This window comes from Zosterops lateralis, assembly GCF_965231275.1.
Source record: "Zosterops lateralis genome assembly, chromosome: 7".
Lineage (NCBI taxonomy): Eukaryota > Metazoa > Chordata > Aves > Passeriformes > Zosteropidae > Zosterops > Zosterops lateralis.
In genome coordinates this window covers 18,522,953-18,666,283 of record NC_139767.1, presented here as the reverse complement: position 1 = coordinate 18,666,283, position 143,331 = coordinate 18,522,953, and the positions used below count along the sequence as shown (strand labels likewise).

Here is a 143,331-nt window from a genome sequence, read left to right as displayed (position 1 = left end):
TATTTAAAAACAACAACAACAAAACAGAAAACCGTTGATAAATTGCATTCCTAATTTATGCAGTTATGTCGTAATCTGTTGATGGCTCTCTAACAGATCAAGACCTAACAGCATAAATAAAGAGGTAGTTTAGAATCTAACATATAAAAAAAAAAAAAAAAAAAAAAAAAAAAAAAAAAAAAAACCAAACAAACAAACAAAAAAACCCAAAGTGACTTCACTGTGGTATAATACTATTGAATTTCAGTGCAGTTACACAAAGGAAAATTAAGGTGAAACTGCCTGAAAAATTAAGGTGAAACAAGCAGGTGTACTGCCCTGGTTCTAAAAGGGGTGTGACTATGTTAGAAGAAAAAAGTAGTTTAGGGAAAAATAAGGTCAGGGTGATCATAAGACATGCTCTGCATCCCTTTTGTCAGCCTGCACCTTGGTTTGCAGCTACAATTTCAGGGTCATATTTCGTGGCTGAGCATCCAACAATTTTAACCTGCCAAACTTTGCTGCTGTGGTACAGCTGTACATAATGTACAGGAATGGTGAGCACTGTAATCCCTTTGTTACATAGGAATACTCAGGTTATATTATCCAAGACCCCTATTCAGGATCATGTCCAGGTTTCTTTTGAATATCTCCAAGGATGAAGAATGAGGATGAATCTGCTATCTTGAGTCTCCTATTTTCCTTCTGTATGTAATGGTGAAGCCTAAGCAGATAACTGGAAGTGGGAGTAAATTATTCTACTTGCAGTTAGCAGGTAAAGTCATAAAATCTAAATTACTTTAAAATCTAGAGACCTACAGAAAACAAAACAACCTCCAAAACAAACATCCCCCAAACCTAACCAACAAGCAGAGATCCAGTGTAAAAGGAGACTAAATATTTTAATCTCCTTTCCAGATATCAGAAGAATCAAATTTCAAGATTTAGATCTATTAATCTTTTATATATATTTGGCCTGGACAAATACAATACTAAATATGCTGAAAATATCTCACAGATGAATAAGGAATTGTATACAGTCTTCTAAAATTGTGTTGGTAGTAGTAGTTGTAGTAGTAGTCTTAAAGTAGTTGTGTTTTGATCTGTTTCAACAGCTTTGCTAACACTTTGCACTAAAAAATTTGCAATCATAGCTTTTTAAGACAACAAGAAACAAACCTGTGTTTTTCTTTCGTTTGCTTTTTAACTGAGTGGGATTGTCTAAACTGTTATGCATATTACAGTAATTAATTCTAAAGCTCTCTAGTATCTGTTTCTCATTACGACAGAGTTGGGTCATGAGTTGTGTATTAAAAAAACAAAACAAAACAAAACAAAAAACAAAAACAAAAACAACAACAACAAAAAAAAAAAAAAAAAAAAAAAAAAAAAAAAAGCACACAACAAAAAAACCCTGTCACAAATAAGAGTCACTATTCCAAGATGTCTGTGTGATTTTGCATTCTGACTGCATTTTACGCTCATCAGACTTTAAAATTGGTATTTTCCAGTTCACATTTTCCCAGCTAAATCTCTGTATAAGGGACATTTTAAAGATTGAGCAAAAGGGAGTAGCCAGTTTTATCAGGGAGGGTACAAGGAGAGAAAACGAGGTTAAACTGAGATGAGCTAGAAACCCCTTACAAATCTTACATTGTATATTTTAAAAGACAAAATGGGCTTGTACAAAATGGAGACATATTGGAAATAGACCTGCCTTTGATATTCTAATATGAAAAATTACAACTCTAAAGCTTGTGTCAGTATCCCCCAGTCAGTAGATTTTTTTATTTCCCCCTGGGTGTTCAGTAGTCATTGGAGAGAAGCAGTAGGAAGCAGCAGTTGGAGAGAAGGCCAGGGGAGCAAAGCACCCAGGTGAGGACAGGTCTCACCTCAAGACCTGGAGCTGAGAATTGCCTGTAAGTGAGCCTGTGGCTGTGAGCCTGTCTCTCTTCCATCTCCTGCTGGATCTGGGCCTCAGCCTGCAATTTCTGGCTCTTGCAGCACTCTTATGTTCCTTTTCTAAGCCCTTCTGTGGCTTCCATCAGGACCAGTGGGTAAACTGCCTTTCCTCTGCTCGTTTTTTGGCTGCAGCAATTTCCTTTGTGCTTCTGTTTGTGAGTCTCTTTATGGTGACCACAATTTTTCCCCTTCATGCTGACTTAAGTAGGAAAAAATTTCAAATTATCATCTGTACTCCATTTTCTTCAGCCATTTAACTCTTTCTATCATCAATGTTGTTTTGCTTAGCAGATTCTTGGCCCAAATCCCTGTTCCAGGAGTGTCTGGACCCAGGGCAACATTCAAGTTTGTGTTGGAAGTTAAAAGTCCCATGTAACATCCCACAGTTCACTGAATGTGATACCATATCAAAAAAAATGCTCAAAGAAGTACACTTGGTAGGTGGTGTCTGTCCCTGAAAACAAATAAAGCATCTTCCAGAAATATATTTGAAAGTCCTAGCTAATGCTTTGTACATCATTTCTCTCTAATGTCACACTCTAATGCTATCCCCTAAGTCAGAAGGCAGGAAGCCTCCATGGTTAAGTTCAGTCATTTTTGGAATAACACCACACTCTTCCCAGTGTGTTATAGCACAAAAGCTGGTCCATACATTCAAGGAGGTATTGTAGGACTCAAACCCCATGGCTCTAGTAGTGATCTACCCAGAACAGCTAGAAGAGGAGTTGCTGCCAGCAGGAATAAAGGGCCAGCTCCAGAAACTGGATGGGTCTTTCCAAGTGGTACTGTATCATCAGTCCTGTCAATTGCACTGACACCTGAAAATCCCATCTCAAAATAAATAAAAGATTTTCCAGCACATCCATCTGGGCTCTCCAGCTCTTGTTTCCCAAACTGTGCTTACTGAGAAATGAATCTGATCAGGTGTCATTAGCAAGGGCCATTGAATCATTCTTGGCAGTTTCAGCAATATGGAAATCATTTTCAGCAGTATGGAAAAGCACTGTTGTTCTGTGTCATTTGGCTTTTAGTGCAGCGATTTCAGATGATAAACTGCTCATTTGATTCTTAAGCTCAGCACATGGGTGACATCCTCAGCTGCTGCCTTTGAATGCTGCAGAAAGCAGGGAGAGCTCCATCTGCCTGCAGTGAAATGGAAACCACATCAAAGAGCTGCTTTTCCAGGGACAGTGATCCTTGTCATAAGCTGTTTTTTAACTTGGTTTAACCTATCTAGGTAGCTGTGAAAATGACTTCTGGCACTTTTTCTCGTGCTATAACTCATTGGTTTTGCTAATTCACCCAGGAAGTCCTTCAGCATTTCCTCTTTGGAAGCGGTGCCAAGAGCACTCACATAGCCAGCAAAGGAAGAATTAACCTGAGCTCCGGCTTCTAGCTGCTCTCATTAGTACATGTGAGAGAGCAGAAATTCCAATTTTTTTTGGAGAAAGGTAGGGTGCTGCATTGGGTTGACACTGCCTTCTGGGGAGGCTTACAGGATCTGATTGTATCCTAGGATTTTTCTCTCTTCTTAATCAATTTTATTTGCTCCCTCCAGAAAGAGCTCATTAAGAGAACGGTCATCTGGCTTTAACAAACTCCGCCTACAGAATAATTCTACCCAGTAGTATTCCTAGGATTTTAAGGCCGTTATTTGAAGATTGCCATTCCCACAGCATATATTACATTACCAGTTAGTTTTATTGTATTCAAGGGCCCAAACCTAATCTAAAAATAAATAATGTTCACAAGGAGAGGCCTCCTGCTTTCTCAGGGATGTGATAAATACCAGCAGAAGCTCAAAAAATACATTTCCTTGTTGTAGAAGATAGAATCCTTCTCCTTAATACTTGCAGGAAAAGAAGTTATCAGCTATTGAGGCAGAAGAAAATTAATCACAAAAGACTTCTCAGAGCAAGAAAAGATAAAAGACAGGGAGTTTAATGTTGGTTTTGTTGGGGGAGTTTGTTGGGTTTTTTTCTGAAGGGGGGCTAAAAATAACTTGAGAAATGCATAAATGTGGAACCTTTCACATTACATGTCAGGATGAAAACAATTCAAAAATATAACAAAGACTAAAAGGGTCTTTTCCTGAGGCCAAAGCAGATTGAGCTTTCTCTGAGCTAGCAATTGTTTCAAGCATGGCTGGAAAGAGGCTAATGGTGCTTAGTTTGTAGCTGTCCAGAAGATGGAGGAATGTGCCCTTCTGTAACTAATGAATGCACTTAGGAGGGCTGTCAGAGAGCTGGAGCTCTGTGGGCAGGAAAGAGGAGTATTGTGAGTCTGTATAGCCCATGGGGTCAGATCATCTTGTGTCAGAGTCTGAGTGCAGTATTTGTCCTGTTTATCTCAAATTCCCTGGGATAATATTTGTTTCATTCCTTCTTTCTGAGGAGAAGGATCTTCTAGGACCTTTGTACTTCTTCCTCTTTCACCCTATTCACATGTTGCAGGTTAGCCAAAGGAGTAGTAGCCCAGTGTAGCAGCACATGTGTAACACATGAAAGTGTTTTGCCTGGTTTCAGAAGGCCCCTGTTCTGGACTTAGGGATGCAGAAGAAAATGACAGGGCTCCTGGGAGAGGCAACTCTCTGGTAACTCTGCCTTGGTACAAAGGTGGTTTTTGTTTCTTACAGCTTTTAGAACTGCTCCTGTACTCTGACAACCAAATCTATGAAGGCCAAAGCTATAAAATCAAATACTGTGGATGAAACCATCACAGGGATTTCTTTTATCCCTGATATTCAAGAATTATATTTGGCATTTCTGCCTGGTCAAATCTGTCAGGCCAGGTGTAATTTCTCTTTTTAATGTTCAACCTGTTTGCAATAACTCTGTAAAGCCTATAGCATTTTTTCCAAGAAGGACCTTTGTGTCAGGTTCAATAAATGGGACCCTGCTCAGAACAGGATGCTAAAGGATTAATATATGATGCACTTTTAAATACAGGGGGGGTTTAGTGTAAGACTTTCTCCAGTACTGATTTCTTCTAGAAGAGTCTTCACCAACAGCTGTTCTAAACATTCCTCAGCAGACTCTGGCAGCTTGATAGTACTATCAAGGTGTATATTTCCTTTCCTGTCTTACTGCTCTTTTATCTTAAACTGTAAAATTTGAGTTGGGAAACTCTAAAGTAAATTTTTTGTTTGGGGTTTTTTAATTGGACCAACCTCTGTCATTAATGTTTCAGTCTGTACTTTAGATAAAGAGCTCTAGAGAAGCTATAGATAAAGCAAAATGTAGAGCTGACTTCTTAATTCATGATAAAAGAATTTAAAGTGCTTTATAGAACTAAAGCTGAAATAGTACACATCACTATACATAGTACTGAGCACCCAAGACACTGCAGAATGGATTCTGCGAGCAAAAAAATTCTCATTTGATTTGTTGTATTTAAGAAAACGGGATTTAACACATCCTTGGTAAATAAAAAGGAGTGCAGCGGCAAATCTTTGACTATCAACTAAGTCTCTTAGCATAAGCAGTTTCCAAAACTCCAGATTTTAGGCTAACCACTTGGGCCAAAAATTATTGACAACGCATGTAAGTATCATGTAATGAATCGGTTGGAAATTACTTAATTAATCCTTCATTATGAACTCTTCTTCACAACATCCCGAGCCGCAGTACTCCCAAGGCCAGCTGCTATCTACAGCTGAATAGTAGCAGGCACATTAAGCCTCTTAAATACTTGCATTGTGATTTCTAAATTGGGTGGCCAGAACCTTAGTCTATGCAATTTCTTCTATAATTAAGATTCTATCTGTGTTTCTATAATGAACCCTGTTTTCAGCTCAATATAGTTTAAAGAGACTTCTTTTCTTTTTTAGCAGTGATTTCACATACATTGTGTTATTTCCTGGTTAATAATGAAGCAAATCTTTGAAACATTCTGACATTTGTCATAAACTCTGTGCCCTCTCTTAACCATTCACCAGTGCATCTTTTACTGTGAATACATCTCTTTATAGGTTATTCTCCTCTATTATGTCTCTTCTTCTTAATACACTTTGTAAAAATTCTTAACACTATGCTTCAGACCAGAATTTGGGGGCCGATGTCTGTATGAAATGGGACAACAAGCTAGAGTAAGGATTGCAAGTTTAAAATAATTGTGGAGGCAAGGAAGAGAGGACATTGATTTTACTAAGTCCATTCAGGCACACATTTTGAAGCTTTATAGGAGTAGAAGGCATCTATTTTTGAGCTTAATCAGTCTTGAAGTCTCAGATGAAACCCCTATAGCAAGTAAAAATTGTATAACAAGCCATTCTGTTAGAAACCTATGGCTATAATATCTTTAACAGTCAAAGCTGTGCCTCTCAGATCTGTGTGAAAACTACTTACCAGTGTCTAACTCAGAGCTATTGGGTCTTCAGCAGCTTTGGGAAGACAGAGTTTAACTGTATTACAGCCAAGTCAATCACTTTTACTAGTTAAAGTAATGAAGGCTTTAGGTAATTTCCTGTGTCCTATTAATAGAACCTCCACAAATTAGTTTTGCTGAGTTTCTGGTTTCTGAAACAAAAGCCTTGATTCTGGTCTCAACTGACTTGGGGAGGAGAACTGCAGATTACCTTTACAATTCTCGGATCCGTTGATGGCCTCTGCAGTCCTCAGTGCAAATTACAGCAACCAGAGGAACTGCTCCTGATAATAACCAGAGCATGACAACCCTGACAACAGCTCCAACATGTGCCCGTGCTGGGAGCTCTGGGAAAAAGCAGAGGGCAATTCAGGCAGCTGTGTGCCACAGAGCACTCCCCTTACAGAGATGTAGTGTGCTCAGGCTGATCCTGAGACACTGTGGGCCCTTCCCTCCCACCACAGAAGAAGATTGCTGCGTGTCACAATAGCAGCAATTTAGAGTTTTCAGCTGAAGGCTTATGAGCTCCAGCTCCTTCCTTGCTGGATACAAGTCACTCTTAATTGTCTCAGAGAAAACCGCTTCCCCTCCCTTATACACTAGTGTAAATCAGCCATAATGCAATGGAAAATGATAGATATTTAGAGCAGTAAAAAAATGTCAAGTGGTCAAGACTAGGCTCTTTGAGTTTGGCATTGCCTTTTGTACCTCGTGGAGCACCAGGGGAGAACCAGCCCTGCAGCACTCTGACCAGGAAAACTGCCTAAGAGCAATTTGTCTAGCTAGTGCCTTGCTCCCTTGCATTTCATTCCCTGTTTAGCTGCTGTAGCAACTAATGACTACGAAACCAGCTTTACAAAAGCCCCACATTACTTCTTGTACTTAATTAACTTTCAGAGCATCAGACCGTAGCATTTAACCATAACCTGCAGTTTCAGGGGCTTGTTTGGTCAGAGACTCACTAATGCTTGGCTTTCATTCAAAGTGCTTCACTGCTAATCTCTCGTTCTGATCTTTTCACAGCTGTTCCCAGCAGCAGGTCAAGAACAGGTTCAGTCTCACACCCCCTGACATTTGCATGTATGCTGGCCATTGCTATCTTATTTATTTCTTCTCAGATCGCCTCTGTTCCAAAGCTCCTACTGCTCCTTGTCTCCATTGTCTAAAACTATGGGGAGTGTTTGTGAGTATTCCTGCAGCCAGTGGATGGGTGTATGGCTTCTCCGTGTCAGCAGGTTTTTACTAGTCATTTGTGCGACCTAGAGCTACATTTTTGTTTTTGTAGAGCTGAAGGGTCTGTGCTTTAGGCCTTCTGTTAATGTGAAGTTCTAAGTATTGTGGGTGCACAGCCAGGTGGATGCCTTCCAAGCAGCAGTAGGTTGTTCCTCGTGTGCTTGCAAAGGTGGTAAAATCTCCTTGGGCACTGCTAACATATGAGTTGATCTCAGACATACATCAGACTCTTTATAGCTTCTACTAAACCCAGTCCTGCTCTGCTGGGACTGAAGTCAACAAGCAGATATTCTAAACTGCAATTCCTCCTATCAGGCAATACATTAAGAGCAGAAATGAATGAGGTCATACATTGATTAGGGGATAAAATGAAGAGCTATATTATGACCCATCTTCTTCTTAGTCACTGCACACTGCTGCTCTATTTCCACCTGAAACTGTAGCCTTCCTTCAGGGTTTGCTTACTGGGACAATCCTTTTTATTACTGTAGGCCTTCCCATAACTCTGGCAATATTCACTTAATTTAATTTTAAAGGCACCCATTAATTAAAATTATTCTATTTACTGATTCTTAATAATGCCTCAGAAGCTTTTGTTGTGGTGTGCATATCTACGTTTGAGCTTAAGATGGTTTCTGCCTGCAATAAATCATAATTTTCTGCCTGTCTTAGCCTCTAAGTGATTTGGGTCAAATAGACTGATTTGTTCACTGTAGCTCCCTTCCTGCCACACATGCCTGGTTTTCTGTCCATTTTCGTTCCTGTTTGCCCAGCACCAATAATACAGAGGGGGTAAAGGAGAGGAAAAGAAAGCACAGTTGCTTTTCTTCATCCCCTGCATATCCTGCTCTGCAGAGGGATGCCAGCCCCGCTGGAAGCATTTGCAGCACATCCTCTGCAAAGGTCAGTGTGGCTGCTTCATCTATTGCAAACTGGATTTTAGCCAGCAGCTGTAGCTGGCAGTTTCAAGAAGGCCACTTCCCCATCCATCTTCCTCAGACAATTGTGTGCAGTCTCCAAACTAATAATTCATCATTTGCACATGTGTGCCTTCTACTTTGTTATTTTATTAACATATTAGAAGGGCCCTGCTTTATTTATTAAATTCATTATTATTCTTATCAAATGATGACACGTTGTTAGCCAGGAAGATGCACTTGCTATCTCACAACTAATTATTCCAATTAAGTTTTCATGATTCTACCATAAAGCACAGCTCATTAACTTTAATTACTTTTGAAAAGCAGCTGCAGAGATACAAATGTAAAAGAACAGGTAGGTTATATTTGTAAGTTAATTTCTGCAAATGGGGTTTGTTGTAATTAGGTCTTAAGTGATACTTCAGGCAATCTTGTTCCCTATTTCTTAGCTAAGATTTGTCTTTTTTGAGAGGGTTCTAAAGTTAATTTGGTTTGGTTTTTTTTATAGACTAGTCTTTTGCCATAGAACATTGGATCAAATTCGAAGATATTTCTTCAAATAAACCGGTGTGTTTCAGTTCAGCCCTTAATGGGAATTGATAGGCAACTGCAGGTAGCATCTTTCTTTGTTGAGGTGGAACTATTCCAGAAAGGGTGACAGCACTTTGATGGAAAGCTGAGATGCTGTGGTAAGGCAAAAGTTCTTAAGGAAAAGCATTTCAGGTCTTGCAGTGATGTATGTAGTTTATGTCTCCAGTGAGGGGCCAGGTTCAGATTTCTGAAGGGTCGACTTGAGCAACTGTCCTGGTTTGGCTGGAATAGAGTTAATTTTTTTCTTAGTTGATGGTTAGAACAAAACACAGCTGCCTATTTTTGAGTAAATCACATGCAGGCATGAAACTTCTACAGCTCTCCTGAGGAAGAGGGAAATGGAATTTCTTTGTTGCTGTGAAAATAAGACAAACTGACTACAGGTAGAATGGTCTGACTGGGTCTCAGAGGTGTAATGCCCAAGCAGACTCAAGGAGCTGCAAAATCTGTTGCCTTGTTTCCTCACTAGCACCTTTAGGAAATGTGAAGGGCATTCCTCCTTTGGTAACACTTCACTCTTGCAATTGCAATCAGAGCAGATATAATTTGTATTTCCTTTCACAAACAGTTGGATGCAATAGCTGCTGCAAATTGCTGCAAAGTGCTGCCAAGTGCTCTTCTTCAGCCCCTCACACACCTCTCAGTGGTCACAGGAGCAGAATTCAGCCACAGAAGTGTTACCGCCAAAGACAGGGGTGTTTTTCACCTTTAAGTTTGTATGTGGTGGGTTTGGCTTTGCTGCTTACTGGGAAATGTGTAATTAGAAGTTAGGTTCATAAAATCAGCACTGTGTCATGTGGCCAGTCCCAGTTTTAAGGCTGTTTACATGTTTAGAGGCCAAATGGAAGTGTGTGAAAGGCTAATATTCACATCACAGATTTGCAAATGCGTATTAATCAAACTGGCAACTTTTTAATGGCAAAATACTGTTACTCTTTTTGGTCCTGGTGTTGCTGGGCAGAACTATAAAGGTTTCCCTATTTTTCCAAAGAAGACAAACTTTAGATCTTTTCTTTATAGTTTTTAATTACATGGGAAGGGGCTTCTAATAGGTATTTTGCAGTGCCTATTTTGCTGCTGAGAGATAGCTTTTTAAGGATGAGGTGGGCAACATGCTGAAGTGAGGCTTTTGTGTCTTCAGTGAAGCACAATTATTATATCTGACCCAATGTAAATTCTGAGTAGAAGACGCCTGCCATTAATGAAATGTTTATTGGCACCAAAGCCACTTCTTTCTTCATAATTTCTGGGGAAACACAATTGTCACTGAAATTCACTGTGTGGTCTAAAAATGCTCTGAAATTTATGTGACTTTGGCCAGGGAGAGAGTAGCCATTGTAGACTGGCTTTGAATTGTGGGGTCTTTTCTTAACACAGTAATTCAAAAGTCTTCCAGTCAAAAGGCAAGGCAATGATATTGGACATACTCTAGAAAAGCCTTCACCAGATGAAGGTTTTCACCCATGGGCCAGTTTCCAACAAGGGATGGGCCAGTCAGCCAGGAGGACAACATCTGGCTGGCATCTGTCTCACAGACACAACGAAACCTTACAAACAACCCCAGAACTGACAGCATCTACCCGGAAGCATAAAAGAGGTATCACACAGGAGCCACTCTGCCAGAAGAGAGTAAAACAATGACAGTGGCTGGTAGTCTGCCATCAGCTATGGATCTTTTAGGAAAACCTTGGCTAAAACGTGGTGAATCATAGCTACTGTCTCTGGATCACACTGTGCTATACTATGAACCTCTGATAGCAAGAAAGAAAGGAACATGCCTAGGATTTTCCTCCTGAATCTAAATGGAATGTGCACAGAAGCATGAGATTTGCCTAAGCTGGTATAGTTTTTTGACTTTTTCAGCTTACAGTAACAAATTTCTCATACTATATGAAGTGCACATAAATTTTTGAAAGGTATAGTTTATTTCTGTATTATTTATTTTGCCTTCTTACTTTGCATTGCAACCTCTGGATATCCTAGAGTTGATTTCTTCTTGTAGTGATGAGGAGAGATGCTATGTAGGGAGGTAAACATGCCTGAACTGGCATGCAGATGAAGTCCAGAACTAACCACGCCTGACCAGAGTGCCTGCAGAAACACTGTCTGTCTGCTCCAGTGGAAACAGCTGAGCACAGTGAGGTGATCAAGGGTGGCAAGGGGCTGGCCATCTCTGCAGGCAGCACTGGAGTAAACCCCAAGCACAGTAAAGGCTTTTAATACTAAGCAGATAAGCACTACGATAATACAGAGGGAAATGAGTCCAAAAGAAGTGAAGTATGCTAATCTGAATATCCTTTCCTGCACTGTGTTGCACTTCACTAATAAATAGTGCTTGTGCATCACTAAAAGACAGCAGCATTCCTTGCAGAGGTCACCTCTCTGGAGGCCTGCGGGACCGGGACCAGGACACACTGGTCCGCACGGGCAGGAAAAGCCTTCCAGGAACAAAGAACTCTAGGAGAGGGAAGATCTGAATCGGAGATTTGTAGCGTCCTTGATAACCCACGGTCCGCCTCCTCCAGCCGCACCGAGGCCTCCCGCGGCTCGGGGCAGGAGGTCACTGCCGGGCCTGGGGCGCGGCCTGCGCCTCCCCAGCACAAACACAGCTCTCTGTCGCTGCGTGTCGCGACAGCGCCGGCAGCGACCATCGGCCCCGTTACCGCCCCAAGTGTGCGGTGCATGCCCTGAAAACCGCTGGTTCAAAATTCAACCCTTGGGCAGCATTTCTCGCCTCTCAGTACCGCTGCACTGCTCCTCCCGCCCCAGCTCCAGCCCCAGCCCCGCCGGGCTCTGGCGCTCCCGGCGCGGCCCCGCAGGGGAGCGGCGCTCGGAGCTCCAGAGAGCTCTGGGAGTAGACAAGACAGCATAGGTTATGACCTGCCACATTTATGTTCTGTGTACACACTTACTGTACCTTACTCGTGTAGCTAACACTAATAAATTAATGAACTCTTCCTGTCTAGCACCGCCACCCTCGACCGCCAGGGGGCGACAGGTCTGCAGGCGGAGCGCGCGGCCGTGGCCCCTCGCGGCCGCCGTAGGGCCCCGCCCGGCGCCGGGCGGGGCAGCGCGCGGTGCCACGTCCCCGTCGCGGCGCGTTCGCGGCCATGGGCGCCTCGCAGAGCATCGACATCCCCGGCGGCGGCACCGAGGGCTACCACGTCCTGCGGGTAAGGGCGGCGCGGCCCGGCCGGGCGCCCCGGGTACTCAGCCTGGCGGCGGCCCGTGGGCGCGGGGCCTGTCCCGCCGGGGCTCCCCGCTCGGCCCCGGGGACGCGCTGGGGCGGCGGGGCCGGCGGGGCTCCGCTGCGGCTCGCGGGAGGGTGAGGTGCGCCGGGCCCGCGCTGCCGCCCCCGGATTCGGGGAGGCTGGAGGAAGATTTGTCCGGAATAAACAGTTCTCCGGGCCGCGTCGTGCCGCCAGGCTGTGCCTCCCTGTGACCGGGCCGGCTCGTGGGAGGCGATGCTGAGTTGGGGCAGCCTTTGAGGGCGAGGCGGCCTCTCCTCTCCTCCTGCAGACGCTGTTCACACCCCGCCCGCGAGTCTGGGCTGCTCGGGTGCCCCGGGATAACGCGCCAGGCTGGTCCTGGTCGTGCATCATGGGCCGCACTGGGCTGGCTGTAGCTGCTGCCCCTCCGCAGAGGTTCAGGGGTGTCGGATCAGGGTGTTCACTACGGGCTGCAGCTTTGCTGAAAGTACTGCTTTTCGTAGTTACATTGGCTTTGTTCACGTTGTGGCCACAAAACTTCGGTTTTGTATGCGAAATGCAAAATACCTTATTAGGCTGCATTCTTGAGGTTTTGTGAACAGCCTTTTGAGAGCCCATCCTTTTGCTCTCAGTGGGCAGGATGGTTCCCAGGCCGTGCTGTGGAGTCTGAGGCACTGGCGCACAGGGACTTTGCAGGACTCAGTCCCTGCCCGCACCTCGGTGCCTTTGCCTCTGTGGCCGAAGTGTGAGCGCCCTCACTGGATACCCTGCTGGGCTGGTGTGTTCCTTGGAGTCGGAGCCTTTTGGATATGGTCTCTGCTTTTGGGAAGCAAATACTGATGTTCTGATCAAATCCAAACATTCTGTTAAAATCTATACATGGACTAAAGTCACAGTCGTTTGGGGTTTTTTTCCTCTCTTTTAATATTAATGATAAATAATAGTCCAGTGTTGCTAATTTACGTCAGTCCACTTTGTCTTCTTTTCCCCCACAAAAAACTATTCTGCCAGTTGGTAAAACTGGCAGGCTTTTTTCCTTTTTTAGCATAGTAAAGTGTAAATTTCATTAACTTTTTACTTTGGAGACTTGTACTTTGTACATACCAATATATACTTTGCAGTTAGAATATCAATTACATCAGATTTATGAGTTCATACTGTTTGATTGAAGCATGTTGGTAAATTGAGATTAATCTCTTTCATGAAGTAGAATCTACTAATTTTTTCCTGTAGTCTTGCTTGGATCTGGAGCCTTTTGTTTTCATTTAGGCACTTTTTTTGTTGTAATGTTTTTGCTATGACCCAAAATAGCAGTGTTTGATTGCCAGTCTTTGTAAATGTAATTGGGAGGTACACATTAAAGAAGTTGATTTCCAAGAGGACGTCCTTATTTGTATTAAATGCAGGAAAGGACCTGCCTGCTCTCTTAAACAGACTGTATCTCTTTTTTTCACTGCCTTTTCTTCTTACTGGTATCGAGATACCACAATAATGAGTGATTACTCTTTGTCTGTGGACAGGCATCTTAAACTGCATCATGATCTCAGCCTAACAGTTATAATCTGGAATGTTTTTTATTTAAATGCATGTGGCATGCATGAATGTGACTACAATTTCCCTCTGTAGTTTTTCCAAGTTTAATTTTCCAGTTGCCATTCTTTAGTGAATTTGTTACAGGCAGCATTTGGTTCTCACTGTCAGAGGAGCTCTGCACAAGTGCTCTGTCTGCATGGATTGACCTTCAGTCTAGAAGTTTGCATTTGGAGTCAAGTAAAACTGCTGTTTTCTTCTAATTTACTCTCAAGTGTGTTTTCTTTCTGAGCTCAGTACTTTAATGAGGTAAATGAGAATGGTAGAAGGAAAACAGCAGTAGTCTGCCAGTGTTACAGATCTAATTCGAGTAAGATCAGATTTCTTTGATAACAGCAAACCTCTGTAAATAATGTAAAGTGATTGTTTAAAAGAGTTCATTACCTGTGGGAAAATTGGACAAATATCAGAAAAAAAATTCAATTATTGGAAAAATTTGTTTGGGTAAGGCAGATAAATGAAAAATATGTGTTAAATGGCTGTGAAACAAAGACTTTACAGTGTGTTGTTCAGTGTGACTGTAGGAGCCAAGCACAAGCTGCCAGAAGGATGAGCAGACTGAGACTGTTGCAAATTACAGGTTTTTTACAGTGAGACTTTTAGACTGTACCTGCTGCCTCCCCACAAAACTAGTAGAAACTCTCTCTCTGTACTTACTTCAAATAGGAACAGAAATATATGCAGCAAGTGAACACTATCATCATTAATTTTCAATGTAAATTTGCAGATTACTTAATTCTTTTGGCTACTTCTGCTGATATTCAGTGCAATATTGCTTTCATTGTGAGCTTTATCAGCAGTGCAGTTGTATCAGTAATTAGGAACCCTCCAGGACTGAAGCACCGTCAAAGGAAAAGAATTTCATCCTATGCATCCTTGACAGCAGAACTTGCTCTGGGTTGCATAGTTGGTGTTCTAGTCATTAAAATGTAGTGCCTTTTCTTTTTTTTTTTTTTTTTTTTTTTTTTTTTTTTTTTTTTTTTTGAGGGAGAAAAAGTTGCCATGTGTTTTGTTGCCCAAGTCTCTTCATAAGTAGACCTAGTTATGAGTCATTTGTTTGAAGCAATTCTCCTCAAGTTTCCCTTAACATAAAGTATGTGGCTGATTAGACCAACTGGCTGACTGTGTATTGCTCAGTATCTCTTTGTTCCTGCTCTTCAAAACAATGAAGGAAAATTTTGAGTAATTTTCTTGCTCAGCAGTGTGAAACTGCTGTAGTTTGCCCAGACTGATGTAGTGACCCGACAGTTTCTTCAGCTGGTTGTCACAACATCCCCGTGGCTGGGGACAGAGCAGATGGAAAGTGGCCCAGTGGGAAAGGACCTGGGGGTGCTGGTCAACAGCAGCTGAACACAAGCCAGTGTGTGCCCAGGTGGCCAAGAAGGCCAGAGACATCCCGGCCTGTATCAGGAATAGTGTGAGCAGCAGGGCCAGGGCAGTGATTGTTCCACCTTTACTGGGCACTGGTGAGGTCACACCTTGAGTGCTGTGTCCAGTTCTGGGCCCCTCAGTACAAGACAAACACTGAGGTGCTGGAACAGGTCCAGAGAAGCTCTGGAGCACAACTCCTGTGAGGAGCAACTGAGGGAGATGAGGGTGTTTAGGCTGGAGAAGAGGAGCTCAGTGGAGACCTCATGGCTCTCTACAGCTCCCTGAGGGGAGGGTGCAGGGAAGTGGGGGTTGGCCTCTTCTCTTAGGTAACAAGTGAGAGAACGAGAGCAATGAGCCTCAAGTTGCATCAGGAGAGATTTAGAGACTGGATTTTAGGAAAACTTTTTTCATCAAAAGGATGGTCAGGTATTGGAATAGGCTGCCCAGGGAAGTGGTTTAATCACCGTCCCTGAAAACATTCAGAACACATGTAGGTGTGACCTTTGGGTTAGATTTAATGGTGAACTTGACAGTGCTGTGTTAGTGCTTGATGATCATAGAGGTCTTTTCCAAGCTTAATTGTTGTAAGATTCTATGTAAGAATTCTTATCTGTGAGAAATTTGTATACTACCATGTGGTGTTATGTGGTGTTCTCCCTAAAAGATACTGAGCAGCAGTGCCCAAAGTTTAGATTTCCCGCTCTTGTTTGAGTGCTTTGATTTGTTGTAATAGTGATACAAACATGTTGCTTGAAGTACCTTTTAAGGGAGGTTCACATTTTAAAAGCTTGAGTTAAATTCTCTGTGCTAAAATAAAAGGTTATCTACATACATAGAATCTGTTTTCTTACTAAAAACTTAAAAAGCTTTTCTTTTGAAAACTGTGTTTCATCAAGAAATTCAATTCAGTTATACAATGTAATGTATTAAAATAACTGTCAGAAATCAAAGAGATTCTGTCAGTTCTAATGGGAATTGCTTATATATGATAAGCAATGAAATTTTACTGCCAGTTTTAGAGTGGGTGGAAGAACTACAAAAAAACCTTTCAGTATTTCTTTGCAAATAAAGTAGAATACTGGGAAGAGTTTCTTATGTGGGAAAAAAGAAAGCCTTGGAAGTTGTGTATTTAATGCTTGAAGCTAAGCTTCTGAAAGTTTAAAAACTAAAAGGTAAAGGTAGCTGACTTTCAGAAGTGTTCAAAGCCTCCATCTACCTCTGAAGAACCCACATTTCAGTGCCTAATTTCATTTGCAGTTGCACTGCTCTCTTGGGGCTTTGATTTGTGACCACTGTGCTGCTGAGCAGACTTCTTGAAATGTGTAATGTGCAATATATACTGTGTAGGGATAGAATGATAGTGTTGGGAACAGTGTTCAGCAAAGAAAAACTTCATGTATTTACCAGGAAAGTCTTTTCAGTACTGCAAGTTAAAATTGGTGTATTGACCTTGAAACCTTTTTCCTGTTTAATTCTTGACAGTGAATTAAAGGGAAATCAGTGTGTGATCTGTGTACTCAGCAGCCCTGCTGTCATCTTGGTGAGAAACTGAAACCCTGCAGCACTGTGTGAGGCCCTTTTCTGCCCTCTGATATTTGACATTTGATAGAGGTTTTCTTTATTGGCTCTTAAAAAGCTCTGGTGTTGCATTGCCACAGCTTCTTTTTCTGTGCCACTGTTTGTCTCTGTTGTTAGAAAGTCATGGCATTTACCCACACAGGTCTGTGACTTGTATTTCTGAAGTAACAGCTGACTTTGAGAGAATCAGGCTTCCCAAGCTGCTGGGCATGGTATCTTGCCTGCTGTAGCATCTGTTGTGAATGATATTATGTGGTTATTTCTCAGCAATTATTCAATTACAAAGGCAAGTTAATAAATACCTACTTGGGGCACCCAGCAAAGCTGCATAAAGCCAAATGGCTCAGGAGGCACAGAGTTTATGTATGTATCCATCTTTATTATTTCCATCCTTAATTGAGGTGGAATAATTTGTGTCCTTGTATTTCCTAAGGTCCCTGGTTATCCTTTGTTGCTGTAGCTCCTGGAAGAGAATCATGGCCACAGAGTTTGGAGCAGAGAGCTGTGTTGTGCATGTGGTGGTGATGAATTGGGCAGATAGTGACTGGAAGTGAGATGGTGTGACAAAACCTGTATGGGGTCAGTGTTATTGTTGTGCAGGGCTGAGCACATCACTTCTTTAAGGAAGAGACTTTTCATGTGAAATGGACTCAGAATTTCTGGGACTGCCAGGTGTAAAAACATGCTTTTCTATCAATGAAGGCCAGAGAAATAGGAAACTTTGTGACAACCTTGACATGGCAGGATGGCAGAAGGGATGCACATTCCTGCCCGTGAGGTGTGATTGACACAACTATAAGGGCTTGATTTCTTTTAGCTACAGCTTCCTGGTAGTTTTTACATGCCCACTTAGAAACAAACCATGCAGAGATGTTCTGCAATCAGGATGGTGATGGGTTTGGAGCAAGGAGTTCAACATCTGAAGATACCTTCTGCAAACTAATTGAAACTTGGAAACTCTCAGTTCCCTCATCAATTTGGGGCAGAACACAGATTTGGTATCCTAAGTAAATTATTTATCCATCCAAGTGTCAGTGAGCTTGACATTGATGGATGCTGAATATATGTAGTACTGAATATATGTAGTTTTATTGTATGTACTCCATCTTATTTCAAAAAATATTTCTTATTGAACACTGGCCACTCTTGGCTCACAGTGTTCAGGATATAATCTCTTGGAGGTCATTAGGGAGGGATATTGTCAGGGAGCAGGAGGTTTGTTGTGATTAGTATAGTTTGTTTTTTTTTTATTTCAGAGAAGTTAATTTAGAAATGAAGGAAGATCTCTGAATGAGATGAAGTCTGGCCTTTCATAATTTCAAGGCCATGACATATATCCAGTCCCAAAAATCTGATGGGTTATGCTGGATGTATTAATTTTTAATGCTGAGGTGTAACTAACAGATGTTGTGTCTTTAAAACTGTTTTCCCAGAAACTTCTGAAACCATCTGGTGATTTAATTTTGGTATAAAGCCTGTATGCCAGGTTCATTAAAAAACAGATGCTGTAAGTTCCTGTATGGTCTATGCAATAGGTCACCACCTATTAATAATAAGAGAGATAGAGAATATTTTAGAATATTTTCATGTCACTTCTCTAAACTGAGGGAAGAACAACAAACAGCATAAACTCATCCTACATTCACTACTCAAACACGGGAAAGGAGAGGATGTTTTGAATTACTTGATTACAAGAGAAACTGCAAGTCTGAGAATACCATTATGGATCATGTCTGTAGGAAAGCAGGGTTTTAATTCTGCTTTCACAAAACCCTTTAATCTCTCTTTGGCAGAGAGGTCTCAAGTATTCAATGTAGTAAGTAAACATTTTCTATATTTGGGAAGAATAATTGATATATTGAATTTTAGCCTCTCTGTGGCTTTTCTAAGCTAAAATTTCTGTGTGTAGAGGCTGTTCTCAGGTAGCCCTACATTATTGCAAGTTTGAATATTTACAGTTAAATGAACTCTAGAAACAGTCCAGAAATGGTGAAGCCACATGCACAACGTGCTGGGAGTTTCTGTGCAGCTGGAGCCAGGGTGTGTGCCCCATGGAGCTTTGCTTGTACTTACACCTTATTACCTGGTGCAGTTTGGTGTCTGAGCTCTGGTTCTTGGTGAGAGGCATCTTGAACAGACAGGTTAAGTAAGTAACATGGAGGAAGTATTTTAGATCTAGTTGGAAGGACTGCAGGATATTTGGTGATTGGGAGGTGTGTGTCCATACATTTAATACTTGAGAGAGGGAGAATACCTCTACCCAGCTGTAGGAAATTATTTCCAAGGAGCCTCCAGGCATCTTGAAGAGACACTTTTACAGACACACTTCAAGTTCTAGTTAGAAATTATAAATGTGGACTTTGGGTATGTTATTGTTGCCTCAGTGATTCTTACTAATTTCGGATATTATTCGTTTCATACTTTTTTGCTGCTTTATCAATCTTAGACAACAATCAATATGTGTGTGTGATGTGACTCTGGAATTACTAATTCCAGACTTAGGTTATGTGACTAATAGTCTAAGCTTTGGGCATCTGTTACCCACAAGTAATCTGAGTTTTTTCCAAGCTCTGATTTTGTGAATGTGTCGGGCAGAGATAAGTAAAATTTAAGAAGAACAGTTTTATTAGTAATCAAGCACTTTTAAAACTCCATATTAGAATATTTTGTTCTAGATAAGTCATATTAAGAAAACTCAGTTCCTGTAGAATCAGGCCAGGATTGAACAATCAAATACATTTTTACCACTTCTGTCAAGTGGAATAACAGGTAATGTAAGGAACCACACTGTAAAGGGTAATTCTTTTTAGATCTTTTTGGCAGATGATTGTAGTACGTACGAGAAAAGACCAGTGGGTAAAATGAATCAGCTTCCACACAGAAAAAGAATGTCTGTGCTAAAAAAACCTGTAGGAAAAATCTGACAGCCATACTGGAGTTACTTTTCATTGTCAGCAATGCAAGCAATAGTGAAAAAATAACATTGGCAAAATGTTTCTCAGGTACTCCATTTGAAATAAAACACATACTTTTAGCTTCTGGGAGCAGTGTGTATCCAGAACTTAGGCCTTGGCTTAGTGGAGTGGTTGAATTATTTGAGCTGCCATGGCTGCAAAATTGCATGTCTCTTTTCCTGCAACTTGAAGGTCTGTTAATAAAATCAGTGGTTGTACAGATGCTCTCTGTGTCTCAAGAATGTCACCAGATGATGTTTAATCATGAGATAACAACCTGTGCTTACAGATGTGACTCTCCTATTCCTTTAGTAGGCACAAGATAAAAAGCAAGGTCCAACATTGGTACTGCTGTGGAAAGACTACTTTTTAACCAACCTTTTCAGAATTCATTAACCTTGTCCTTTCACTATAATCTCCTTTCTTGAAACAAATACTTACAATTTATCTGATGCAACTGTTAAGCACTGCTTTTCCCAGGGAGTGGCTACTGCTGTGTCATTCCTCAATTTATGAATTACTAATTCTTTTGAAATATTTTTTTTTGTAACGAGGGGATTTTTTGTTCTGTAGATTATATGATTGTAATTGAATATTATAAAATTATATACACAAACATTAGTAGCTTCTAGACTACAGTTGGCACAAGTAGAAATATAATTCTAATCTATGAATCAGCATTGGAACACTTTTACTAAATTCTCATTTAACTTTGTTAGGTACAAGAAAACTCACCGGGGCATAGAGCTGGATTGGAGCCATTCTTCGATTTTATTGTGTCCATTAATGGTTCAAGATTGGTAAGTGTGTTGCTATTTTATAACTTTTAATATAAACAATGTCTTGAGAATCTGATATTTATAGGTAAACCAATGGATTTGTTTTATTTAAATGTATATAAAATATTTCTTCTTACTTTTAAATGAGGGAGGCAAAGTGCATCAGGAATTGATTTTCTTTACCCTGTAGGAACAGTTCTATCGAGTTTAGCTGGAGGATAAGGCAGACATCTGCACCAATACAGAATTGCCTGCTGATCCATCCCTCATGGCTTATGTTCTGTCTGCTTACTCACAAAGTTCACCCAGTCCAAACAGGTTGAGTGAAAGGCTGCTGGCAGAGCTGTTGGCTGGACAGGAGGCGTGGGGGGGAGCTTTCAAGCAGGAGCTGTCATCAAATAACAGACCATCATAGCAGTGGAAAAAACCAGCTGTGGGATGCTCTGCACCAGCATGCCTGGATTCAAGGAAGCCTCTGAACCAATTGAAGTGTTTTCATTTTTGGAAAGTATGACCTGTGAATTCCCTTAGTTTTTCCAGAGTTGTATTCTAGAATTTTGGAGGGACTAGACACTTGTTACAAAGCAGCTGTTAGTTCATGTTCTGGTAATGCACAGTGTAGCACCTTTGGAATACAAGTGTTGCTGTAGAACTGAATGCTTGTTCTATCAAACACTGACCAAAGCTCTTGTTTACACATTTGCAGAATAAAGACAATGACACTCTCAAGGACCTGCTGAAAGCAAATGTTGAAAAACCTGTAAAAATGCTTGTGTACAGTAGCAAAACACTGGAACTGAGAGAAACATCAGTAACCCCCAGCAACATGTGGGGTGGGCAGGGCCTGCTGGGAGTGAGCATTCGCTTCTGCAGCTTTGATGGGGCTAATGAAAACGTCTGGCACGTCTTGGTACGTATGGACTTGGAAGTATTCTTATTATTGCTGTTTCTTTCTGTTGAAAGGTAACTTGCACGGGATGTAGCTAAGTCATGAGATCAAAGTGGTCTCATTGACCAGACTGGCTCTGATTGATTTTGGGTAGACTACAAATGTAGTTGGTAGTCCACAAATGTGTATTTGTGAGTATATTGTTAAGTCTTGTATTTAAATGAATGGGTTTGTACAGTACACAGAGATACTGTATTTGGTACAACACCAGAACCATATGGAAAGGGACTGCCATAGAGCCACTGTTTCATTCGTTCATCACCGTGTTGAAAACTTGACCAGTTTGTCTGACTCAGAGCTTGTGTGAAGTGCACATCTGTCTGTTCTGCTACACTCTGACAGTTACATAGTGTTTTGTAACTTCGCATCTTAAAAATAGGAAGTGGAGCCGAATTCTCCTGCTGCATTAGCTGGACTTAGACCTCACAGTGACTATATCATTGGAGCAGATACTGTCATGAATGAGGTAAGTCTATAAAACTAAGGTCTTTATTTTTTAAAAACTAAAACCCCAATTGTACCGGGGAGTTTGAAACATCCCTGGTTTTGTCTCTGTTCAGTGTGAATGGAAATCAAATGCAAAGAGGAAGGAGCTCTGGCATGGTGCCTCTTCTTAAAGGCAATCCTGGAAATAAGAACTGCTCTTAAATGTCTTCATGGAGTCAGATACAAACTTTTGTACTCTAAAATTAGTATTTTGAATAGCAGATTTGAAATTTTGGTTGTGCCAGGACTTCTGAGCTGTGCTAGCAAAACACATCTTAAAATTTGCCTTGTGATAAAACAGCAGCACTGCAACCACTGTAACGTGTGGCCGTTACCAGAGTCCATTACAGAAAGTCAGGACTGGGATGATCAATCTAATGCCAAATTATAAAATAAGGACAAAAAAGCCCTTACTAATTTTTATCTTTTTGCAGTCTGAAGATCTCTTTTCCCTTATTGAAACACATGAAGCAAAGCCATTAAAACTTTATGTGTACAACACAGACACAGATAATTGTCGGGAAGTGGTGATTACTCCAAATTCTGCCTGGGGCGGAGAAGGCAGGTAAGAAGACAGTGTCTTACAGGGGGATGGGGCAACTTTTTTACAACACCAGCCTGAAAATGGCTGGATTTAAGTTTTCTACAAAGATAGGGAAAGAGTGTTGTTATATCAAAAGTGTTTCTGCTCTAATAAATTACATATTGACTTGAAATTCAGACACACTTACTATTGAGAGAGGTGTAAATCAGTGTATTAGCTAGTGCAGAAGTGCATAAAGTGAAATTGCTTTCTGTTTTCTGCGTTAAATTCCAAATAGTTGTTAATTTGTGGTATATCCTTGAAGTACTGTGAGTAGCCAGAACACAGCACTGCAAGTAATAACTGTGAGTTGAATTCAAAGTGTATACCTGGAATAGCTGCTTGGTTTAAATAATAACAAATTTTATTTTTTGCTGAATATTTATTGCTAAAGCTACAGAATTTTCTTTCAATTGTTTTGTATTGATTATTTCTCCACAGAAAGTGAGGTAATGTGGGGGCAGGAGGGGAAAGTTGTACAGCATTTACCTTGATGCTCGTTGGTGTCTTGAGTTGTTCATGCGTTGCTTGCTGTAATCTGTAGTTGTAAAGTCACTTCCCTGACTTAAAAATCTTCATATTTTAAAAGCCTAGGATGTGGCATTGGTTATGGATATTTGCATAGGATACCTACTCGCCCATTTGAAGAAGGAAAAAAAATTTCTCTCCCAGGACAGTTGCCCAGTGCATCTCTCAGTCCCCTCAAAGACGGTTTCACAGAGGTAAGTCGTGGTCCCACTCCATCAGCTGGGTAAAAATTGATGTTTATTGCTTTTCTGCTTCTCTTGGTTTATGTAAAAACAAACGCTAATGATGCAACTTTCTTTTCTCTTTCAATAAGGTTCAGCTATCATCAGTTAATCCCTCAGCCACCCTCCCTCCTGGGTCAGCAGGCCTTGAGCAGAGTCTTTCAGGACTTTCTATTAGCTCACCTTCAACTACTGTCAGTAATGCTCTCAGCACAGGTTGGTATTGGAAGGAACTGACCTGAAATGCATGGCTTTTCTGACTTTTTTGTTTGTACAGATGTTTCTAATTAATTGAATAGAAGGCAGAAGAGAGAATAAAACTTTCTCTTAATTTTTTCCCAACAAAAAAGGTTAAATGTACTGGATTTGTGCCTTACTTGCTCACAAAATAGTTGCAAACAACTTTTATTAAAAATACCACATGTATTACTTAGAATACTGTTTTTATCAGCATTTTAATGTTGAGGCAAATAGTAATTCTCCTGTTAGCAATTATTTATTTGTACTTCCTAGGGAAAGAAGATGGAGTGTTGTATGCTTAAAATTATTGTTGTTTCCTTGTGTACCCCACCAGGTGTTCCAACAGTTCCATTATTACCACAAGTCAGTCAGTCCCTTACCTCTGTGCCACCAGTTAACCCAGCAACTACATTACCAGGTGAGTAGGTAAAATTTCTTAACATTTCTGAAACAAAAATCTTACAGGAGCAAGGGAAGAGAGCTGTCTTTTCCACTGCCTAACTTCGTACAACTTAAGCATTTCATGTAAGATCTCTCTGTATACAATCTCTACAATGTGAAGAATTATTTTTCTTGGAGTATGTTCACCGCCTGTCTGTAGCACAGAGGAGTGATGTGGCAACAAGAGTTACACATTTACCTTTTTAGGGCTCCCTGCTCTGGGGATGCAGTATTCAGGATTTCTCACAAACATTTTGCTTTGCTATTTGCAATGTTTTAGGAAACCTGTTTTTAAATACTCAGTTTGATCACTATTCCTAGTATAAATACAGGGCTAACAAAATAGAGTTTATGTTGCAGTTACTGTTTCTGAATTATATAGGAATTTAAACTTGTATTGTGTAATACAAGTAAGAGTCTTTCTACAACGTGGTTGTTTGCTGATAATAATGAGCATTTCAAACACTACTATTCCAGAAGTATTCATGAGAGGTAAGATAAGGATTGTATAGGACTTCGCTGTGGCATTGGTGTGCTGGTACAGGACTCAATTGTGCCTTCCAAAACACTGAAAGAGTTGTATTTTATATTTTGCATCTTATGAGACAAGTAGATCAGGATGTGGCCATTACATAACGCTTGGAGGTACAGCCTCTAACACAGAAAAGGTGTGCAGTAGAGCTCAGTGCATGCAAACAAGGGCAGAGAATTCTCACAGAAGCTGAACTTGTCAGTAGTTTTCTATTTTCACTAGGCAGAAAAAGATTATTGTGCTTTTCTTCCCCAGCCACCTAATCCATCCTTTCCCTAAACTCTGCAAATACAAGTTTTCTATTATCTTTTTCTCTGAATAGTATCATTGCTTTTTAAAAATCAAATTAGAATATTTCTTGCAATCTGCATGGACATACTAGTGAAAATGTTCTTACTAAATATGCTGGAGGTTTAAAATTTGGGTGAATTTGCGTGAAGTTCAGCTTTATTCAAATTTTAAAAAAAAAAATCAAACCAAATTTGCATATAGCTGACCTGAAAGCTCTTTGAGTCAGATTATGTCTGCCTTCATGGCAAATGAATTCATCAGTAGGTAAAGATGGCTGGGTTTTAATCAAAATCTCTATAAGTGGCCTTGCTTTAGGACTTTCCTCCTTTTTATCTTCATACTGTACTATCAACAGTTTATTTCTGAATAAACCTTTTCTGAACTAAACACAAAGTAAGAATAGAGCCCTTGTCCTACAAATTAAGCTCTTTGAAAGTGGAAAATTCAGGAGCAGAAGGATGTTCTGTAACAAACACAGAGATAGAAGGGCATCTGTTGCATTCATATTGTATGTTTCTCTTCTACTTTCAGTCCTGACTGATTTTGAAAATTCCTTTGTCTTGCCTTTTGATATACATTTTTATGATTAACTCTAGTCACAAGCTAAGTAGAAAAGACTAATAATAGAATGGTCACTATTAGGGATCAGGGAATACTGGGTACTTAATAATATTATTGTTGTTTGCCACTCAAATTGGGAGTGGAGAACTTCTGGTATAGTGCTATGGTGAAACAACTACCTTTGTTGAAAGCTGAACTTGGAATGCAAAACTTACAATTCTGAAATAAGATTCTGCTTTCCTCAGAAAAAACTGAAAGGTTTGGGATTATGTATTTGCTATTCCAGACTTCCTGCAATAGGTATCTGTTCTCACTGTGCAACTTAAAAGCTGAAATTCAGGTCAATTTACATTCATCCATATAAAAAATATATTCAAGATATAAAGCACTTTTTAAATTATTGACAAGATCTAAGAAACAGTTAGAAAAAGACAGTTTTAAGTTTTCAGCTCCAACTGTTCCATTCTTCTCTTAGGTCTGATGCCATTACCAGCAGGACTTCCTAACCTGACTGATCTGTCCAAACTTAATTTACCTGCACCACAGATTGTTCCAGAAATCATACAGCCTGGTAGGTGCTTCTGCAAACTGAAACTTGTCATTAGAGTTATCCCTGACACTCAGCCCCATCTGTGGGGGAGTTCTGAAGCAGATAAATTAAATGTTTGCCTGAGATGGGAATGGATGTTAGTGCCCAGATCGGGTAGACAAGGAATATGTCTTTAGATAATTCTAAATCTGTGTCTGTGTTCAGATGTTTTATTTTTATTACCTGATTTATATTCAGAAGAGATTGTGCCAAAAGTGAAAGTATATTATTTATTTATGGGTAAATTATAAAGTATATTATAGTATATTATTTATATTTATGGGTAAAAGAAAATATGAAGTGTTTCCTTGTAAGCTAGATGAGGAGATTGGCGCTCCCTGAACTGAATGCCAGAATTATGAACTAATATTAGATTTACAGGTTTGAATTCAGCAAAACTGTTGAAGGTGCACATGGAACAAGCAAAAAGATACTAGAAGCTTACATGGAATATGGTTTTTGTTAACTTCTTGTTTCTGGCAGTTTCAGTGAAGGCCAGAAAAACCTAATCACCGGTGTTAAAGCATTAAATAGCTAGTCCTCTGGGGAGCAACCTTGAATTTACTCTGATTCTTCAGTTCTGAAGTCTGAAAAGTATCAGCCTTGAAATGAGCCTGCTGAGTCAGTGCTGCACAAACACCATTTGAGCTGTCTGGTGTGCAGCAGCTCACTGCCTTTTTTTTTCCCTTTTTTTCTTCAGGTTTGCAACCCCTTCCCCCCTTGCCACCTCTGCATCTAATGGGAATAACACCTCTATCAATGCCCCCCAAGTGTGTTCCTATGCTTCCTTTGGTCACAGAGGCATCCACAGTGCCTACAGATTTGCTTCCCTCTATTCCTCAAGCTGGAAGCTTCTCCATCAACCCTGGTACTACAGAAAATGTAGAGGACACCTCTGCACTCACCTTGGATAGCACCACTCCAACTTCCAGGGCAACTATTGTTGACAGATCAAATGAATCCTCTGAAGTTAATGAGAAAACAACTGGAATCACAGATACACAAGCTTCTGAATCATAACTCCAGATCACTCTGTTGGATTGGCTTGGTATTTATTTAGCCATGGGATACATATTTGAAAAGCAAGCTATCATTAATTTCATACTAGTTTGTACTTAATCTTTAGAAGTCCTGTAAATAATACGGAGGTATAATAAAAATAAAAAGGGGATTTATAAAGTGTGGGGGGGAGGAAGAACTTGTATGTTACCAAAAAAAAGTCAAGGAGGTAAATAGAGTTCCACTGCCAAACTCTGAGGTATCTGTTTTTAATATAGGCTGACAGCCTTACCCTGCTAGGCTTGTCCTTGCTTATAATTAGCAACTTTTGCTTCTGATAGAAATGAAGCGGGTCTTGCGTGTGACATTTACGTACCATTCTTGTTCTTTGCAAGTATCTTGTTTCTACAGTGGGGATGAGGATGTTTAGTCTGAGTTGTGAATTTTAACGCTGCAAAACTTCCACCTAAAGATATTTCTGTTAAAATTGCTGAGTGGCCTGTTAACTGTTATTCAGCTTGTACACAAATCTTTGTCTTTAAGCTCCTGAGAGATGCCCAAGCCATGTTTCGTGACCCCCGCTGCGTTGTTTCATACGCCCACTGTAAAACGGCATTTGGAAGGGAATACATGGAATGTTAAATGTAGCACACAATTTGGCACTTCATGACTACTGTAAGATGAATGAATGGATTAAGCATACATATAGCAATAAATTCCTGGAATTTTATTCTTTGTGTGACAAAATGGCACTTCTTTTTTTTTTTTCTTCATTCTTTAATTCTCATTTAACTTTTTATCTTAGCTCTCTGGCACACATCTGTGAAAGGGGCCCCTTCCAGCGGAATGGGTCCAAGAGGGAATGCCAGACATCTTAATGGCAGGCAGGATCAGCACTTATGGTTACATCCATTGCAGCAATGAGTCATTAAATCTGCCTACATATGATTCATACTTGGCTTTTAAAATTCATATTTAAGACAAAAATTGCAGATTAACTGTAGATGATACACTTGTAGAAACTGTTATGTGCACTGTACTCCAGATGATAGCATTTGCTTTTGTTATCAGGTACAGCTGATGTGGAAAATTCTTCTGTACCATTCCAGTCCTTCTATATTACTAGGATTTCATTTATATATGGTTGCTACAAGCATATGCAAACATACCCATATCATCAGCAGGCTCGAGCTGAAGTTTGTTTCAACAGCTGTGTAATTAATTTGGCAACATAGTTTGCCTGAGCAGTGTTTGGAACAGTAGTTGCATCTGCTTCTGATTATAGTAATAGTGTCTCAAATAATTCATTCAAGTGGAAGCCTTATCTAATAGCTGTTCTCCTGTCTTACCTTTATCACCTTTACCAAAGACAAGTATTTGTCTTTCCTCTGCCCCACTGCTGCACATTAGTCATCATCTCTTACTGCAAAAGTCCATGTCAAAGACAGACCCCAAATACTTTTTCATACTGTGAGCAGTTTCTTTTCTCAGCTGTTTGGAGTGTAAAATCCTTTTGCCTTGCTAAGTAGGGCACTTGCTGTTTCTCTGTTGTGACAGGTAGAAGAATTATAAAAGAAAGGCCTCATAAAACCAGGCCTGCTCTATTAAATCAATAGCTACCCTGTTACGTCTTCTAAGTGCAGTTAAGCAATTTGCAAGTTCCCATGTGAAAACAAGGAACCTTTCATACCAAGATTAACACAACAACCTATTCTTGGGTTGAAAAGTAAGTGCATCTGTGTAAACAATAGGATCTGTTCCATGAGAACCTAGAAGGGAAAAATGTAAACAACCTGAATCTCAGCACATACACACAAATCCCCTTCCGACCAATAAATGAAGTGGTAAGAAAACTACCAGCCAATAGGTGCTGCACACGAGGTCTGTGAACGCTGTATAAAATAAGTGATGTGAATAAAGAATTGGCTTCTCCTGCATGAAGAAAATGGAGTCTCAGCTAGCTTACTGTAATACCTGATGACCCGACTGGAGAGACAGAACACGCAAAGTCACCAACGAACAGCCTCGCAGCGAAACTAATTTAAACAGCGAATATACAACTCAGTGGGAGGCTGCGGCTGCGGGACGGCACAAAATACGCACAGACAAGAAGCGGCCGGCGGAGCGGGACCCGAGCGGGGAGTGCACAGAAACAAACACAGCTCCAGGAAAGGCGCTGCCCCCCGGGGAGTGAGCATGGATCAAAAATGTAGTGCGGCCACTGAGATAGGGGGAGATAGCGGTCTCAAAAACCGTGGTGAGGGTACGGTCAGGAACCGGAGATGCGGGACACACGATCTCCAATCGAGGGGAAGCACGGCCGGAGCCGGGGAATAGATTGGTCCGGGGAGACGCGGGGCACGGGCTGAAGAACTCTGGAAATACGACGTGGGAAATATCGACGAAGCGAGCCGCGGAGACGCGATGGAGAATCGTGGGAGAGCTACAGACTCGAGCCGGGGAGACAGACGCCAAAAAGAGTCGTGAAAAATACGCTGTGGAGGATTCGCGCCGCGGAGCGTGACATGCGCCAAAGTCCGCACATAGAGCGAGGGGTAACATCCAGATTGTGAATTTTAAAAAAGGAGGTAAAATCCGGGAAATCTTAGATGACGCATTTCAGCTGACGAAACAGCGATAATACGTGTGTGGGCACTTACACTGCGCGAACGGGATAAGACAGGATAAAAGGAAATCGCGAACTTTGTTGCTGTGGCGTAGAAAACGACCTGAGAGTAGCTGAACAAAATGCCTTTTCTATCGAAAGTGGGACGAACTGGGGCACGTTTTGTGGGCAGCGGCCATAGCAGAAGATATGATAGTCACAAAATTGTTACCTACGTGGTATTTAATTTAAAAATCGTTTAAAAAATTACAATGTGCTGAAGGGACCGCAGCTGCTGCGGCACCGCCCCCCCCGCGGGCTCCAGAGACCTCTGGGTCAGCACCTCCCGTGTCTGCAGGTCCTTTCTGTTCCCGCTACCCACGAACGACGGGAAAGTTACTTTTTCATTCCGTTTTTCACGTTGAAAAGACTATTAAAACTGTTATAGCCCCTTTGAAACTGCTCTCGGTGTACGCCCCGCGCAGACGCCGCAGGGAGGCGAACAAAGGGCCGGGCCGGGCTGTGTTTGCCCGCGCTCTGTGCGGGGGCTCCGCCGGGTCAGTTCTGTCCTCCGGAACCCCCGAGCCCCGCTCGGTTCGCAGCTCCGTGGGGAGCGCGGGCTCTGCAGAGGCAGGACCCGGACACGTTTCCTGCTCCCGGCTCCTTTCCGGAGCTGAAGCTCCAATGCCGCTCCCGCCCGGCTCTGCGCGGGATTTTCAACAGCCCCGGCGGCTCCGGGCCGGGAGAGGGGAGCCACGAGCGCCTTGTGCCTTTTAACCTTTTCTCTGTTTGCTTTCGGTGTGTTCTCCCTTTTGCTACATGCGCCCTTTAGAGGTTTCTCTGTGTTGCTTTTCCCCTCGGCTTTTCTCCCGCGGGTGTTCGGGGGCAGACGGGGATGCGGCAGCCCCGGGTCCGCACGGCTCCCGCCGCCCCCGCTGCCCGGGCAGTGCAGGGTGATGTCAGCACAACTCGGCGGCCTTTGGTTCTCCCTTTCCCCCGCAACAGCTGCACGGTGGCAGCGGCCGGAGTTTTCTTTCTCTTTCCCCTGATAACTTTCTCCTGAGTCTCAACTATTTGGACTTTAAAACAATGGTCATTTATCTCAATTTCCCCTAGAGACATTGGACATTATTTTTCTCATGCTGCGAGCCCCTGTGTCAGTGACATGATTGGATTTAACAAGTTTTGTTGATTGTAATTGGGTTTTTATGTATCTTGTCCCGTATTTAACAGATTACCAGTAATAGTCTTAATAAGATGCAAATTGCTTTAACATCAAAACATATGAGCTTTTTTAAGTTAATAAAAAAGGAGATGTTGTGACAGGTAGAAGAATTATAAAAGAAAGGCCTCATAAAACCAGGCCTGCTCCATTAAATCAATAGCTACCCTGTTACCTCTTCTGAGTGCAGTTAAGCAATTTGCAAGTTCCGATGTGAAAACAATCTTGTATGAAAAGTTCCCCAACACAACAACCTATTCTTGGGTTGAAAAGTAAGTGCATCTGTGTAAACAATAGGATCTGTTCCATGAGAACCCAGAAAAGAAAAATGTAAACAACCTGAATCTCAGCACATACACACAAATCCCCTTCCGACCAATAAATGAAGTGGTAAGAAAACTACCAGCCAACAGGTGCTGCACACGAGGTCTGTGAAAGCTGTGTAAAGTAAGTGATGTGAATAAAGAATTGCCTTTTACCACGTGAAGAAAATGGAGTCTCAGCTTACTTACTACAATATTTCTTAGAATGTATTTCTATTTACCTTTGTAAATCCAGTGTCATATACCTCAGAATTAAACCATGACATGAGAAGAAGGATCTTCCCTCTTTTCTTTCCTCTAGCAGAGAAAGTATATTGGTATCAAGCTTCATTGAGCCTCACAGGTCTAACAGCCTTTCCTGCAACTTTGTTACACACTTCCAAGGCAAGAAGAGTAAAAATATGTTCCTCACAACCCAAATTTAGAGCAATTGCTGATTGTAATCAGATTTTTTAAACTACAGTCCTTGGGTAAATGTTTTTGTTCTTGCAGTATGGCACAGTGTTCTCTGGCATTAGTCTATGCTTTCCAACAGCAAGCTGCAAACTTTCAGAGGTCTTGTGCACTTGTTTCTAGTAACAGACAAAAGAAGATGCTTAGTCTGAAGTTTTGCATTTCTGTTAGCTATTTTAAGTCCTGTGATGCTGACTATATAGCCAGCCTTTTGACAGCTATGAGAGCAGTGGAAGTAAGGCGATGTTACCATCAGCAATTCTGCTGAAGATAATGCAACTTCACATTTGGAGATGATTCAGTGGTGCAGATTGAAGCTGTAATCTCTCAGCTAAAAAGTCATAAACATTGGGAAGTTGAAGACTTACTACTTAAAATGAATACACAGGCCTTGAAGTCATACTATTGTATGCTCCCTCTTTTATTAATTCTCTCAACTCAATGTGATGAAACTGTACCTTAATCATTTCTGGCAAGGGTCTCTTAATGACTTGATTTTCCCACCAAAAAGAGAGAGTAAGGAGGAATAGGAATTTAAGATACACCAAAGGACTGACAGATGATGTAACCTTATTTTCATGAGTTCATATATTCAGCTGTTAATGAACAGCTATGAACAGGCACATTAGCTTTATTTAAAGCATTGACACATGGAGTTCTTTAACAAGTCCAGACAGCAGATGAAGATAGATGGACCACGAACATCCCAACCTTGCATATAATTAAAAATGATTTATATGTGTATGACCTACTCTAAAATTAATATGGAAATTTCCTGCTCCACCAAAGACTGGTCTGGGGGCTGTGTTCACTGGCACCCTGGATTTGCCTCAACAGCCATGTCAGCATGTGCTGAAGTCCCTTTTGCAGTTTGATGCTCTGCTGCTGCTCCAGGAAACAACTGCTTAGGCTGCAGGGTCAAGGCAGGAGTGTGGACAAAGCACTAATGGTGAACGTTTCATAGCTGGGGGTGGGGGTGAGATGGTCTGAGCTTTTGAAAGGCATTTTTTAAATCCTGTCCACTTCAAACCTCCGTCGCAATTGGAGCTCCATTCGTTCCTGGGAAATAGCCGTGCAAGGCCACGAGATGGCGTGCACTAGTTTCTTTTGGCTGAATTTACAGGATAAGATTCAGCAACGAGGGTGGTTGGTTCCTGTCCCCCCACCAGCAGCACTGTAGTCAAATGGATGCCAGCTGGATGCAGAATGATGGGGCTTGGGAACTGTAAAACCAACTGATCTGAAGGCAGAAATGGGCTGAGCTTAAGCTCTTTCTAAGTCTCAGAGTTTTGTTGGCAGTTTGCTGACTTAAGCTAACCACGGGACTGGGTGAAAGTTCTGAAGAAACCAAATCCTTATAGGCAGGGACTTGTTTGAGATACTGTAATGCTGAAGGAGAGGCCTGGGTAATAGTTCCAACCTCTCCATGATCTGCGTGCTAATTATGCAATTAAATCAAAGGAGGCAAGATAAGGATCAGGGATGTTTGATTGTGGCACCCTGTCTTCCTTGATTATTCACAGGCTTTGTCTGTACTAGTCAAACAAGTGCCCGCAATCACTCTCTAACATGGAGGTGTAGCTGGCACTAAGATCAGATTTTTTGGTTCTTCACTTGGATTTAGACACCTAGACTCTCTTTCATTTTAGACTTGAATCCTGTAATGTTAGGCAAGAATCATACTGCAGAAGTGTTTCTTAATTTTTAAGTGTCTGTAGTTCATAACTCATTCTTGTAATCCTCCTCTGTACATTCTTCATGGCAGTACCAAGGCTTAATATATATTTGTCCAGTCCAGCACAGTGTCTTGCACTGTGGTGTGCCTCCTAGTAAAAACCAGTGTAGGTCAGAAAACTAAAATCTTCAAACTGATTTCCCTGTAATATCTGTGGAGAAACATTTTTTTTTTTAGCTGCAGTCAGAGCCAACAACATGTGCCATAGCAGTTTTAAAGTTAAACACCTAAAGTGCAAGAGCTAATCTCAAAATAAACCAAAACCAAATCCATGGCCTCAATCAAACAGAAAACTTCATTTGGCTCATGTGAATCTCCAGCACTTCTGCCCTGCAGCCCTGGCAAAAGAGTTAAAGGATAGTAATCTGGCATTTTATGGAATATCTGAGATTTGCAGATGGTGGCTAGAGAGCTACTGAGCTGAGACAGGAACAAACACCTCCTTTTCCTGGAGCCTCAGTTCATGTTTATCCTTAGCATGCAGTTAGCAATTCAGAATTCTACTTAGGCAGATGACTGGTATTTCTTACAAACAGCCTGTGCACATGATACCAGTTTAGTAACAAAGTTCTGGGTTTGTGCATGTGAAACTGCATCAAGACTTAAGAGTTCAAAGCCCAGAACATGGCATTGTTACTTTACTCACAGGAGGAGAGTGCAGTCTCTGTCCACTGGCCACACACCTGCCTCTCTACTGCCCTTCTTGCACCTGGAAAGGAAGAATTCTGTCCTAGGAGGAGGCTGCAAACATTCCTCTGCACTGACAAGATGACTGTGACCCTATCAAATAATCACATTCACAGCCTTGGAACTTTTGTCCTATAGGATCAAAAGTTATGTTTAATCCTTAGTTGTGCAATGTAAAATTTTTACTCTCTCTGAACTGTTTCCTTTATTAAGTTCATAGTTAATCCATCTTAAAAGCTGCATTCCAGCATTGCTCAGCTTGCCCACAAGAGAGAGCTTCAACAACCACAGAGGTCAAGTTCACCTTGGGCAACCAGGAAAGCCTATTCTGCCAACAAAACAACATTTTAATAACAATCCTCTTGTCTGAGAGCTGTTTGCTCTGCCAGCAAGTGGTTGCATATTCACGTACTTCGTTCGTGGCCCTTGCAGCTTAGGTGAGCTATGAAACCCCAACAGAAACTAAAAACATAGGAAACATGAGTGAACTCAAGCTGCAAAACCCATAGTCAACATAGGCTTGCAGGATGTGTAAGAAAAGCCTGCAGTGGATGATTATAGTATTAGCAAAAGCAATGCAGAGCTCTGAGATTTGTGTTTGATGAGGGGCACTGGAGGTAATGGGACTCACTGAGGGTTGACTTGTCTGCACCTTTAGATGTGCAGAAAGGACATTATAGCACTGCCCAGGTCCTGCTTCCTGAACACATCTTTTCCCAGCCCTCAGAGTTCATCTGCCAACATCCTCTGCTGGCAGCTTTCAAGAACAAACAGTTCATTTCAGTGATCTTGCTCTTAATGTGAGACAAATAGCCAATCTTCAGCAAAGCCCACTACATTCTCAACTGGCATAACAGAAATACCTTCTAGTTCTTGGTACTGTATAGAGAGAGCAGACAGACACTTCAATAGCTAAGACTTGGCAGTGACCATTTTGCTGCCATCTCACTGTTATCTTTCATGCTGATTTCCCCTGAAATTCTGTTTAGTGAGCTTTCAAAATAGTCTTTAAAATCAAACTGAAGATTTTAAACCTCCCATCCAGGCATTTCTAAGTACCTACCCACTGCATGGGGTTGGAGCTGTGCACATACCATAAGCAGTGCTTACACACATGAAAAAAAAATCAGGGAACTGAAGCTTGCTCAGAGGAATAGTGCAACTTCTTTAAGAAACATCAGAACTTGTAAACAAAAGTTGCAATTTTTGCAAACAGCAGCTCAGTATTAACTGAGTCATCAGTCAAGTATTATCAACTACGATGTTAAAAGCTAGAACAGTAAGAAAAGATATGAAAAGCTATTTCACAATACTGCTTATGCCCTCAGGTAAATATGTGTTCACATGAAACAGGGAACAGAAAATGTCTGGTCTCAGGCACTGACACTACTTTACTAAGGCTCAATAGGAGATGTTTTTGTATATACAAACAGTACTTGGGTAAATCCTTTAAGAAAGCAACTACAATTTCTATAAAAAAAGAAAGCAACTGGAAGTCTTTGTAATGCCAAATAACATGCCATGTACTAGAAATGACTGAATTTGTGAAACAATTACCTTTGTTTCAAAGCTGCATTTTTATTTGAAATGTGTTTCTTACCCATCTTACCATTAACACCTCTTCAGAGAGAAGACAAAAAAGCTCCACAACCCAAAACCACACTTGTAGTCTGGGCACTAACTATTTAATAATGAAAAGGAACTTACTGTTCCTAACCCAGTTCCTGACTATTTTCATTCCTAACTACTAAAAGTAACAAAAAATAATGTACTTATGGATTGCATTGTGCTTCACAGTATTTTTGGCCTAAAAGTATGCACCATAAAGGAATAGAAAGAGTTGGAGAAATTCAGGGTAAAATATTAAGGACTGTGAGGAACTGAACCAAATATTTTTCAAACACTCCTTGGAAGCTGCCATACGTCACTCACACACAAGTGTACTCGTGCATTCTTATCTACAGACATGCACTGCTGGAGTCCAGTATAGGCTCCTCCCCAGTCCCCCAGCAATCTGCAGAAGTACTTGTGTCAGCCTTTACTCCTGTCTTTGCAATGACTCCTTGTCAGTGTACAAACTTCTGCCTCTGACAACTCAACACCCTCCCTCAGTAAGTACATTACTCCTGCTCTAAAGGACTTGCTGCGCTACCGAGCACTATCGAGGTTATAATTCAAGATAAGGTCTGAAGGCCTCTCAGATTCTTGTCCACTTTATCATCTTCCTCCCCTTTTTCTTTCTTCACCTTACTCTGTATGTCATTTGTAGATTGGACCTTGTAGTATGATTCAGAAAGGCTATCATAAGTTGCCAAAAACACAGGGAAATTTCTTGTGGTATATAGGAAGAGAGATGGTGAAAGAGAGCTGTTGAAGGACAGAAGCCAGATGGCTGTCTTCTCACTAATCACTGCATTTGGCACTCTGCTTGGCTACTCCATGGAGGAAAGGGGTTCTACTGTCAGCTCTTGCGGAGGATTCCTCATTTGCCATCCTCATACGAGAAGTGCCTTGCATTTACCACTGCATCTCCTTGGACCTCTCAAGAAACAAGCAGAAGTTGCCACCCACATCCAGTGCCTGGCATGGCTCTGCACACTCTGGTCACCACCATCCAGCCCACCTGTGCTCACCTCAGAGTCCTGCAGCTTCTGTGGAAGATGTGGGCTGGCCTGAGAGAGGATCAGAAGTCAGTTGATGGAAGAGAGACACTGCCTCACACCTGCCACCAGAGACACCACATGCTGTCACTGTGAAGGCACACAGCAGTTTTCCAGAGGCAGGTCAGCCTCTAGAAGCAGCTTGCTCCACCCACACCATATTCCTGCTGGAGGAGAGGCACCACACTCCCTTCAAGGAGAACTCTTCAAAAGTATTAAAATAAAACTGTTGTTATTGTGTTGAACTTGAACAACTTCTACAAGTGATTGTGATTCTGAGTGCAGCTCATGAGCACAGTGCAGCTCCAAGTGCCAGGTCTTTGCTTCTAGCCCCATATGCTGTGCAAGCAAAATATTGGCTGATGCCAATATTTAAATGGAAGATGCACTTCACTAGAGGAGGTTACTTGACGAGTCCTGTATCTATCTCCTTATAAAGACTAGAAATGTGCTTTCTGAAAGAAATACAGTATTTAAATTGATTAGGCAAGTAATAAATAATGCCCCCAGTCTCCTGTCTGCAGCAGTCTGAGTGCTGGGCATATGGTGCCTTTCCAGACCACATGGCAGCCAATGAGGCAGAGCTGGTGATTATTATTTCATCCACCTTTAGCAGGAAATAAAACATCTGTTTAATCCTGACAGTGGGACTCCCCAGCAGTCAAGCTAGGATGGTTCAAAAGAAATATAATTGAAAATTATGTTTAAGGCAGCAGAAAGCAGTGATAAGACTTTTCAACTTTTTAAAGACTCCAGTCTCTGACACTTTGAGAGTCATAGGATGTTTCATGGCTCTAGACAGTCAGGACCTCTGTGGACAAGTGGCTGTGGCTCTGGACTGATCACAAGTGGAGCAGCTGTACTTGCTGCTGCTCTCAGTTCTGGTTACCAATGGTGTTTTCTCAATGCTGTTCAACCACAAAGCAGTATTAAGAGCTTGAACACTTGGACTGTTACTGTGAAAAAGCAGCAAGGGCAGACATGCCATTCTGTAAAATATATAAGCAGATGAAGGTGTTTGAGGGGTGCAGAACAACTTCTAAAATGATCTGTTCCCCTGGAAAGTTAAACACAGTATTATTGACTATCAGTAAGTAGCTGGAGGGCTGACTAAACAGCCTAGCTAGGTAATGATGAACAGGAAGCACAGCTGCAAATCTCACCTTCTGAAACAGCAAACAGGGCCCTAAGTAGTCAAAAAAGACAACCTCCAAAAAGAGAGAGGGGTATTTAAGAGGGTGACATAGTCAGAGTGGTCCAGTGCAACTGAGCAAAGAGAAATTGAGACCAAATGTTCATAACAATTCCTATGTCTCAGATTAATCTGCACAGCAGTCTTAGCAGGGAAGTGTTCAAATCCCCTTCCAGAAAAGGAAAGAAAACAAAGTCTTGGGTTCAGCAACCCAAAGAATAAGTCTGTGCTGAATTACTAGGCTATGATGAAAAACATTTGTTGTTTTTGTGGGATTCATCTCACTCTATCCTCTTCCTATCCAGCAGAGCTTACTCACAGACACTGTAGTGCTCCCCTTTGAACTGGTTTGGCTCAGTGCGTGGACAGGCATTTGGTTAGTGGTCACTTTGGAGGGAGGAGGGTTTGGAGAATCTTTACAGACAGTCACTGAGAACAGATTCCAGCTGGATGCAAGTATTCCCACTAGGATGTGATGCCCAGCGAAGTCTCATGCTCCTGAGCACCCTTGTCAGCCCATCAGCACAAGCACCCTGCCATGCATGGCAGCACTGAGATGTACAGGTAGAGTCATTCTTGTGCTACCCCTTAGGAAACAGCTGATTTTTGCTGCAGTTTGAAACAGATATGGAATAAACCATCACAAAAACTGTATCCATTTGAGGCATAATTAAAAGGAGCCTAAATCCAATCAAAGACAAAACTGACAAGCAAAAATGGAACTTTGGTAACCTGACTTTGCCTATTGCACCCACTTCTTTACTGGCTTTGATTAGGTAAAAAAAAAATGTTGAGCCCCTGCAGCTGCATGTAGCTGTTGTCCTTTGCTCAGAAATATAATCAGCTATTGGCAGAGAGCTGTAACACAGCCTGCTGTTCTGGTTATGGGCTCAGAGCTACTTAAGTTGGGCAAGACTATTACCATCTTCCACCCAGACCTGCTGCAGTGTGTCCACCACAAAATGTTACCAAAAGTTCCTATGCAAGCTTCATATTCCTGGATGAGTTGGAGCATATTCTTGAGAAGGAATTCAAACTTCAGTTAATAGTGATGGATTATAAACCTACAAGAATTAAGACTCTTAATGTATTTTGTTTTCCTCACTGGAAAGGGTGAACTTTTATTCCCCTTTATGGTCTTTGTAAAATTGTGTGCAATTTTCAAGGGTACACTGCACAAAGATTGCCTTGCCTGACTGTTGGCTACACATTCACAGGTGTCTTTGCTGTCAGTTATCGATGCTATCATGAAAGCAGCATCCCTTAAAAGGCTTCCAACTGAATTTTAGCTCCAGGCCACATACTTTCTCTCTGCAGGGTAGCTTTTACCATCTAATCTCACTGGAACAAGGCAGCTTTAAAACTAGGAAAAAATGAATGAGGAAATCAGTGATACCAATTATACACCAAATGAAGATAAGTCCCTCTGTCTCATTAGCACTGTTTAATTATGCTTGGATTTAAATTCTAAATATAGTACATACAAATTCACAAGGGCAAGTGTTTGCTTCCCCTGTTGTAATCCTCTTCACATCTAATACTGCTCTCTCCTATAAGATCAACAGTTTTAAGAACCTGTCCACTTGAGTGATAAATAGAAAATATGCTGACATTTCACCCTTTACAAGTGAAAAATGTTGGTTAAGCAATGGCTTATGTTTGATATTTGCACTGCTGTGAGAGTCCAGAGGTCTCAGATGACTTCTCAGCTTCCTGTGTTGGGTCTGTGTGTACACATGGAGTACCTGCCATGGGTTTCTATACTCTTAACAAAGCAGAGGCAGTATATTTTCCATATGCTTGTAGTCAAGACCCATCATGATGTTCATTATAAATTCTCATCAAGCTGAACAAAGACACTGGACCAGGTGTCAGGAAAATTTATGCTTTTATTGTACAGTTGCCATAACTGTAGCAACCAGACCACTGTTTAGACTAAAAAGGTATTGGCTAACAAACCCTAAAATTTGTACAATACGCTTCCACAAAGGTGTTGGCTAACAAGCCCTTCATTTTGTACACTTCAGTAAGTTCTCAACTCCCACAGCAAACTCACCAAAGGTGCTGTCACACAAGCCTCAACACACCAGTACTCATAGGTGCTGTCACCCAAGCCACAACACAGCTCCAGAAACTCCCCACTCCCACAATAAACTCCAGTACAGATTACAGAGTAGAATGTGATAGCTGTGCTTTGCTCAAGAAAAGCAGTGGAAGAAAACAAAGATAAACTTTACACTAAATATTTGTCTCAGGTCAAAAATACAACAAAATCTTTAAAGGTAAAAGGATATTTAATTGCCCTAAAACAGAAGAGCCATGCTATTAGGATTAGTAACTACTACATTATAATTTCTTACATGAAAAATGCCCTTGCAGATTATACATTGTAGTAGCTATCACTATTATTTTCATCAAATCAGAAATTGATTGAGATCTACTTCCTATCCTTAATTCACCTTTATCAGCACAATGTCCTATAAATAACATGTTAGAAATCTCGAGCAGTGACCATCACAAGGAAATGTGTGACTTGAACATTATAAAATAATACTTTAAAAGGCTTTTGAGTTTGAATTGTGCCATTTCAAATTACAAGAATGGCAGTAATAAGAATAAAGTCCAGCAAAGAGAGAAGAGCTGAATTACAATATTTCCAGTAATTATAAATATATTTTATCAGTCGTGCTTCCAACTATTGACATCAATCAATGCATTTCATAGTTCATCCTTTTAGTATTTGAGCCCCTAAAAGTCCAAAGTGTCCTAATAAGGGACTAGGGCTTCTCAACACAAAAGCTGAGAAGACAAAATTTAGCACTGTTGGAGTTAAGTCCTTTCACAGATCCTTTTCCTAGACACTACATCTTAGTTCACTACTGTGAACTCCAAGCAGAAGTAAAACTTCACTCCAGAAGCTTTGATTTTTATTTCAAGACTCTTGCTTCAAGTGAAATGGATTCGATAAAGCAGTAAGTTTTCCTTCAGTGTTTGTTACAAGCTATTCCCTCCTGTTTTATGTAACCTATAAGAGAAACACCTTTCTCTTAGTATTTGTTGAATCATTCACTATCCAAATACAGCAAAATTCTACTGAATTCCAATACCCTGTGCCAGTCTCTAGGAAAATTAGTGTCATTAGTATTTAAATCCTCTGCCTGCTGAAGACAGAGAAGTCTTGGTCCAATATCCCAGAGGGATAAGCAGTCCTGACTGTTCAGTCACAGGCATCTGCTGCTCTGATATTGCCACGCCCATACTCTGTGTCCTGCCAGTGTGGGGTGCAGACAAGTAAAGCAGATGTTCAGCAATCTGAATAGAATACCTTGATTTGCCAGTGGGCACTGGGAAACCGGGTGCCTTCTCTCCTGGGCTGTTGACACTATGGCTGATGCACATCTCCAGTGGAAAGCTGAGTTTTGATGTACCTACCTGATCTTAGACAGAGGCTGATTTATAAGCACCAAAGTGCTGCTAATAAAGCTGTGATGGTTCAGGTAGTACTACTTTTCCCCTTGTGTCCTGGGTTTGCTTTCTGTATATCTAAAGATGAAACACAACATAAAACTTTGCCACTAGCCATTATAGCAATTCACCTTCTATCTCCCCAGTGCATAGTGGCTGAGTCTGAAAGTGTCCTGGACACACATTTAGTTATCTAAATGAGTACAGCTGAAGTGTTATTTCAGTCACACCATCTATCTGGAGCCTTGCCCAGCTGACTTCTTTTCCCCAGTTGCATACAGGAATGGCTCATACTGACTTTCTCCCATGAACTCTGTGCTCATCTGTGTTGCTCCTTACCACAAAACTAGCACAATTATTTGCAGCCTAAGTAATCTTTTGCAAAACCTGAAATGAGAAAAAGAAAAAAAAGAAGAAAAAAAAGGAAAAGAGGCCTTCACATCGCTGCCTCATATTAGCAGAGCCCATCACAGCACGTCCTCAAATACAAAGAGCTATTGCAATGTAATTCAGATGAACTCCTCCAGTAGTCTCTGAGATAAGGAGAAAAAACACCAATCTTTAGAGTTTTCACCATTAGAACCATGATTTGTTGAATGTACTACCTACATATTAAGATTTTCATTTTAGCCATATATGAAAATATTAATATAAGTGGAAAAAGATGAGAGTCATTAAAAACAGGAATCCTGACAGATGATAAAGGGTGACACAGGAGTAATTCTTCTATTTTATGTGTAAAGGTTTTGTTAATTGGATGATAGGACAATAACCTTTAGGATATGGTAATTTGTTAGACTGGAATGTGTTTGGGCTCCGTAATAAAACTATCCTGACAGCTCTAAGAGGACAATTTATGAGATCAGCTCAGCACCTGATACACTCTTACGTAACCCTACAACAGCATGAGGATTTTGTGGTATCACATGAATGTACATGAATTGACACTTAACTAATGGAACAAGATGCTTCAAATCCACTATGGGCAAGTGCAGTTTGCCAACTCACAGGTTACTTACCTGTCTTTGCAATAGAAAGACATGCAGGGAAGGTACTGAGGTGCTCAAATCAATGAGGAGAGCTCTGCCATCAGCCAATGAGCCACAGCTGCAAACCTGAAACCATTTGTGCAATAGTTACGGTGATTACGTCTGTCATGAAGGAAGTTGTACATCATGCAAATATACAAAGCTGTGTCACAACTCTTCATGTGGCTTTTTACAGGGACAAATGCAGGGGAATGAAAGAAGCTGCACCTCACTAGGTCAGCCCCATGTATGTGACTGCTTGGCAAGTCCTGTTCCTCTGCCATGCTCAGCCCAAAGACAGAGGTAGATGGCAGAATTCTGGGAGCATGGGGCATGTTCTACTTCTCTGAGTCCTTTAAATCCTTGCTAGTTCTATCAGTTTTAGTGGAAACTGCTCTTCTACCAATGAAGGCAAGTGAAGATCTACTGGATCTGCTCATAAATGTACAAAGGAAAGCAGTTCTTGGTGCTCTTTCCTGCAAAGCTTTCGACAATGTGAACAGACAATCAGTTCCCTTTTCCAGCTTTCATTCCAGGCCTGCTAAACCCATAAGTGTCCCAAGAAGTTTAGAGACAAAACCCAAGTAACCATCTCTTCTGTCTTTGTCTTGCATTTTGACAACTCTTTTCTGAGAGCATTAGTGGGATAGGAATAGGAAAGAGCTCATGCTGAAAAATACATTTCTGCGTATTAAAATAGACTTTCTCAAGGCCCTGCACATATCACCTCACTATTATACTGATTCTTACAGGAATCTGCCATCCATCCAATTGTTAACCACTGCACATTTCAGGAGAAATTTCAATTTCATTCCCCACATCATGGCTGCATGGTAACAATAGTGGAGCACTGCTGGACACAGCAACAGCTGCTCTAGAAGCTGCAAGGCCAGTGTCTGAGGGCTGGAAGATACATATTAAAGTAGCACAGGACCTCTTTCTCTACAAGCCCCAGTTCCAACTATTCCATTGCAGTGAAAACTGTGCAGACAATATATACATTTAAGTTAAAATTCTTTTGAGCAATAGGAGACACACACTGCCAGATCCTACCTAAGAGTACTACAAAGTGAAATACAGTATTTGCATATATTATACAAAACCCATTAACTTGGGGGTATGTGTGGATCTTTATCCCTTCAACTAGAACCATAAAAAATAACCCCATGCTTGTACATACAGCCAATGTATTTAACATAACACACTGCCTTTGACAAAGCTGTATACCACTGGTATTTTAAACTATCAAAGTTCTCCATTACTGAACAACATTTAGAAGTAGCTGGTTTGAATATGTCTTCTCTTCTGAACTACAAATATTTCAGTATTCCAACATCAAAAATAATCTGTTGATTCAGTAAGGTACTGTCAGGCCCTTCTAAGCACTGAAATGCTGGATAGAGCTTACACCTCTTTGGGCTATGGCTGCTCCCAGACCTCACTGAAGACAATAACTCTGCTAAGGATTGTCCTCCCAGTTTTGGAGAAGGGAGCAATTGCACAACCCCCCTGGACACCAATACTACAAATAACAGGAAGCCACAACCCCAGGCCACCTGCAAAATGATTCAAACTTTGCATATGGGTAAACAGGTTTCCCAAGAGTCACAGCAAACACAAGGGTGAAATCCAGGGACTGCTTGGTTTTTACACTGTAAGTACAACTGCAAAACTACAGAAACAAGAATGGGCCAGGGGCTTGGGGCTGGGGCCATGGCATTCTCCTCCCAGGAAACACTTGTTCCACTGGTCTGCAGAGTTGTGCTCTGCTGAATACCATGGCATAGCTTTCATACAAGAGCAAGAAAATATTTCACTTTGCCTGCTGACCTGCAGGTCTGATGGCTGCACATCTTCTGAGGACACAGCAAATGTGGCTTTGATCTCCTCCACTGCTTAGAGACAAAGTCCCTGGGTGTGTTTTAATGGTGCAGAGAAAAAGACACCCACAGATTTGTACAAGGAGATTCTGAAATTTAAATATCCTGTAATTTCTTAATGGTACCAAATTAGCTCTCAAGACACTAGATACAAAACGAGATTTCTAGGGAAACCATTGTTCCTTGATTTATACACAGAATTTTACTGGCTTGGGAAACATAGCACAATGAAAAGATTGCAAAGTGACTCAATTACCTCCAGCAAAAAAGAAAAACCAAATTTCTCCAACAGCAAGAGTTCCTCAAGAATTCTGTCAGGAATTGAGTATCTGAAATTATTACTGCAAGAACCTCACTTATTCAGAGGACAATAATCTTAATTTCAAAAGATACACATGAAGTTCAAAATTAAATACATGGTGACTGTATAGAAAGCAAAGCTCATGTACATGAACTCCTGCTACACATGGCAGGAAACTAGTTTTTGTGCCACAGTGCCCAGGACTGGAAATAATAGGTTTAAAGAGCAGTAAGACAGGATGCTAGGAAAAACTAGCACAGATCACTTGGATGAGTAATGCAGCCATCACTGATAGGCATCTTCAAGAATAAGGTGGACAAATTTGTCAGGATATAAGTAAACTTGAGTCAAACTTAGGTATTGAAAGAGGTGAGTGAGTTTTTCAGGGATTCTTGCTTAGGAAGCATTAAGGACTGAGTAAAACATGTTATTTGTGGAAGGGGTGCTGGAAACACACTGGCCTCAGGTGGCAGGTACATAATGCCAGACAGACCCCCAGGACGGTGACTTTGGAGTTCTATGTATCTCATTAGATTCCTTTCACCCATCACAAAGACATGAGATTTCTGGGTCATTCATTGTTTCTCTGAAGAATGTGCAGTCTTACCTTTCCTATGAAGGCAACACAGTCCTCAGCTCCGCAGCCCACGGGTGCCTGGAGGCAGGTCTGGCCCTGGCCTGAGGAGGGTATTCACAGCCCAAAGCCCGTGGCAGTGCCCCGGGGGCTGTGATGTGGGGCAGAGGGACAGGCTGGGCTGGGGCTCATGAGCCTGGGGCTGTGCAGAGGGACAGGCTGGGCTGTGTCTCACGGGGCCTGGGGCTGTGCAGAGGGACAGGCTGGGCTGGGGCTCACAGGGCTGTGCAGAGGGACAGGCTGGGCTGTGCCTCAGGGGGCCTGGGGCTGTGCAGAGGGACAGGCTGGGCTGGGACTCATGGGGCTGTGCAGAGGGACAGGCCGGGCTGTGGCTCACGGGGCCTGGGGCTGTGCAGAGGGACAGGCTGGGCTGGGACTCATGGGGCTGTGCAGAGGGACAGGCTGGGCTGTGGCTCATGGGGCCTGGGGCTGTGCAGAGGGACAGGCTGGGCTGGGACTCATGGGGCTGTGCAGAGGGACAGGCCGGGCTGTGGCTCACGGGGCCTGGGGCTGTGCAGAGGGACAGGCTGGGCTGGGACTCATGGGGCTGTGCAGAGGGACAGGCTGGGCTGTGGCTCATGGGGCCTGGGGCTGTGCAGAGGGACAGGCTGGGCTGGGGCTCACGGGGCCTGGGGCTGTGCAGAGGGACAGGCCGGGCTGTGGCTCACGGGGCCTGGGGCTGTGCAGGGCAAACCCCGCCAGTCCGTGCTGCCCGGCCCCCCTCGGCTGTGAGAACAGAGTCCTCACTCCTGCTGGAGCTGCTACAGAGGAAAACAATAGCTTTAAAAAATGCAATAGCAATTGTGAGACTCAACTACTTTAGACATCGATATCTAGACTCTCTAACCATAGTGGGTCCAAATTTTGAGGCTCCCCTGTTCTGATACGCTGCCCAGTCCCTACCCCACCAGGCCAGACTCCCCAGTCTCCCCTCCCAATGCAACACCACACTTCGGGACAAGAGCACCAAATCCTGAGGGCTCCATGAAGAGCAATGAAAGGCCAAAAGACACTTCTCACCTCGCCGGCGACGCCCCTCGCTGGCCGAAGCCCCGAACCACACCACACGGCCGCGGGCGGAGCTGCACGGCCCAGCCCAGGGGCCGCGGCCCCGAGCCCGCCTGGAGCTGGAGCTGGAGCCGCAGCGCGGCCCGGCCCGGCCCCGCTCCCGGGCGGGATGTGCCGGGCCCCGCCGGGTCCCGAACCTGCGGCACCGGGAGAGCCCCGGGCGGGATGTGCCGGGCCCTGGGCCGGGGACCTGCGGCACCGGGAGAGCCCCGGGCGGGCTGGGGGCCCCGCCTCAGACCTGTGCTTTTCGCTCGTTCAGGAAGACATCAATGAGGAAGCAGGAACAGGAACACGCAGGATGCTTTAAATTCCAAATCATGCTTTCTTTTTCGGGGTTTCCGATTTAAAGCACGCTGCCGCCATGGGCTGGGCAGGCCGCGCCGCTCCGGGCCTGCACTGCCCCGGTGCATTTCCTGACTTCCCGCGAGCCCCAAAGGCGCTTCTCGGAGAGTCAAAATATCGACCAGCCTCCACCAAATAAAAACACACTTTACGCAATCCAACATATTTTCGTGTGGCAAAACCATCAATTCAATTTCAGTTATCAACATGCAGAATAAGAAGGAATGAAATCTGATGTGAACTTAGAGCTGTAGCACATTCCCCCTGAACTCTGCACTCGGCCTTGTGCTCTCGAGTGAAAAGGATGGACTCCCAGTATTCTGTTTGAGTCTAATTTTCTAATAATTCTACGAGCTAATCTTATCCCATGGATCAATATTTCAAAAAGGACCACTGAAATACTTACAAGTTGTTACTGTGCAGTCTATTAAATCAAAGCAAGTTTTGATTAACATTTTAAGTTTCATAGAATCTTTCCCTTTCACCTCCAGTGTTACTTAAATTACTAATTGTGTTATTGGCCTTCTGTCTGCAATTAAGAACAGTTTGCTTTAACTGTTTTTGTGTTGCTCCCTGATATGGTTATGTGATTTGCCCTGTGCTGAAATGTAAAAACACACAATGAAAAAGTTGAAATTTCAACTGCCGGTTGTTTATTACTGTTTTGGCTACATTCTCTACAATTTCAGCAGCATCTTAAAGAGACAGTTAACATTTCTTTATATACAATGAAAACAAAATGGCTTGCAAGATCAGAAACAAGAGCAACAGTTTAACTGTACAATACTAAATGAAAACCTGTGGTAATACAGCCTCCTCTTTCTGCAACATGGACAAAATTACATATAGGTATTCAGCATCAAGAATGGGATAGTAAAAAGAATAGTGAACAGGAGAGAGATACACTGTTCTGAAAAATAAGTTTCTACCATACAAGGTAGTTAGAAAATGTTTCACATTTTAAAATACCTGTACAAGCCACAAGAAACATTTCCTTGTTGATAGGAACTTCCAGAAATAGAGAATAACCATGAGCAACTTCTACATCTATTATCAATGCGCTCTGCAGGACGAGAACGCAATAAACTGACTTAAAGAACTGTACTGTAAATTGGCAACACAGATCTGCTTTACATGCCTTGATTGTTAATGGATTGCCTATTCTCAATCTCTCGTACAGTTGACTCGCACCTTAAGGAGGTCATTTGACTCTTGTAAAAGTAAAAGCAACATCATTTAGCAGCAATTAAAAGCGCCTTGAGGGAGACTTAAAAAAAATACAATATCCAATTAGAAAAAGCCATACTTTAAACATTTGTACAGGAATAAGTTGCTGAAATTTAACTGAAAATGTGACATCTGTACAACAATTTACAATAGAGCTAGAAGGGAATTTATCATTATTCCTGCATAGAACATTATACATGACCTGTTTGCATTTGGTTTCATACTGTTGCTTGCTTTTATTAGAAGCCTGGAAGGTTTCACAAGTTTCAATACCACAGCAAATATAGTATTTTAAAAAAACTGAATGGAGTTCAAAATTAGCAATCTATTCAAGAAATAAGTACCAGGAATTCCCTATCACCCTTCCAATTTAAATTCAGTGAAACACCACCACATTTTTGGAGGTACAAGCCTGAGTAGCCAAATAAAATACTCCAATTTTATTTGAGAAATCTGATGCTGAACATTATCTTTCACTGTCTCACACTCCTTACTTTGGTTTCAAAATATCAGTATCTTGGAAAGATGGCAGTTCATTTCATTTATAACCAGGCACAAAATTTTTCCTGTGTTTTCAAATTTGCTCACTACCCTTTTTTATTTAAATAATGAAAAACTACCCTTCATGTTAGAACTTTCCAGTATCCACCAAATGTACTTTAAACTATTAAAAAGATTATTTACAATGTTCCCCAGAAAAAAAACTAAAAACCTTTTCTTCAGTCTTAAACACAGTACACCTGTTAAGTTTGTAACAGGAAGTGTCATCCTTCATCCTTCAATGTTTAACGGTGTTTCTCAGAAGGGTACATTTATTCACAGTCCATGATCCATTCCAATCATACAAATGACACTATGTAGGAGGACTTCAGTCTGAAAACACAGTTATCAAACTTGTCCTGTGTAAAAACACTCAAATGCTTTCAAGCTCAAGTCTGCATCTGAAAACTAAACAAAGGTATCATCCCATTCCTCAGCTGGAGAAATTTCAGTACGAAATAATGCTTGAAGTAGGTGGTGTAGGGGATGCTGCTAGGCCAGTCATATGCAAGTTTCCTGAAGAATTTGATCTCCTCATATGAGGGAGAAGATAAGGATCATTAGCCAGCTGGTGGACATCAAATCTATCCTCTTTTCGGTATGCTAAACAGCGTCTGATAAAGGCCTAGAAAAGAAATGTTGAAAGTTACAGTAACATTCTAAATACATTTGCTTTCAGGCAAATAGGCAAGTCCTTCTGGATAAACTAGCTTCTAAACAAATTCTTGTTCTTAAATAATTCAATTCAAATGACAATGTAACATTTGCCCACTGAAAAAATGTAATATCACAGCAGAAAGAAAAAAATCAGCAAATTAATTGGCTTTGAATAATCACACTTCAAATATGTATTGCCATGTTTAGGAACTATATTTACAACTAAAACATTAGCACATCACCCAATTACATTTCTGCATGCTTTATGCCTGAACAGACTAATAAAAACCAGGAGCAAGTGTCAGAGGATTGAAAAAGGAGACCTTTCTACTTCCTCCAATGGCTTCTAAAACCATTGAGTGGGGAAGAATAGGTAGATGATGCAGAGACAGAATTTCAATGCTTCAGCTGACTTTTGAAAACAGGCATTTCCACATGTGCCATGACAGGGTATAGCAAAACATGAAAATGATACTGATACTATTGCCATGCTCAATAGGCATTATATAGACAATATTTAGGAAACCACTACCTTGCTGAACCTTTCTTCCCTTGAAAAACTGAATCACACCTGCTTAAAATTATCTAATCAACTGAAAAACTCTGTAGCTAAATTCACTATGTCATCCCTACATTTAGGTCCATAAGGTGTATGCCAATCATTTTGTGCTGAAAGTTTCTGTCAAGTCTTATGTCTAGCACACACAGAACATTTGGTCTCCTGAGAGCCTGGGCTTCAACATTTAATGATAGAAAATCCTTATTATTGCTACAGAACTGATTAGCACATCATTACTTAATTTAGAACTTAATTTAAAAGAATTACATATATCTTCTTTGATAAATCTGCTCAGCTGTTTGTTCTTTGCTCCAATTAAAAACTGGAGATTAAAGGAGAAAATCTGTGATACAAGTTCCAAGGAATCATGCTCAAATTTACTTCTATCATTTGCATATCCAGCATGAACAAGGTACAATATAAAAACCATGCACATCTGTTAGTAGATATTCACATGTTCTTGGATATTACAGATTTTAATCAAATTCTTCACAGTAAATCCTTCAAAACTGCAAACAGTTGTTCGCAAGATCCTCAGAGTAACAGTTTGTGTCTAAAATGTTTTTTAAATAGTTCACAGTTTTGTGGCACTGTAGCCACACTAATCTGAAGCAAAGGAGACCACTGCGCAAAACAGGAAACAGTGAGGAAGATCAAAGGACAGTTACAGTCTGAAAACTAACTAACAATGTCATTTGAGGTTCCATATTTATTTAATCTCTGTGTTTTCCAAATCAGAATTTCAGTTTACAAGCTGTTCTTTTCCAACTGCCAGGCCTATAAATCTGAAAAACAATTTGGATTCCACACAGTCATTGTAAATGGTCTGCATTAAGAAGTTAGTCTGAAATTGTTTTACAGCATTTCCACCAGAGAATAATTTCTCCCTCTCTCTCACAGCTATCATGACAATGGTTAACATGAGTGGTGAATACCGAAAGTTTTAGTCCTTCAAACAAACAGTGCATGCAAATACACAGAGAATGGCAAATGTTGCCAATTCTCCATGCTGAACTGAATACTCTTTCCTAACATCCTCTACATAAAAACTACTAATGACAAAGAAAAGACACAGATATAACTCTTACTATGTAAAAGTACCATTAACATGATGTGTATTTGTCAACTGCATTCAAGGGATAGTTTTTTTCAAATGCTAGTGAAAAACCAACAGCAAACAAAAGCCTCAATCCAAAAAAACTCAATTCTAACTACAATTTTTTAACCAGTTTTTCATAATCTTAACTGCAACCCTCTCAACTAACACTACTTTTAGAAAATACAATGAACAGAAATATACCACCACTTGTAACAGCAAGTTTAGGTACCCAAAAGACTTATTTTCTGGGGAAGTTACTGCCTCTAGAAATATGTTTCCTTTCCTTTTAATCTTTAGAAGCTGAATTTTAACATTCCTAAATTTTTGTCGTCTTGTGTCCCAAATCTAAGTATGCTTAATTAGTTGCTGAAACTTGGATAAGCATTCTACTATCTTGGCTTTTTTTTTTTTTTCAAAGAATGGTCATGAATATATCTTTCAAAAAATAGGAGAGTTTTTACAAGAGAGTAACACAGAATATTTTCTTCTGCTTTCACAGAATTGGATTTGTGTTACAGGTGTTCATAGTAGTAATCATTTGGGAAACCACCTTAATCTGTTTCTGAAAAGCCAGTCAGTGTAGAGGAATTGACACCTTTGTGGCAGATCAACCATTTTGGTACTTTTGTGTCTTGAATCAGCAAAAAAATATCTTCTTGATTCTTAATCTCAACGATTTGTGTTTCTAACTCAGATTTAAGTTAATACACACCTACTATGACCTATCAAGGGGAAGAGTATTAGAGGCCATATCCTTCAGGTACCTGGTAGTCAAGTAGTTCTTCTGGCCAATACGGCTGCACAGAATAACACCCACTATTTTCAGAAAGAGCTTGCTACTGTTAGCAGCAGCATTTCACAAGAACTTCTAGTGAGACAGCCTGAATGAGACACAAAGTCCTCTGGGAAAGAGTAAAGCAGACAATTTTTGAGGTGGCCTACTTAAAAACCACTTGCAAATTTCTTGAATATATATATAGTTTTGCTTTGAAGTACATGGTTTTGAGAAGTCCCAGAATAAGGTTGCTTAAATAAAAACACCCGAATACTAGTTCTCAATTATGTTTCTCTACATACTTAGTTATTATGTCCCACAGCATTCTTGGGTTAACAACAGTTTTACAGCTGAATCCTTCAAGATGAATGTTTTACTCAGAGATTATAGCAAAAGTTACCTTGGCTTCATTGCTTACAACAGGTTTGACAGGGAATTGAACTTCTGTGGCTTTTAATATTGTATTTTCTTGTAAGATATCTTGCTGTGATTGATTGTGACCAAATGGCTGCAAAACAAGAACATGATTTTTTTCAGAAGATTTATCCAACTACTTTGATTTCATAAATATTTATGCTATAGTAAGTTGTTGCAGTGTTAATACAAACTGCCAACTATTCCGCAAATAAAAAAGTAAAAATAAAATCCAGGAAGATTTTCTAATTTTTTTGCAAAATCAATGTACACCACCAAAAAGTAACAGAAGTAACTTTCCACGTAGATTCATGTCTTTATGAAGGGAATTAACAGCCTACTGAGAACAGGCACCTACACTAAAACTCTTTAGATTTTCTAATGCTTTCCTTACCTTTCTACCATAAAGGCATTGGAAAAAGATTACTCCAACTGACCACACGTCAACCTTATTAGAAATCTTTGGTGGCTCTTTGCCAACTACAAAACACTCTGGAGGCAAGTACCTGGAAAACAAAGCAGGCATTTCAGTCTGTGAGTCTGGCATCACTAGAATGTGCTCAATTATCAAACTGTACAAACATCTCACCTACACATCTCTGAGCTTTTGACAACTGTACAGTTGCCTTACAATCTGCATTCCAACACCTTGCAACTCACCAAAACTGATATTACAGTTTTTGTACAGTTAGTCAAATAGAGGGGTTTATTTCACACACACAAGCACAAATACAAACATTTTTTTACCTAAACTGCTAATTATCACTTTTTTTTTTTTTTTTAATTGGGATCCCAGGTTAAATGTGAGGCTACCTATCAAAGCAAGAAAAGATGAAAGCCAAATAGGGCATTTTACAGCAAGAACTGGTTAGGAATCAAAGAAAATGCAAATATGGCTTCAAGACCTTTTACCCAATTTTTAGTAAAAATGGTTACATTACCCACAGAGGTATATGATAGACAAAAGTGATTGTTATTTCAGTCCCTATATGCTGCAGAAAGAGAACTTTACTTAATGGAAGTTGAAGAAGTTCCCATGCCATTTCTGAATTACAGAATAACTAATGAAATAGAACTTCCTTTACAAGGCAAACAAAATCTTCCAAATGTATTAAGTGCAGTCAAGTATTATTAACTGTAACATTTAAAATTGAAAAAGGCAAAGAAACTTTTAGGGCAACTATAGAACAGGCACTCTTTTATCAACAACATATAAGACGTAAATAGAAACTTTGAATAAACATTTGTAGAAATGGAAATAGGCAGAAAAATGAGATGAAAATGCAACTATTTTAAACAGTATCACAAATTCTCTTCTGGAATACTTGTCTACAATTCTTATTACAACAATCATGACAAGTGATCTTAAAGTGATACAAATGCAAAGAAGGTTACTAAAATGATCTGAAGAATGGACAGTCTACAGTTCAAGGAAAAAAAAAAATGAAGGCTACAAAAACACCAAGCAGCAAGTACTGGAAAGGGGCCACAACCTGCTTGAAGGAGGACAATGTTAGCACAGGAACGAACAAGTATAAACTGGCCACAGATATATACAGTCTGTAAAGTAGAGGATTAGGTTTCTAATGATCAGAGAACTGAGGTTACAGAAAACACTTCAAATCAGATTACTGGGGCCAAAATACTAACTAAATTTAATATAAACATCTAGAAGTTTATCAAAGAGATTATGTAACCTAACTGCCTAGGAAGGTAGGTAAGTGGACCAAGTGACTGAGGAAATCCCTTCCAGGGCTATGCTGCTTACAGTTTCTGCAATGTAGTCTGAATAGACTCATTCCCAACCTCAAACTCACTGTAAATATTTCCCTCCCTAATGAAGATTTTGGGCTCAGAGAAAGCACAAATTAGAAATGCAGAGATTCATCATGAATCTCTAATGATTACAGATCTTCTTTTACTTTTAAGTTTACAGCACCACTAGTGCCTGAAGCATTATAGATGAAATACAAAAGCCAATTTTTTTTCTGATATTTATTCCTAAAATAAAACATTTAAATTCGTGTTTAAATAGGCAAAGCATAAAAAAAGTAGCAAAAGCCTAATGATTCTAAAATGCTTCAACTTGAGTAATCATCTTTTCACAGCATGTGCACAGAGGTATTTGTGGAAGAGTATGTTTTTCCTTTTCTAAAAACTCCATAGAAGAAGGCAAAAACTTTATTACATAGAACTCCTGAATATGGGAAGAAGTGCAAAGCAAATGGGAATGACACTGGCTTGTCTGTAGAGCAAATGACTTGTAACAACCTGGCCAGTACAGGATTGCTAATCCACCCACCTTGACACAGCCAGCACACACAGGCTCAAAGAGCTACTCTGCCATGAAGAATCTGCATCTTTAGGGACTAAATTCTAAAAACAGATTTTCTGTAAGCAATGAAATGCTTATTGTCATTCCTATGCTTTGGCAGCTCTGAAACTCCAGTGTTTTGGATAAGCATGCAAGCACACAAAAAATAAATCACAGCTGCTGAGCTGTCATTAACCTTTAGGAAGACTGAATACTCTTTTGTCCTAAGGACATTACCTGTTGGTAATCCCTGTTCTACAATTTCCAAGTACTAAGCACCCACACTTAATCATCATAGCTCTGTCAAATGTCTTCAACCACCAGCAGCCAAAGATTAAATACCTGATCTTTCAGAGGAAACCGTGTTTCTAAATCACAGTGATCATCTCTACATTTATTTATTTATACATATTTATAAATAAATAAGTAACACACACACTCTCTTATTTTTCTTGTTATGTTATTCTTCTAACTATTGAGATATCAACATCATTGTACTGTGCAAAAACTTTTATTTGTCATCCATGATAACATTTTTAATCCTAGCTGTCTCTCCAAATTGGCTTCATAAGACAGCATTTATAAAATGTGAACAATGATCCAAAGTCTAAACAGCAAAATCAAACCATGCCTTACCAGTAAGTTCCTGCTCCCTGTGAAGTTAAATCCATTCCATCCACTCCATAGCTATCATCATCCATTATTTTGGACAGACCAAAATCAGTAATTTTTATTTCTCCACATGCTGTTCCATCTACAAGAAGGATATTACCTATGCAGGGAAAAGAAAAAGGAAAATTACTTCAAAAAAGCTAACAGAATGCTTTACTTTCAAAACCAGCCCAATTCTCAAGAACATCTAACTTCATAAGGGTAAGTGACAATTTTACAGAAACAAAGACTCAGAAACATAAAATAGTTTGACCAAACCCACAGCCTTGGTGTTATTAGCACCATGCTTGAACCAACTGAGATATATTTAACACAATTTTACATCCTCGAGTCTAGAGAAACTTGACTATGACAATTTCCTGTGCAGTTTCAGCAACTCTCTAGGTTAACCACCATGATCTGAAATGGCTCTCTCAGCTGGGAGCTGGCTGGTCAGCAAAGAAACAGCAAAGTGAGTGAGGAAACATCAGAATGCAGCACATACTAGTTACAAATAAGTTTCATTCTTCTTCTGCCAGAATGAACCCACATTACAATTTTCAGGGTTTGCATATGCCACAAAATTGTGCCAAGAAATTGCTGCAATCCTACAAATCTTACTCCATGTGTTAAAGTTGTACAATAATTTGTAAAATTGTACAAATTTGTACAAAAAAATTGTAAAATCGTACACATTTGTACAAAAAATTTGTAAAGTTGTACAAATAATTTGTACAAAAATTATTTGATGAAGTTCCTCTGAGAACAAAAAATAATGAGACTAAAAATACATTCTGTACCATTTCATAAAACAAGAGAAACCTGTGTGAACAGTTTATTATAGAAGAGAAAGCAAACAGCCTGGCACTAAGAATTACTTTACAAACCCCACACTTGGAAGCATAGCAGATTAAAGCACATGAAAAATATAAACATCATTCATGCAAGATAAACAAAGGTAAAACAAAGGCCATGGAATCAAGACAAATATTGCTTATAACAGTATTTATTATTCATTGTAAAGAAAACCCTCTGTAAAGTCCTGTTTTGGAGTGTTTATGCTGGGATGCTGAAGGTGATTGATTACATATTTACAGGTGTAAAAAAACATATGGGAAAAATGAATTACACATCAGCATTCCACAACCACCAGACAGGACTGAGCCTACTAATGATCTTATCTGTTTATACTGCTAACTACCACTGCATGTAGCTACTAGCTATATGATTTTTTCCTACAAATTCAAATCAAAATAATGAAAAGTAGTAAAGTTGTAACAAACATTTTCCACAGAAAAGGCAGATGATTCTGGCAATGAAATTCTGAAGTACACACTTTTTCCAGTTGTTTACAATAACCCTGACACACTGATGCCCTGATAACTCCGGCATTTTCAGGCATGAATTACAAACAAAATAAAGGATACAAAATAAATTACATTTTCAATCACAACATTTTTCACTTACCTGGTTTAAGATCATAGTGTATAATAGGGGGCTTGATCTCATTGAGATACCGTAGTGCATTTACTATTTGCATTACAATGGACCTAGCTTCTTTCTCTGACATCAATTTATGTTGCTTGAGATAGAAATCCAAGTCATTGCCTTCACAGTATTCTAAAACCGTGCAAAACCTAGGGTAGAATTTAGAGAGACAAATGAAAGAATGTATGATACTGCACAATCAGAAACAGACATGACAACCTAGTTTCATTCTGGCAAGTTTAAGAATGGCTGCCTGAATATTAAAATATATGAATGAAATTGTTCATAGAACACATGGTGTAACTATTAGCTTGTGAAAACTGATGCAAATCAGAACATTCATACTCACTAAAAGAGAGAATGCATCCATATGGATGAGAAATCAAGAAAAGCCTCTTTATTTATAGTAGACACATTTCTCAAAATCAAAATATCTTAATTATCCCGTAAGATGTGACAATTTCATGCAATGAGGTGCAGCCCAGTCACCAGGGGCTACACCTAGGCTAATAATGCTCCTGGTGTCATTTAGTCTTGGAAAATTGTCTAAGGTATGGCAGCCTTTCGATGCCAGTCAGGTGTTGCAAAATCCTCTCTTCATCACCTTATAGAAGGCCTGTAATATTCAGCAGACAAAATGCTGCAAGTAGTGTGGGGTTTTTAAAACGTTTTGGCTGAAAGCAAGAGCATACGTTATTTTTGTTCAAATACTCTTCATTTCTGTTTATCTAATATACAGCACTGAAATCCTTGCCAAGTTCTACTTACGTATCTGTATCCAGGGAGAAGTAGTCATACAGTTTAACTATTCGGGGGTGATCCAGTTCTTTGTGTATTCTATACTCTCTGCAGGCATGTCTAAAAGAAGATGGATACATTAACCTTCCGCAATCAATGAAATGCTATTAAGCTTAACACATGAAGCATAAGTAATTAATATTTACTTGTGGTAGTTTTCTTTCTTTTCATCCCTCCAGCTTTTGTTAAGCTGGTGAATCTTCACAGCAGCGTATCTTTGTTCATAAAGATCAAAAGCCTAAAAAAGAAATGCATGAATATGGCAAAGTTATAACCAAAACTGATAAAAATAACACCCAATAAAGTGAGGAAAAAAACTGGTATGTAATTCACAAGTCTACTGACAAGGCTACCATCATGCTACCTCCCCTCCACAGGTTAATCAAAGTCTGGTCAACCCATTACAATTCTTCTACTTAATTAGATCCCCTTTTGTCCCCTCCAAATTAAATGTACATGGCTCAAAAATCAGATTTATCAGACTTAAACTCTACCTTGTATACTTCACTGAAGCCACCTCGGCCAAGTAAATGGAGTAACAAATACCGTTCATTCAATGTGGGGTGATCTTTAAATCTTGAAAGGAAAAAAAAAGGTTTTATTCTGTTTAAGGTATACAAGTAGCATTTAAAATGTAAATTTCTTAATATTACTCATCAAATCAAGCTTTCTTCTTAGAAACAACACACAATATGCTGAGCAACATTACACCACAAGAAACCTTATGACACAACTGTACAACACGACCAATTCCAGTACCCTTTGACTATTTAGTTTACACATACTATCACAACACTGTCATCAAAACAGCCAACCCTGGCAAACATTTTGTTATTCTTCTCTTTTTTTTTTTTTTTTTTTTTTTTTGAGGATAAGAAAAGTGTGCTTAAATTTAAACATGTGATACATGGATCTCTCTTTGTTGTGCCAAATTTTAGAGAAGACTCAACACTTCATCTTTCTGGAACAGACAACAAGGACACTCTTCCAATTTCACACAAAACATGACCAGATATGTTGTATATTACTGCCTCTTTTATTTAAAAAAAGATTTTATATAACACTAAGAAGTTAAATCAGAAATAGCAACATGGAGAAAACACAAGGAAGAACTATCTGCTCACACTCTAAGCAAAAGCAAAATGAAAACATTTCTTCTAAATACAAAATGATGCTGCCGGACCAAGAAAAAGGACTATACTCCCTCTCCTAAAATATATAGAAGACAAAATACATTCTTCCATCCAATCAGGGGGATGGGATCTGAATATTCATCACATTCTTAGTACAACAATAAGACAAGGCAAGAATCTAAGGCAAGCTGCCAGTTATATTCCACAGAAAACTTTAAAGGAGAGTTTAGGGCAAGTCTGCCAATAACTCATCCCATCCTTCCATATTCTCTACAGTTTGGTAAGTATGGTCATAGGTAGTCAAGTATTTGAGAGAAGATGCATATTCTTGTTTACTGTGGCCCTTCTAGAAATAAAGCTTTCCTTTTCATTCACTATAAAGATACATATTTCAATGCTAAATATTTTTCTAAAGAAACCATAAACAGTAATTAATGTATTCAGTGTAGAAGAAGAACAAATTTAGAAGCAGCATTATTAGGCACTTGATGTCATATGACCAGTAGCCCAATTCTTTTTTCATGGTCTTTCTATTACATGTGCACCTTTAGTGGGCCAATCTTGCCACCTTCCCTCTCCACACTGCTTTTGCTCCTCTGTGTGGCTCTGCACAGCTCAGAACCTGCACCCCAACATCATGTGGGCTCCAAAGCCAGACAGAGAAGCCCTAACCTACACTCTTAACTTGTCCCATTATTCCAGTGCAGTTGTAGACACACAAGTTTACCAAGGGTAGATGGACTTGTTGCCAGAACAAGAAAATGGGCTTAGCTTTACACCACAGCTGGAAGCAGAAATCCCAACAGGATTTGAGCCAGAATCCAGCAGCTGCCTTGGCTGAAAACTGTCTCCCTTACCAAACAGCCACATCACCAAGACACATTAGGAAAGAGCAGGGGCTACAGACCTAAATTATTTCTCCATTGCTTCTCTCTTCTACATTATGACTATAAGCTGTGGCTTGGCCACCTCATAAATACCTGTCTAAACTCCCACAGAAACATGAACACAGTTTAAAGATTTTCATTTTGTACCATAAAATGTCTTAGCATTGACTGCAGACAGTGAGTAGTGAAGCTGCACTATTCTGCTTGTCCATGGCCTGTAACTGTTTTCAACTCTGACTGTAATTTGGACATTCTTTGCCCCACATATGCAGTATGTTCATAGTCAAAGCCTGTCATTTTTCTGTGCCATTTATTCCTTATTGCTGAAGGATCCTTTCTTAAAAAAACCTACACCTGTTCTAGTGCAAACATTGAAGATTTAAAACAGGTTGTCTGTTTTTTTAATTTGTTGTAGGACATTTAATATTGTGATTTTTATTTAAAAAAATATTAAAAGAAAATACTCTGTAAGTATCAGTATGTAAGTATAAACACCCATTATTCTTCATATCCAAAACCCAAAACAATTTAGCTATCAAGTAGCACTAAAGTCACATGGTTAAAAAATTTTCTGTATTACTGCATGGTAGGTACCATCAGAACAGGCACAATTTCACATCTTTTTCTTCTAATATTTAAAAGTCTTAGTGTATGCATAATTCTACTGTGCCTAAAAAGTAAAAAATAAAATAAAATCCTGAAGACTTAAGGCTACTGTTTCATAAACATTTCCTAGTGCAGAAAGTGAGAAGTCCAGTCCCCTCGTGTCCTTCCCCCAGCTCATTCCACCCTTGCACTGCCCTCTCTCCTCATGGCAGCATAGATATTTCTGCAACTGGGCAAAGAACTAGACCAGGACATTGATCCTAGATTAAAATTAATCCAGAAAAGTAAACCACAGGAGCTGGTTTTAATTTGGATCAATTTCCAGCATTGGTTCAGTAAAGAAATATCCTTGCAAGCATGTGAAAGAAAACAGGGCTAAGTAGCCAGGGAGAGGCAGAAGCAGCTCTTTTCCTTTCCAGCAACAATGCCAGCTGAAAGAAAACAGACTTAATTCTTTAAGTCACTTAATTATTACTTTCAAAACTACCCAGAACCACTTCATATTATGTAGCAATTTAACATTGTGATACACTGTCATTCAAAGTGAAATACAAAGTAACAACATAATAAGGTTTTTCTTGCTAGGTACCTATACCTAGTAGGAATGAAATCACAGCCCCACAAACACAAAACTAATTTTAAGTGCAGCACAAAATTGCTGCTGGTGCATCAAAGCTCCCTGCCATTTTCTTGCATTATTATCAACTAAGTGAACTGCATTAAGTTATTTCACAAGTGGTTTTTTCAGCTTAGTAATAAGGCCTAGCAAGTTTCCGTTCTTCATTATAAGCTGTGTAGGCATGTTTTTTCTTGTATATTCAACAAAAACATTAATAAATTTACCAAATTGTAAGAAATTTTAGTTAACTTTAAATAAATTGGGTTTAAAATACATATATAAACATAGAAAACCAAAAAGAATGTATGAACAAGTCACTTCTATAGGTAAGACGTGGTATTAGAAAATTACTTTAAAAACAGACATGCAAAATTAAGACTGTAAAGACTCTTACTGTGAATTATCTTCATTATTTATTCTTTTCAGTTCTCTTATGTGAAGATTTCTAACTCTTTCCAAACGTTCAAGTTCTGCTTGTATTTCAGCTTCCTCCTGCAAATGAAAAGGAAATATAAAAGCTCATTTACTTCCCATTTGAAAAGGGTATTTTTACCCCTGCATCAATACTAGTGGTGATGGAGGAACATTACATTACAAAACCCTGCTGAACTAGAAGAAAGCATTGCTTTTCTCTTAAAGCCAGAAAAATTCAGAAAGATAAGGCAAAAGCCTGTTTCAAGAAATTTTTCTGTTCATGAACCCACAGGTAATGGGATGTTCATGGTTTTGTTCTGCACTGTAGGGATGCTATTTGAAATGAGAGGCAGCTGGGTTTTGTACCACAGCCAAGGAGATAAATTATCTGGGAAGCGGTCTGAAATTGATGTACAAAAAAAGAAAAAACTGAGATATGGGCAATTATAGATTCTGTACAAACCGACAGATTAAGAAAAGACATGTAAAATATTTTAAGGCTGAAGTGCAAATCAAGTAAAAGAATAAAAGAGCACATCGTTACAGCAGAAACATTCTTAAGGTGCTGATACAAGACACCAAAACCAATCTAATTTGAAAAGATTTTCCCATTTGTGTCTTATTAAAATTACAAATGAAGAATGTGTATTGCATAAGATTTTAAGCACAACTTCAAAAGAAGCATATCAGGTAGGAGCACATTCCTTAACTAATTTCAGCACTTAATTTTATCTCGTCTTTATGCTATGCATTAGGAAACAATGAAATAATTATTTTTTCAGGTCCTCTAAAATCATAAAGATTTAATGATGCTTGATTTGTGGAAACCTATGTGTCTGTACTCAAACTGAGAAACATACTCATTGAAAGATATTGCAGACAGGGTTATACTGATTTCAAAGTTAGTGTCTCTAGAACTTGAAAATTTGAAGAAAGGGGAGACAAAACTAGTCCATATCAGAAAGCTCACAATTACAGAATTATTTTAGCTGAAAAGGAAAAAGGCCTGGCATCTGATACATATTTTTTTAGTAGCAGTACCCATCATCACCTCTTGTTATTTTGGCACAGCCTTTTGCACAGCCACATGGTATATCAAACTGGAATACTAATCAATCTTTTCTTTAAGAGAAAAAAAAAAGGAAGAAAGAAAAGAAACTAGCACCACAAAAAAACCAAACGTATTTGTTTTTTGAAAGAAGCTAGATCAGTTTACCATTCCAATTTATTCTCTGCACAACATGGTGGTGCTGGTAAAAGCAACAGGGCAACAAGCCATGGCAAAAGGGGATGGAGGCACAAGTCAGCAAGATAGAGAGAAAATGCCACAATGATATAGTATTTTGATAAACCCCTATCCTGAAACAACAACTGTATTTGTATGATCTAAAACTCCTATGAAATGACCACATATCCAATGAATTGTGGAGTCTAGACTAGATGATTTCAGTGGATATCCTGAAAGCATCCCTATAAATGATGGTAAAAATTTCTCATCCCAAAACAAGACATGAAATGAACCTCCATGGAGGAAATTAAAATCAAATTTCTAGTAATTTAAAAGTTGGACTAAGCAGCACTAATCTGCCAGCGGATCTGGGTGGACCATTTATTTTTCCTAAGATACAATGTCAAGAGTTGGGTGTTTTCCTGTTTATATAATGTTAAAGTCTTTTTTTTTTTTCTTCTATATTTAGACACATCCCTGCAGTTCTCTGTTAAACACCCTGAAATGGCAGGCAGTTCCTCATAACCCAGTAGTGCTTTATAAAGAATTTTAGTCCTTCTCCCCTCACAAAAGGCCACACACTTGTACACACAATTGTCTATGGTCTTCCCAAAGGCTAACAAAAAAAATCCATCAGTTATGCCTCTTTTGGACCTTTTTGTTCATATATTATGCAATTCAGTGGTTCTCAAAATGTGGTTCATAGGCCAATGTTAGTCCAAAGAGAACTGGCTGGTTGCATTGTTTCCAGCTGTTATTTAGGACACTCAGGCTGTGAATACCTTTAAGCAAGAATGAACCAGCTTAGCTGCCTCAGGTCACTGCTACATAAAAGGAAGTGAGAAAACAAGAGCCTCTCTCCAGGACCAAAGCAACAAGCTGGAAAAGAATTTCCTGGGTAGCAGTAGGAAAAGAAAACTGGTGGTGGCAGCATGTACAGGGCATCAAAAATAAGAGCACCAGAAAAGCATCTCAAGACTGAAAAGGAAGAGGAGCAGTCAGCAAAACAGCATATGCTGAAGGAATGAAGGAAAAAAAATTAAATAGCAAAGAAGCACAGGGAAGAAATACAGCCATGTAAAACGAAGGTAACAAAATTTGTTTTCTTAGTTAATGACAAAACCTGTATTACACATAAGAAATATAATGTAAGAATGTATTTTTATTATTTTCTTCAGATATACTCAAGTATGATTTGTTAAGAATAACATTTATTTCCCCACTGGCATTTAGTCAATTTACATCCTTTGCAAAGTACTCCAGCACTGATGCTCAAGGTGAAACCAAAATCCTGGTATTAAATAACTCTGTAACTGTTTATTTCACCTATCATTTGAAATTTCCATTAGACTTCCATAAAGTTAAAGCATGGAAAAAACCCTACTGAATTTCCTAACAGAATTTCATGTGAAGCTGGAGCTCCTAAACGATTAACAATGAAGAACAATGTGGGCAGTCTACTTCACTAGTGCCAGCAAATTATATGCAGATTTCCTACTACACATTCAAGTATTTTCCTGTCATATTCTTTAGAAACAGCTGCAGCTTTCTCAAGGGGCCCAGTTCAGTTTATTATAGTAGAATTTATAACAGGTGGCTTGTACATTTGAAGAGAACAGGCTTGAAACAGACTCTTGCAATATTTCAGGGGGAAAAACACTACAACCTGTTTTGACTCAACAACTCGGGAACTACTACTCAGCACATGTAAGTCCTTTTATTTCACTCTTGTTGAGGTATTTCTATCTGCACCAATTGCCATTCCATTTTACAGGCTATTCCTCAAAATCTTTGCTTGAATGAGCAATAGTTTCTCATATAATAATGATCTCACTACATGGATTTATTAGAATGATGGAGTTTAAGAAAAAGGTTTTTTCAGAAGTCAAAGACTAGATAAAAATATCTGACTTCAAAAATAATTTAAGACATAGAGAACAGATTTTCCATAAAAGTAGGAAAATTATATTCTCTTGTGTAAGTAATACCACAACTGGTAACAACTGAAGGGGATAGTGAAGATGATGAAAATGTTACATTAATTCAGAAGTACAATGCTTGTGAATTGGGCCTTTTTAAAGGCAAAAAAAAAACCCAAAAAAACACCACCACAAAAATAAAAAGCCCGTATATCAAACTTGGCTGGCTCATTGAGCTCTGAAATGAGAGCTCAGAAAGTGGAAGGGGAAGATCAGGATTGGTGAAATCATCACTGTTAGCACTCTTAGGATTTAAGGAACCAGTACAGTGTTACACTGGATGAACTCATTATTGCTTCCTTGTAATCCCAGTGTTTATGAAAAGTTGTATAAACAGAAACAAAAGGAAGGCCACTATTAGGCATAAAGTGGTACAGCAATTTTAGTATTAGTTTTTTTTAATCAGACAGCTCTCAACAACCTATCTCTTCATTTTGACACTCATAATTGTTATGGGTTTGGGCATGATTAAAAGAACATACCTTTTTGAGATGTCCTAATCGAAGCTTGAAAATTTCTTCCTGTTCATGGTACTCTGCTAAAGTCAAACTGCAAAATGAAAGAATCATGTAATTATAGCTTTTATATTGTGGCAAACAAAACAATAGCATTTCTATTTAAAACCTACAGTATATTCAGTATCTTGTTATTTACTGCCACTAGAAGTACTAGAAGCACATTTTTGAACCATCTGAACATTTTGGAATTGTCATTTCAGGGTCAAAACATACTTACAGAATGCCTATATTTGGCATTCTGCAATATTAACTGCCTCTCCCACTGAACCATTTCAGTTCTTCCAGATAGCTTGTTAGTTACCTAGGTGCATCTTGAATCATATCACTATCCCAAACTTTAGCTGATGCTACTCCACTGCTTGGTTCTCAACCCTATCGCATGCAGAAATTAGACAAGAAGGATAACACTGGATTTCTGAGCTGTGATTTACAGACGGTAGTGCAAAACCATACATTTCAAGTTCATTAGCACTCCATTTTGCATGAAACCACAAATTCAGCTTTGAATTCACATGTGACTCTCTTGCTTGTTCTCTTTGCATCTTCCTTTTCTCAGCAATTGCTGGCTACAAATAATTCAGTGGTCCCTCACTGTCTATAGACTTGCTCAAAGTCAGTTATCATGCAGAGAATCTGGACTGTTTGCACAGATTGGTAACTAAGAAACCTGCGAACTGACTGCACGCAGTATCTGTCTGATGAACAAAACAGAAACCACCTGAAAAATAAACCCAAGAGGACTTAAGTTCCAGGTAAGAAACCACGCACATATGAGAAAGAGAAATGGGATGGGGAAGGAGAAAGAGGTATGGCCTCCTTGAAAGTGCTCACACAAATCCCTACAAAAGAAATTAAAATGACATTTTTTATTGTCTTGCCTAGACCTAATACTTCTTGCATGATACAAAGCTACAACTTCTAGTGTAATATGTTCTCACCAAGTCCATATTTCTGTGGGTTTAACCATCAGATGGGAAGATCATTACCCAAGGTGGTTAGAAGGCTATACATGCTGTCTGAGGACTAGAATGTCGTGAGAATCACCAGTAGTTTTCCCAGAGACGAGGGACACTAATTCAGGTTTTTCTCAGAGCAAACGCCAACCAACTTCAACAAAAGTTGCAGAAATCTAACAGACTATAAGACTTCTTCCTCCCTTTTAAACTTCAAGTTCACCATAGTTTTGAGAATTCCAACACCTGTATTTTTATTGCATCTCAAAAGTTGTTGATAAAGGAGTGCATCTTTTTCAGATAAAATCTGGTGGTTCTGAAGCTTCCATAGAGCCCTTTTCATTCCTGTTATAAATACTGAATTTTGCTGCCCATATTCTGATTTGACCAGAAAACTGATTGAACCAAATCTCAGTGAAATTACTGAGGGTTTTTTTGACCACACCATCTAAATTTTCAAGAAATTGGAAAGAGCCTCACAAGGCTGTAGTTATTTCATCAGCCTTCTGGGTCTCTAACATATAGAAAACACTCAGATCAGGCGAAAAAAGCACCCATCATCACATTCTGTCAGAATCTGAGAAGCAAGCATTTCTTTTAAGACATGTCATACAAAGTTACCATGCATCTTTTTTCTCACTGGAATTCAGAGCAGTCTTGTATTACAGTCATTAGACATACCCAAACACTCTGACGGCAATGGGAGAAAATCTGCCTCTCCAAGAAATGCAAAAGGTCTCTTACTACCAGATTTTGGGACCTAACATTTATATTATTTTCCTAGCAGAATTGCTGTAGGCTTAGACAATATATGCTACATCTTACAAGAAGAGGCATTAAAGGTGAATGTGAAATGGGCTGTGTCCATAGCTATGAAAGCTGGCGATGCACTTGGACTTTGTACAGTCCAAGCAACAGCAAGAAATATAAGAAACAAATGCTCCAATTCCTGCTGTAATACATTTACTAGCACTATCAAAGAAATCCAGACAATGCTAGATGACTTACAACAATATCCCTGACACTTTTTCAATACTATTAAAACAGCAATCTACTCTAATGTGGATTAAATTCTCAGTTAAAAAAGACCAATGCCAATGTTTACGAGGTTGAACATTGTCGTTTCCAGATTCTTGTCTGCAGTATAAATTACAGGTTGTGCATTTCCAGAAAGACAGATAGTAAAGTTTGTCTTTCTCAGGAAGAAGAGTGAGTATTTTGGGTGGCTTTACAAAGCTGAACCACCAGTAAAACACACTCAAAATACCAAGTTTATGGCATGACCTACTAGAACTTTCAGTGAACAGTGACAGCCCTAAAACCACAGATCCCCTTAAAAACTAACATAATATGGAAAATCCAGTCATTTTTATAAAACCTCAGGTGTCCACATAGATTTACAAAGTGCCTAGACAGCTCTAGCAAGTATTGCCTTTCAAAATGTCCTGAAACAGCTCTCTTGAGCACAGAGCACAGCTTGGACGTCATATTGAAAACATTAAGATTCAAAGTCATTCTTTCCATGTTTCTTTGCTATAATTCAATGAACGATTGTTTTTCGTTTTTCTATTTCCTTACAAATCTAACTCTATTAGAAGCACAGCATGTTTCACAGCAATCTAAAACTGTCATTACTGACCACATTTCAGAGAAAGGCATATAAAACAGAGCTGTACATAGATATAGTCATTTTGGATTTTGCTCATTTACTTCTGAAAAACAAAACTTTATTCTCTCATACTCGGAAACACATTTTTTTTAGGAGTTTATTAGTTTTTATCTAAAAATACAGTGTATTTTGTATTAAAATAGCACACAACAAACAGCAGTAAGCCAGTAAGTGTCTGTTAGGGCACCAGACCACTGCACAGTCTGAAAACATCCAGTCCTACCAGCCTAGAGACTATTCCCCATCAGCCCACAACTTTCTACTTGCATCCACTCACCACACCTTTTGGTGCCACACTGGAGACACCTTTTGAAAACAGAATTACAGAATCACACAATGTCTGGCTTGGAAGGGTTAAAGATCATCTAGTTCCAACCCTTCTGTCATGGGCAGGGATGCTACCTACTAGATCTGGTTCCTAAGAGCATCATCCAAGAGACCTACCAGACACCACAGTTTCCTGCAGAAGGGATTGCTCCTCTATCACCTGACACACAAGTGTCATAAGACATGGAGGGAGAAAGGTTGAGGAGCACAGGGTAGGAACATCAACCAGAAACAAGGCTGCTGCCATCTTAAGCTACTCAGGCCTGGGGCTAATGGATAGTCAGGCCTGGGGCTAATCTGAGGAGCACTGGGGAAGAAGGGCAGCTGGGAACAGGTTGCATGAATTAATGTGGGAACAGCCTAGTCCTGACCATGATCTTTTCTGCACAAAATTACTGTACAATAAATGCTGTAATTTTTTCAACTGTCTGCAGCCAAATAAATTCCTGGAATTCCCCAAAATGTACTGGACGTATTCTGTGTATGTAGCGTAATTCTCCTGTGACATATAGGGCCACAATGTACCACTCTTACTTGTTGCTGGAAGAAAGTACAGATAGCTTTCCTGGCCTGAAAGGCTTGATCACCACTAATTAAAACTTTTTTCTTTTGTTTTTTAATTAGAAAGAATAGGCCTTTCAGAGGCTTATGTTTTCACCACCAAATTACACAGGTTTTGACACAATATACAAGCGTAGATGTAATCAGTCTTCTTTCCGCTTTTTCCTCATAAGTGCAGACAAAACCTCCTACAATCGAAATTCTTTTACTAATGAGTACAGACAAGACAAAAAACCCAAAGAGCCATGTGTGTCTTGGTTTTCACCATGATCAAGCCAGGTACATTTACAAGCATCTCTTCTCATCTCTGCTCCGCTGGAAAATCATCCTGCATAAGCACAGCAGAACGCAGCCATGCTCCAAAACAGCCATATACGCATCCAATACAAGCTTTCTGGCTACAATTTCTGAAGCTCTTCTCTTTTGGTCCAAGCTTATTCTCACTCCAATTCCCAAAATTTCTATAAGGACGAACAAACTTCAACCAAGTCAAAACCTTTAATGACATCATTTCACCCATTGTTTCCATGTTTGCCTTAGAAACAGACTGCCTCAGGGAAGGAGCTGTCTTTACTTGTCCAGTCAAGCCCAGACACATTGTTGGCACTTCAGCCTGAACAAGTTCCTGAAAATATTTTTATTTGTTCCATACAGAACAGAATGCTCCTGCTAAATGATGCATTTGTTCAGCCACAGTAACAAATGCTGCCAGCTCTCTGCTCTCCTAGTCCAAACTGCATGCAGGGACAAGGACACGTACAGGATACCATGGAGGAACTGGGAAGCACTTGAAGAGATGACATGGAAGTGAATACAACTGAAATGGCTGAAGCTGCAGAGGAAAGATTCTACCACCTAAACCTAATAAAACATTGCTCCTAGAGGTAATTGTCTCATGAAATAAGAGCTGCTTCCAAAAAGTGGGGACTTGCATTATAATCTTACAGGATCCTCTCTCACGTTTCCAAAGAATTTGGAAGAGAGTTTTCAAAGAGACTTTCTTCCAGGCAATTCAAATAATTATTTTTTCTTTAAATACATTTAAATTTATTCCTTTCACATAAGACTAATAAAATTACTCTGCTCAGTAGAAAAAAGAAATCTCAAAATGGAAACTACTTTTTAGTTTTGGCTTAGGCCACAAAAAGGGGAAGAATGATGGAAAACCAGGACAGTGTTTAGACTCATGTGTTCCATGTTACTTGAAGCACCAAGCCACCATTCACTCACAAGACAGTGGCAAGCTGGCCAGTTTTGTACCAATAACTTCAGAGCAAAAATTCTGCTTTTGCATTCCTATCGGAGACCTCAGTATATTCAGCTAAACTAAAACAATGCCCTTACTAAGAATGCCTCAGGCAACACCTTCAGTCTGTTTCAAAATAGTTGACACCTGTTTGTAGGAAAAGCTTCAATACTCAAGAAATTGTTCAATAACAATAGATTGTTATAAAGCTATAGATCATTTTGTCTTGTCAATACCAGAATCTGGAGATACTTTTTAAAGCAAACAATGCAGTGGGTAAAGACACCTGTTGGTAACGATCCCTAGCATGTCATTTGTATATTTAAAATAAACCTGCTTGATCACTTGCACATATGTTGTACTAATTCACTACTGGTTTAGTTCATTAATCTCAAGCAGCTCTGCATTTCCTCATGCCTCATATAATGAGAGCCTTTTCAATTTGACTATACTAATTAAGATCATTACTGTCAAAGTAATGCAGAAACAGTGATAAGCAATGTAATAGGAGAGAACCACATAGAACACGACAAATTTACTCTAAAATGGAAGTGCATAATTAATGTTTTACCAAGAAACACAAAACAATTCTGTACTGAGAAGCAGAAAGGAGTCAATACATAATGCTACAATACAAAGTTGTAACAAATCCTAAATAAAAAAAACCCCTTTTGAGTAAAGGCCTAAGAGCATAATGTGCCTAAATGACTCTGTGATCTCAGGATGCATTACAGATCTGCTCAAAGATCTGAAACAAAATTTATAAGCTTACAATATAAGCAAGTAATCTCGTATCTAGATTATATAACAATCAAACTACGATACTTAAATGCAGCTTTCATTTAATAACTACTTACATTTTTGCTACCATTAGATACAAAAGGACAATTCTGATTGTTCTCCTGGTGATGTCATAAAAAGCAAGCATTTTCATGTGTCATTTAACATGTAACTGGTTAAGCCAGATGAAATTAAAATTTGTGGTTTTTAGTAAATTGGAAATTATTTAACACCATGTAACACCAGAAAATATTCCAATTACCAGGAATGAATTACCAGGAATTCATCTTGTCCTACTTAAAAATTAGAACATGTTGTCTGTATTTTTTCTCCAATTTATATTTTATCATCTCTCAAAACGGGAGTAAGATATGGGGAGTATAACCAGCCAAAAGTTAGCAAATAAAAATTTCTGTAAATTATCAGCTATTTTCTATTACTTAAATGTTACTTTTATAACAGGAGGGATTGCATTCAATCACACAACAGTATTATTTTTAACACAACACCAATATTTACTGTACTATTCTATAGTATTAATTATGTTCTAAGAAGAAACACAGGCACTAAGCATTACACTAAAGAGTCACATTGAGCAATGACTCTTCAGCTCTCCACCAAAACACGAGTAACGCTAACCAAGATTTGCTTACATTGCTGGCCTGACTACTCTATTTTCATGATATTTTTGTCACAGTAAAACAACTTCACAATGTGAATTTTAAGAATGATGCATTATGCAAAACACATGCAGCTGTCTTCAAAGGGATGGTCCAAATGTATTTATTTAGCAGATCTAACCAGAGCAATTTATATACACTCCATCACCAGAGGTATAAATTACTGCCTCCACATGTCAGAGGTGACAAGTGACCATGCTCAATACAGGTAGCTTACTTCTGTAAAGTTACACAGATTAATTTGCAACTCTTTTTAAGCCTAATTATTTACTTTTTACTTAAAAATAAACTAGGAACAGATACACTATCAGCTGCAGCCTCTTAGCATAAAGGGCAGTAACTAATATCTTGAAGCAGGAATTTCATAAAATATTCAAATTAAATGTCAAGAACACATCTTCATGTGCCTTGAATTATACAATTTCTGGCTGCAGGAAAAAAATATCCCCAGAATAAAGAGAGTACTTTAATAACTTCCAATTTTTATGTTTCAATGACAAAAAATTACAATGTGAAATGGGGTCAGTAACTTCTGACAGTTGATCTCAGGATGCAGCATTCAGAAGAAGGGAAAAGATATTATTTCCATTTGTTTTAAGACATGTCTTCAAATACTAAAAGCTGAAAAAAGTTCTTTTTTTTTTTTGTCAAATAAATACTGTTATACGGAAAAAAATCTCCAACTAAAAGAGAAGCTCTTAAACCAACGTGGATAAAGAAAAGTTCAGTTGGTATCAGTGACATCACAAGACTAAGAAGCCAGGATAAGGACATTTCTAGATCAGGATAACATAGGGAACACTGCATGTCCCCAAAATGGGCCCTTCTCTGGTGACTTTACCAAAAATAAATTGTCCACAACTTCATAGACAGTGCAATTGTACAACAACTTCATAGACAGTGGTGCAAATTTCCCTAACATCAGCAAGTCCTTAGTGAGAATATAGCTGCTGAATATACTGAGTGTCTTTTTATGCTGTTATCTGAATAGAACGTACACAGACAATATCTGAGAATTTATGTAAAAGACTGATTGAAATGTTAAACTTACAGCTGTGGTAAATTGGGTCTAACAAAGGGATCGTTTTCTGCCCCATTCACAGCTTTATTTTTCCTCTGCTTGGGTTCAGAATTGGCAGATGGTGCCTGAGAATTATTTGTAGTTGGAGGCTTTCGCTTGGCCAGGAGCTTTCTTTGCCTTTCAATGTCTTCCCTTTGTTGATTCACCCACTCTTGCTGCCTGTAAACCCCAAAAAAAGCTTTATTAAAGTTTCATCAATTTACATTTTTTCGAGAACTATCTTTTTAACTGATAAGGCATTTAGAAATTTTTAAAAACTTACTGTACATGTGAAAATGTTTCCTAAGAGAACAAACACCAGTGTTCTTCATGAAGTGGAAAAATTTTGCTGAAGTAATGGCACAATTTACTTTTTAAATATATGGTGGTTTCAGGGGGAATTGTTTGGTTTTTATTGTTGTTTTGGGGTGGTTTTTTTTGTTTTGTTTTTGAAAGTGTTGGGTATGACTTCTGCACTAGGGAAAAAAAATAAAAAATTATCTGAGCTGGTGGATACCTTATTTTATACCATAAAAACCAGCCCCTGACAGCATCAATAGAGATTACCTTATTTTTATAGGCCAAATACTGAATTTGATCTGGCCATTCCCAAATAAATTACCAGTTCGGTTGTATGGCAAATGATTACAGCTTTCATGCAAAACACATCTACAGACTGCTTTTAAGACTGTTTAGAAAAACAGTGCCCCAGAGAATCCCATAATGCTAAGACTAAGTACTGCCCTTCAAAAACTAAAATCCTGGTGAATTACTTTTTGAAATATATGTATTCTTCTATTTATATATCTATCTGTATCTCCAATAAATCAGACTCATTACCAAGGAACTCCTTTGGAAGCCCTGTAAAATTATTTCACCACCATCTCTGAGAGTCTTGCAGAGCCCTTTGCGTGGGCCCCCATCTCTGCTGAAACACCTGCTATGGCAGCTCTTTTCCAGGTGGTTGCTCTCCCACATCCACTTTCACTAGACCCTATCTGAGGCTGCAGGTTTGTCACAGCTCCTTCACAGCACTAGGGAGCGGGATGCTGGAAAAAGCTGCTGCCATGGGGATGTGCAGGTAGCACCTATGTGATCAGTGAGAACTTCACAGACCTCATCTGTCCCAGTGACCACCAGTGATACATGGTTAGCTTCCTGATAAATCCCTGGTTTACCTTTAAAGTTCTATCAGCTGAGTTGAATAACTACGTGCTGCTTATTTACTGCATTCATGCTTTTCTAAAGATAGTTAAAACGAAGTGAAACCAAACTGTTTTTTAAAGACACACAACCTTAGCGTTCCCTCAGCTGACTAATGGATTCTGTACTCTATTCTCAGTCTTCACAAGGCAAAGCAAAATACAACATATGAAAAGCTGCTTCAATCCTAGAACATTAGTAATTAAGAAGTCCACTGGAGGGAAGAAACAATTAGTGAGAATTTTAAGAACATAGCATTGACTAACTTCACAAGATTTTGAAATGCAAAGCCATCTGTCCACTGTTCAGTAAATGAAGCACCATGACGAACTGTTGTAAAATGCCCCAGGCGTAATCTGTCTTGCATGCTCTTCTCTCTGCTTGCCAGCTTCTCCTGTGTGCTCTAAGAAAGCAACAAAAAATTTCATATTTAGTAACACTAAAGTGTTCAAAAAATCAATAAAACACTCAGGGGGGCTTTTCCTCCAACAGCCTTTTAAGGCAGAGATAAGAGGACAGTAAACAAAAATATGTTGTAGTATTTACCCCATTTATTCTAATTTCTACAGAACTCAAGCATCTGCAGTTCCCAGAACCAGTACTAGAGAACAATTTATGCACCAAAAAACCCCCATGAGTTTGGCTCAGTTTTTCTATAAAGTTTGCTGCTCTTCATCATTAAAAATCCACTTTATTTAGAGTGTCAGCATCATAGAGGATATAATAAAGATTCTATCTCTGCATGTCTACTACAACAAATGAGCCAACTCAGAAATCATAAAGCACTTCCTACACTTAAGCCTGGAAACTTCCTTGACAGGGCATCTATGTTACTGCTTGTTCTAAGGTGACTTGGGGCAGGTTCCTCAGTGTGGCAATGCACTGTGGGCAGGCTTAACTGCAAGCAGATATTTACTTGCAGCAACAGGAGCAGATGCCCTTCTTAGAACCAGCAGCTGCTACCACAGACATCCTTGGGATGAGACAACCGAGTCTGCCTGATCTCCCTCAGAGAAGAAAGAGCACTATGAACACCTGATGCAAGGAAACCTCTTTAATTGTTACGAATGCTTGCTTCGTAAGAAATGTCTGTGGCCCAAAATCACACACACAAAAAGTGAGAAATTGTTAGAATTAAGGATCTTTTTTACAAACAGACTTCTAGACTGAAGAAGGGCCTTTCACGGGGAACATCCCTTGTGGTATTCTCTTACTGTCACACCAAACAGATCTGATGCATCTTTTCCCTGCATTCCCCTCATGTTGGAACTTAAAAAGATCTGCAATAATTTATTTATGACATGCTAGTGAGAAAACTCTCCTGAATCCTCAAATGGCTCACTCTGTGCACTTGTGTATGACAGCAAGATCCAGCAGCTAGCACCAGGGAAGGCATTGGCGCTGTTTATCTTAAACTTTTTTGTACCTTAATTTCTAATAACATGATTTGCCATTCACTTTTTTAGCTTTTTTTAAAAAATAAGGCTATTTTAAAGAAGAGGGAGAGAAACGGGGTATCCTTGTCTTCTAATAAATTGCTACTAGTTTAAATACAATTGGCATGAAATTTAAAAAAAAAATTCTTTCATTAATAGCAATATGAAGGCAGTCATCTTCATTTCCTTTTTTTATTAATTCTGAGATAACATGGCATTTTTTTCCTTTTACATCAAAAATTACCTTAGCCACTTACCTCACAAGGAGATATTATCCATCTCTTCTTTACAAGAGATTATGTTCAGAAGTTCTTTTATCCACTTTTTACAGTGGATAAAATTTGTCCAGAAAATATGCCATATACTAAATTCATAACTTCTATGCTTTGCTATTTTGGATTACTTACGATGGGTAAATCTTTAAATTAAAAAAGGTACATTTTCCACCATCTGGAAAAGGCTAAACATTTTATTTAGCTTATTCAGGTTTATAAAAATACTGCCAGATAGAGACCAAGGATATGAAGTTTCAATCTCAAGTGACTAATGTGAAAAAGCTGAAGTGAAAATGAAGGAATCATAATGGAGTTTTACTGCAATCTCCCAGCTTTTCTCACAAAGATTTTAGGAGCAGTAAACTTACCTTTTCAATTAGAAGCTTCTTGCTCATTGAAATACATTTGTTTAACCTTTCTTTGTATTTTTCAAGTAGTTTTTGTTGCTCATCTATTTGTCTTCTAAGATCACAATTAGCCTAATAAATATATACAAAATATAAAGAGATATATTGAAACACAGTTTTTTAAATCAGCTGTCACAGAAAACAAATATATCTACTTCTACATGACTATAGTAAGGAACATACATGCATAAACACATCTATTTATCTAAATAAAAATTTCATTTCACATATCAATCCGTATCTATAGAAGGATGCCTTGCTTCTTTTTTATTTCCTTTACACTGTCCTGCATTCTCTACTACAGAGCATTCAGCATAATGGGAACATACAAAAGCTCTGTACCAATCTCATGTTCAGCTCTCCACTGAGGGCTCCACTTACATTGAAACTGGAAATTTAAATTTTATCATCACATCTTTATATGTGATTTCTTAAGTCATGTGAATCCTAACATCTTCATTTTAAATGAAAGCAAAAATTTAAATGAAAGCAAAAAATTCACAATGATAAAAGTTTCAATGATCTGAGTGGGAAGTTTAAGAAATTCCCTGTGTTCCAATTATATTTAATACCTTAAGAATCCCACAACAATATTATTTTGATTAAAACAATTTTTTTATCAACAAAATAGTTTAGGGTTGTCTGCTCCATACCACTGAGCATGTGTTAAAACAATCTACAAATGCAATTTTATAGTACATGACTGCATGGGTAAATATTTTAATGTATTGTATGTACACATACAAAAACTAAACAGACTACAACTTGTGAATACAGGTTTGTTCCATATTTCACATTTCTGTATATCCCTTCTCCAGTGCTTCCTTCAAGAGCACAAGCATTATGATTTTTTTCCTGAAAACAGGTCTAAGAGCACAATATAGTATAGTTTTCTTATTTAAAGTAGTTATTCATTGCCTGTAATTATTTCTGTCACAATCACCTCCATTCTGAAAATGACAAGAGTTGTGCCACAGATAATGGCTATTCACAATTAGAATCAAAAGAAACCCCCAAACCACCTCTTAGGTGAATTATAATATGAATTTAAGGAATTAATCAACTGCCTGCAAATGGCATTGAGTTTCTTTGCACCTTCAGAAGTCTATAAACATATTTAATCATTAACAAGTGCTAGCACAGAAGCTGAAAACAATCCTACACATTTCATTATATAGACTTCTTAGATTTAAGAAAAAAATTTCAAAAATAAAAAACTTGTATCTTTTTATTTAAGTAATTTTTAAAAAATCTAAAAAATTGTCCTCATATTCAGTCTGATCTGCATTAACACCTTTACCTCATGTCCAACACTTACCCTGAGTAAGTCATCTATACGACCTTCTTTCTTTTCCAAGTCTTGATTTTTATTACTTTCTAGTGCAGCTAATTTCAGCATTGTGAGATCAGTCTAGAAAGAACATTTTGAAATATTTATACTTCCCTTTTACAACTACAGCATTATTCTTCTTATGCTTGTTAGGCAGAGAAATAAACTAAATAAACTGAAATAAACTGTTTTAAAACATTCAAGAAGAAGAGCAAATCTTATTTTCAGATGTTTGGAAGTGTCATGAAAGATTCTTATTCAAAATCACTTTCCCTCTTCCTGAGGACAACTGTGAACAGTTGGGACAAACCATTAACAGTATTAAAAGATTTCATCACCAACTGAGAAGTCACTGTTCATAAAAAAACATACAAAACAGGGCAACTAATAAATTTCTCTGTATCAGTCAATAGCAACCTTCTGATTAATGTGAAAGAACAGACCACGTCAGAAATGGCAGAGAGAATGAAACAGTTAATTTCAGCTTTTAAAAGTCATGTCAGAATTGTGTGTTGATCATTTTGATTGCCATCTCATCCATCTCATTTTTCTTCTTCAACGTTGGATTTTAAATGCAGTATGACAATGGCAGCTGTCAATTCAAATACTGCCTGAAAAAGCAGCCTCTACTTCTAAAATCACACAACAGCTAAAATCTTGAGCAAAAACCTACCAATCACATGGTCATCTATGCAATTAAAGTGCAATGCTGGGAGCTGAGCAAGTGCAGAATATAAATCTCACCAGAGCTGCTGAACTTAACAGAAAAATGCTTTGGCAATTTTATAAAGCAAAGCTTCAGAAAGTCTTGAAGAGTTTAGAAGAAGTTAAAAGACAAAGAAATAAACATAGCTCTTTTTTTTTTTTTTTTTTTTTTTTTTTTTTTTTTTTTTTTTTTCCCTGCATTCTAAAGTGATCTACTCAAAAAGTTACCTGAGTAATTTTAATAGATAACTGCTTTGGTTGTGTAAGAGGGTGGTCCCCGAAAGCTAATGAAGTAGGAGAAGGACTATTCTGCCGAACCTGAAAGGCATGAAAGCAAAGTATTTTAGATACAGCTGTAATATTTAATTATGAGCATAGCCTTGGTACAAATCTTGAGGAACATCTCAAAGAACAAAGAAACAAGGTATTTTATTACACCAGCTACTACCTGGAGCACTGCATTGAGAGTTATCAGTATGGTGTTACATACCACTTGCAGTTCAGGACAGATGCAATATATTCTCTGAGAAAACTGAGATTGTCACTTTTGGGAAACAGACTGAAAGCTTTAAGACAATACAAGACTGACATAAGGTGATGCCAGTCTTACAAAGACTTACTTTTCTGATTCTGAGCTTTCACAACTCAAGAATAATATGAGTTATTTTTGGAGTGTTTAGCTCTCATGGGAGAAGCAGAGGGGAAGCTGGTGCAGATCAGAACGCAAATCCTGTTAATGAACCCAGTTTGTGTAAATGAGATCGTAGTCAAGCCAAATTCCAAAATCTGTATTACACCCCATATTGTTGGCAAGACCAAGAGGGTGCCTGAAGTTGAAAGCACGTGGAATATAAGCTGAGGGCTACCGTCAGAGAAAACAAATCTTTTCTGTAACTGACAAAATTTGTTTGGCCATTTAGAATAACATGTTGGTATGCTGAGCACTAAAATTGTGCTTATGAGAAGGAAAAAAAATGAATTAGCACGACCAACAAAGAATTTTAAAGGCAGATTAGGTATCAATTATTGAAAAAAACTACAATTTATCAAAAACTGAGCATTTGAAGTCCCAGGCTATGGGTCCAAGTTTCCTTATAAGCAACAAAAAAACTCCTATTTCTTGTATGAGGCCCAAGAATAGATGTCATTACAATATTTTAACATTTATTCAACATTTTACATAACTACCTTGTATTTAAAAAGACATTTATGAAAAAATGACCCAGTGTTAATAGAAAAATCTAGTTTTAATACTTAATTTGATTTTTTTTCCTGTTGGAAGAGTGAACTCTTTCCCAGGATTCATTCCTTTGAAAACTGTCCCCTTGAATACGGACTATTTTCAATTTTGCTGTTTTTATCCTGTAAAAGCATCTCCAGCAGTTATGAAGTTCCCAGACTTACAGAAGAAGGAGCGGAATGTGAGTTCTGAGGAGAGCGGATTGCAGGAGGCACACCTCGCACTGGGCTCGAGCCGTTTCCACCTTGGTACTGCAGGGCACATATGGACCTCCCATTAGTCAACCTTCTCAAAACACATTATACACCTACTGAATGTACACAGTATATTTTACAGCTCGTCTGTACACAGAATTCATCAATCAGATTGTATTACTTCTATTAGTGCAGCAGTTTAAAGAACAGTGTGAAAGATAATGGGTTTTGTATTTCAGTTCAGGCTCCATCAAGAGACTACTGCATCTCTACTTCAAGGTTTAATACTCAGAAGCTTACATAAAGAAAAAAAGAAGTAACCTCTCAAGAGGCCTGCCCATTACAATCGAAAATGTAGCATCCAAAAAAAACCAAAAAGGATATTTTAAAATAAAATTCTAAAACCAAAGTAAATTTTACAAAATTTTTACCTCAAAATAGTCACTAATCTTGTGACCACGTCCCCCAATATTCTTTCCTGCAATAAATACAGTGATACATTAGAATTGGTTAAATAAATTACTTGTAGAGGTGTCTTACATTTTTACCTGTAAAATAATTTTAGCAAAATCTTACCACTTGTTAATTGGTTTTCTTTGATGTGGTAATACATGATGTCCCTATATAGGAAATTAAGGGATTACCAAAAGAAAGGGATTTTCATATTCCATTCATTGAGAAATCAGATATTAAATCATCTTCAATTCCTTAACCTGTTTAGAGTAGACTTTACAGAAACCCTAGCCCTCTTCTAGATAACAGGAAACTCATTTCTCATCCTACAGATCAAACCTTTAGCTCTAAGTCCCTCCCTTTTTCAAGCACTTTCTCAAAAATATCAAACTAACCAACTAACTATACTAACATTATATACTCTAGGTGAGTTATCATGCCCAAATATTCTGCCCAAGGATTTCCCTAGGGGCCAGTAACAGTGAGGGTGTAGAGAATGACAAGTATTTTCAGTCCTTTTAACCTGATTATGAATTGGGTAACTCACAGTGTTAACTAGGGAAATAAAACACCAGAGAATGAAATCAGAATTTATCTTAAACAGATTGAGACTTCAGGAGAACTAACATGAATTGTACTTCTTCAACAGGAGGACTTGACCCATATCTGGCATTCTAGAGGTTGCATCTATACCTTATCCAATGCACAAATGTTTTCTTCTGTTTGGCCCTAAGATGACCAATAAAGCTTAAGACAGGGTTTTTCTCCTGTAGAAGTCACACAGCCTGTTAGGAGACATCTTGGAAATGGACTATTGTTCTTTTTACATTACAGACGGAAATTTTTGCAATGTATTAGGAGATCCATCATTTCAATTTCCACTTTTTAGCAAAGGTTTTCAAGCTTTTCTATTGTTTCAGTCCTGATGAACTCTCTAGTTCAATATACCTCTGTACTGACACTGCTGCATAATGCTGTGTCACTAAGTCACAAGAAAAACCAGAAACATTTGGCAGTCCTTTTTGTGTCAAGACTTTTAACAAAAAAATTTAGATAAAACAATTTCAAGACCTAGAACAACACACAGCCAACTTCTTCAGTAGTTACCCAGTCAGTGCATGCATTGATGCTACTTCCCTCCAGCCAATTCTTTACCTACCCTGTAATTCTGCTAGTGATTTCTGTCCTCATGCTTAATTCCCATATATCACTTCATCAAATTCGCTTTCATGCAGATAAATGAGAGACTGCATCTCTTTGCAACAGAGAAAAATCTATTTGATGCCATGTTACAGAACTCTGCACTGAAGAAATATGTCAAATTATTTTGGCACAGCCAATTATGAATAGATTTACACTGATTTATACCACTTTTCAATTACTTCTGTGTTCTAAACAACCCTTTTCTTCAACATTTATGGATTAATTTACATATTACAAATTCAATATCCTGGGTATGCACTATACAAGAGATGGATTTCTTGTTTCTTTTTTCCAATACAATAGGAGTTTTTTGCTGTGTTTCAACTGTACTGTACCACTCTTAGGTCTGCTCCTTGAGACTATTGCACTGCAGACTATTCAGTTTACTGCTGCTGACAGTAACAGTGATTACCAGACATTATAATAATGTCTTCTATATTAAAAAGTCCCAAAAATTTCTATAATCCCTAATTTCAACACTCTTTAGTAACAGGAAGGATAAGCTACCAGAACAATGAAAATAGGAAATTTAATTCAGGTTCTTTGAACACTACTTCTACGAAGTAACACTTAGGAAGAAATTAATTTTAATCAAACAACATGACTCTTCTACTAATAGCATGTTGCATCATAAAGACTTCCAGACATGGAGCCCATACACGTATCCTTATATATAAAGATATAGCTTTATATCTGAAGTGACATTTTTTAGCTCTTTTAGAATGAAAAATAAAGCTGATACAGATGTTATCAGAAATACTTCCACTCTCCTTCTGATGAATTTTTGTCTTGAGGTTAAATTTCCACCTTGCCCAAAAGTTACACTAAAGAGAGGAATGACAAAAACTAAACTTTGTAAATATTAAATTAGAAATCAGTCTCATCATTATTTTCCCACCCCTCCGGACTATTACAAGCTTCCACAGAAAAGGAAGAATAAAATTCAATTTTTCATATGTACCTGTGAAACAAGCATCAGATATTCTAATCAGTAATCCCATTTCCCCCTTATCTCCTGAAAATAAATTCTAACCACAAGGTATTTTGCATGAGAAGAATTGCTGTAATTCTTGAAAAGATTACAGAGTTGTATCATAGCTGCAAGTTACACACACAGCAGCTCGTGATTCTTTTGGGTAATTGCCAGTCCAGTTCACGTTTTGGTTGCCCATCCCTTCCACTGACAAATGGGAGGCTGAGAAGAATACATAATTTATCATCCAAAACATAACACCCATCTTACCTAAGCGAAAACACAGAATTTTTAAGGCTAATAGTCCAAACTGTGTTTCCTGCAATCCCTACCTAGTCAATTTACATTTTAATTTACCTTGGCTGCTTTCACTCTGAGTGTCTGCTTTTCTTTTTCTCCCTCTGGAAGGTTCTGACTGTTTCTTTTCTGGAGTCTACAAACAACAAAAAGAACATGATGCAACATAAGCTCTATTTATTTGTATTATTGCTGTATTATTGTGAAATAAATTTAAATCCTCATCCATAAAACATGATTTCACAATTCAGCAGGGATGCAATTTCAGATTATAGTTAAACTGGCTAATATGATCTTTGGTCAACCAGGTACAAGCTAGAAGAGGTATTTAAGAAAGTGAGAAGTAATTCTTAAATTATTTCCCAAAAGGCAGCTCCACATATTAATTGTTAAGCAATTACTCCTTTTCATTCATTCCAGGGTTTATGAACACCCATTTTTTGTTTCATTTATGTCTATATTTTATCAAGATCTCTGTATTTTAGTGCAGGTGTTTTAAAGCTTAACATTTAAGTGAAATAATTTAATTCTTGATGGTGTTTTCTACACATTGCTGCAGCATAAACGCAAAGTTCTAGTGCTTCAACAGGAAGCCAATAATATTACACTTTTTCATAAGTGCAAAAGGTATTTCCAGACTAATAAAAACTGTACAGATGTCGAGAATCTGCTGAAAATTAAAATGAAAGAAAAAGAGGAAAAAACAGAGATCAAAAATTGCTCAAAATGTTAGTATCTATCTACTTAGAAAGCGTTGTCCTCCTCATATTACTTTTATCTCAAGGAAAATAAGAAAAGCAAGTGAAAAAAGTACAACACAGATAACAAGAAAGGGCTGTGATCAGAAGCATCTCTAAATTATATTTGCTCTTCTTTGATCTGAGGATTCAAACCAGTTAGCCTCCCCAATTTAAATTAAATAATAAAAACTGCTCTTGTTAAGCATATTGCAGCTCTCTGTGTATCTATTTTTCACAGTGCATCATACATAACTGGAGAAAGCACAGGAGACATTACAAAAACTATTTTATCAGTACTAGCTTACCAGTAAACCAAAGGTCCTTAATAGCTCAGGCTAAATTTGACATCAGTGACAAGATGCTTCATTCTCTCATGATAGCATCATTTTATTGTAGCTGTCATTTGGTGCTCCAAGTATGCTTTCTTAACACAGCAAATTAAATCAGCATTCAAACTTCAACTATCAGTAAAATAATTTCAAGGACATTTCAATTCCAAAATCTTCATGTGGATATGCTCAATCCAAAGGAATTTACCACAAATATCCAACAGTATTTATTTTGGCAAGAACCACTTTAAGCTACTTGTGATCCCTAGAAAATTGTTAGTCTATAAAAGAACCAGCAGGACAAGAAAGGTCTTCCTTACCTACACCATGTATTTATCTGTTTTGACTCTGCGTGCAGCTTCATAAAGATATCTTTCCAAGTTTTACAACCACAAATATTGTATTGTAATTGAAGTTTAAAATAAATATATCTTATTTTAAATAAACTCATCAAACTAACAACTGCATCTTTAGAGGGCTATCATACATTAGCAAAGGATACAACACAGACTCCTGAAAATAAAGTTAACCCAAGACTATTGATTCTAAAAGCAGAAAGCATAGCTTAGAAATTTTACTTTAATAATTTGGAATTATTGACAGGTAAATAGGTAACATTAGGCTACCTTTCCATGAACTAAATTGAAACTACTTCACCAAGCATTTTCACATTATTCTTGTTTTCCAACTTTTAATTTTGCAGTTACATTCTAATGTAGTCATTTTTACCTACCATATCAAGGAAAAAAAGTTTAAAAGGTAATTAATGACAAAACACGTAAAATTTTCCCTACCAAAACTAGTTTCCAGCTGCTGTGGCTTGTATTTAAAAACCAGCCATTTAAAGAGGTTTATAGTTTTAAAACTCAAGTAATTCATAAATGTCTATTTCCTTAAGCTCTTCTGATTTCTTTCAGTGTTTAATTTAACCTTCCAAACTAGAAAGTACTAGCACACTAATGAGGTTATTAATGAGGTTACTCAACAAGGTCATGTTCCTCTTTTCTAAGCACAAAATTCACATGATAATGTACAGCACACATCAACCACTAGAAAATGTACTCCAAAATCCTTCCTAATGAATGGAGTCATATGAATTACAAGAAACTGAAGACTAATAGGGCTGGGGAGCATCTCCCTGATAAATGAAGACTGAAACTACTTTCTGTAGCTGCTGAAGTATTTACATATAGCCAAGATTTAGATTAAAATCTTACTATTTCATAAGCAAGATAAAATAGTTTTAAGGTTACCCAATGCTAGATTGTAAAGTTATATTAAAGTCAAACAGAGCTTGGCATACTAGCAGAGCCTCATACATCTTGGTCTTGATCCTAGTTTTCCCCTCAACTACACTGTGCTTCCCCTGAGTCTTCCCTTCACATTCATAGATTTAATGTGCCACTTAATGATGAAAGCACAGAGTAAAGTAATGACATGCATGCCTCATCAAGGTTTGATCAGAAATTGACACTCTTGCTAGAAATTAATTTCAATGATTCTGAGATTTGCATATCTACTTTTTTCCCTCCTGAGGTCTATTGTAATAAAACAGTGCTGTTTCAATATCAAATGATGGCACTGCTTCCCCAATGAGCAAGCCTTCTTATTTCCACACTACCATTACTATCACTATGAAACCTTCAAGGTCACTCTACTAAAATAAAAACCAACACAACAAAACAATTCCACAACCTGTTTGCAATACTGAGATCTACAGTTTACTTTTTATGGTATTTCAGCATATAAGTAACCAGAAGTAATTTTAAGAACTGTAAAAATTTATTAACATACTTGCTATTACAATTATAATTTAAGTGAATACAACTAATGACTTCTGAAAAAGAGTCAAAAAATGTTTTACTCTACTCAATGTCGTTAAGACATCTTTCACTGTGAAGTGGAGCACACTGGACTTCTATGCAGGGACATTTAAAAAAAAAAAAAAAGTCGGTTTCTATTTTAGAATACAAGTTTAAGAATAATTAAAAGATGAAATATTATCCTTACCCAGAAGCATGGCTTGAGGTTAAAACACTGTGCAGAGATTTTAAAACTCACATGCTTTGGAAAAGCTTTGCTTCTGTATCTCATGTATAGAACTGCAAAATAACATTTTCCTACACCAAAAACTTATTATACATATATAGTCAAGTGTTCTGAGATCGCTCAACTACTCATAGACATGTTTTTCTGTCAAGAAATTGCAATAATGCATCATAACCTTCAGGCTACTGCAGCACATTTCCATTCCCACATCTACATCAGAACTGCATCACTGCCCAGAGTATTTCTAGGAAAAGCCATGAATAAAAACAACAGGCAGACAGAATCTTCTGGTTAAGAAAATAGTCTGTGCAGTTGGATGCATAATCCAACTGGGAAAGGTAAGGGGGGAAAAGAAAATACAGCAGAGTTTTTTCTCAACAAGAAAAACAAATCACATATACAAAACTTTTATTTATAAGGTTTCAGCTTTGGGAACCAATTAAATCCACTTGCTGGCAGCCCAGTAAAAAAAGAGTCCAGTAGTGATTGAGCAAATGAACAATTAGGCCTCAAAGTAAAGCTCTGACATGTGAAAATACCACCAACATTCCAAATAACCATCTCTCCTGCATGACACACAGGGTCTAGTCCAGGCTGTGCTATCATCTTATCCACACAAACTGTGACATACAGAGGCAAAACTGTCAGAGGGACTCACCAACCCTGAAATATGTAAATTCTAAGAGCTGTAATATTAGTGGAAATGTATCAATGCTCATCACTAAGAGGAAAATATTCTACTCAAGGGAAGTCTAAGCTCTGCACATTTAAACCTAATAAAAGCATTAATCCTTTTTTTGGATTACAAACTGGATTTAGGTAAGAAAATACAGTGACAACTGCAGCTTTTACAAATAAAGACGATGGCTACTAAGGATGTCTGTCCTTGGCATAAACCTGCATTTGAAAGGAAAACACAATAAACTAGTTTCTAGAGGAATTTCAAGGATTCATCCAAAGATCAGTTGAAGTTACCTGTGCTGATGAAACACTTATTACTTATGAAACAAAAGACAGCAAACTATGTAAGCATTTTCAGCTCCAAAAGCTGAAAAGCATCCTCAGACCATGACTACATAGATAACAGAGAAGCAGAAGCAGCTAGTTTCATGACCAAAAATCTAAAGAAACTGACCTCTTCTAGTTCCTCTTCCATGAGATGTGTCTTTCAGTAATTTATGCTCTTTCCTATCTATCTTTACTATCTATCTGTATTTTCTATCTGTGTTTTACTTTAAAAGCTTCTAGATAAAATAAGGCATCAAAGCAGAATTTAAAAAAATTACCTCTTAGCATTAAAATTCTGAGGTAATAATGAATCTGCCCCATACACTTACCTCCGACTCTTTATCACTTAAAGATCCCAAGCTTCCAAAGCTGTGATTTGAACTCTCGTTATTTGTTGAGGCCTACCAAGACAAACAGAATACTTAACATTGTATACAGAATTATAAAACATAATCCACTGTTATCACTCACAGTTACAACAAGTAACAGCCATTTCATGCTCTCATGGAAAAAATTTATTAACAATAGAGCACCTGTGACTTCAAAGGTGGATAAGAAGTTTGACAGGTGACAGTAAATTCTGAATTTCCATTGCTTTTAAGCCAAATAAAACCCTAGCATATTCAAAACCATTGAAGAAACTTCTAGAATTTTTCAATTTTTCAAGAAAAAGAGATGCTAATTAAAACAGATTTTAATTTTCTGTCATAGAATAGATTTAAAAAATAATCTTTGCAATAGTCTAGTCTGTCTTGAAGAAAATGAAAACCTATTGACAGTATTATTCAACATCATTAAAACAAATTATTTCCCCCAACACAATAAATTTACATTAGTGAGAGAAGAAAACAAAAACAACAACAACCACAGCAAACCAAAGTAGTGATATAGTCCCAAATTACAATATTTATTTAAAAATTTACTAAGGCTGATTTATTCAGAGATCTTTTGAACACAGCCATGCCATGAGGACACTTTAACAAGTCATCATCAGCTGAGTGTCTTTTTATTAAAAAACCCCACCAAAACTCTTACACTGATGGACTGGTCTCTTCTATATAAGACAGCAGAACAACTATTTTGAAGTAAAATTAGTTCCAAGGCATTTTGCTCCTGAGCATTAAATTCCAGCCCTGTATCAGTTTGCAGGACAATACTCATCTGTGACGTCTGAATAACTAGATCATCTCTGAATTAAAATTTTCAGAGAAATGTTAATTAAACGCACAAAGTTTCCATGCCTGTTTTCACCCCCAGGGCAGTCTCCATTATAGAAATGTCTGTATGTAGTTCCTCCTTGCCCTGTGTCAGTATCTGATCATTCAAGTCAGATACAACAATAATATCAGTAATCTACATTTCTATTTCCAACCTTGCTTACTGAAATAGCTTGAACACGTTGGGCTTTTTTCCCCTAAAAATTCCAAAACTTTTCAGCAAAACAGCTGGTAAGGCTAAGCCTTTCAAAAGAGTATTCCCAATAAATAAGAGTCCATTTGAATTTAATTACTAGAAGAATATAATAGACATAGAATATTTCAAAAAATATCCATTAAATGCAGTTGCAAGCTCTGTATTGTCTTGCTAGTTTAGGAAAATTAGAATCTGCTTTGTGGAGATCTGGGTTTGTACACAAAGTTTTCTCATTTTGGCCTTCAAAGTGAAGGCAGACCAATGGATATTAGGGGGAGTAAGCAGTATTAGAGAACCCAAGGAACAAAGCAAAGATGGGCTAGAATTATTGTGTTTGTCTCTTTCTAGTTTTAAGCATAAGATATGGCTAATATACAATTTTGCAATTATACTGAGAAGAAAATTAAACAGTGTATCAGTCACTGTGTCAATTCAACCTCATTTCTTCTCCTGACTATTTAAATCACTTCTTGGTATAAGCAGTAGTAACAAGTACTTTTTACACCTTTTTACAGCTTTGTGACAGTTACCTTCATGTCACTCTCCAAAGCAAATTAAGATATGACACAAGATCACTATGTATTAATTTCAGTTCTGTGTCTGTGAACTTTCTTGTTCATAGTCATTGATACATGACATGTCTTTAGAAATTTTATCAATGTCTGCTATCAGGAAGTATTTTCTTCTGTAATCTATACTGGTAACTAAAATACAGCACAGGAAGTTAAAAATACTACAAGTTTGTGTGAAGCACTTAAAACATGAGGACACTGCAAACACTTAGGAAACAGAATTCAGAAGTAATTTAGTCATGAGGGAAATGTGCCTAAAAATTAGTATTACACCTTTTTAATATCAATTTATTAAGTACTATACTGGATGGAGAACATTCAAATGCACAAATACAAAATGGAGTACTTCTAGCTAGGCAATAGTATTGCAGAAACCAGTCTTGGAAGCTGAAGCTAGTAACTTGAACAAAATACACAACAAAAGACAAAATTATTTTGCAGATGTATTAACCAAAGGGAAATATGCAACATATGGAAGGTAATTATTCAGTGTTCATAAGGTTCTTCCTCAAGTGTTGCATCCTGGCTTAGATACTAAAGAACAGGAAATCTACAATGAAAGTAAGTGAAATTTATATAAATGTCTGGAAATGTTGAATTAATTTGTTTATCTATATGTATTAAGCTTCAAAAAAGTTTGATCTTAAAAACAGACGTCCCACCAGACTCCCTGTGTCTATTTCAAACGGAACCATAAGTAGATGGTCATCTGCAGCAGGGACAACTCCACCTAAATACTGGGAAAATCTTTCATCTCTTATCACATGTGCACTACAGCAAAACTACAAACGAGCTCATTCTTCAGTGTTTTTAAGAACAATTCAATGACCACGTCACAGAAAGGTTCAGGATAAACAATGCTATCTCAAAGCAAAATAACAGACAAAAAAGAATTTTTCTGAGAGCCTCCTTCAATCCAATGTTGTTACAAGTAAGTCACACTGACAATATGAAAATGAGATGCTGTGAGATAAATTAGTATTTCAAAGATGGCAGATCTGAATGACTGCTCTTAGGACTTACTTTAGCTCCAACACTGCAACTTCCAGTACTCCCAGTGCTGCCACTTACTACTCCTGTGAATCTTGCCTCTAACAATTCTTGTCTTCTTGGGTCCAGGCTATGAAGTTCATCCATTGCTCCTAAAAAAAAGAATACATACATAAATTCATTACATTTCCTAATATTTGCAGTGGAATATTTCACAAACAAGGCAAACATACCGCCGGCCTATGCAAAGGAAGGATCTGTACCCTCAACTTGACAATGACTCACCAGCTGTTACCTAATAACCAAAGCACTCAAGGAATTACAAAAATTGTGTCAAGTTCTGCATATCAGAATAGCCTTGTCAATTCTGGTTGAAAACTAGAACCTGTTAGAGGCATGTAAGAGACACAGAGTCTGCAGTATGCAATACGCCAACCAGCCAATTATTTATAGATTAAAAACTAGCTGACAGGAACAAAGTATTTTCCAGCATAAAATCTCCCAATTCTGCAACGTATTCTGCAATGCTCTTGTTTTCTGCATTATTTAAATTTTAGGCTATAAATGTCAAAGATCAAAAAGGAATTATAGGGGGGAAAAAAGGAAAATCAAAAGGTAGATAGCAGTCCTCAACACATGCAAAGGAATGCTTGTGTTATATTGAGGTCCAAAGGTCAGAGAAAAAAAGGAGCAGGATCAGCAGTAAAAAAGCAACCAAGAATAACAGAGATCCTTGCAGAGGTGATGGCTTCGACAGAGCCCTGTAAATGGGGTAAAGCAGTGCTGCTGGCATCTGCAGGGAAAGCAAGGTGGAAGGAAACAGAGGAACAAAAGGAGTTTCTGATGAGCTCAGCCTACATGAGTCGGCTGCAACATGATGTGCAGCTTCCTAATTTGTATTTAAATCACTTATGGCTGTTTAATGAGTCTGAAAGATGATGTAGACAAATAAGTCTTCCGTATTTACACAAACTGCATTCTGTGTTTTTATCTCTTCAACTGCTTGAACATTTGACTTATCTTCAATTGGAAACATTTCAGCTGCTTTATTTTAAATAAGATATTTCCTGTTGAAGTCTTAATGCACTATTATAATAGCACATCTTTGAAGTACCAGATAGTAAAGTAGCCTCAATTTTTTCCAACTAAGACACAACAAGTCGGTGCTTTTCAGTCCCACAGGACGACAAAGCAGTTCAGAAAGGAATGGTGCCATGAAAAAAAGCTTGAAATTCTGTTTTTGTGCAAACCAGTTTTTAAAGTTTAACTGCTACTATAAACCTCTACCAACCAGGTAAACATTCTAACCAATGCACCAATGTAACTTTTTCTTTGGTATTAGTAAGTCAAAAGACACTTTCTTATAGGACTCCTGGTTATCTCAAAATCTTCAGCATTCAAGCCCTAGACAGATCTTTGACATTTTGGCCACTCCTGGCCATAGAGCTAACCCCTCTGTTAGGGAAAGTACTGGTTCTGCTATTTGGCTAACTCAAGTTGCCCTTGTTTCTGTAGGAGGGCAGATGACAGCAAGTGTGGTGTCAGCACTCCATTACCACGGGAATTGGTAACAGACCTCCTCAGATGGAATAAATCACACCAAGACACAAACAGCTGGTAAGGAAACATTCAGGAAATGTGTTTGTGACACAGTTTTCTTTTGAAAAATGAAACCAGAGTGGCAGGTTGGAGACACCACATTTTCTCACTACACCCAAACACGGCCACATATAAAGTTGGAGGACTCTTTTCCAACAATGCTGGGGATTTACACAGTTTGAGACTGCAGCTGGCTTCTCTGAAGTTGTAACACTGAACTTGCCTAGTAAAAATTTCTCAAATTTCTACATCGTAAACTACCTGGGTTTAAAACTTGCGTATGTACATGTATGCTGAGTGCAGAACAATCAGGAATCCTCTTTAAACTCTTGCTGCCTAAACTGTGCTTGTGTACTGTTTTCAAGGGTTTCTATAACAAATTGAACACTTCTCATATGCATAAAAATTATTTCCTACATTTATGGACTGTGCAGTAAGGACTTTTTTTTTAAGCAGACATGTTCAGCATATCTTTCCCAGTATATATATATGTATGTAATCTATACTTGAGGGGAAAGTATTACTCTGAAAAAGCTTAAGAAATTAATCACAACAGATTTGTGAGGGAAGTTTAAATGATTATTATTTTGCTTTATAACAGTAGAGGTTTAAAGTATGCCACTCTGAAAAAAAAAAATTAGTTTAGCAAAGTAAACCATTAAATGAAGCCGGTCCAGCAATATTTTAATTTATTAGCCTATCTGATAGTCACTGCCCACAAAAGTTCAGCGATCACTTAAAATTACTGATATAACTCCAGCAATTACAAAACCATGTGCGCATTACAGAAATAGATACTGTGATACCTTACATTGTTTATTTTCTGAGATGTGGGAAAGCAATAATCACTGTAGATAGCTAAGGATCATTTGATGTAGCACATAAAGGGGCAATCCACAGCACAGATAAAATATAATCCTTTCCTTTTCTGCTCAGATTTTGGAGCCTACACACACTAACGAACGCACTGCATTTTCTTCACTATTTCTGCTGAAGTGGTTTTTTGCTATTATGTTAAGGGGGTTTATTTTGGTTTAGGTTTTGTTATTGTTAAATATTCAAAACCAAAAAGCAACACACACTCTGCTATCTTTGTGATTTAAAGGACAAGACAGAAAAGCTGGATTCAAACCTTATTTCAACAGAGAGACATCCCAGGAAGGATCCCAAGAACTGCCTTCCTCATTCATGTTGTAATTTAAATACACCTTCCACCATGCAGACACACAACTATTTTATCAGAAACAAGCAGCTCTGCACAATCCTTCAGTTCTCAGCCCCAGTTACCTACTTTTCAAGGTACTGGCAGTTTTAAGGCATCTCATGCGAGGGACAATTTTTTTTTTTTTTAATTATAAAAATTACGTCTTAAATGTAAGGGACGTTTAATTTTTTTTAAAGCATTAGACTTTATGAATTCTCCTGCTCACAGAATGTCTTGCTGCCAACAGGACTGACATAACTTACAGTCCTGAAAATACACCCAGACCTCTTATTTGAACTAATGTCATTCCTGCACCTGAAGGCCAACTCACTAACTCAAGGCACATCCAATCACATTACACAAGTACTTACAGCATATTTAGCACGACGCTAAAGGAAAGACTGGCACTGCTACCACCCACCACCATTCAAACTTCTACTGCCTTCCAAAGAACACATGAAAGGTTACCTGAAATTCAAGGAAGAGTCCTAGAAAGCTACATTTCTTTATTCCTTGTAACCACTACAGATTCTGAATGCTTCTTCTGATGGTTTTTTGTTTTGGTTTTTTTTTTTTTTTTTAATTACCAATATTTTCTTGCTTTCGTATTTCTGGGGAGTGGTGGTATCCTCCACATTAATTTATCAGACCAATACAGAGCCTCTTCTTTAAAAACTAATGTAAAATATACAGATATCTTGCCCTGTAAAGGACCTTTTTAGCAGGATTTTTTTTAAAAAGAACTCCAAATTCCTCTGAGAATTTCTTATGCAATAGGGTATGTCAAAAGTTAAAGTTCTAAGTTATAGAAGCAATCTGCAAGCTTTTTCATGGCATTTGATATAATCTATTATACCATACTCTACCTTAGCAAAACAAAGATGTAAAGCTTCAAAGAGTTCTCCATGGTAGTTAGAACCAGTGACCAAAAAACAGTGAAGTGCAACTACACCTGTATCCCAAGGCTCTACACCCCAAATACACAAACACTTGCAAATGATCCACTTATTTAACCAAGAACTTGCCCAGGCCTCAATAAAATTGATATTTTAGGAGAAAAAGTTTAGCAGAGAGTTGAAGCCCCAATTATTCTTCACCTTCCAAAACTGCATCTTTTGTGGTACTCTTGTACTACAACCTCTACCTTGAACACTGGTAGACTACACAGAGCAGCTCTGCAAATCCAGACACAAAGGAGTGGCAGATCAGACTATTTTTCTTTTCCACTAAATATGGAATCAAGCTCCACAACTCAGTACTTATCTTTGACTCTCTTATTAAACTGAATTGACTCTTATTATCTGGCCATCAATTACAGCTTTGAAATGAAGGAAGATCAAGAGCTTCACACATTGTCAGCTTTCTGCAATGAAGATAAAGTTCATTATGCAGAAGCCAGATTCTTCTTAGAACAACTCTCCAGAGATTGAGGCCCCCTTCTCGTGAATTCAAGGCCAGCACAAACCACCTTTCACTTAAGTGAAAGCCAAACTGGTTTGGTCTGGTTTCCTTAATCCATTTATATGCATATAGCTTTTAATGCCAAAGCGAAATACTTCAACACAGAGACCTATCTGTTGAATAGAAAAGAGACAGTTTAACAATAGCCCAAATGTAAATTGAATTTCCTGACGTGCTTCTAGTAGGCACTCAGACTTTATGGTAATGCACACAGTATCAGAGCTACGTGCAGCATATTTTTAGGAAAACTTCACATTAATGTTGATAATATTGGTGCCATGTAGTCTTCCTCAATGGCAGTAGCATCCTTTAGAACTGTAATTCTAACTAATATCCAGCTAAAAGGGCGAGAGGCAAAAAAGGAGGCAGAGAGGGCAGTGCACACCTTTCCAATAGCAGAAAAAGAAGCCTGGAAAGCAGGGGGGCTTTTTGCCCTTACTCCCTTATCCCTTAAAAAAGGTGTTTTTTCATCAAGATTCCTTTAAAGGTGTCAAACCAGACTTTAAGCACAGTAACAATTCCAAGTATAGAAACCACTGTTTAACAACACTGCAATGCAACCCTCGAAGTGCTTAAGTAACTGCTTATTTCAATCTGGAATATCCTAAATATGTATTTATCTCACTATGTTGATGCGCCAATAATTTAACTTCATACAATTGACTATGATAGCTCTTGTCATTCTAGAATACACGTTTACCAGCAAGCAGGTAAAAGGAAAGCTTTAAAATATCAAATGCAGAACAGACTACAGAAAATTACAAAACTCAGATTTTTAAACCCTTAAGCAGTCTTTTAAAAATGAGGCCACTCTTCTCCATTCACCGACATGAAAATACATATCTGCATCCACATGTATTTCCTTTTAATTGAGCTCTTCTCTTGTTTCATTTAGGGAAAAAAACCAACCCAGACCAAACCCTAAACCAAACCACTCAAACTATGCACTCAACTTCATTCTTCTTCCCTATCCTTCTGAAAGTCTGGGTTTTCCTTATTGCAGAACCAACCAGAAAAGACTTTTTCATTTCCAGGAAAACAGGCAAATGAAGCTAATATTTCTGCCTCCAAGAAAACAAACTATTTGGTAATAAACTATTCTTTAGTTAGGTAAACACTGATCCAGTTATCTTCCAGATTATACTTTCAGTGCCTTATAAAAGCTAATGGAGAATAAAGTGACCCAGAATAAGTTGTCAGTCAAGGAATAGCGGGAGCACTAAAATATGAGTTTGGCCACGTGAAAAAGCAACACAAACCAACTAACATCAAACTGTATGGAATGAATGGAAATTTTGATTTTTAACTTGGAAAATGACACCTGTTCAATTTAAAATAGAAGATCTGGGCAGTGAGGTCGAGAAATTAATAAAAAAAAACAAACAAAAAAGTCACAATGTTGACCTGTGTTGCAAAACCATGTCTTGAATAGTCTCTCTTCCACTGTGTATTTTTGGAATCACAGAGAACAGAACTGGAAACAGCCTTGAAAATTACTAACGTGCTAAGAAATCAAGTTGAGATGCTAGTATGCTAGTATAACGGCATAAAGCCAAGCAGTTTTAATTTGAGAAGAGATCACTTTCAAGGTAACAGCAAAAATATAGCCCTTTCTTAGCAGAAGGCTTTGAAGTACACCACCATCCAATGTGAATCACAATCCTGAAGTCAAGAAGGTCCCACTCAATCGAAATCAGCAGTCAGTAGGGCAGAGAAAGATACAATCTCTGAGATTTAAAGCAAAGCAAAGAAAATAAAATCCCAGAACTATATTTATGTCCAGACAATCCAAAGCCTAGAGGACACTACTTACCAATGCCCCAGGGTTACAGCTCTTCCAAAATACTTAACAGCTACAGATTACTCATGACAAAGTTTAACCCAGGAGTTTAGAAATGCTTAAAATCACTGACTTCCCAAGGAACAGGATTAACTTCTTTTACAGAAGACTACGTAGCTACGATAACCTCCAAACAACAGGTAACATGAAAAAGTTCAGGGTACTACATTCAAGTTGAAAACCTTAGCTGTGTCTGAAGCTAAGAGTGGCAGCAGATGAAACAGGAAAGGATAAAAACACATCCTGATATTCAAGTGAAACTAGCCTTTTGAAAAGATCATAAAAGGCAAAATCCTAATGACAGAAAGACATATCTAAGGCCAGAGTAAAGAGAAAACATAATCTATTTAATTAATCAAGAGTAATTTTAAAGCACAGTGAAAATGCAGTATTTCTCAGCACCTGAGAACACTGAAGCACATAACACGGTGGACACTCCCCTACCACTGCTATGCTGCCTAGATGAACTTAACAGGCTTTTCTCATTAATCTAAAGGGGACTGAGGAGTAAAAGACAGATAATTAGCAGACAGATCAGGCTTTGGTCTACATAAAACCTGTGGGAGGAAAATAATCTAACTGCCAAATTTTAGCCTAAAAAAGCACAACTGTGGAAAATCTGAAAGTATAAGAAACAGAATCTTTCCTATGAACACAAAAAGACAGCAGTTTGTGACGAATATTATAAATTTATATATGCTGATTGCAGTTTTATAATTGCTGTATGGAAATGTATTAAAACACTAAGCAGAGAATTAAAGACTTTTCTGATGTGGAGAAAAAATACCCCCAAATTGGTTAGTAACTTCTAACCAATTTCCTATGGACTAAAAAGTTGACAAAGAAATGCATTTTGGATACATTGCTGCATTAACCAGAATTAATTCAAATGGTACCCAAAGAAGAGAAAAATATTCCATGCCCCTTCTCTCCCCAAGATACAGCAGTCTATTTCTTTTTGGAAATCTTTTTAAAATGACTGCAGCTCTTGAATGTTGTTTATTTCACTTTTCCCGACAGTTCAACAGTCCAGAAATTTCATCTAAAATAAAGAAAACTTTGGCTGCTGGATAGATAAGTAATTTTCTGCAAATCATTCTACAACAGAAACCAATTCTTAAATGTTAAAAAAAAATTGTAATGATCTTTAGACTTCATATCTGTGCTGCCAGTTTTTGGATTTCGCTTTTGTGGCCAACAAGCTGGAAAAGAGAAGAGAATTATGGAGAAATATGTTCCTGAGGGAACCCCTGCCAACACCTTGAAGAAAGACTTATGAATAAAGCACTTGGGCCAACTCCGGACCAGCTAGGAGACATTTGTGGGTAACAATTTAAGAACGTTTAATTCTCCCTGCCTTCAGCTAGGCGCTGTATTCCAGGGATCTCTTGAGGATTATGTGTCTCATCAGACGGCTGTAGGCAGCAGAGGCAGAGATGAATTTACAAGTTGCCCACCAATGCTTTAATTTGGCCACAGACCAACAGCATGTGAGTGGGTATGTGCCACAAGGATGGTAACTCAGAACAGCTCATTCAGAGCTCAGGGAGCAAGTGATTCATACCACAGAGAGGACAATGGATCCCTGGGGTCTATTCTATTGTAACTGGGGCCAAACCAGGCATGCAACCCTGGCCTAGGCAATGCCTCATTTCTGATTAGTCCCTCTACCAATCCTACCTCCTGGAAGTACAACTGAATTGCCTGAAAGGCACATTGGGCTCAAGAGTAATGCTTGGGCCTCCTCAATCAATAAAGAATTCTCAGAAATTTCTGAGTGACAGTATTTGCCCTTGCATTGCATACAAGAAATTAACTTTCCTTCCACAGACAACAACTGCATAGGCGTAAATGCAACCTGTTTGAGGTGCAGTGCAGTACCCAAGAAAGAAAAACAGTAATGTAAGAGAAAGACCTCAAAAGGAAAAAAAACCCCACAATTGACTGAGCATCTTTAAAAATTACATCCAAGCATAAAAAAATGGTAAAACCTGTATGTCTATGACAGCTTTCAAGACTGAAATCTAAATTAATGATGCTGATGGTCTGAAGGCTATTTTTTTCACAATACTCATTGAAACAATGGCATGCTGTGTCTCATTTCAATTTTATTCATTATTCAAAAAGTGAATCAACATTTAGTTTTGTTTGGCATGTAAAACCATGTAATAGGTCAGTTTTTAGCCAGATTTTTCTTTCTGGCAGCTTTTCTTGAAGGAATTTGTCACCAATCAAACTTTTCTCATCTTGCCCCAGAAATTATTATGCATTATTTTTGCAGTGTGGGTTTTTTGTATTAGTGATAGGAGTTGGAAACTATGAAATAATTAATAGAGAGAAGATAAGATATAACACAGAACATTCAACATGGTATCCATCTATCCATTTCCCAGACTTTCAATATACTCCATGTGCACCATGTACAGGAAGCGTTAGCATAGCAAATACTGCTATGAGCAACAGAACCACGACAAGGTCCTTCCTGAGTCTGTTGAATAATGCTTCATGTGATTAATGAAGGGAATGAAGGGACAAACAACAATGGAAAGAACACACAGTGTATTTCTCCTTGTACTCAGCATTGCTGAGGCCACACCTTGAACACTGTGCTCAGTTCTGTGCCCGTCACTTTAAAAAGGACATTGAGGTGCTGGAGCATGTCAAGTGAAGGGCAACAAGGCTTGTAAAAGGTCTAGAAAACCTGTGCTATGGGGAATGGCTGAGTGAATTGTTTAGTCTCCAGAGGCTCAGGAGGGACCTCATCGCTCTCTACAACTCCCTCAAGGAGTGAAGTAGGGGCTGGTCTCTTCTATGGTGCCTTCGGTGAGAAGAACCAAAAAAATGGCCTTAAGCTGATACAAGAGAAATTAAGATTAATTTTTTTTTCCACTTTAAGGTGGTCAGGCACTGAAATAGCTTGCCCAGGAAAGTAATGGATTCACCAGCCCTGGAGATGTTTAAGAGGTGTCTGGATCTGAGTGATTTATAATGGTTTCAATGATAGTGCTAGGCTAATGGTTGGACTGGATGATCTAGAAAGTCTCTTCCAACCTTGATGATTCTGTATTTCTGTATTACTAATAGATCGAAAGCTGTTTATCTGGAATTGCCACCCCTCAGTGGCACTTAGGAGGCTACATTTTGAAGAGTGGTATCACTGTATTCACTCTTCTCCTTTGCACACCTTTACTGAATTCAATAGATCAGTTCATGGGCACTATAACAGAAACACATGCAGAACAGTCCACTTGGAAGAATAATTCCCCACATCCAGAATCACTCTCCATGTCCAGTAATCCCTTCTAGGCTCTTATAAACAGTATTGAATTAGGCAAGATCAGGGTGTACTTCCTGCGTCAAAATCCCAGTCTGCAATATCTTTCCCCATCATGAAAGCCCTCCTATGTCAATAAAAGAGAAAAGCCACGACAAAAAATACACCACGGGAAATTAGCAACAGTGAATAGTATCCCTTCTGGAAATGCCCTAATTTATAAGGGGTACCCTATTCTGAATTCATACAATTAGGAGTTTAAATAATAAAAAATTTGCTAAATCCAGGTATTTCAAGTTGTTGGCTACAATACCACATACAGAACAAGCCTGACAAGTCCACACTCTGAACATACACAAACTACACAGGTGCTATCCCAAACATGTTCACTACAAGGAATGGTATCCATCTCTTTGAAAGTTGTTACTATATCCCAAGTGTCACATTTACTTGCTTTTTTAAAAGGTCTGGATTCCTCACTTGCAACTGTTCTCTGTATTATTCTGAACTACCAAGAGCAAGTTCTGATTTGGCAGAAGTATTTTGGTGTTTTTCAACAAGGCCAACTTCCACCACTTAAAGCAAGCTGCCAGAGCCTGAATGTTACAAAGAAGAAAATAGGTTTGTTAGCACAGCCGTCACTGACCATTTTGCACTCTTCATTGCTAAAGACAGTGATACCAGAGATCAGGTTTATTGACTAGTTAACTCTCACTGTCTAAAGTATTGCTCTAAGCATTTAGTCCATTTAGAACAAATATACAGATACTGAGAAACAAATGCATCTTCAGGAAAATTCATTTTTAATGACAGTATCTGATTTGAACATCTGCTACGGTGACGGAATAATCAGAGATACAAAGCTCTCTTTTAAAGTGCTTTTAATAAAGTTTTGTTCCAGACAACTGTCAGTCTTGGCAACAACTGGATAGCCAGCTAACACATCCACTTCATGTTCCTTGTCATCTCTGACCACTATAGTATGTGCACGCATAAATATGATCCTAACCTTTCTAAAATCTTCCAAAAACTCTTAAACAATCCTATCTAGGTTCCACACAGCTTTTTCCTGGAAAGAGATTTACTACACAGTTATAGGGTCAAAAGTAGTAACTTTTCTTTCTCCAGAGTTAAAATCAATGTTCTGGTTAAGAAAAAATGCCACCAAATACATTGCTTTATGACTGTATGCTACGAAGGTAGAAGAAAAGTTAAAAGAAAATATGATGACACTGCTTTGGGTTGTCTTTGTCAATCAAAAGTAACACGGGTCCTTGCTGGTGTCCTATAGAGCCGTATCAATGCTGATGCATTACGATGTACTACTCCCACCACAATAAACAGATATACAATGCACAGACAAATTTATGCTTACAATCCCTCTATAAGGTAAGAAAAACCTATTTATATTTTACAGAAAGTACCTACTGGCCAAAGTTATGCAAGACATCTGTGGCAGAACACTAAAAGACTGCCTGTCTACGTAGCAAACATCTGCTCTGAACACAACATTATGTCAAGAGAGATAAAAACTAACAGCCTGGGCTGCACATATGCAGGTGATGTGCTGCCTTCCTATCTCTACATCTCCCTCTTCATCTATGTAGAGAAATGTGCAGCAATTACTCTTGCTTCCAGGCAACTCTGTAAAAGGTATGTAAACAGAAAGAGAGCAGCAGAATTTGCCCATTTCAGCTTCATTTGCTGCAAAACCAGACGCTCCCTGTCCCCTTGGGGAAGAGGCAGCAAGCAGGGAGAAGCACACTGCAAGTTCATGGGTCACTTGTTGGTGATGCAGACTAACAGGTCACAAGATAACACCAGTTTTGTGATACTCTCAAATGCATCCCACTCTCAACAAAAGGCTCACTACATTCCATCTCTCCATTTATTTCTATGCTGAAAAGGACTAAAAGCTAGGAGCAGTCCTGAAGAAGAAATACCTACCTAGAGAAATACCAGAAAGTACAGCAAATTTTATTTGCAGTATTCAGTTACAAGGAAGCAAACAGAGAGCTCTAAACACTCGAGTCCACGAAATGGCTGTTCTGCAAGGATTTAAAATGGCACAGGCCTTTTGCAGATATCAAAAATAAACAGCAGCTTCTGCTATCTGAAGAAGGAGTGGAAAGGAAGTTAAAAGCAGAGGTCACCTATCAAGCAGGAACAGAGCAAGCAATGTCTCTTCCCATTGGGTTTTTGGTTCCCACCCTCCACAGAAAAAGTAAACTATGAAGGAAGAAATACAAGATGCTGCAGCTTTTCCTCAATTTTATTTTTTTTTAAGTTACCCAAAAGGTAGAGAGGCAGGCCAAAACTCCTCAACAATTTAATAGAAAAAAATTATTTTTCTGAGTTACAATACCAGTCATTTAGTATCTGAAAGCTGCATTTGTGTCAAGAGAAGTGTATTTCAGTTGTTAATTCCCTGAACTTCCTAATCTCCTTATTTCTGTAGCTCCTACTGCCATTTCTACCCTCATGATCTTCAAAATCTTGCAAGTACAGACAGCCCACTGACCCTCGAGGCAAGTGCTCTGTTCCCTGGAGGACACAGAACAAACTCCTGACCACAGTACCTAACTCTTAATCTGTATTGTTTTTGCTGTTACATGGCAAGGAACATGTTACAAATAAGAAACTAAAAAAAAAAAGCTAATCCTAAGTCTTTCCAAATATATTCATCTATTTCACTTATTACATTGTGATCAACCAGAACATCAGCCTCCATACAATTTTAACATTTAACATGAAAAAAAGCTCATTGCATCTCTAAGATTAAACTAGGATAGTAAATTCACCACTAACTATAATTACAAGATACATGAAATATTTTGGCTTTTATACTACAGCATTTTAAGAAAAAGGTATTAACCTCCAGTAACAGCATCCATTTCCTCCTTTTTCAGAATACCTGTCTGGCCGACACAGCATAGAAACCACAAAAAACTGAAACAAAAATAACATATATTAAGATATTCAGACTGCAGAATCTCAAGACTGACCACAAACCACCACACCACCAGACAGCTTGTGCGCCCTATGCTGAGCAGGCCATGCTCCCTGTGAGATGGCTCACTGGTTTCTCTTGGAGGCACCCTGTCTACATGGTGCTCACAGAAGCTGCCAACTAGCTACTGTTCCTTCAGGTTGGAACCAAACTTTAGTTGTTTTTTCTTTTGTTTAATTTACATTTTAAACAAGTTTCACTGAACACGGGAAGAAGCTAATTTCCTCAGAGTCCCTCGTACAGAGGAGACTCTCAGAACATGGCTAGACAAATTACACACATGCAGAGCTGACATGTTAATGACTACACCTACATTTTTCTGGGACCTTTCAGCATTGTTCCCAATCTACAGGTAGAGGGGAAAAAAAAAAAAAAAAGCCTTACATGAAATGACACATGAATCAGTAAAAATCAAGTTTAAGGCGGGGGGGGGGGGGGTGTGGGGGGGTGTGGAGTGTAAAATATTTCAAGCTTTTTACTCCTTACAGCACAGCTACAAAGCCTGTTGATACCAACAGCATACACTGAATTCAGTTGCAACTTTGAGTACTGAACATTTTTAAAAATTTAAAACCCACTCAGTTCACACACAAAGAAACACCCTATGTAATCATCTGTCAAAAATTCAGTTTTAGTTCTGCTCAGCATTATCATTAAAGAAATTTGCATTACAGCCATTTCTCCTATCCAAAGCTCATTGCCTAATTTTAAACCAGCTTTCTTTTCTGCTATACTATCACTTTCATTCAAGTTTTAGAAGAAAAAAAAAACAGAAGGGATTTTCATTCCTTTCAACACAGTCCCTTCCTAAGAACTGCCTATCTTGCTGGCTAAGCGAACCTCGTGGAACACAGTCTGCAATCACATGAATAAAACTTCAAAACGTAAAAGCAGTTAAAACCCTAGGGGCAACCAGAAATTAGGAAAGAGCAGAGCTAAACGTCTTTGATATCACAAACTGAGAAACAAAATAGTATTTTCAGGTATATGTTGAAAACATACTTCAAGACTCCAGTGAAAATACTCAGCATGGAAGCAAAATTACTCATCTGTAATTAACATCATCCAGCATGTAGAAGCACCTGAACGCTCACAGTACTACTGCCCTTTTATTCGTAAGGGATAAGGATGTTACACTGCCTTCTGTGGCCCACTGTAGGCATAATTTCAGCAAAAAAAAAGGAGTGATCCAACCTCTCCTCCCCATATGACAGGAGATAAAGTAGGATTTCTCCTTAAAATAGCTCACACCAGAGGCAGGGGAGTACCATGAAATCCCTTGGATGGTTAAAGCAGGCTTTGTGGAGCCTACTTCCTGCAGCTGACTTCACAGAGACAGAACAGACCACACTACTGGGAGGCAGCAGCACACCTTATACCAACATGTGACAAACTGGGATGTCTTATCTGGTGCACGTTTAACACGATTGGCCCACTTTGGGGTAACTAAGCACCAGCTAACCACATGGAAAATGCTTTAAAACTGAACACTATCTATCACCAAACATATGAGGAACTTGAGAGGACCCAGAACCAGCCCAGGCTTACCTCCATAAGTAAGAAAACACAAATAGTCCAAAGGAGACCACTGCTTTACAGTTAGACACAGCCAAGGCCCTGAACAGTCTCCAGGTGCATGGGGGTATCCACCACATGCAGCACACTCCCCACCCAGACTGCTGCTTTAGCAACCTGTGTCAGTGACAAAACCTTACGCACGATTCAAAGCAGCTGAATAAAAACACATTAGTAAGGAGAAAGTTTCATCACCAGCAGTTCCCTGAAGAACAAACAGGCTGAGCTGGAAGCTGCCCTCTTCTGCCTGTGCCCAGTGGGAGCCACCACGGCCGGCAGGGCCAACACACAGCACACGCCCCCAGAGCAGGTAGCCACATCCCTTTCAGCTCCTGCACTGCCACAGTAAACATGAACAGGTGATAAAGTCTAACCACGGGAAAACTGCTAAATACAAGGTAGCAAATAGCAGCACAACTGAGTACACCAGGCGAGTTTAGATCTAACTGTTAAAATCAGTCTAGTCTCTAATGAAACCCTTTCCATCCCTAACAGTCATGCTGCCTATTTTGGTACTTACCTGAAAGACTGATTCACTGCTTTCATCTACTGTTTTCACACAACAAAATACTGTTCTGTGAGTACTACATGCTAAGAAAATTCCACTAAAAATGGCTTATTTTTCAGAAATAAGCTCTTCCACTCACTCTTTGGATGATTGATACAATGAACCAAGTAAGTTCCATGACCCAAGGGATGTAAAAAAAAGCATTTGTAACAATCTGTCTTAAGCCTAAAAAAGCATGAGAAATTTAATTAAAGACTGAAAAAACACTAACAACATCTGCTATTTCCCAAAAAATTGTCCTTTGAACTATTACCCACAACAACTTTAAAACTGGATGTCACCTTTTCTCCAGTGGTCAGCAAGAACTTTGACACCTCAGATAAACAAGCATTCCTCTCCAGTCCTTCCACACACAGGTGCCTCTGGCTGTGAAATCCTAAGTGCACAGAGCACTCACCCTTGCTGCCAGCACTACAGCAGGAGAGATCCTGCATGGTGATGTGCTGCAGGACACAGGAGGAGACTCCTGGTACATCCTTGAGTATTGTGTCCAGCTCTGGACCCCTCAGTTTAGGAAGGATGTTGAGATGCCTGAACGTGTCCAGAGAAGGGCAACAAAGCTGGTGAAGGGACTGGAAAAGAAGCCATATGAAAACAACTGAGGGAGCTGGGGTTGTTTAGCCTGGAGAACAGAAGACTCAGAGGGACCTTATCACTCTCTACAACTTCCTGAAGGGTAGTTGTAGACAGCTGGAGGTTGGTCTCTTTCTCCTGGCAGCAACTGACAGAACAAGAGGACACAGTCTTAAGCTGCTCCAAGGGAAATACAGGTGGGATATTAGAAGTTTTCCACTAAAAGAGTGATTAAATACCGGAATAGCCTGCCCGGGGAGGTGGTGGAGTCACCATCTCTGGATGTGTTTAAAAAGAGACTAGATGTGACACTTGATGCCATGATCTAGTTGAGGTGTTAGGGCTGGGTTGTACTCAATGATCTCGAAGGTCTCTTCCAACCTAAACATTCTGTGATTCTGTGATCCTTGCACCACCATGCCACTGAGTGCACCTCCAGCTGAGCATGGGAGGTCAAATATCCAGAAGGTTCCTGCTCCTACTGCACCCACCCACTCCCTGGATCTGAAGACTGCCCTCCTGCTAGCAACATCAACAGCATGCACAAATGAAAACTGAGCAGGAGGACCACTGCTTAGAGAAGCACAGGGGAAGCAGAGAAGCAGGATGGTACTGGAGATCATCCTTGCAGCCCAGCACCAGTCAGGAAGGGAAACTGGCAGTGGGAGAAGGCAGGCTGAGTGACCTGGTGGTGTAGGAGAAAGCACACATCCCATCCAGGGACAGCAGGGATGGTGGCACACTCCTAAATTCTGCAACTTCTGACAGTCACTGGTATTGCTGCCTCATTGCTTGCTTCCCTTAGAAAGACTGGATTTTAAAGCCACAAGAAGAACACACACAAAAAAGTAAAAATAGCAGTAAAAAAAATTCCTCTTTTTTTTGTTTTTGTTTTTGGTTCAAACAAACTTGAAGAGAAAGATTTAAGGGAAACAGCAGGAAGGTGGTGTCAGACGCTGGCAGAGACTGGTGCCTGTTGTTTGCACTTCTCTGGAAGGAAAAAACAAGTGAAAGGCTCAGAGAACAGCACGTTGTGATTTAGCCAAGAGAACAAATCAGGTCAACCAGCAATCACAAAATATGGGGGGGAAAACCCCAAAGCCCGTCACTATTAGAGTAATTTAGTGGAGATTATTTCATTGTCATAGCTTCACTATTTCATACCCAAATTATGATAGATGTCGCAAGTGTAACAAACAGGGAGAAAATACAAGAACTCAGTATTAATGTATCATTAATACAAAACCAGGCTGTTGTGAACTTTACACATTTCTGTTCTTCTGTTTAAAAGCAAACAATACCAAAAACTAAAACTCATGATATGGCAAAACTAGCATGACTAATCCAGCTGCCAAACTTTGTACTATCTGCAATCATCATAAGATTTAACAAAATTACATATTTGAAAAAATGAAACAGGTTTTTAAGAGGTATGTAACAATAAGAGGAATTTAGAATATTTTTACTAAAAACCAGCTGAAATCTTTGTGTAAGTTTAGCTTGTTGTTGAGACTGCTTTGTGAAATGCAGGATCTTAATAGCAACATTAGTATTACTAATGATAAAACAGTTCACTGAGACAATGGTTTGTGTATATATAAAAATGAGTACATTCAGGACATATAAAACTGCTTCTTCCTTAACAGTAACCACTTGCATGTTCTGGATATGGTAGTGTGTATCAATCAAGCATCTAAAAAAAATGATGTATGGATGCAGAATACAAAGTACCACCTAACAAGGAAGACCAACATGACATTTGCTTTTCAGTTTGAATACTGGTGTAACTCCTCTTAAGCATTATTTGTATCACAATCCTTTAATAATACAATTTAATTACCAAGAGGTAATATGCAATCTAATTGTATAAGTAAATTAAATAAGCAATGAACTTTAAAATAGCAACCATATAGTGAGGCCATAACATGCACAGCAGAAAGTGCTTTTTAAATCTCATTTTAAAAATCTAAACCTGCACCTCCAGGAATTACTTCTATTTGAATCCTACTTGTAACTTTAAAACATTAAAATCCCACTCCTCATAATGACCCCTCATAAGACTAAGAACACAAGTACTGTAAGAAGAATTACTTCACTTCATTCAGTTAAAGCTTGTGGAGAGCTTACGAGAGAGCCTCTTACCAAACCTTAGTATTGTGACTAAAACTACTGAAACTAAACCATGACATTAATTTAACAGTCAAGAAGTTTCTAAAACATGTATCAAAGACACAGCAACCACTCCCAAACAGCCAGCAGCTCAAGAAATAACTGAATTGTCAAAAAAATCCTGAAAAAACCAAAGAAAAATCCTAGTAATACCAATAAAACTCTTTATAATCACTGCTTTCACAGTGATTTTTTAAATAAAAAAAAAACTTACTTTACAAAGATAATCACACTCCCTAAACCACCACCACTCTTGAATATTCTACAGATGTTAAAGTGATGATTATTAATAATGTGTGGATTTTATTTTCAATTGCTTTATAATGAAAATATCAACTTCTTAAAGGACACTACTTTTCTCATCACTTTTACTAAGAATAATCTAAGAAATAACAAAGGCTATAACATCCTTGATAGGTAAAGTAGTTAGCAAGAAGGTATTAGAACTCGCTAAAGTATTGTTGCAAAATTTAAGACAAAACTGTGGAACCTATGAGAACACAGCATTAACTAGAAAAAACCCCAATATTTACCAAATACACCTATGCAGTGTACAGGCTGGATTAGTCTAAGCCACAGGAGTAAAAAAATGAAGTAGTATTACAAATCCTACTTGTAGCATCATCTGAGTTTGTCTCCACAGAACCAAGAGGCCAAAGAGTTCCCCAGTGGAGAACAGAAATGGGAAACACCTGTACTGTTCAATCTACATGATCCCAACCAATCACAGTCCCACAGTGGGAAGACCAGGATCTAAATTATACTGTTTCAGACTTGCAGAACTTATGAAACTCATATATCTATTTGTAAGATTACTTTCCAATTTCTTGCCCTTCAGCATATAGTTCAGAAGTTTGTTTACTTACTAAAAAAAAAAAATGCAATCCACCAAAAGTTACAGATGCAAGACACAATGCTTGAAGTATCTAGATGCTTTCAGTTCAAGATTGTAACAAAATACAATAGCTAAAAGGCCGGGGTTGTGTGGCACCTACCACACAACAGATTTTTCTAAAAGCGTAAGATTTCCTTTATTCCTCAAAAAAAAAAGTTATTTTTCTCTTACAGGTATAGATCTACTAGAAGTCCACAGAAATGGAATCCAGTACTCCTCAATCCTCCAAATAACTATTGGTCAGTCTTAATTTCCTGTAAAAGGCACTCTGGAGTTTCTTACCACTATCCCCATCTCTTAAAATACGAAGTTCAGAGTGCTCTGTTCATAAAGACACTATAAAGAAAACACTTCAGCCTTAAGTTTCCACCTACATAAAACTGCAAATATGATGAAGATACATTGCTTAATGCTCCTGCTGCCACCTCTCAGCAAGCAGGTGTTCCTAGGGAACACCAACCTTCTCTGTGACGTTTCACACAAAAGCTCCAGTAAATTAACTTTCCCACTCTGAAGTGACCAGATTCCTGTCAGTTGTGTAGTCACCCAACAATCACTAGCTGTCCCTCTAAATCCTTGGAGGACAGTTGCCGGCTTCAGAGCCTTTCCAAATAAAGCTATTGAGGACAAGGCAGGCAATTTTTCCTATTTGTGTATTTTAAAAATACGCTTCAGCACCAAACGTTTAATCGAAGCTTGGAGCAATAAGAATCCATGGTGAGGTTTAAAGTTTATGATCTATTAAATTCATAAAAGAGAAAAATACATTAAAACATTATAAACTTTAATGCTCTGCTGGCAAATAGACCATCACATCACTGGAAGCTGAGTTTTGAAGCACTTGATCAGCTTTCACCAGCAACTGCTTCAGCCATTTTCATTTGTTCAACCACTCCAGTAGCTGGGTCACTCAGAACTGCTAAAGAGCAACCAACGACTTGGAAAGCAGGAAAGCCTGGCTTTCTCTTCCAAATGAAGAGCACGAAGGACTGGTGACTGGACTTGATCTGTTAACTCCAAATTTCGCAAGGCATAGTGACTGGAAATAATTGACTCATTTCACAAAATACAGACAATTCTCCTTTACCCGGTTTAAATGCAAAGCATATTTGGATATATTTGTTTCTTATTGTGTATGTAGCACAATTAGAATTCATTTTATTTAACTAACAAAGTTAGCTAAAAGCTGTCTAAAGCATGGGAAATTATGTTTCTTAAATATCTAAGCTGCATAATGCCTTAAATAAATGCATATAGATGTGTCCCCTCCTTCCTACCAAGAGGTATGATCAAATTAGACCAATTAGAATCAACTTTTCTTTAGGAAAAATAATTAAGCACAAATGCAAAATAAAATTAAAAACAATTATTTAATCAGGGTTTCCTGCTCACTGATTTAAGTCATGATTAAAATTAATAATATAGTAACTCTGATTTCAGTCAATCCCTCCAGCATGGACCCATCCCAAAGGGTCGCACAGTCCCAGCCTTCCCCCAGCATCTTCAGCACGTCATTTAAGTCCTCCTGCTCCCTTCTTCCAGGACTAAGTTTGAGGTGGATTAAAGCTTACATGCAGTCATGTTCCTCCCACCTACCACATCCTCCCCAGGGAAAGCCTAGGTGCCAAGAATTTTCTGCCAGTGTATCCCAGCGCTCTGGCTGGGAATGGAAAGAAGTAAGATCTCCAGAAAGAAGGTGCCTGGGAAGGAAGTAGACTTACTTCCTATCCCAAACAAAGCATCTCAGTAAGGATGGAGTCAAGATGATGAGAAATGTAGGATCCAAAATACCTTCTGATGCTCACTAATGCTTCCCTACTCCTAGCGAACTTTGTTCTTATGTACTGAAAATAAAGTGCAGTACTTGTTCCTTGTTATTTTCAGCAACTATTAGAAGTTTTCCACTTGCAACACCTGAAAAACTGAGTTATATTATGTTGGCCAGCTTCTGTTTAACTGCTCTCCAACGATTACAACTGAAGTACTGGCATTCTCAACTGAAATCCTGACCACTCTTCTTCCTCTGCCCACCTTCATATCCACTCAGAGTAATTTGGCAACCCAAATTTCCCTTTTCTCTTTTATAACTGAAACACACCAGGCCAAACAGAAAGAATTTCATAAAGCTTTTCTTCCTCCCACTTGTGTGCTTTTATGTTTTTTAGCTACAGTTCAGGAACTACTCTACTGCATAAAAACAATTTACTAACTTCAACATTTTTTCTTGTGTAAAAAAGCTCAGCATGAAAGCAAAATTTTAGTATGGGAGTAAATGGATTGGGAGCAAGTACTACTTCAAAACACAACCTTACACCAAGAACACAAAACACATGAAGGATTGTTTAAGTCTGTCATAGTTCCATAATCTCAATTCTTAAGCAAAATTCTATACAACTTCACTCATGATGCACTATATATGGTAGTGTTTCCCAGCAGTCACAATAGTATTATACAATCATTTAGGATTATCAGGCTCTAAGAAAATCCAAAGAAACACCAAGACTAACTGCAGACTACGGTTACTACTAACAAGCAAGTTTACTTCAGCTTGATGGAGAAAAAAAATTACTTACTGAAAGAAAAACCAAACAAGAAAAAAAAAAAAAAACAGAGGGGAAAAAATGAATGAGAGAAGTAACAAGTTTTTTATTTGAATGGAGATAATAAATAAAAACATCCTATCCCTATATTGACTCCCTCTCCATTTAAAATAGAATAGGTTAATGGAAAATTCCATTCCAGGCAGAATAAAACAGAATTAAAACAAAACAGTTGGTCAAGCTGACTAATTTACTCTATTTGCTACAGCACTTGCCTTTTAAAAACAGATTTAAACAAGGATCTGTATTAAAAAAGGCTGCCTTTCCCATTTCTCATTTGGACATCCTACAAAATCTCCAAAGAATTTGGCATAAGCATCAGCTTACTATGAGAATCACATCTTCAACAAAACCATCAATAATAACACAAGCTAGAATTTGTGCGTATCACTGGCACAACATTAATACCAGACAACACCTGCTCGTGCTACAGCCAGCCTAAATAACCTCTTATGATTGGTGAGCTCATTCTGAATAAAAATATGCCATAATTTTTAAATACAAAAAGTGTTCCTGTTCTTCTCTGCTCCCATATAAACTGGCCAAATCCATAAAATTTTTGGCCTACTGTTGAAAGATAAAAGACAATAAAACTACTGAGAACTTCCTGTTAAAACAAACAAAGTAGCTGAGGTTTTACACTACACGCCAACAACAGAAAACAACTCTGGAAGTCTTAATAAGATTCAGGTTGCTTTCATGTTAATGGACTAATATATTGTATATAGCATACAGATACAACCTGGCATCTAGAAGCATTTTCTAGACTGGAAAGTTAAGGAGAAAATAAACTATTTTTGTGCTCAGACACACAACTAACATCACATTTTAGGTAACAATAAATACAAACAATACACATTTATCAAATTTTAAGAAAAAAGTTACAAACAAAATTTGCTACCCATACAATATAACTTCTTCAAAGACTGTCAAATACATGGCATAAGTTTATTTACCATTTTGCCATCATATATTAATTTGGGCTCAAATTTGAAAACTGAAATTTGCATTCCTGTTGTGTTAATTCAAAGTTCTATTTGGCATTCTATTTTTCTTTTAGCAGAGTACTGAAAGCCAACAGCACACACAAAAAATAACTTACAAAGCATTATGCTTAATTATCAGATACTGCAGCACTGCCCAGTGAGCCAACCATGTCCTGGGCTGCACCAAAAGCAGCATGTCTAGAACATGAAGGGAGGGGGATTCTGCCCCTCTACTCCACTCTCCTGAGACCCCACCTGGAGAGCAATGAAGGACACAGACCTGCTGGAAAAACCCAGAAAAGGGCCATGAAGATGATCAGAGGGCTGGAGCATCTCTGCTATGAAGACAGGCTGAGAGAGTTGGGTTTGTTCAGCCTGGAGAAGAGAAGGCTCTGGGGACACCTTCCAGTACCTAAAGAGGGGGCTGTAATAAAGTCGAACAGAGACTTTTTACAAGAGCATGAAGGGACAGGAAAAGGGACAGCCGCTTTAAACTGATGCGGAGTAGATTTAGATTAGATATTAGGAATAAATTATTTACTTTGGAGGTGGTGAGACTCTGGAACAGGCTGACCCTCCAGTAGCTGTGGAGTTGTGCCTACTGCATGCCTGGAAATGTTCAAGACCAAGCTGAATGGGGCTTTGAGCAACCTGGTCTAGAGGGAGGTGTCCTTGCCCATGGCAGGGGGTTGGAACCAGATGATCTTTACAGTCCCTTCCAACCCAAGACAATCTATGGCATCCCTTCTGACTCTGCCTTGTCAGCATCAGCCTGAACATTCTCCATTTACAAAATAGCACTTTGCAGATATGTGCTTTAATATTTTTAGTTACACACATAAAGCAGACAAAAATCAAGAAAGTTCCAACAGGAAATTGTGTGACTGCAATTATGTGAGCTATGGCACAAGACACAACCACACATACAGCATGTAAAATAATACCACATAACAGTCCTCCTAAATTCCTGATAACATCTACTGCAGGGCTCTTAAGTGACCACATATACCACACACACAAGTTACGGGTATATAAAACAACTGACAGAAGGACAGACATTTACAAGCTACACTAAAATGCAAACAAGAGCTAGTTCTCATACAGCAGAAGTGTAGAGCTGCAACTATATTTGAGCCCATCCCTGTCTTTTCATTTCAAAACCTCAAAACATAAATTCAAATCAATACAGCAAAGCCATGAGATCACTCTAGATCAAGATATAGAAGAAAACATCCAATGGAAAATGTTGGTGCAATGTTGTAGCGCATTTTAAAAGATTATAATATTTTAAAAGATTATTTCCTCTAATTTCACCCGTATTTTCCAAGTAGTCTCGTTTGATACTGACAAGGTATTGCCATTTTTTAAAAAATGCATTTGTGCAATCATTATATATGCCGGAGCCTTTCTTTTTTGCTTTTTTCCTACTAGAGATTCCAAAAATACTTTTAGAACTTCCTAAATCAAGGTGTTGAGGGTTTCTGTTTGTAATAAACCAGAATCTTCAAATGCCCATGTGAGACATGTCAGCTGGTAGCAGACCTTCATAGGTGAGGTCAGATCAACCACAGCACGTGCAGTACACGCCGTGAAGGTCTGCACTCCCAAAGGCAACAGGGACATAACTCTCACGGGAGCCAGCCAAAGGGATTTGAATCCACAAACAAGAAGGCCAGGCTGGGAAAGAAGCCCTGCACAAGTGCCAAATGCGCTGTATCAGTAAATATTACCCACTCAAAACTGGCACCAGCAGCGATGCAGCTGTGATCCAGTATGGGCCGGCAGCCTTGTGCACTGCTCCAAAACTCACAAGCTCCATTAACATCACAAGGTATCACAAGTTTAGAATTGATGACGGCACAGGCTCCTATAAACACACTGCACTGCAAATATTCCATGCTTATTAGTTTTATCTGCCATCAATCTTTCACATATATAAGCCAGTGCCTATAAACATATTAATGTATTTATATTTCAGGGCCTATTGATTTCCGTCAAGATAATTCTTTGTAAAATGTATATACCTAAAGTAAGATGGGTTGATAACATCCCACAAGCATGAATGCAAAACATAAACCCAAGCATGGCAGCCTATGTCATTTTCAAAAAGAGCTACCTAGTGAAGACACACAATTTAAACACAACCAGGAACACCAAGCAAATACAACACATTACAGTACCAAGCAAACATCAAGGTTTTGATTACTTTTAACTCCATAATCTGTATTAGAGGATGCAAATTACAGTACCCAGAAAAATCCAACAGCATGAGTTGCGAGAAGGAAAAATGTAAATAGCATAATCATCATATTAAAAATTAGTTTCACAAAAAAAATTTTTTTTGTCTCAACAGAGATACTCAAGGACCTCCATAAAATAAATAGATATAAAATTTATACTGCAATAATCATTTCAAGCTTGTATGGTAGGTATTCGAAATACATCCAAAAATATCCTACATATACATATTACCTGCATGCATATTCATAACAAGAGCTGCAACAGTGAAGAAACCTACTCTCAATAAACTTAAAACTAAGAATTTGGCTGGTGGTGGTCTTTTTTCTAACGGCTTTGGTTTCCCAGAGAAGATGAGCACAAAATGCCTGCCACTTTACTCAGCATCTTTAACATATACCGTAATTCCTTCCCAGGTATTTTCTAGAGCATTTCATGTCAATCTACCTGCAGGAGCGTGTGCAAAAGTGACACAGAGTGATACAAGTCTGACAACTACTGGTGTGGAAAATGGAGAAACCAGACTGCATCATACATTTTCAGGATGTCGAATCCCTGTTACCAAGTCCCTACATTGCTTATCAACAAAAAAAAAAAAAAAAAATAAACCAAGAAAACCCCAAAAAAGCAAGCAAGCAATCTACAGGAAGACCTAAAAAACAAAGACTCTCCATCTTCGCAACTATTTCTATTTTAAGTTAGCAAGTTTCCTGCTTGGGTGATGACGTTTTGCAGATGCTACATGAAACGGTATTCATTAAACTGGGGCAAATCAATTAAAATTATACAACTGCTCGGTATTCAAGTATCTGTGAATAAAAGTTCTCCTCCGCCACTAACTGGCGTTCAGCAAGTAGTTATTTTAGCTAAAAGCGCCGAGCAACTCACTAGCTGTATAACTGCTACATCTTGTGGCAACACAACACAAGGAGGAAAAGCAGACAATACCCGAAAGGGAACAGCGAAGGGACTTGTTTGCTCATAACCTTCATACAGATATTCCCTGCAAACACCCACAACACCCTGCTGTCGCTGTCGGTGTAACACAAGAGGGGAGGAGCAGGGGAGGGAGGAGAAAAATATTATCATCGAAGGCGTGATGGAGGACAGGAGAAAGTTGCAGTCATTCCGTGGCGGCCGCAAGGCGCCCTGTCACTTCTGGCCGCAAAACCGGCCGCCCCCGAGGGCGCTTTCCCCAGGGGACGAGCCTCCGGTGTCGGCCCCTCTCCTTCCCACCTCCATGATGCCAAAAGTGCCCAACTCCCTCCAGCAACGGCGGCCGCATCCTCCGGCGCGGCACTTCTACCGGGCCGCTGGCGGAGGGAGCCTGTTCCGGGAGGACGCGCCCGAGGAGAGGCCGGCGGACGGCCCCGGGCCCGGCGGGGGCACGGCGGGTCCCGCTCCGCGGCCCGGCGCGGGGGAACAAGGAGGCGCGGCCGCGCTGAGGGGCGGGCGGGGGCGGCGGGGCCCCTCGCCCGAGGCTCCGCTCACCCCGCCGGGCCCGGCGCTGACCCCGCGCCGCCGCCGGGGGCACCGGCCTCTCCCGCCGCGGCTTTCCCGGCGCCCCGGGACCGGCCTCGGGCGGCGGCGGCGGCGGCGGCTGTGCCCCTCCCCAAGGGCCGGGCCCCCCGCGCGGCCCCGCGGCGCGCTGGTTTTACCTTCCTTGGGCGGCTTGCCGGGCGGCGCGCCGTGCAGCTGGGAGGCCGCCGCCGCCGCGGAGCAGCCCTGCAGGCTCGGTGGGGACGTGGAGAGCCGGGACCAAGATGGCGGCCCCTCCAAACTTCCACTGCTACTTTGGACACTCATCAAGCTACTTTCCTGGAGCCCGGCAGCCGCCGGGGGCGGCGGGGAAGGCGGCGCGGCGGGGGGACACCCAGCGCCGCGCTCATGGCCGGGGGGCCGGCCCGACACCGGCGCGGGGAGGCCGCCGGCTGCGAGCGAGCTCCGGAGGCGGGCGGGGCGCGGAAGAGACGGGGCGCGGGGCCAGCGCAACCTGCCCGCACCTCTGCACTGCGTCGCCGCCGCCGAGCAGCCGCCTGTGTCTGAGGCCAACCTTCCCCGCCGCCGCCGCCGCCGCTGCCGCCGGGGAGGGGAGGGGAGGGCGCAGGCGGGGAGGGGTCATGCGCAAACACGATCGCGAGCCGAGCGAGCGCCGCGCTCCGCCGGCGCCCAGCCGAGCCCCGCCGAGCCGGAGCCGCCCAGGGGCGGCCGGGGAGCGGCGCCAGCCGCGCGCGCACCTGCCCCGGGCCCGCTGCTCCCGCCTGCGCATCCTGCCCCGGGCTCCTTTCTGCGGATCTTGCCCCCGGGCTCCTGCCCCCGGCTCCTGCCCCGGGCCGGCTCCCCGCGCCCGCCCGTCCCGCGCCCATTCCTCCCCGCCTCGCCCGAGCGCGCACCTTCCGCGCCGCGGGAGGCCCTGCGGCCGCCCCGGCCCAGCCGGAGCGAGCTCCCCCGAGGCCGCGGCGTTCCCCGCCGTCTCGCTTTCCTCGGCGGCGCGGTTCGCCCGTGCCCCCGCGCCCCGCCGCCACGGCCATGGTGGTGTCGGGGCGGGGCGGCGGGGGCGGGAGCGGCGGCGGGGCCGGGGCCGGTACGCGCGGGGCCGGGGCCGGGGCTGGGGCTGGGGCCGCCCGGCACCTCCCGGCACCTCCCCGGAGAGCGGCGGCGCGGGGCGAGCCCGGCCCGCGGCCTCGGCAGCGGCGGCGTGTGCGGGCTCTTCCCAGCGCCCTCCAGGTGAACCTTGTTCAGGCGGCATCTCCGGGGCGCCTGCCGCTTCTCAGTGTTCTTTTCCCCGACAGGACGGTGTGGCAGCAGAGACCCGGGGGCACTCGGGAGAAGCCGGTGTCCCGAGGGAGAAGGCTTGGGCCGCCAGCCGCACCCGCCTCGCCGAGGAGCGGGAGCTCCCATCGGATGAACTCCAAGTCGGGCAGGAGCCGTGTACCAGGCCCACCGCCTCACCGCTTCAGCCGCCAGGCTGGGGCTCCCAGCCGGGCTCCAACGCCGACCTGGCAGATTTCAAAACCTTCCTCTCTGCTTTGAGTTTAGAGACTAAAGTGCAAACTTAGCCGATTTTTTCAGTTTTTCCTTCCTTAAAATTGACATAGTCATGACTGAGAATGTGAGATATATAGAAAGTCACTCCTGAGACAAAGCCTTTTAATTTATCAGTGCAAGTGGTAAATATATTTTATACATATTTATATATATAACAGGGATGACAATTACTTTGATTACTTTTTAAAAAATCACGGGCTGCAGATATATTGCATTTTATGGATATAAAGAATATCTTCATCATTCAGGCACGGCGCTTATTTTGCGGTTGCTGTGTGGAGACATCCTGGCCATCTACTAACCTACTTTCCCCTCTATTTGAGAATGACAGGAATAGATTACTAATGTTGGATTGCAGCTCTCTGCACAACACACATATTACTAATTCTGTCTCTTCCTTTTAAAGTGACATCTGTCAAATTATCTAAGATCTTCACCTCCCACAAGTATATAGCATAGCTGGAAGTTTCCTTGCAATTCGGTATTAACTTAAAGTAAAAATCAGTATGTTTACTTGCTAGACAAGTCTGTTCCAGGATATATATCTACTAATGGCTATACTTTTTTTTTTTTTTTTTTTTTTTTTTTTTTTTTTTTTTTTCCTGAGAGAAGTGAAGTGATCTGATATTTCAACAAGGACTTGCTTTTAAGGACTTGATCCTAAAGACTTCTCAGACTTTACATAAGCAAATTATATCAGGAAATTTCCAGTACTTGGGAATGAAATAAAACAGTGCTAGTTCAGTCTGCAATATCAATAGTTAGCAGCTGGTATAGAATATTCTTGCTACGTTAAAACTAAAACATACTCATAATCCTACAATCCATATGATAGCCCAAGTGAACATGCACCTCGTTTCCTGATGAATATATCAAATCTGCCAAGTAAAAAGCAATAAGCAAAAAAGTGAAAGAAATTCCCTTTGTTTATAGCCCTTTGCATCTACTTAATACAAACCCCTGCTATCCTTACAAAACCATACACAAGCAAGCATTCTTTCTGCCAGTTTTGCTTATAAACTGTTGTCTACAAATCATTTCACGGACACACTTGAGACTTCTTGTTTAAATAAACCATTACTTGCTTTGATTAGGGGAACAGGAAGAAGATCCCAGAAGATCCCATCCATTATTTCCTCTATCAGACATGCAGTTTAAATATTATAAAAATGCTGAAGTGTCTTTTATATTTTCAAACATTAACACTATGAAAAATAATCAGATCTTTGCCATCTCATAATGTGTTAGACAACACTTCATCAAGAGATCAGGAGTAAGTGGGCATGTACTGCAGGACTTCCCAGCAGAGCACAGTACCTGCTGCAAAATACGGCTCGAGTCTGCGTTTTCCAACATAGTAGAGCTGATCTCTTGGTTTCATGAGTTGTTGAAGTAGAGATCAAAAGCAGAGTGTGAATTACATAGATCATCTCCAGATGAGACAACATATATTCCCCTCTTTAGTTTACAGAAAACCTGCTTTCTTACTGAGTTAGAGCTAACACTGATTTTAATGTACCCCTTTGTTTGTAAAGCCACATTGCTTCAGTGTTACCAATTTAATAATATCATGGCAGGAGAGAACACCTTCATTACTACCTTTCAGAAATTTCAAATTTCAAGACTTCCCTTATCAAATAGCATCATAAATGTACATAATGCTTTTCCTTGAATGTCCTGTCTTTATTTTTGCAATAAAACTTTATGATCCAGTGGCTAGAGACATGGCCTTTCTCTCACAGTGATGAGCAGTCAGTCAGCATCACCTGCCCAAAATGTTAAATACTAAATCCACCTCAAATAGTACTAAGTATTACTATTATTTTTAAAATATAATAAATATTATATATTTCTCTTTGTCTTCTAGTTTTTAGGAACAGAATATTCTGCTATCAAGGTTTATTTGAACACTGTATATCATCAACATCAGGTATAACTTGAGGTAATAGATACAGGTAAATTAACTTTCAGTGGGATTGCTCTGGATAGCAATGAATAAGGTGCCACACACCTACCTACATGGGAAAACTTGATTCCAGGTGAAGCCCCAAAAAACTCATTTAGTTTTGCTAATTCCTAAGGAAGAGGACCTCAAAATTCAGATCAGAACAGAGAAGTGAAAATCCTGTGTGCTGTTTTTCTCATAATAATGTGTCAAATGAAAGTTAGCAATGTTTATGGCAATAGTAACTCTAATTGAGGACAGTTGAAAAACAGAAAAGCATAAGAAATTTTCCTTATTCCAAAGATTAAAAAAAGGTAAGCAACAAAATTTTGAAAAGCATTAAAATTGCAAGAGCTTTCAATTTTATCACTGGAATGATCTATGCAAGAAACTTTTATTACAGTAAATTCACAATCTCTAAGAATTAAGAGAAGTTAACTGGCAGATAGCAAAGGAAGGTGCTTAAAGAAAATAATTATTAGTCTGAATAGTGACATTAAGAAGGAAGATTACAGCAGGAGTGAGTGTTTGGAGACATCTGCATTGCACCTCTAAAGATTACTGTGCGCTCTGGTCAAATGTCAATTACAAAATTTCCACACACATCCTTTAGAGAACAAAAAGACATAATTTCAAACATTACACATAAAATCCAGAGTTTATCCCACATGTTCTTAAGGAAGAATATGCTATGACTGTGGGACAAGTTACAGAGATACAGCAGTTTCTTCTCTATTCCAAGACATTCACCTTCATTGTTCATAGGCACCAAATACATTTTGGTGTCCTCATGAAAGATTTGTATCTAATAAAATCAAATAATACATGTTCTTAATAACTGCATGCATCTTACTTCTCTTTTCTCCACCAAAGTCAATTTGCTATTAGCTGGCTTAGGTTTCATGCACGCAGCAGGTACTGCAATACCAAGGCATAGCAACTGACCACGCTAGGTAACTGATTATATGAATAATGTATGTTTACATATAGGTTCCAAATAAGACCATTTTAAAATTATGTCAGTAATTAGAAGGAAGGCCTCCACTTCACGAGATGATTGGAAGAAGTAGAGGTAGAAGATGAGCTTGATTTAGCAGGCTGGTTCTTTTAGGAATGAAAGTCAAGAGTTACAAGAAATGGCGATATCCTTGGAAGGTAGTAAACTATATGCTCTAAACTATATGCTAAACTATAGGCTTCCAAACTTAAATCAGTCTCTGTCAGCTACAAATCAGGAAAATGCTAGGAGTCAGAGATCTTTAGGGTCTTTACTTCTGATGCTTTTGGCATCTATTTTACATGTAGCTTTCTTCCATCTTCTTGGACTTGGCACAAGACACTAGAGCAACCAAGACTTAGTATCCTTTGATTTATCCCCTCAATTATTTGTAATGCCAGTGAAACAGAGATTTCAAATTCTTTTATTCTTTCTTAGTTCCTTGTCGGCCTAGCCCTGGATAATAGACCCCTAGCAGTATTTCCTTAAAGCATAAGCTATTACTCATAAGTATTCCTCACGGTATATTTGCCAATATTTATGAATTTTATGCATAAAAATATGTATACACATGCACTCACCTACTCCATATATAGAAAGACCTACACACATTCTATAACTATGCCAACACCAGCAGCCAATTTGATTTAAGTAGCATAGTAGAAAAATATTCTTGCAACTAAATAGACACACTGGTATAGCAGCTTGTGTAGAAAATGCTGAAATTATTTCATCATCAAAATGATGTATTTATGACATTTCTAGGTTAGATGTAATGTAATATGCTGCAAAAATATAACAGAAAAAAATACTATCTTCTGTCTTGATGAATGCTGGAAGTTTGTAGCTCAAACACTTCCTTCTCCTAACACAGCTGAGCACATGTACGGTATGGACCCTCCCTGGATCAGACCAACATGCTCCTGGCCAGTCTGGGTTGGAATAATGACTACGATCTTCCAGTCTGTGTTCCGTAGGTCAGAAGATTCAGAATGCAGTTTTGGCACAACTACAAGGTAAAATGCCATGTGACTGTGACAACAAGTGCATTGCTGTGATAGAACACCATCTCAGATTGGAACAGCTTCTGCACCTGTTTCTCACAAAGCATTTCTATTTATGAGCAAATAGGAATGTTGCAATTGTACTAACATTGATTTTAAAGTTTAGTTAAAATTTTCTAAACCTGGTTTAGTGCAATAACACTTTTATAGGAAAAAGTTATTTTGAACTCGATTAACTCAATTTTGAGGCTCACTGAATTAGAGCTGTATCCTTAAGCCATACACTGCACTACATGCTTTACAATTTTTTTAATATGGCACTTGCTGGCAACTCTGAGTTGCAAGGTAACAAAAACATGCATAAATAATATATTAGCAAAAACATCTTCCCTACCAACTTATCAAGATGCAGAGAAGCTAAAATGAAAACAATGTTATCACATTAAGCCTGCATTTAAGAACTAGACATAACACTGTGTAAACACAGATCTATTTTTATCATTTATGCAATTGTCATAAACTGCATTTATTATACCTTTAATATCATCACCATTAGTCAGATCCAGTGATCCACCTCTGCTATAATGACTTTTGTTCCAAGTCTCCAAGAAGCCTGCAAACAGCTTCCTGTCAAACCAAACACAAAAATTAAATGGAATTTGGGGGGTTATTTTGCCATAGAGATGTTCTTTTGACTCCAGCTCTAGCTACTTTGATTATTAGCTACATTTCAGTCAGAATCAAGGACAGTTTTAAAATCTTCTTGTTTATGTCATTTTAATAAAAAATAATTTAGTTTTAAATGTTCCCTGGTGAAGAAGTAATAATTTAAAAAACTTGATGGATCCTATATCCACTTTCTTTCTCCCCATCTGTCTGTTTTCATTTTATTATATTACTTTTCTTCCCATGTCCCTTGCAATCTACTTGTCTGCTCTTCCCTGCAATTTTTTCCTACACTCAGACTATTCCTTTCACAATGCTGCTCTCAGGTAAACAGGCCCCTCTTATCTGTCAGGCTTCCTCTCCATGTTTTTTTAAGCTCATGCTTTTCCACACATCTTTCATAGTTCTGTCTCACTCTTTACACCTTATATCTTCTTTCCTGAAGTATCTGTCTTGCCTGGAGCTTATTTTGTTGCCTTTGATTTTAAGCCATTAGAGACAGACAGTGTTTGCAGAGAGCCATGTCTGTATGTGGTTTCCAATAGCAATGGGGCACGTCTTGATGCTTTTTTCAAGCAAAAGTCTTACCAGTTTAGGGTTGTTGGTCTGGGTTGTTTTTTGGGTTTTTTTGTAATTGTTGAATAAGGCCTTCAAATTTTGGCCACAAAACACCAACAATAAGCCTGACAGATGTTTAAATATTAGATACTAAAATAACAGTATAATAATTACAGATTCTCTGCCTCTGTTCCCTTCCAGCTCCAGATGAGTCTGGTGCATCATTCTGCAATGCCTCCTGTGCTGGGAATAGGGGAGCTGCTTTGCTCCAGCTGTTCTGACACCCACCCAGTTCAGTGTCCTATCTCTTGTTCTGTCCAGGCACACCTCCAGAAAAAAGGTAACAGCCCCATAGTCAGCAGATTTGGAACAACCTTTCTTTCAGGGTACTGAGATTTCAGACAGTTGAGGAGATAAGAGAGGAAAGGCTGCTTTGCATATTTAGCTCATCAGTTAATGCTTCCTAATGAGACAAAGGTGGAAGATACAAATATGAAACTGATCACAAAACAATAAAATAATTGATGCCAAAGAAAGCATAGAGTGACAGAAAGAGTATGGCTTTCCAAAAGTGGATTTTTCTTGGCTTACGGAATGAATGGGTGGGTAGATTTTTTGGAAGAAATTCATAAGGAAATAAGAGCATAGGAGAGCCAACAGTCACTGAAAGAAGTTTATTAAAGGCACAACAGCAGACTACCCTGTTGTAAAGTAAGCACTGAGAGAGCAGCAAGGCTTCATCAGGAGCTATTTGGTTAACTGAAAAACAGGAAGGAATCACTCATAACAGCGAAAACAAGAACCGATGACTAAAAATGAGTTTAAAAAAATAGTAAATCCACACAAGGAACAAAGGATGAAGGCTAAGAGGCTATATGAGTTTATCTAGGAAAGGACCTAAAAGCCAATAGAAGGTTACCCACACACAAACTAAGGGACACAAAGAAAAGTTCAAATCCAGTATCTAAGTAAAAGACAGCAAATAATGTGACACAAAGAACTCTGAAATATTCAATGCTTATTTGCTTAATGTATCTACAAAGTATCTTAGTGTCAGACATGGAAAACAATTAATTTTAACAACGGTCTAAGACATACAGACCAGAAAAGGGAACGAATGTGTTAAGCAATATTAAGAAATGCCGGTTTCCAATCCTGCTGACTTAAACACGTAGTTCAGAAAGCAGCGGATAAAGCCAGCCTCCCTGTAGCCTTGTGTCTCCTGATTGCATTAGCCCAGAGCAAAAATGATGACTGAAATTTATGGCTGGAATATTCATAACATTCTTCTGTGAGTTTTCCAATGCCTGATATCAGAGTTTCATTTACACTGAATTCCTTGTTGCCATGGAAGGCTCTCTATTTACCTGCTTGTTTTCACAAAAGCTGTAGAAATGTGGTATCTCTGAGACCACAACTACTCGGTCCAGTTCAGTTGGAGAGTAAGCAAGAAGGTATGGTGTGGCCTGACTGGTCATATGTGGGATCATATAAACTGTGTTTCCATAGGAAAACATGTTAAAATTACCTTGGAGCACTTAAAAGATGAAATAATCTCTGGGATGGGAGCAGGGGGAGGGTGTGGTGGAGGGGGGGTTTGTTTTGGTTTGGGCTTTTTGAGAATTCATGAAGTCCAAAAGAGGTCCAAGAAGACTACAAATTATGAAAATACTGCCTTAGGAAAGTAAATGCCATTGGCCTCTCATAAATAACCATCCATCTCTGACAGATACTGTCATAGGTTAATAGGCAGTTAGTGTATAGGCATGAAGAGAACAATATGAGAGAAAACAATTAGGTAGTAAAGCTTTAAAATGTAATCTTAGGATCATTATTGTGTCAAACCTTTCCAATTTCCTTCCTAGAAAGAGCAGCAGGCCTATTGAATAAGAAGGAAGCAGTAAATGTGGTATCTGTACTTGAACAAAGCCTTTAGTTGGGTCTTCACTAATTTTGCCTGCAGTACAAAAATTGGTGTAGACAAAGTCACGTAAGAGTTGACACCCAAGCAGTTCAGTACTTCTCCCAAAAAGTATTTAGCAGTTTTCTGACAGAGTAGGATGGCACTGCAGTAACATCCTTCAGGGACTTCCCATTCATCCTATTCTATTCAATTTTTCATTGAACAGTTTGGAAAATAAAAAAAGGGAGTAAACTTGTCAAATTTGCAAAAATTCTGGAAAGGGGCTGCAAACACAGGTAAGCAGATCATAATCCAAAATATTTAGATAATGTGGGAAACTACAACTGCAATAAGCTCATACTGGACAGACTGAAATTAACAAAAATAAAACAGAGACTATTAATATAACCTTGTGGTGCTTTAACAAGGCAACAGGATTGCAAAGAAGGATAGGAAGGTTCAAGTGGATTTCAAGCTAAATATGAGTCAACATGATGATGTCGCAGAAAGGCATTTCTTGTTCCAAGATGTATTAGGAAGTGTGCAGTATGTGAGATGCAGAACCTAATTATTTTGCAATCTTCAGTGCTGCTGAGGTCTCAGCTGGAGCATTCTGTGTAATTTTGAGCAATGCATTCCAAGAACAATTTCAACAATTTGGATGGGGTTGAAATAAAATCAACAAGAATGATATTTTGAGAATATGACTTACAAGGAAAGATTGAAGAAATGAGGCTTCACTTCCTCAGGAAAAGAAGCCTGGATGGAAAATGCACAAAAGATTGCATACAGAAAGTCATGGTCAACAGATCTTTGTACACACCTGAATTATAACAAGTAACTGTTTAATTTGCTTCAAAAAAGAGTAGTCTAGATACAAAAAATGAAACAACAACAACAAAAAAATCCTTTCAACCTGAAGTCTAGATTAGATGGAATAGATTTATGAGGTTGTGGAATCCCCTTCATTTGTGGTTTTTAACAGCAGCCTATACAAACATCTGTCAGGGATGACCTAGTTACCCATTTCCTGCCACAACAGGGATAGACTGGACTCTTTTTTTTTTTTTTTTTTTTTTTTTTTTCCCCACTCTAATGATTTCATGACTGGAGAACCTGTTTCATCTAACTTGGTTGCTACAGATTAAGCAGTACAACAGTTACAACTGCGGAGCCAAGGCCTTACTAAAATAAAAAAAACCTCCACATAAAATAAAAAATAATTCAGAAAATAAAATTAAAAAAAAAAAAGAGGAAAACTAGCTTTAGCATTTTTTAAACATATATGTGTCAAAAAGAATTGTTCTTTATTAATTACATTATTTCTTAAAATACCATTTGATGGTCCAAAACATACCTTTTACAACCATTGAGAAGTCAAATTGAGATTTTAAATTCTTTTAAAATAACCATGGTACGAAAAATTATTATTATGCTAATTCTTAATGTCATTATTTAAAGCGAAGTAATATCAATTATTTTCATAAAGAAAGAGAAGTGATATGTGGAATACAGAAAGCAACTCACAGAAAAACTGAATGAAGCTCTGTCAGCACCTCAGGGATATGATGGTGTTATAAACTGCACAAGAGCTTTTCTCCTGTACTTAAGATGCTGTCATCAGAAACCTGTATTTGTCCACCGTAGCTTTAGGTATCACTGTTACTGATACTCAGATAATATCAAACTATGCACATGCACAAACACACAGAGTGCCAAGCTACAGTTACAGCTGATCTGATGACACTTCCATCCCAAGAACTCATGCAATCCCTGTTAAAGAAACCAAAACATCATTTATGTTGAAATCTTCATGACTGCTATTAAACTTTTAAATTATTTCTAAGAGTTAATTTTTAAAAATACATATTTCTTTTTCCATTTTTTTTGTAACTACCAAGAAGGTCTCTTCCATTTTTCTAATAGTGGAAAAAATTCTGTTCCATAATAGCGTTTCAAATTATTTAATTAAAATTATTTGCCTAAAACTCTAAAATGGTTGTTTTCAGACCAAGCTTGTAGTTTACAAAAATGTACATAGCATAAGAGGGTTTTCAGTTGTTTTAAACTCACCAATCAAGAAAAAAATTCAACTCCTACTACTGGCCTGCAGTGGGATGAAAGGAATCAAGTCAGTAAACCACAGACATCTGGTTCAAAATATGGGATGTGTGGCCAAAGGCTTTAGCAGATTCTACATATACCATGATGGCATCAACCTTTCCAAAACATGTGAATTATCAGAACTACACTAAATGGTAACCGATCCAAGATCAATGTAATTCTTTTCCATTTCTGTAGACAGGTGTGTTTAATTCCCAGACTCTGCTAGGTGAAAAAGAACTGTACAAGAATTCACTAAAGTAGCAAGACAAGAAAGCAAAATGCTATTGCTTCCCTTGGTGTATAACATTCATAAGGCAACTGAGGAGATTAACTTTAATTTCCAATCTTTACACACAATTGCATGCTGGGTTTTTACAATGCAAAAATGTAAGCTGGAGGATATTACAGGAACACTGACAGACCAATGACTTTTCCATTTTCTAGATTGGATTTTTGATTGTCCTGCATGCCAAAATGTAGGGTTTTCTCCCTCTTCCCAACCTGGTTTAAAGCACAAAGAAAAGAGATAAACTACATAATGTAAGAATTAGCATAACTGTTCGGGTAATATTGAGAAGAAAGTACAATAGTTCTGCCTGTAAAACTAAGTTCTTATGCATGCAAAAAAATCAAATGTATACAGCTGTGCAGTTTTTACCTACAAAGTAAAAGTCTATGTGTATAAATATGTGTTTTTGTGGCTGCAATGTATGTAGAATTGCTTCTTTTTAAACCAGCTCAAAGTGAAATTGAGTTTTAGGCCTTCCCATTTCTCCACCAATATGGTATAATATTGCATATAGAATGAATGGCATCATAAGGGAATTCTATTGTATCTCATTTCTTTTTTTCACCAAATTGTATTCCTAGACTGTTCCTAGCAGCTGTTCCTCTAATTCATCAGCAAGAACCATATTCAACAAGATTATACTGCTTTCATTCCTCCCCTTCAGAGAAGCAGAGGAAGAGCAGAAAAGTAGGAGAGGTAAGAATGCAATAAGTGAGCCTATAGGAAAAAACAAAATTCCCAGAGTCCTGCGACTCAGTTAAACCCTAGCTATAGGCAAAACACCACAAACTGCCCTTTGATGTGTTAATTGAAATTTAGCTTTCCACACAGTCCCATTTTCTTCTCAGCACAAGGGACACTAGCTGTTCTTGAGAAATAAAAAAATTAAATGCCTGTCATACAGTTTTTCCTTGCTTACTTCAACAACAAAGGGTTAAGACAGGCATTGAAAAAGCATCCAAGAGATTAGGTAAACAAATAAAAATGCTTATGTACATGTATATATGTGCACAATGAAAAACAATTCCTATACATCTTTCCTTCTCCCCTTGCTGCAACACAGACAAAAGACAGTGTCAAGCCTGTAAGGCCTCCTCCCTTTCTCTTCTGCTACAGTTTTCAGAAGGCAGAATCCTTATTAGTAGCACAAGGAATAGGGATTTTGCAGTTCAAATGAATCACATTTTCTGGGGTGTAATCAATGGCTAAATTAAAAAAAGGAAAGGTCAAAAGTTAAGGGCTGAAACTGCAAACAAACCAGAAAGGAATCACAGATGTTAAACATGCCACAACACGTAAAGATGACATTAACTCTTACCTGCATCTTATCAAAGAAGCTCGAAGATCAAATCAGACACATTCATCTCTTGCTTGTAATTTGCTATATGGCAGTCCAGCAGTGTTTCACACAAGTATTAACAATCACAAAAAATACAGATGGGAAAGAATTCTGCATATTTTTCAGCCAATGCAGGATTTTTCATTTTGTGTTTTTCTTTTCTTGGTTCAGTATCAAGCACTGGAGATTTTTAGTGGTGGATCTGCAGCCCAGTAGCTCTCAATACACTGGAGTATTCTTCATTATGGTGTAGCTTTGCTGATTTTTCTAGAAGGCAGATGAGTTGGTTTTTTTTGCTACACTCTTTCATTAGCCTTCTAATTCTCCAGTAAGTATTAAGGGGGTTGGGTTGATAGTTCTTGCCAATTTTAGTAGGAAGCAGTTACTGTCCATTAATAATAAATATTTATATTTGTGAAGTTGTTTTTTCTGCTATGTTACATCTTGACCCATAGCTGTTCATTTCACAAACAATCCATATTTGTTGCATATTTGTAAGAGTCAGTATCAGTATGCATATACTGTAGCATGTTTTGAGGATGTCCTGTTGCTGTCTGGATTGCTGTGCAATTTATATCTTCCATTATGACCTTATTTTGAGATATATTTCTCATCTATGCTATATTTCAATCCCCCTTTTTTAGATTGTCCCCTATTTCTTGGCCCTGTACTGGTAATGAAGTGGCTCTAACTGAATGCTTTCAGTCTGGTCTGACAGATGTATGCCAGGATGAATCTAATGTCATAGTTCATATATTAGAGGAAAAAAAATCAAAACTGCATCGTCTGCAGCATTGATTAAGGGACAGCTTGAATCCCTAAGGCATTTCAGAGCGTACTGCTAAAGATATTCCCTGTCAAAATAGGAAAATTTAATCTACTGCACATAGAATAAAAAGCCAAGTTCTGGACATATTCAGCACACAGTCTGAAACACACTAGGCATGAAATGAGGCAATGAAGTGGTCTCACTGTGCCAAGCTGAGTATCTCAGGATGTTGACATCTAATACCACAATGCAGAACTTTGCCCAGTCTTGAGTAAAACTTCCAGTACTTTCAGACAGTAAAAGGACTCTGTCCCCTCACACTACTGTTCTGTTTCCTTCTGGTTTGATGTATGTAAATATTTTTCACTTTATTTTTTGGAAATAATTAAATGAAATCTTTTTCTTGCCTTCTCAAGTTCTCTCTACCATGTACACACATTTCTTCAAGTGTTTTCCCATTTGCAATCAAGAAACTTCAAGTTTCTCAGGGAAGATCATTGCAAAGAAATTCTGAGGCCATCTTTAGTATGAGTCTTGTTTTCTCTTTTATAGTGACAGAAAAAAATCCCCACCACAGACTACAGCCACTGCTGAGCTTAAAGTTACAAGGCATCTTTTGGTCTGAGAGTCAGCCGATTTTACATGGGCAAACAAATACAAGCAAGTATGAACTGAATGATGTCTCAGAGCCCCCTTCATTTGGAAGAGGCTATTACACAATGCACTGAATCACCCATAATGGCTCTATCCCTGCATGTATGTATAAGCTCAGCAGAAGGTGATCTCCATTGCTCTGGCAGGAGGCACTCAGACACTATTCAGAGAAAGAGTGAGTGTTTCCATGTCATTAATCAAGCTGGTGACTAACATTAATACACTGATTGACAGGATGCTCACAGCAGCTATTATTGGCTATGGATGTCATTCAATGTTATGCTCTTCCTATCATGTTGCATTCATGATGTGCTGGCAGAGGCTGTATTTTATACATTAGCTTTCCTAGGAAAGCTCAGCTGCACCATAGGAGTAAAACTGTGATCATCCTGAAGTCAGGAGCAAATCTCTCATTAGAATCATAGGTCTTTAGGATCACAAATTCCAACTATTAACCTAGCATTAGAAATAGGGCTAGAATTTCACAGTAACAGTTACTAATCCTTTATTTCTATCTTTGTCTCTCAGGAAAACTTATTTTCACTTTTGAAAAATCTTTTTTAAGAGTCAATACTGACACGTAAAAACAGATGTCTATCAGACTTGACCAGTAAAATACAATTCATCTCATCTTCTGCCTTCCAAAGATAGATTCACCATTCACATTCATCTGTCATAGAAACAGCAGTGAAAGCAATGCCTGTCTCAGATGAAGGGATTCAGCCAATGTTTAAGGGTCTAGGGAGACAAAGAAGACATAGTTTGCTATCTGATTACTTGCCATGCATGTACTTAATAAAGCTTACAGGCCTCAGGAAGAGCCAAAATATTTCTTTCATTACCTAGAAAACTTAACCTTAAAATACTAAAATCTGTCATAAGACTCATACAGATGACTTTGTACACAATTTGCATTGTTTTCCACAGAAAGTCCCACCCAATTTTCCTATCAGACAATTCCACTTCAGGTAGTAAAGGTAAGTGCCTACTAACACATAGAGCTCTTTTAGCTACTTGCACGTTAACAACCAGTATAATTGTGCCTAGTTTTTTATTTCAAATGGAGACTACCTGCTTCCCATCATAATGGTCCTTCATTAGAGGACCTCTTCCATCATGATTTATATGATACCTACGCAAGTTCCCAACGGGAGTTGTACTTTGAATAATAAAGGTAACCTCTTTGTTCCATACAGATTTTGTGCCAGTTCTATCTCCTTTTCACTTATTCTAGTCACTATTTTGATCTTCTTTTTGATGACAGTACCACAGTACACTCATAAATTCATATGCCAAGTTATTAAAAAGTTTTAAAAATCCAAAGAAGTTATGAAGTATGCTGTAAAACTTGTTCCAAATTGAGTTTTTAGATTCTCATGTATAAAGGATAATCCATGGCCAACTGCACATACTCATTTATTTACAACAACATTTAGAGGCAAACAAAATAGCAGCAAGACATTTCTACACATTAGTTTCTTACACATTAGTTTCTTTTTTCCATTCTATTTTTAATGTATTTCTATATTGATTCCTGACCACACCTCAGGCATGCACAAAGCAACGCAACTGCTATCTATGTAGTTCTATGGTTCTATGTGGAGCTGGGAAGAAGCAAGTCAACTTGGTTTTTTTTGGAATTTTCATTTTGGTTTACACACACATGCACACAAATATGGATACTTATGTTCCTTATCTGCAGTTTCTGAGACAGAGCTGAAATGTTTCCAAAGAAAACACTGTCATGGTCAAGCTTTGCTCTTCCTGCAGAAAGATCCATTGGTCTAGATGACCAATGTGATTTATTTCTGAGCTTTAGTAGATCTCTAAAGTACTTGAAATCTCATTTTTGGAGTGCCTAGGAAAAATAGAGCAGAATACTGACACCAATTTATTATTCTTTGAAAAGGTAGAGCAAAGAACAGAGTACAGATGAGCTGTGTCCTCCACCTCTGAGAATATACAGCATTCTCCTGTCTTAGCTGCAAGTCTTCAGTGCCAAACTTACTGCTGTGCATGTTACCATATCCCCCTTACTAACCCAACCACGAGCAAGCAATGAGTTAACGATGAGTGAGATGATTATTCACCAGGGTGGGACAACTTCTTACACAGCTGCATAACCAATTACAGTTTAGCAGCTATACTGTACTTGAGGATTGCAGCCATGCCATGCCTTCTTTTGCTGATGGGACACATACAAAATATCCAAGTTGTCTGAGAAGCCTTTGTTCATATATGACTTTAGTCAACCTTTATTATGGTGATTATCTTATCCATGGCTCTTGTTATTTAGTCTGATGTTTAACAATAGTGGACTGTTTACTGGATAGTTTATTGTCATTGGATTCAACAAAATGAAAGCAAAGATTACATAGGGATGTTTTGGGAAAAAGTTATGATTCCTCTTTTATAGAAGCTTTCATTTTTCAGTACTGCCATTCCAAACTCTAGCCCTTCTACCATCATGTGGTAAAGGGTAAGAGTAGGTCTTTTGACAAGGAATGCTGCAGAGGAGTAAAATAAAAAATTCCATCAGGGGACGAGGGTGCCAATAACTGAGGCTAACACACATTCAGAATAACTCAGGACATCCCAGACTCCAGCTGAAAGAGCAATTGGACTGTTATTGCTAAGTTTCCCTACAGACAGTGTGAGTACAGAGTCCACAAAGACATTAGCTTTTCCCTGCTTTTCAGGATGAGAACCAAACTATCACCCTGACTTAATACAAACAAGTACTTACTGCTAGCAATAAACTCAAAAACTCTACTTAAAATCTGATGTGTCTAATGCTGAGTATATTAAATAGAATAAGAAATATTCATTCCCTAATACTGATTTGGGTATTTTTCCACAAAGCACTTCCTGAGTGCTTTGTGGAAATTAGATTCCTGTCTGATTTCAATATGATTTTGCTTTTGCATAAAAATCACAAATTCCAAAATATTACAAGTCTCAAGCACCTTGTTAAATACTATCTTGTCCACAAAGACTGTACAAGATACCTGAGAGATCTACACACAAAGGCTGAAACAGAAGGAGACTGTAATAGGTGTATTATTAAGAAGTCCCATATACAAAGCAAGATTTCTCTTATACTTCTAATCAGTGTTTTGTGTAACCCCCAAGGCAAAACTTCTTACAACCACGGTCTGCAGGAAGAATTTACTGTCAATATATATATACACTAAAGGAATAAAATTACCTCTGTCCACATTCACAGTACCCCACAGCTCCTTAAAACAATCATTTTCAAAACATCTTTGTTCAGCAAAATAAGCATTGTTTGAAGTTTCTTTTTGGCAGACTAGAATCAAAATGAAGGCAGACCTGCTCACCACTCAAAGCACTTGCCTTCTTTTTAATTTCTCACAGGAATGAAAAGTATATTCAGCTTCTCCTCCTTCAGCACCACACTCTGCCCCTGTAGATTACAGAAACATGAATTTGTGAAGCCTGTTTCAAGTAGAAGGGTGTTCCTATGTATAGAAATGATGTTAATTCCTGTCACTTTGAACATCCAAGTGAGATCGTTGTTAAAGCTGCTTCCAGAGGACCAAGAGATTTTGTACCATTCAGTTCAATGACTTTCTTCACCTCTATTAGACTAAACATAATGTAATATAGCCAAGCCAGATTCCAAAGGTTAGTCTTTCATTTAGGCAAAATACTGGAGATACAAAACCTGTGTAGCATTTACAGGAATCTAGCATGGATTCGATAAACCAATTGAACATGAAAGGAACATCCTTTCTAAATGCAAATTATTCAGGTGCAATTTGAGTTCCTTAAAGGTTACTCTTCAGTTCCCTCTCCCTGTCTAATAAATGAGAATGCAGAATAGCTTAGTTTCTTTTTCAAAATTCTTCATATTAAGTCATTTTGCTACTTCTGTTAGGGGCCTTTTCTGTATTGAGCAGATAGAGACTCTGGCCTGTTCTTTTCTGTGACTGCTGAACAGAACATTCCTTATTAGTACTTTATTAAAGCATTTCTTATAAAAACTTAAAAACTAATTTAAAAAGCAGGTCTGACAACACAGCAACGTAGAGATACACTCAAACTGCAGCATTTTTTCTTTCCTTTTCATTTTGTCAAAAGAGTCTACATTTTCCTATCTGGAAGCATAAAACCACAAATATCAAGAATGTCCCTGAAAATGTAGCCCAACAGCTCTTGATATTACACTCATCAAAGTGTCAACAGACCCCTGAAAAGGTATGCACTGTAGTTCTAGATCTGACTATGAAATTTCTTTAAGACGACATCTTGTCTTAAATTATATTGATGGCAAAACTTAGAGAGTCAGAACAGTATTTGTTGTATCAAATTTGAGACAGGGTCATTCTAGGAATCCAATGAATGAAAACATGCCATATTACACTGTAAGTGTCATAATAGAGGTCTTCTCACATGAAGGACTTCATTTGTGCATAATAATAGTCACTGACCAGTAAGCTGCAGTGGGGGCCCTTTGTGGCAAGGAACATTCATTAGAGAAATTCACAAGTATATTTTATATTCCAAACTTGCATTCTTTATGGGAATTTAATTTCACCACAAGTCATGTGGCAGCATGGTCAGAATGAATAGGGATGAAACAGGGAAAAGAAGCACTAGCAGTTTTGTGAGCACAGTAAATATTTTGCATTTTCCATGGAGCATTTTTTCACATAAGGTTCAAACAAGACATAATACCTGGTCACACAATGTTGAGAGTTCAAGCTGGAATTGTGGCTATATTTTAGACAATCAATAATTCATTCCATATCTCTGTCTCTTCTCAGTTGTATTCTGTATTTTTTTCAATTGTATCAAGGCCTCACCACTATATATTAATGGTAGAATGCATGAAATAACTAGTATTTGGAATGCTGTAGCTAGAAAATAGACAACAGCAAAAAGTTTAATTAAGAAAAAGTGATGTATCATGGTTTTCAGTCTGTGTAAAGAGCACCCAAAATAAAGATAATTATAATAGAAACTAGTAAGAAAGTCCCAAATTAATACCTTCAGCATACCTTGCATAATTGAAAGAAGGATTCAGTCTTCCCCAAAGAACATTAGGGAATGGGCTGGATAATAAACATTTACTGATTTTTCTACAAGTGGAATAAACCAGGACTTTCTTGTTTTCTTTATATCTACCACAGACAGCAGAAATACACTTGTGGGTCACATATTAGGCATTTATCTTCTGGAGCCCAGAGACCTTGACTCCACCTACATGCTGCTAAGAAACTCCATGAGAGCAACAGACAAGACGTTTATGGCTAAGGCCAGCCAGACCTTTTAGCACAAGTGTCAGAAGAGTCCTCTGCCCTAGTTCAATCAAAAAAAGATTCTTCTCATCATGCTACTATAATACTGTCAAGAAACCCCCTTTAATTGTAAAATCATCTTAGTCTTACACCAGCTGGAAGGAAACTGAAGGAAAGTTCAAGTATTTTCAAGATTTAATGAGTTCCTAATTTGTTGTGGCTTTGTAACTCACACATGGCCAACTAACTTTTACAACCTCAAACTTTGCCCATTTTAAGTTCTCACAGAAAACGAGGGCACAGTCTCATTTTGAAGCTCACATCTCATCATAAGGCAACGGCTGCTTTTTTGACTGATGAATCAGGTGCACATGAACTGCCACTGTACAAAAGCACTGCATGTTGGATGCAATGGCCAGAGCTTTGTCACTTAACATAGCTTCAGGTTTTTTACATCCTGTTAAAGAGTTCCGTTCCCAGCTATTTCTCCTACAAAAAATAGCTCTTGAAACATACTGTGCATACTCAGGATGAAAGTTTGACACAAAGTTTAAATGAAAAAATTATATTTTCCTCAAAACAGTCTTTCCTCTCCTGCCATCCACTTACTAGATATGTTTTCCTTAACTCAGAGTTACAAGGAGTTTTGCCCACTTGGACTATAAGCAATCTAAATAATGAAGCATGTGCTTCCCTCAGAGCAGAGCCAGGCACTGGAGCGCCCCTGGGGCATACCTGGCCTGCCAGAACAATGCCCATGGGACCTCACACCTTGCTCCAGGATTCACTTTCCTGGAAGACCTTGGTGGCTGGCTGGGGTGAGGCACCTGTGCTGCACACGCTCTGCAGCAGCAGATTTGAGCAGAGAGAGCCAGGGGTGTCACTGCCTGAGGTCTGCCCTGCCAGAGGCCGGGCCGCTGCTGGCAATGTATGTGCTTAGCCAAAGTGACATTATTGCTGACCAGGCAGGATTTCTCCTTCCCTGCCCCCATTTTCAGGTGGCAAAGCACTCAGCAAGCATCTCTTCAGCTAGGATCTATGCAGAAGGCACAGAATGCTGTCAAAATAAAACACTGAACCACCAATGTACAAGCTTGTTTTATGAAGAATGACCCCCTACTGCATAATACTGAACTATACAAATTTATCTAAAGTGAAAGTGAAAATGCCTGTTTTAATTCTGATTCTGTCACAGCATTTTGAATGTCAAAGGTCCTATTTTAGTAAAGTTTCCAAACAAACCGAGTGTGCAGAACTCCATCAGAAATAAAAAAAGCCCACACCAATCTATGTACTGAATGTGTGTATAGTACATCAGCTGGAAAAGTGATGTTAATATAAATGTCCGATAATATTATTTGATATTATTATTATCAAACTGACAATTTCCAGGCACACTCCCACAAACTCCTCATTCCCTGAATACCATAGCTAAAACCCAATTGAAGAGTCAAAATTCATCCCTTCTAAGGCTTAATCTAAAATTCCTTCCTTAATTTAGATTGCTCTTATCTTCCCTCCCCCAAAGTCCACTTGTTCCACCTCCTCTGAATATAGCAAAGATACACAACCTACCATGAGAGGGTTCTGATGCTTATCAAACATTGAAACTTGTTGCTCTTCTATAATTCTTTTAATAATTTTAAAATTTTAATTCATTTTTGTGTCACAGAAACTATAGTTTGTGTCATACAAGTGCAGCTTTGCTTTTGATACAAGCCTATTAAGAATGAAATAATTCATGTCACCAACGCTGCCTACGAGTGTCCATTGTTAGCAGATTAGGTCTTTAAACATTCACCTCTATATTTAGAAACCAAAAACCAAATGGCCAGCTTTCCTGATGACTCAGCATCCATACTGACTGCAGAAGAATGTGGATCCCCAGCAGGCCCCTTGCATAAAACTGCTTAAAAAGTTCAAACGTGAAAGTTATGGCTTGTTTACTTTTCCAGATTAAGAATAGAAAGATCTTTATTAACTTTTCTTTTACTACTCATTCCATACAACCATTTGTTTAAGGAAAAACTTCTAAGCAAGCAACCTTTCTCTCTTATCTTGTGTTAAATGCCTATTTAAAGAATTTCTTTTTTCTGATGCCTGGATCTTTCTTTACTTGGATGCCAGCCAATTTCCATTTCTTTACCTCTCAGCCTGATGATGTTCTCATTTTATTTTTATACATACACATTTACATATGCACATGTATGTGTGTGTATATATATATATATATATATATATATATATATATATATATATAAAAAATCTAAGCCTGTTAGGCTTATCTTTGGCAATAACTGTTTTGTTGTGGTTTTGCTTTGTTTTGTTTTTGAAAGAGAATACTGAAATTCTCGGAGAGATAGAAAAGGTTGCTCTAGGCTACCCAGGGGAGAGTTTGCATGTTCATTGCTGATCTCACCAAACAAGCTGGGCATGAAAGCCGAGGCCTGAGATTGTCATTGCTCATGTAGTTACACATTGATACAAATGCATGTTTATGTTAAACTTTTTATTTATTCACTTTATGAATATAACCAGGAATACTTACATAATGTATGCTTGAAATATCTAAGCAATACTTACACTCCACTTGAGAGTCTCCAAAAGCTTTATTAAGATAAATCAGAAAGTAGTGCAGCTGGAAACAAGAATATAAAAATGTTACAAAGTATCACATGCATATATATATAGCATACCTCTACTAAAAAAAATTGCTGGTAACACACCAGATAAGACTGCTGTATTCTTATCTCATATAGGAAAGGAAAGTCCACCAGAAAAAACACTTAGCTAATATTTGCCTGCATTACCTTCAGCTACCTGTGACTTCCAAAGAGAGTCATGTTTGCTTTCTTTTTTAATCTGATTGACTAATTTAGAAAAAGGAGAATGAACAATTGGAAAAAATGGAAGCCCAAAGCATAATATAAGTTTAGATTATATTGCCTTTCTGATATTTCCTTAGAATCACATACCATTGTGCAAAGTCTTTTGGTAATGAAATAACACAATGTGAAACGTAAAAACAGGAAAACATAAATATGCATTTTCACTTTCTGACAATGCATTTAAAAAAGCCATTTTTCCCTTTTTTTTCCTCTAGCTTCACAAACTTTGTTATTTTGAATTTCAAAGGTCTTTTAAGTTTAAGAATAGGCATACTTTCTCACAGGAATTTTCTTAGGTATTTGAGAGAAAAACAATGAATACGAACATGTCTTAAGGATTTATTACAAATCACTTACCTCAATCAATCATGCTTATCTAGTTGGTTATTAAGTTTCATAAAGCCTATTACGCACTACAGAACTTTGTAGGATTAAAAATTCTGAATATCCTACACAAAAATATAAACACATGTAAGCAAACTGAATTTCAGCTCTTAAACAAAGTAAGAATAGTGAACAAAGTATTTTTGTACTTAAGTGTTTGTAATTTTATCTTTACAGGTAGTATTAGGCTCTGTCATGGATTAACCCCAGCCAGCAACTGAACACCACCAAGCTGCTCACTCATTTCACTCTGGTAGAGTGGGGGAAAGTCATGAGGGTAAAAGCAAGAGAAGTCATGGGTTGAAATAAGGACAGTTCAATAGGTAGAGCAAAAGCTGTGCACAAGCAAAGCTAAAGAATGAATTCATTCACCACCTCCCACAGGCCAGCAGGTGCTCAGCCATCTCCAGGACAGCCAGGGCTCCACCACATGCAATGGTGACTTGGGAAGACAAACACTGTAATTCCAAATGTCCCCCTCTCTGTCCTGTTTTCCCTAGACTTATATGCTGAGCATGACACTACATGGTTTGTAACATCCCGTTGGCCAGTTGGTGTCAGCTGTGCTGTGTCTCCTCCCATATCCTTGTGCAGCCCCAGACCTCTCACTGGTAAAACAGTACAAGAAGCAGAAAAGGCCTTGATACTGTGCAAGTGCAGCACAGCAATAGCAAAAACATCTCTATATAACCAATCTGTTTTTAGCACAAATCTAAAACATAGCACCATACCAGTCAGGTGAAGAAAATTAACTCTACTTCAACCAAAACCAAAGCAGGCGCCATTAATTTGGATTCCAATTGTGTGCAACTAGTCAATATCTTGAAGTAGCTCTATAGACTTTAAGAGTCTTCAGGACTAGAACTGACATAAATGACATTGGAAATTTGGGTCAAAGATTCAAAGATTTTTTTTTTTTTTCAGATTAAACCCTGAGGCCTTTTACTAACATTGTTTCTAAGTAAAATAAATATTTACTGTTTCTGATACTCTGCCTCCAGGCAATTGATGCAAGAAGAAGAGTGTGATTTAGTAGTCTGATAAATATCTTAAGTGATATAATAATACTTGCATGTTTTGTAGACTGTGTACCATGCAGCTTCCTTTTCCATCTGCTTTCTTTTGCTATTAAAATAAGTACATATAAAAGAATAAGAAACTAAACCCAAGGTTCTTGTTGATTATATTGATTCCTCATAAACTTTAGTAAAATAAAATGTAGACTTACTGCCAGGGTGGCTTTGTTTTTCTTATTTTGTATAAGCCAGCTCAGACTGTTTCTGATTTAAAAAGCAGATCTTATTTTAGAGTTTGGCAACTATCACTGAGGATTTAGTCAATTCACTAATATTCACTCTTGAATAAAAAGAAGACATTTTTATCTAAAATAAGATAATGACTACCGTAATTTGTATGTCAGAGAAAGTCATGGCCAGTGACAATGACAGCTTTTTCATATCTTTTCTTAACACAAACATCTCTGGTTGTTAGATTGCAAAAATTCAGAAGGGATTAAATGAATGATTTTGAACAGCATTGTGTGTCATCTTTGGGTTTAGCTCAGCCCATGTGTAAACAGGCTTAGCATTGTCATTGAGACTTGCACCCATTTATGCCAGGGATTAACATGCCAGCGTGTCTCTCTGTGAAATCACAGCTCCATGCTAAAGATGCAGCTTCTTGCTCCTGTTATTTTCTTTTCATTTTAAGTAAAAGCATGTTTAACTACAGGCTGCATTGGTAGTTTGCGGGGATGGAGATTAAACCTGAAGTGAGCACAGAAGATTCAACTCTGCTCTACTTCAGAGTAAAAATTGTTTCTCTGAGGGATTGTCACCCACATGCAAGTGCTAGAGTGCAAATCTCCTCCTTGAAATGCCTCACACTGCCTTTTCACTTCTCCACCCACAACTCTTTCTCATGCTCTCACTGTTGAGACATGTAATCAATGTCATCGGAAGCTAAGCTGCCCAATTCCTCTGAAAAACATCTGAGTGCTGTGCTTAGTAGGGAATGCAGCAAACAGAGACATTTAAAATGGCAAACCTTTCCTAGTGTAAAATAAAAGACTAGTGGTGGGTTTGGATTCTCTAAGCCCATCTGCTAAATCCTACACTGCACAAGAACCCTTTTATTCAAGTTCAAAGATGCACTCCCTCCATTTAAAGAGCACTTGTTATATCAGAAGGAAATGGAGGCTAGAGTGTGCCTGACACTATAGAAGGAAAAAAATTAGTGTTGCTTTGCAATGAAACCCTCCAAAACATCCAGTCTCAACCAAGCATAATTAATTAATTTTAACTTTAATAGCAAACCAATTATTTTCCTTCTTTGGCTTTTGACTTGTCCACGTGCCAGTTTACACCCGGGAGATACAGGGAAGTGTGGTAAGACTTTGTCTCTCTCCTGCTCTCTTGGGACTGCACTGAATTTGTCATTCCATATAGAATACTAAGTACTTCATGATTGCTACAGGACTACATGTTGTCATACCAATTAGTATGTTCTCTATTTTTCTACCTTTTCCTCCTCTATTTTTTCTTAATTTGGTAACAGGATCCACTAGACCCATTTTGTATTCAGACATATTCTTCAGCTCTACTGTTGAGGTGAATGTTAAGCAATGTTAGGATCTCACAAAAGGTAACGAGAAAGGTTTTAGGATTGTTATTTCTTTGTTCCTTTGTTGTTTTTTTTTTAATTGGAAGCATTTAAAAATCTTGAACAGTAAATACGCAACATTTCCCATTCACACATATAAAATGAAAATGTACAAATCTAATACAACTAGTTTTTATAACTCACCGATCTTTTAGCCTTGTGAACATTGAGATTTCTTGGTTTTATAGGTCATGGTGATAAATATATACAATGAAGGTTTGTTGCCTGCCAACTTAACTAATTTATCTTGCTTTTTGTATCATGTAAAGGTATAAATTAGACCTTCTAAATACTAAAACATAACATTATATGCCATTCTCACATTGTCTATCATTCAATTCCCAAAGCTGTCTTCATATGATAATTCCTAGAGACAAGAAAAAAACTTCACTATCTATTTTTACTGTGTCTTTTTCTTCTTGCTGAACAGGACACACTTTAGAGAAAAGAATATACACTGGTTTATGCAGTAGCTATAGAGCATTCTCATACTTTAAAAAATTAACATTTTGGTAGTTTTTATAACTAGTAGTATATACTAAGTCTGTTTTTTTTTTAATGAACTTAAAATTTCATTTAGTATCAAAACACAGGAATGCCTAGATTATTCTTAATCTAATTATTTATCAAATTGTATATGTCATCTGTGGGTTTTAGCCTTATTAAGCTAATTCACTTGCTTCCTTAATCTTTTGAGTTCCCTTCAAATTTGTAACAACCCAATTAATAAAATATCTTCTGAAAATGAGACTATCTTGTTGCTAACTCCTTTTTCACAGCAACAATTGACAAGTTATCTTTAGCTAACATTAAGTATACAAAGCTTCAAAACATGGATATTAGCTTTAGTATTCTTGAAATACATTATGCCTCAAATAAGCAAAATTTTCAGCCTCTTAGATAAATGCTCCTCTGCAACCAGTAAGTGTTTTAAAACAAAAAAAAATGTATTCCATCTCTAAATTGCTGTGATCCCAGATGAAGCCTATTCTGCTATTTTTCTTTAAGTTTTATATCTAGTTTATACAAATTCATTTTAAATTCTGTTGAACAGATGCAAATATAACAGAAACTGATATTGGGAGGCTCTTCACAGTGATAATCTGCAAATATTGTCTTGATTTAAATGGGACATCATAAGAACACATGGAGTAAATTTAATTGTTCTACCTTGATTGCACACAATCAGGATACAGACACTTCTGGTTTTCTCTGGTATTTGCTTCCCAGGAGGTTAGGATTGTAGCTTCTGTCACTATAGAGTTCTACTTGAAAGAAGGTAAAAACATTGTTCCCTAAGGAGAATGCAAAAGCAGGCATATCACACAGTTGCCTGCACTGCTGAAAACATGTGCGTAGCACAGACAAACTACAACAAATGAAACATTCTATCTTTTTAATATATTTAAATGCATTGTGCACATATGGATAAAAGAGAAAACCTGTAGTATTCCACTAAGATGTGAAAATACATTACCACTTGGGAGAATAAGAACTTTGAAGATAGGCCTTTTTACCTCCAGTCCTTACACTGATTGCTTTGTTTACCCAGATTTCACCCTATTTTTGTGATGAATTTCTCTTCCCTTTCTCTTCTTGCCTCCGTTATTTCATTTCATTCATTTCTAGGCCCACAGTACTCACCCTGCCACACTGTATCCTGTTACAAATCTTCTCCATAAACCATGTCCAGTGTCCTGTTCCTCAGTTCCCTGTTCTGCATCTCATTTTTCTTGGTCATTCTATCCAAGCTTCCTTCTCACCCTAGCTCCCAGAGGAAACACTCACTCTCTCTTGCCTGCCTTTGGGCTACATCTTCAACTTTCTCCCCTCTTTCTCATGCTCTTGCTTTCAAATCAAGGAAGTTCTCCTTTAAGTGACTTGGTACTAGCAAAAGGTGAAGGACGGTCTCTCAACAGAGGAGTTTCATTCTCAGCTCAAAGCCCAGTCCAGGCCTGACCTGTATGCCAGGATGCACAGACTAAATTAAGAACTTGCTAAGACACCCATGGCAACCCACTGACTCCATACAAAGTGCAGCTGCATGTAGGAGACTTACACTTGCCCAAACTCTGGATGATTCTTAAGAGAAGGGGAACTGGCACATAACTGATGTAAATACCTTTCATGTCCAATCCTTCTTCCAAACGTGGAGAGAAGTTTACATATACTGAAAGGTAAAGTGAACTGTATTATTAACAACAGGCAGTGTTTAATATTTTTGCAACATGCATACATGTTTTATTTCCAAGGTTGTTCAACCACCCATTATGAAGATGCTGTACGGAGAAGAAATGGTTTATATATGAACTATTATCATAGACATCATACCCATATTCCAGGACAGGTTGGATGGGACTTTGAGCAACCTGGTCTAGTGGAAGGTGTCCCTGCCTGTAGCAGAGGGGTTGGAACTAGATGACCTTTAAGGTTTCCTCCAACCCAAACCATTCTATGATTCTCTGACACTTGACTTAAAATCATTAAAAAATACAGCCACCACGACTATATATAATTTAGCATCTATACAATTGCATTCACACAAAAAGAAAAAACAATCTGTACAGAAGGAAATAAAACTCCCTTTTTTTCAATTCTAACAATAACTCAGCCAGCCAACTTTACTGCAAATGTTTGTGTATACAGCTCCTGGGAAAACTGCTCAGTTGTCTACTATGCATAGGAAAAAGAGGAAGCAAACCATTTGTCAATAGATCAAAGAGCACACGGGAACAGTGAGTAAAGTTCACACCACAAGTGAAAATGAAGTAGCAAAATTTATGTTAAGTGATTTCCACTGTTGTTTAATACAAATTCTGGGGTTGTCGGCTATAAATTTTTAGTCATTATTAACTAGCAGAATCAGGAGATTAGCTGTGCAGTTTTCAAGAAGATAAACTTTTCCCTAGTGTTCCTAGAGTTCTACTCAGCATGATGACTCTCCCCATCATGTCTGCATTTGGCTGCCCTCTTCAGATTGAGTGGATTTGTGAATATGGCACAAGTACCTGCCTTGGTTCTGCTAAGAAAAAGGCAATATTTTTTTAACATAAGCCAACTGATATTGACAAGATACTTCCAAATTAGTGTAGGAAGAAAAGTTGGTCACTTTCTTTACTTTTTAACTGCCCCACATGTGCTTAAAAACAAAGCAAGGTCTAAACCACTAAGTACCATGTGTATCTGGGCAAAAAATACATAGTATTTGTAAAGCAAGCCAAAGCCAATGAAACCAAAGCTCAGTTCTAGAAGGACTACCTTTCTTTAATTGCCATTAAGAAGCCATGCTTGAAACAACCAAAAAAACTCCACAAAAAATTAAAGAAAATTTTCAATTACAAATGAAAATGTTTAGTATGTATAGAATATGTATAAATTAATTTTAGGTACACATCTGATTAAAGAATCAACTTCATATGTCAAAAGTGAAACTTAAGTGCATTTTTCTATATCAATAAATTAGTTTTTCTTTCCTCCAGAAATTAATTAACAGTAAGCCATTTTAAACTGCCTTTCCTACACAGATATCTCATCACTTTTTCTTCTTTTATTTCAGTAGTCCTTCTTGCTTAATCCAGATAATTTGGAAATGTTTTAAAAATATTACTTTGATTAAGCTTTTTGAAAACTGAAATGTCATAAAGCCAAAATACAGGAAGTGCTACTCAGGTTCAAAAGTTCTTATTGGGAATGATGTCTTTTTCCATATCACCTTCTGTAAATCTTAAAACTGTTCAGACAGTGGATATTCTGCACTTCAAATAGTAGCTGATCTTATCACTTCCAAATCAGGTACCATTATTCTAAAAGAGGCAGCCAATACATTGCAAATTGTGGAAGAGAAACAGCCAATTTTGCTTAAGGCCATTCAAAATTCAGGCTTTGTTTTTTCATGATGTCACACTTCTGTTTAACTAACAATGCAGCATATTAAAATCTTGCCAGAATCAATATATCCTTGTGAGGGCCAAAGCAAACATTACATTAGCCTCTACAAATGGAAAATTTACGTCACATGCATGAATCAGACTGCACAATGCTCAAGAACTTATCATCATCATCACTCCTCTGGAAAATTCTACAAGTGAAAATGATTTGTGCTAGCTAAGAGCTATGTATATTCAGAAGTCACAATTAATAAAACTGACTAGCAACATATTTAAAATATAAGGAGACATTTATTTATATTTTCCATGAGGGTGCTACAATCTCTTAGGACTTAAGAAACACAGCTGTGTTTTAACCTTTGATTCATACCACAAAAGTATTATTGCAGTTTATAATAATTCCATTGCTAACCAAAGCCTCTTAATTCATAA

General features: G+C 38.7%; 2 protein-coding genes across 4 annotated transcripts; one reads left to right on the top strand and one right to left on the bottom strand.

Annotated features, from left to right (window-relative positions):
* Nucleotides 1-12,121: 12,121 nt before the first annotated feature.
* On the top strand, nucleotides 12,122-27,681 carry GORASP2 (golgi reassembly stacking protein 2). Its single transcript, XM_083865373.1, has 10 exons — nucleotides 12,122-12,223; nucleotides 20,472-20,552; nucleotides 21,238-21,441; nucleotides 21,860-21,946; nucleotides 22,401-22,531; nucleotides 23,139-23,271; nucleotides 23,391-23,514; nucleotides 23,873-23,956; nucleotides 25,839-25,934; nucleotides 26,653-27,681. The coding sequence occupies exons 1-10, from the start codon at nucleotides 12,161-12,163 to the stop codon at nucleotides 26,970-26,972; spliced, it is 1,323 nt and encodes a 440-aa protein (XP_083721499.1). The 5' UTR covers nucleotides 12,122-12,160; the 3' UTR covers nucleotides 26,973-27,681.
* A 19,495-nt stretch (nucleotides 27,682-47,176) lies between these two features.
* TLK1 (tousled like kinase 1) lies at nucleotides 47,177-114,950 on the bottom strand (the record flags this gene model as incomplete). Of its 3 annotated transcripts, none has more annotated exons than XM_083864716.1 (21): nucleotides 47,177-48,938; nucleotides 51,804-51,911; nucleotides 52,212-52,323; nucleotides 54,768-54,903; nucleotides 56,250-56,419; nucleotides 57,039-57,128; nucleotides 57,215-57,306; nucleotides 57,563-57,644; nucleotides 60,708-60,805; nucleotides 64,417-64,483; nucleotides 71,720-71,908; nucleotides 73,198-73,334; nucleotides 75,011-75,121; nucleotides 76,368-76,460; nucleotides 77,313-77,402; nucleotides 78,489-78,575; nucleotides 78,950-78,996; nucleotides 81,505-81,580; nucleotides 85,900-85,971; nucleotides 88,579-88,697; nucleotides 114,931-114,950. In XM_083864716.1, 20 exons carry the CDS (start codon nucleotides 88,690-88,692, stop codon nucleotides 48,762-48,764), a joined length of 2,148 nt encoding a protein of 715 aa, XP_083720842.1. In that variant the 3' UTR covers nucleotides 47,177-48,761. The 3 variants fall into 3 exon arrangements, with proteins under 3 accessions (XP_083720842.1, XP_083720841.1, XP_083720843.1); XM_083864715.1 differs by lacking the exon at nucleotides 114,931-114,950 and adding an exon at nucleotides 114,196-114,343; XM_083864717.1 differs by lacking the exon at nucleotides 114,931-114,950 and adding an exon at nucleotides 100,799-100,816.
* Between the last annotated feature and the right edge of the window lie 28,381 nt (nucleotides 114,951-143,331).

Excerpts from the sequence above, each read along its gene's own strand:
- GORASP2 (XM_083865373.1), top strand. The coding sequence starts at position 12,161 with ATGGGCGCCTCGCAGAGCATCGACATCCCCGGCGGCGGCACCGAGGGC. Across the intron at positions 21,442-21,859 it reads AAAACGTCTGGCACGTCTTG|GAAGTGGAGCCGAATTCTCC; the intron begins GTACGTATGGAC and ends TCTTAAAAATAG. Across the intron at positions 23,957-25,838 it reads CCCAGCAACTACATTACCAG|GTCTGATGCCATTACCAGCA; the intron begins GTGAGTAGGTAA and ends TTCTTCTCTTAG.